The 144179-nt window shown below is 38.7% G+C and overlaps 3 protein-coding genes and 1 long non-coding RNA gene across 6 annotated transcripts in view; 1 reads left to right on the top strand and 3 right to left on the bottom strand.

The window, feature by feature from the left end:
• cul2 (cullin 2) overlaps positions 1 to 14091 on the bottom strand; it is a 35521-nt gene extending 21430 nt beyond the window's left edge. The window contains exons 1-11 of the mRNA XM_067434963.1: positions 13917 to 14091; positions 11412 to 11551; positions 10973 to 11075; positions 10433 to 10527; positions 7478 to 7583; positions 6262 to 6344; positions 5976 to 6072; positions 3763 to 3873; positions 3447 to 3609; positions 1615 to 1739; positions 1128 to 1235 (exon numbers count right to left, since the gene is read on the bottom strand). Of these exons, the coding sequence (XP_067291064.1) occupies positions 1128 to 1235; positions 1615 to 1739; positions 3447 to 3609; positions 3763 to 3873; positions 5976 to 6072; positions 6262 to 6344; positions 7478 to 7583; positions 10433 to 10527; positions 10973 to 11075; positions 11412 to 11530 (1110 nt within the window). The 5' untranslated portion in view covers positions 11531 to 11551; positions 13917 to 14091. The remainder of the gene's footprint in view (positions 1 to 1127; positions 1236 to 1614; positions 1740 to 3446; positions 3610 to 3762; positions 3874 to 5975; positions 6073 to 6261; positions 6345 to 7477; positions 7584 to 10432; positions 10528 to 10972; positions 11076 to 11411; positions 11552 to 13916) is intronic.
• Positions 14092 to 28820: 14729 nt separating this feature from the next.
• On the top strand, positions 28821 to 58388 carry znf271 (zinc finger protein 271). Of its 2 annotated transcripts, none has more exons than XM_067435091.1 (12): positions 28821 to 28886; positions 29400 to 29547; positions 34501 to 34782; positions 35161 to 35580; positions 38569 to 38895; positions 40876 to 41379; positions 41482 to 41667; positions 43504 to 43857; positions 43952 to 44269; positions 48389 to 48991; positions 50974 to 51084; positions 56972 to 58388. In XM_067435091.1, the coding sequence occupies exons 2-12, from the start codon at positions 29409 to 29411 to the stop codon at positions 57082 to 57084; spliced, it is 3357 nt and encodes a 1118-aa protein (XP_067291192.1). In that variant the 5' UTR covers positions 28821 to 28886; positions 29400 to 29408; the 3' UTR covers positions 57085 to 58388. The 2 variants fall into 2 exon arrangements, with proteins under 2 accessions (XP_067291192.1, XP_067291193.1); XM_067435092.1 differs by having other exon boundaries at positions 28847 to 28886; positions 29389 to 29547.
• Positions 29421 to 56952, bottom strand: LOC137063819 (uncharacterized). Its single transcript, XR_010901438.1, has 3 exons — positions 56698 to 56952; positions 50989 to 51042; positions 29421 to 29543 (listed from the first exon to the last, which is right to left on the bottom strand). It is a non-coding gene; the product is annotated as an uncharacterized lncRNA (long non-coding RNA).
• Positions 58389 to 64881: 6493 nt separating the features above from the next.
• On the bottom strand, positions 64882 to 138891 carry rreb1a (ras responsive element binding protein 1a). Of its 2 annotated transcripts, XM_067434389.1 has the most exons (13): positions 138651 to 138891; positions 109927 to 110017; positions 98441 to 98557; positions 98092 to 98321; positions 85700 to 85789; positions 84403 to 84566; positions 78904 to 79051; positions 78677 to 78819; positions 72879 to 73068; positions 70218 to 72765; positions 69926 to 70090; positions 68238 to 68993; positions 64882 to 67810 (listed from the first exon to the last, which is right to left on the bottom strand). In XM_067434389.1, the coding sequence occupies exons 3-13, from the start codon at positions 98553 to 98555 to the stop codon at positions 67314 to 67316; spliced, it is 5046 nt and encodes a 1681-aa protein (XP_067290490.1). In that variant the 5' UTR covers positions 98556 to 98557; positions 109927 to 110017; positions 138651 to 138891; the 3' UTR covers positions 64882 to 67313. The 2 variants fall into 2 exon arrangements, with proteins under 2 accessions (XP_067290490.1, XP_067290489.1); XM_067434388.1 differs by lacking the exon at positions 109927 to 110017.
• Positions 138892 to 144179: the final 5288 nt, after the last annotated feature.

The raw sequence follows: 144179 nt of genomic DNA, 5'->3' as shown, positions 1-144179 counted from the left end.
TATATATTCATTTTCATAATTGCAGTGAATAATTTTTTAATATGTATGTGATTACTATCACGATGTTATTACATCATCATTTATGACAATAAAAAATATATAGTTTTTAATTTCCATAATTGCATTTGAATTATCTATATAAGTATTGGTGTTTTTACTATCATTATGTTATTACATAACATATATTATATATTAATTTACATAATTGCATTTGTATTATTTCAAAGTATGCATATTTTTGCTATTATTATGTATTTAATATACTACATTACATAATATTATTATATATTTAACATTTTCATAATTGCATTTGTATTATTTCTAATTATTGATGTTTTTACTATTGTTATTACATTATAATTAATTATAGTATATATTAACTTCCATTATTGCATTTGTATCATTTCAAAGTATTGATGTTTTTGCTATTATTATGAAATTAATATACTACATTAAATAACATTATTATACATTTAACATTTCCATAATTGCATTTGTATTATTTCAAAGTATTGATGTTTTTGCTAGTATTATGTTGATGTTGCATCATATTTTATTATATATTCATTTCCATAGTTATATTTGTATTATTTTATTACATTTTACTAATTATTATTCATTTTAAAATATTGAGTTTTTATCATCATTATTTTGTCATTAGTACATTATAATGTATCATATATATTAATTTCCATAATTATATTTGTATTATCTCCAAGTATTAATGTTTATACTATCCTTATGTTTTTATTTCTTGTATTGGTTACACTTTATTTCAGTGTTTAAGTATCCTGTTATGCATATTTTACATATACTTATACTATAGTAATAACAGTAAATAATGCATAATTACAAGCAACTAACCCTAAACCAAACCTAATCATAATTATACATTAAGTACATGGTGTGAATTAATATTACAGTACTTATTTGTATAATTACGCTGTAACAAGGGCACATTAAATAGTGTAGCCATTATATTGCACTATATTATACTGTCTGTTAATATGTTGATGTTTTAACATCAATAATGATATTGATCTAAGTGTGATTTAGTGTCTAAATCTTTGCCTGATAGTGTATACACTTGTAAATCATGTTTTAACCACGTTTAAACAGAAGTGTACCTTATCAAGCGCACTCATGAAGTGTTGGTCCCCATTCAACACTGTGTTAATCAACTGGACAAATTTACTATGAACCTCTAACACTGACTCCACAAACTGGGTTGGCATCTGCAAGACAAAGATCAGAGGAAGCATCCCACAATTAATGCTATATACTAAAAGTTATTATGCATTTTGCCTCATAAATAGCTACCGACCACTTTCAGACGCTAAGGCCTGGTTTCACAGACAGGGCTTAGATTAAGCCAGGATTAGGCCTTAGTACAATTAGGGCGTTTCAGTGGATTTTATAAACATGCCTTAGTTAAAAAAACATTTCTGGTGTGCATCTCGAGACAAAACAATTTCCCAGACATTTTCTAGGATATGTCAGTGCAAGTTGCTTTCAGTTAAAACCGCTCAAACATGCATTTTAGTCTGGGAATAGCCAAGCCTTGTCTGTGAAACCAAGGGTAAAACTTCTCAACACACAACCCCAGTTCCTCACGTTTTCCTGAGAGAGGTTACTGGTGGCTCGGAGACCCTCGTCGTGGATGTGGACCTGGAGCTCTTGGATCATATGAGGTAAGCCGCTGGACACGGCCCGCAGTAGCGTGTACATATTCGCCATATCTGAAACCATCAAGACGTCCTACATTTACAACATGCCAATTCAGACACATATATACAAACATATATTCATGAGCTGAAAGCAGGGCTTGTGAGTCGCTTTTTTGCTCCCCAGCCACTAGGGTTGGGTGCCGTTCACATTTTAACCGATAGGGGTATCTGATATTCGGTACCAGTACCAATGGTACGTTTTTTCCTGTACTTTAGGGATGTTTACGTCAATAACTGTGAAGAAACTGTAAGTCATTTATAGACGCGTCATTGACATCATGCCTTGGTGAGGGAAGGCAAATAATTAACTTGACATTAAAAACAAAACTGAACTATTTTAATAGCTGCAACAATATAAGCCAATGTAAGCCAAAAAAAAAAAAAAAAAAAGCACACAAGCTCCAGTCGGACTCGGGCCGAGAGTTTTGATAAGCTGTCGGACAAAACCACACTATGAAAAGCAGAAACAGAAACTTTATCACCCTTTCTGTCGAAGTAGTCACACACAGTATGCTTCTTTCCTATTGCTTCATTTTGCAAAATATTTCTGTGTCGGCACGTGTGGTTTGTTGCATGTGTCGACGCACCCCGTGAGTAACAAAAATAAAAAAATAAAAACCCTTTAAACTATTTAACTGATAGTGTTAATCGGTCAAAATTTGTACTATCGGTTAACGGTTAAACGGTCAATATGAGCATCCCTAGTCTATATCACTAGATGCATTTGCAGGTACCGAAATATGGCAGTGTTTAATTTTATGTGAATCGGTGCACGGTAGTAATTCGGTCAGTGCCCTTAGAAGTACCGAGTTCGGTACCCAACTCTACCAGCTCAACCCACTGTGGCTAGAGGTTTTCCAAAATTACTAGCCACTAAGCATTTTCACAGGCCACAGTTTTGACATTGATACCACGGGGAAAACCTGCCATAGATATTTTTTACATTAGTAGCAGGATTATTAGGCTGCTGTCACTTTAAGACCTGACGCATAGATCCATTACACTGTTACACATGTTTTCTTTCTCAACTGTTTACATTCCCTTTAAACAGAACTGACTGTGTTTAAGTGAACACTCGCCAAGACTGGCATTTTGACATTATTGTGTGTGGATTTGACTGTTTAAGCACAATAAGCAACAAAAAAGAACTCAGTTTAGTGCTGAGAGGTGGCTTTATGTGGCACACTTCGGGTGTTAGAACAAAATCTGTGGGAATAAAATTATGGTGCAATACATGCAATCCCACAGTAAAATTCAAGCCCTGTAACAGCAAAAAAATTAATCCGGAGGCGGGTGTGTGTGTCACTCGCTGTCGGAGAGAGGAGAGAGAGAGAGAGAGAGAGAGAGAGAGAGAGAGAGAGAGAGAGAGAGAGAGAGAGAGAGAGAGAGAGAGAGAGAGAGAGAGAGAGAGAGAGAGAGAGAGAGAGAGAGAGAGAGAGAGAGAGAGAGAGAGAGAGAGAGAGAGAGAGAGAGAGAGAGACAGACATGCTGGTATTGTGTTTCTATTCTGCAATATTTTTGACATTGCACTTAGTTTATGTCAGATGCCTTTTTAAAGACTACATATGTATATAAAATTCAACCCCGCCAAAATGGCTAGTAAGAGTGACTGTGTTACACGCCACTGCTGAAACACTCGCATTTGGCAGGTTTTTTAATGTCAAGCCCTGCCTGAAAGTGAAAGTTCACACTGGTTGCAAGTATAAATAAAGTGCTGACCGTCTCTCTTTTCTTGTCTGATGATATTTTGACACTCCCCGTGCAAGAACTGCAGGTGATCGGCCACCATCCTCTGCTGACATTCATGGATGACTTTGGCGTAAGAGCTGGGGTGCAAATACTTCCGACATCTCACCTCTTCATCTTTCAACCGGCCTAAAACCTGCAGCGGAAATAAGTAAATAACTCCTGATTACCATCACACAAAAGCCTGAAATCGACCCGCAACAACGGATTTAACAAACAAAAGCATGCTGAAGTATCTAAATGTAAAAAATTGTATTGGTTAAATTATACTGTGGTTACATAATCTCACCTTCTCCATATATTGGGAGCAGTTGGACTCCTGCAGTAGATTGGAGGCTTCCTGTTTGTAATACTCGCCGGTTTTCGTCAGAAACGGCGCCTCAAAGATTTCCTGATAAAACTAGGATTACAAAACAGAGGGTGTGTGGCCTACAAATGAGATGCATGATTGCTGATACACACAAACATTTGGGGGCGGTAAGATTTTTTATATGTTTTTGAAAAGTCTCTTATTTTCAACAAGGCAATACAGTAAAAACAGTATTGTGAAATAGCATTACAATTTAAAAGAGCTGTTTTCTATTTGAATATATAGTAAATTTAGGGGAGTAACGATACACTCATGTCACGATTCGATATAAATCGCGATCCTGAACTCACGATACAATATGCATGTAGGATTTTGTTTTTTTTACTTTTTTATTATCATCAAAATATTATTAGAAATAGTACTGTATTATTATCAGGACCCACAAATATTCCCCCATTGCATTATTATACATTATTTTCAACATTATATATAGTAGTTTAATGTAATAATGTTACTGAAACTTTCATTTTTTTCCCCTCACGCATTACTCGCTCTTTCAATGCAGGCAGCATCTCTCCCGGTGCTCATATTGTCCCGCCTCTCCCGCTATTAATGCACTATACATAAAAGAATAAACCATCTAAAATGCTTTGAATAATCATACTACTAAAACCAAACGTGATCTGGTGATTTAAATGATGTTTGCGCTTTGACTTTGAGGAGTGTGTGTGCGCTTCAGATGATCAGATCAAGAAAGCTCGCCAAAAACGTTTCACTCACACTGTAAATGTTTAGCTCATCCACGAATTTGAATTCTGCATTTACTCACTCATGTTGTTTTCGCACATCACTCTATCATTTGAATAGATAGATGTTTACTACAGTATGTGCGATATTGTAAATCTGTTCATCATAAATGGTAAATGGACTGCATTTATATACCGCTTTTAACAGACCCTATGGCCATCCAAAGCGCTTTACATTTTGCCTCACATTCACCCATTCATACACCGACGGCGATGTCAGCCATGTAAGGCGCCATCCAGCTCGTCGGGAGCAGCTGGGGTTAGGTGTCTTGCTGAAGGACACCTCGACACTTGGTCAGGTGGAACCGGAGTTTGAACCACCAACTTCTGGTTTGTAGACAATCTACATGAACCACTGAGCCGATATAAAGCCACCGTGTCTCTCCAGAAGACTTGGATTTGGATTAGACCTCAATTAGTTATGTTTAAAATGCCTTTATGACATTTATTGGATCTTTTAAGTTTGAGAGGAATAATGGACTTTGAAATGGAGGAACAGAAATCTCTCAGGTTTCATAAAGAATATCTTCCTTTGTGTTTAGAAGTTTAACAAAACAACATGAGGTCCATGAGGTACATGATGACTGAGTTTACATTTTTGGGTGAATTATACCTTATAAAAACAGTGAACAGTTGAGCCTTGGATACAATAACTCTCTTGCGAATCATATCGTTTACAACAACAATACATATCGCCACATTTTTATCTCGTGATATATCGTTTAACGATATATCGTTACACCCCTATCACAGTGTGATTTATTCCTGTGATCAAAGCTGAATTTATCATCATTACTCCAGTCTGCAGTGTCACATGATCCTTCACAAACCATTATCATATTCTGTACATCTATCACACTCTTATTTTTCGGGATTATTTGATAAATACAAAGCTCAAAAGAATAAAAATGTTTTGTAACATTAAAAATGTCTTTACTGTCCCTTTTGATCCATTTAATGCATCCTTGCTGAATAAAAGTATAATTTTTTTAACAGTAGTGTATACTGCAGTAATATTACTCAAATTTCACTTTAGTGTTGTCAAAAATATAATTATTTCAATATTTATCGATACTGAAATATCTGAAAGAATACCAATACTCCTTTCTACAGTATCGATACAGCGATACCAGCTGCACTTTCCGACAGCTTTCAATAAAGCAAATCAGTCCGTTCAAAGACGGACAAAAATAAATAATATAAAAAATATCTATTTGAAAGTACTATTTTTCCTGTAGTATCGTAAATGGTATCGAATATCGATACTTTTCCAGGTATCATATTGAAGTTAGAAATTCCAGTATCGTTACAACAACATTTCACATTTGCATAAAAATAGCAAACACCTTGAATCAACGTCACATGCATCTAGACAGAGCTCCTCACCTTTAGAGGAAACTTTTTCTTGTATTGTTCAACATGAACAAAGGAGTTGATAACCCCGTGGATTACTTTCTGATTTGGGTCCTCCCCACATCGGTCGCTATAGAAACAACATCAAAAACGTAGCAATTAAACAGCAAATTTATCCTCTGAAATATGATCAATAAAACTAAACTTGGGTTCAGGTCATGCAACAGTGTCTATTGAAAGTATCTGTGGTACCAAAGACTTGCCATAGATGCTTTTTGTTGTAGTTTGAAGTCACAAACCGTAAATGTATTTAACTTACTTCTTGATCTCTTTCAGAAGCATCCCGATCAGCATCGGTTGAAGGGGCTCAATCATTAACTTCCGCCACATGTCAAGTGCAAGCTAAAAATACAACAACAACAAAAACACTGCCGTTTATGAAATAATAAAACCCCAATTTGACATTTGAACTAGGGATGTCCATGGTTAACCGATTAACCGTTAAAAATTGCGTAACCGAGTGAAACATTTTGCTCGGTTAAGTGGCGTCAATGACGTGCTTTGAATTTAGTTGTAATATATTTTTGCACCACTAGAGACCGCCAGAGCGCTCCCAGACATTTGTAATATCCACAAGAAGAAGTCATGACCAGCTTTCTAAGCGGGCAATGAAGCGAGCAAAGAAAAGTACAGCGTGGGAGCACTTTAAAATTGAGAGTGACGAGGCAAAATGCAAGTATTGCAATGCAGTGCTTACCGCATTTTTCAGGCTATAAGTCGCTCCGGAGAATAAGTCGCATCAGTCAAAAAATGCGTCATGAAGAGGAAAATAACATAAGTCGCACTGGACTATAAGTCGCATTAGGGCAGAAGCAGAGCGGGAGCCGCACGCGCTGTACATAACTGATCAGAAGAAAGAAAGTTTGAAGTGAGAAACTTGTGAATGACTAGAGAAAAGCAGACGTTACTTTAACTGTAATGAAGAAAACAAAAAAGCTAATCGCGGACTGAAAGCAAGATGGCCAGAGCTGAAGGGACGAGTCCACAGATGCTTGAACTCTCTGCCGGGAGAGGCTCAGCCGCGCGAGTCAAACGCTGTGGGAATCGTTCTCGGCTGCATATTTTACTACATGCCCTAATCATGCCGGCGCCCTCGCGGCCACTCGCATTGCTCGTGAACTGCAGCGCATCTCATCCTAAAACTCAGCGTACGCCTCACAGACATGAAATATATCTTAAGAAAGCTTGAAATGTCTTTTAACAATTTAAAACAAAAAAAAATAGGCTACTCTCTGATTAGGTAACCCATGATGTGCATTTCTCTCTATAGACGCGTTCACTACGGAGATGGCGGTCGTCAAATTAATAAACTAAAAATAATAACCCTGACGCACACTATGGTTAACCGAGTATTAACCGCTAAGGGCATCGGTTAACGGTTAATGAAAAACTTGAAAACGTGCAGCCCTAATTTGAACTGTGAATAGCTCATTAGATCCACTTGTGTTGCGTCTGGTTAGGAAAAGCCTGCATACCTCTCCGATCTCCATTAACGGCTCATTCATATCCACTCCTCCATATCCATACTGCAGGTCAGCTTCAGTCAGCTTGTTCTTCTTAATAAACTGTGTGTTAAGGTACCTGCGGGTAATACATGAAAACACTCATTAGAGAAAAGTGTGTGTGTGTGTGTGTGTGTGTGTGTGTGTGTGTGTGTGTGTGTGTGTGTGTGTGTGTGTGTGTGTGTGTGTGTGTGTGTGTGTGTGTGTGTGTTAATGCATAATAAAGCCACGGGTGACGTCAGTTCAATAGCTGCTTGTTTTCGCAGCTGACCAAGACCAGCGGGACAGTGATGGGGTTCGGGCCAGCATGATGAAATCAAGCAGAAACCAACCAAATCCCTTGGCGAGGCCGAGGCCTGCATGCCAGAGAAACAATACCTTGTGTACTCAATGCAGCGCAGGATAGTGAACACTCACAATCAGTGATATCAAATAAAAGACAAAAAAAGGTTTACTATCCCTTACCAGAAATCCTCTTAAACATTCAGTGTGGCATACTAATACTGCACACTTGCCAAACGTGTAACATGCATAATGTGTGTGCACAGTATGCAAATTTTTTGAGTGCATAAAATAACTGGAAATTCTACTTTATTTGCCAAATTGTGCATTATACAACAGGCACACTGCAGGGAATACTGCATGCTCCAAGTGAAGCCACATGCCAACAGCTCCTAATGAACCAAAAGCAACATCAACTGTTATTTTATTTAGATATTTTTGTATTTATCCCTTTGGCGACATGATTGATTGTTCCGACAAGTTTCCACAAAACTAGATAAAGAATTGCAAAACTGTCTATGTCTGATATGATAACTGGACTGAACTATTTATTTTAAAGAATTTAGTACTTTTATTGCATACAATTATTTAAAAGTGACAATAAAGAGTTTTATATTGTTAATAACAACTATTGAAATAAATGCTGTTCTTTTTAACTTTATATTTATCAAATCATCCTGAAACAAAATATCACAATGATTTCCGAAGGATCATGTGACACTCAAGACTGGAGTAATGATGCTGAAAATTCAGGAATAAATTACACTTTACTGTATAGTATATATAACTGTAATAATATTTCACAGTATCACTTCATTTAAATGCAGTAAATGCAGAGCATAGGAGACTTTTAAGCAGTGTGTACTAATACATACCGTAGGTTTTACATTACTAAATTGGAACTGGCTGATTTTCTTAGGCTAAAGTTTAAGATTTCTAGTCAAAACTAATATTGTCCTTAGTGTTATTCAAAGGCCCACTAAAATCAAAATTGAAGTTGTTTAGCTTTTAGTATGACTGTGTTAGCCTTAAAGTTATGAATAAGCTGGTGTGTTCCAAAACAATGACAGAATTTGCATTTAGGAGAATCTCAGATTTTGATGACATCATCGCAGACTTCACCTTCTCATCAAATCTTCTGTCCAATCAAAATGCTCTCTAGAATCTAAAGCCCCGCCCCCCTACGCTGCTGAAGCTGCGGCTGAAATCGGTCAGTTGTTAACACACATTTACTAATTTCTACATGGTGAAAGGCACATAGCACACTATATATGTGATAGGAAACCATTCAGAGTAAATTTACTTTAATTTGAGGCAAATGAAGTCTGTTTTCACGTTACTTTCACACACCGCAGCAGCGCACACACACCAACGGCTCTGGTCTAAAGTTAGATTACAGACACGAGAGCGCAGCGCGGATCATATGCGCGAGTCGGCACAGACAAACATATCAGACCGATCTGAATTCTGCACAGAATGCTGCATTTCAAAGCGATATGGAGGAGATAATGATGTGTTAGAGGAAACCTTTACCAAACAGAAAGGTCCACTCTAGTCAAACTCTATATTAACGAAACGCTATTGGCTGTTTCAGAAAAGGGGAGGAGCTGCTAACAACTGAAGCCGTTTCAGGGGAGATTACGTCAACACATTGAATAACGCGGCGCGTTTCAAGGCACTTCAGTGGACCTTTAAAGGCTTAGTTCACCCAAAAGTAAAAATTAGCCCATGATTTCTCACCCTTCTAGTTATCCTAGGTGTATATGACAATCAGGGTTGTATTAAAAATGTCCTGGCTCTTCCCAGCTTTATAATGGCTGTGAATGTTTCTCTGTTTTTGAAGTCCATAAAAGTGCATCTGTCCATCATATAACTGCTCCACATGGCTCCGGGGAGTTAATAAAGGCCTTCTGAGGCGAAGCGATGCGTTTGTGTAAGAAAAATATCCATATTTAACACGTTATAAAGTAAAATCCATCGCTACTGTCTTTACAGTGTGTACAATCGCAGAGCTTTAGGAAGCCTCCGGAGCTGAAGTTTAGCTGCTTACATGCGCTCTAAGCAGTAGACCAATCACAACAGACTGGGCCATCTGACCAAACAGAGCAGAGCAGGCTCATGGAAAGGATGTGCATCATATATTATGAAAAAAATGTGTTTTTTGACCATTGATGTGTGTAAATCTGTTGAAGGAGACTCCAAAACTAAACTATGTGCCTTTAAAATAGCATCATTGGGGCAATTTAAACTAAGGTTAAAATCAAAAGACCACTCATCTAATTATTTCGATCACGATATAAACACTTTTAGGCAGGCCGTTAATAAATAGGAGTTCCCCATCCAAGCATTACACCAGCATGAACACCAACTCCATTTACCAACCAGAAAATGTGTAGTGAAGTGAACTAGCCGTAAAAAAAATATTGACTGTTTCTAAACAATCCAACCGTCAACCATCTAATATAGCTGAGCAAACCTGGTAGTCCCGCCTCCTTTTCACCATTGGTAGAGGCACAAAAAAGGCAACCTATGAACTGCTTATGTATAGTAGTCTCCGCACATTTAAACTCGACTAGGAGAATTCAAGCACAGCACACAACACCTTTAACATCCTTCAGAAGCATTTCCTGTGCTAGCTTAACGTACCTGTATAAGCAATCCATGTACTCAGCTCCTTTGCTGTATTCCTCCCAGTATCTGTGATACATCACCAAAACCTTTTCTTCTGACTCCAGGACTCTCTGTAAGACACAAACACACACCACAATTATGCAAGACATCCACAATTAAAACATAATGGGCCCTATCTTAATGGTCAGCAAAAAAAAAAAGGTCAGCGTGCCCGCCGCATGGTCCAAAAGGGTCGTCCCTCGTCTCTTAATGAGTCATGGGTGTGTTTTGGGCGTACATGCAATAAACCAATCAGAGTCTCATGTCCCATTCCCTTTAAAAGCCAGTTGTGCTCGCACCATGGCAGATTGTCTATTGGCTTCAGAGCAGTTTAGACCAGGCGTCCATGGGTGAACAGATGTGCCAGTGCATTGTGCAATTAAACAATGTGGAGCTGGACGTGAAAAGGAGAATTGTGTCGGGATGAAACTAGCAAAAAACACTGGCGTTGCATTGAGGCGGGTGTGTGATAGGAGCCATAGACACTAGCCTAAGCCACAAGAGCCACGTTCTTACCTTAAACAACTGACGGACGTGGTTCTCCAGAAACACCTTCGTCTCAGTGTACAGTCTTTCCCCTAAAGGCTCCGGATATGCAACACACAGCGCATATATGTCACTGAAGCACACGTTAAGGAGATTTTAATGAGGGGTACAAGACATAGTTACTCATTAGTGATCTTTTTTTATTATTATCAGGATCCCTTGATGATTAGAAAGGTAAAAAGAAGAATTAAAATAGTAACGTCGATTAAAATCTTATTGATCCAACCAAAGTTTTGAATGGTAGTGTAAGAGCTACATATAAAATATGTAAAATGTAATAAATGGCCATTATGGCTTTGCACCCTCATAACATAAAAATCTGATCACAAGAAACACTGAAAAGGAATAAGAAAGAGGAAGCAATAGCTCTGAATTAGGACAGCTGTGTCTGTACTAGAGCTCAGGATACGAGAAGCGGTCGTTCCATGTCGCTCTCTCCACGTAATCGAGCATCACAACCGCTCTGATTGTCGTTAGGAGCTTGTTCCACGTCTCATCGAAATCCACCACCCGTGGTTTTAAGGACATGGTGTGTGGCTTCGGCTTTGACTGAGAAGAGACATGAAAAAGCAGGTGATATCGTTAGCATTCCCATTAGTGCTGTTACTAAGTAAAACAAAAAGCATTTTCAGAAATTGAAATAAAACTGAAATACGTTTGAGTTGAAGTACTAATACTAAAACTAACCTAAAATTAAAGATAAATAGAAATATTTAAGCACAACAAAAAACTAACAATGAGGAAAAGCACATCAAAAATAAAACTTAAATCAAATCAAAACATTATAAATAACAATTAAAAAAAAAAGATTTTCAAATGGATAAGGTGCATTTTGTAGAAATGGCACTCACAATGAGTTGAGCAGAAAAATCCGGCCTTGACGTTACATTTTTTGCTCATCAGCTCATTTGCACAGGCCATAATTTTGACATTGATTCCATGGGGAAAAACTGCCATATATATATATATATATATATATTTTTTTTTTTTAATTATCTCATAATTTGGCAGCAGGTTTATTAGGCTGCTGTCACTTTAAGACCTGTCGCACAGATCCATTACACTGTTACACAAGTTCTTTCTCAACTGTTTACATTCACTTAAAACTGAACTGACTGTGTTTACATGAATACTCATCAAGATTGGTATTTTGACATTATTTTGTGTGTATTTAACTGTTCAAGCGCAATAAGCAGCAAAAAAGAACTTTGATTTTGATTCTGACAATGCAGTTTAGTACTGAGAGGCAGCTTTATGTGCCGCACTTTATGTATCTGAGCACAATATCTGCAGGAATGAGTCAGATCATGTACAATATGTGCAAACCCACAGTGAAATTTAAGCAACTTTGCATCCAGAGCAAATGAACAAGTTGGGTTAATGTCACGCCATGATAACTAGCAAATTAAATTCTCTGTAGAAAATCCCATGATTGTTTCCCCAATGATTATTATTTTAAATTCCCTGAGGTTTTCTATGACTTCCTATTAATAGTAAAACAGTAGCTCGTTCCACTCAAGGCACATAAATTGTTCAAATACAATGAATAATACAATTAGGGTTTTATTCTTTAAAGAAAAGAAACAACTTCATAATTGCATTATTTTTTAACTGCAATGCATAAAAAAAATTTAAATGTGGTTTGGCATTAACATTTTTTCAATATATTCCAATATATCACCCAGGCCGAAAGCTATTTCTCCATTTTCATATTATGAATTAACTTGCATAATTCATATCTCTCAATTAAATACTTTGAGTGAATTTCAAGTAAATAAGGATTACATATTTTTTAATTTCTGCAATTGTGCATGTATTGTGTTTCAATATTTACTATATCTATATTTATATCGTTCTCCCTGCTCCCAATATTACTTTCACACCCTGAAAAAACAGTCAGTGTTTGGTGTAAATAAATACTGAGTTATTTTAATTTGTGTAATTAATAACTTTCCCTTGTAAAAGTAAATTAAGGGATTACTCTTAATTTTTCTGTAATTTATTTACAGTTATTTTGATGTAATTGCACCAAATACTGTATATACAGACTACAGAACAAGTCTATATAAAGCAATGGTGTATTTAACATTATAAAATGTGTTTTAACATAACCTTCTGCTTTTACAACCTTCGGTTAAAATCATTTATTTGAAAGAGCAGTTTTATTTCTATCCTTGTATTGTTCAACTCTCCGAGGATTAAAAAAGCAACACATAAGTAATCTGATACTTTTTAGAGAGATTAATTAGTACAGTCATCTAGATACACTGTTAAAGATAAAAAATGTAGTAGCTAGTGATGAATTACTTTTTTTACAGTAAGTAACCCAACACTGCTAACAGTTGACCCACCAACACACAGATGTAACAATAAAGTAATATTAGTTGACAGGTCTGTCTAGAAGAGAATAAACAGATTAATGTCTGCCTTCTACACAAAACAACCACGAAACACTTCGTGAACAACAACACACTCAAAGGGAAACTAATTATTAGAGAAACTGATTGTCAGATCAGTGAAGATCAACTCATTATCTCAGTGTCAACATCCAAAATAGCTGTCAAGGCACAACAAAAGTATAAATATCATTTGATCTACATAGACACTCCTCTATAAATAGCCAAAAACAAATGAGTTTACACCTCCATTAAATCCACTTGCTGTAAAACAGTCACCCCCAAACTGCAGAGGCCTAGTTCCACATATCCATATGACTGCATGAAAACAGAAGCTGGTGGGTTATTTTAAGCAGACGTGATTGGATAACAGCTGTGTACTGTGGTAAACAAACACGTACACATGTGTTTATAAGAGATCGGCGTGTGTTTGTGACATAAATGTTACACATTGTTATGGAGCAGAAGCAGGAGCTAACGTCTGTGCTAACATGAGCGCTGCTCATTCACACACACACCTGAGATTGAGAAAGCCCGGCTGAGCTGCGAGTCTCGGGCGGTCCGGAGGCTCGGCTGTGTCGGGTCTGGGTGTGCTGTCCACGGGTCAGTGTGTCACGGGTGAGGAGTTGAAGTGAAGCTGTCAGGACGCTTGATTTCTCTCTCTCTCTCTACACCTCTGCCATTGCCTTTCACGGACTGTACCACTGCATCAGCTGTAGGGGTGGACGAGCTCACTTAATAATGGAAGCAGTTATGACAGTCGGTTAACTACACGAGACGTTAAATAGGCGTTTATTTCTACGATAACATAAAGAGTGTCTATTAATGATATGTGTCGTCTATTAAATAAATTATGATATTGTATTGCAGCTTTCACCGGACTCCCCCTTTCATTGGTGGTATGACCGATAAGTACGGCAGCTGTTCGCGGACAAAGTCGTGACAGAAGAGGCATGAGTAAGAAATTTTACAAATCTCGTTCTTCTTAACGGTTCCAGGTCGTTGGCGGTTGCTTCGTCGATAATTTTAGTACTTTTTAGAGAGAGATGTTTGGTGGAAAAACATTATTTTTTTTATTTTGCTTTGATCGTTATGATATTTCAGTTTTAACAGAACAAATAGCCTATAACAAATCAGAAATAAAAAATTTTTTGTCATAAAAATGTGGTTACAAGCAATTTGTAATGTTTTTTTACAGTCACGGTTTAAATGGAATCATATAGGCCTATATGTTATTCATCACTTCTAGTAATAACTAATTACAACATAACTTAATGTGTATTTGAATCATATTGTACAAATTATTATTAGGTATACCTTAATAACAAGGTAATTTGTACTTGGATTGGGTGTAGCAACTGAAGATCCTCAGGGAAACACATGAAGCCCAAATGTAAGCGGTCAACCAGTCAACCTGCTTAAAGGACAACTCGGTGAAAAATGAACCTAGGGGTAATTAACAGATGGTTACCGAGGAGATCGTTCTCTGGGATGCGTTTTTTATGAAAATCGAATGAAAAGAGTTTTATCTCTAAAACAGATTAGCTTAGGCTATAATATATGGGGCACAGAATAAGAAAAGTTAAATCGATAGTTAATACCACTAACAATTAAGGCTCAAAATAGCCTTAGACTAACTTGGTAGCATAATGAGGGTCCCTACATGCAAACCGAAGCATTGAGAACTTTGTAAGTGTACAAACAGTTTAATAAAAAGCAGGGGTGGTAAGTAATCAAGTAAAAATACTTTGATACTTTACTTAAGTATTTTTTTCGGGGATCTGTACTTTACTTGAGTATATTTTATTTGCATCTACTTTTACTCTTACTCCACTACAATATTAAAGGCAAAGTTTACTTTTTACTCCAATACATTTCCCCATGCCCGCTCCAAGTATTAAGTATTTATTACACTTGATTTCCAAACCGGTCTGGTCATTCATGGATGATCCAGTCGGGTATAGACTTGGAAAAGCTGACAAGTCAGGTTTGCCACACTAACGTTAGCTCAGTGTTTCCCCAACTTTTTTATTTTGCGGCACACAATTTACTATGAAAACATCAGTAACATTTTACAATACAGGTGCACTATTATAATTCATGCCTAACTAATGCACAGATAATCATGAGTTAATGTATGACTAATGAAGAACTAAACCATTTATTAATGATTACTGCATCAGCAACTAATGAACATTCTCTATGATTAATAGATTAAGTAATATATGAATTGCTATTAATTAAATATGACATCATTAATTCCCTAATAACATATTACATGAACTAATAATGTAAATTCATGTATTCAAAGCCATGCATTCCGACTCTCAGTTGTCTGTTTAATTCATCATTAATCATAACAATTGGCAAAATTATAGTATGACTTTAGTTGTTGAGGCACATGACTATTAACTAATTGTTACGTAATATGTCATTGTGGTTATGGCTTTTGAATTAATTTTGAATTAGTTAATAGTATCTTGCTCCTCATCTGTTTGATGGAGCTAATGTTATGGAACATGTCTATTTTAAGTTTAACCCCTATACTGCGTTAAGGTGCTTCATTGTCTCCTATTAATAGCAAATCTAACAAATTCTTAATTGCAGTATCTAATCTTATCATTTGTTCAATTAAAGCATTGCATATCAGTCCCAAAAGATTTTATCTGCTTAATTATTGATATTTACAGTTAATTTGAATATTTACTTTTTACTTTCGGTACTTGAGTACGTTTTAAATCTGATACTTTTGTACTTTTACTCAAGTGATGTTTGAATGGAGGACTTTCTACTTTTACTGGAGTATTTTTTTATTTAGGTATATATACTTTCACTCGAGTATAACTTTTGAGTACTTTTACCACCTCTGATAAAAAGATACCACATTATGCGTACAGACAGCAGCCATCTTGGAAAACAGTCTCGACCAGTCGAGCCACAAACGCTGGTGTGAAGGTGAGGCACTTGACATCTGCCACATAAAAGAGCTCTGGGTCCTCTGTTTGTAGGAGAGCTGTGAGCTCAGAATGTGCCCTGAACCTTAAATACTGCCCCATATCTCTGGCTGGGATAGGAGCCAGCCAAAGTGAGGAGTTGGGGTGGCGGAGGGATGCAGAAAAAAAAACTGTTGAGGAACCTTTAAATGTGCTGCTCCCAAACTTTGTTAATAAAACATAATTTCCCCTGCGACCTGTTCCTTAGACACAGAACAGGAGGTTTTTAAATGAGTCAAGGACATCAAAACCCTTGAGAGCAGAGTACGGCTCGTCACCTAAACACACACACACTTCTTCGAATGCTACGCCGTGAGGAAAGCAGTAATTTGTGGCAGCCTCCGCAAAGTTTACGTCCATTAACCGTGAAAGAAAATGGATATCTAGAACCCAGTCTCTGCATGGGAGGGATGGACAGCACCAAGGGTTTTCTGTGATGTCCTCTCCCTAGTCCACCACAGCTGTTCCCTCAACTAAAAAATTGTTATAAGCTGTGATTGCCGACAACAATACTGCAAGTTCAAGTTCAGAAAACTCAACCGAAGAATGTGGTCTGATGAGTACAAGCACAAGTTCTCAAGTGATTCATCACAAATCACTTCAGCCCCTGGGTTTGAAGCAAACAATAAAAGATTATCTGTTGCATCCAAAGAAAATGGACCTACATTCACTTAACAGTGGTGGATTGTGAGCATGCGGGAGCTAAGCTTAGCATCGCTTGTGGATCTGGGAGTTAAACAGGAAATTTGGACCTGCATACTCCAAACATGCACTTAAATAAAAGTACAAATTCCAAAAAATGGACTCTTTCATTCAGGTGGACAGTAACAAAGTACATTTACTTGAGTACCGTAAGTACACTTTTTGAATATCTGTACTTGAGTATTATTTTTTCTGGAAACTTATGACTTTAACTTCACTACATTTCAAAGACAAGTATCATACTTTTTACTCCACTACATTTTTATCAAGGTCCTCAAAGTCGAAAGTCGGTGCGTCAGTGGATGATTTTTCTTCTTTAAAAGGTGTTTGAGTTTTTGCAGAAAGCCTTAAAGGAATAACTCTTGTAAAGTCACGTGAAGTTCAATGATTTCCCAGCAATTTTTGAACACTGATTAGTTAAGAGCGAAACAAAAGAAAATGTTACTTTTGGCGAATATTCACATGAACAAAGTTGATTATGTCTTAAGTGGAGGTAAACAGTTGGAGAATATCCTATGTGTATCAGTGTATTGGATCTGTGCATTCGGCCTTAAAGTGACAGCAGCTTTGTAACTTATATTGTAACTTATATAAAAATGTTTAAATGAGTTTAGGTTAGTCGTATGCTAGTTTGTCAGATGGAGTGTCACTGACTGGCTTAAACCATGATGCATTAATACAACAATAATAAAATAATGCGTTGACAAAAAGGAAATTTACTTTTAATACTTAAGTACTTTTGAAAACAAATACTTTGTACTTTTACTTGAGTAAAAATCTGTTTCTACAACTTTCACTGGTAACGGAGTAATATTTGACCAGCAGTACTCAAGTAATAAAGTTGTGTACTTTGTCCACCTGTGGTCACAGGTTAGCTCTGTGTATATTCAGCAGGTGCACACAAGGGTCTCAGGATATCTGCTAAAGACGATTATTATCTGATATGCACTCATTTGCAGGAGCACACAGGACGGGACACCGAGTTGCTCACATCTCATTCAGAATCAACTATGACAAAATCCAGCTGATTCCATTTTAGGAGATTATCTAGGTGTCTAGAGTATAGGTTAGGGGTATTCAACTAAAATTTTAAGAATATTTCTTGAAGCAAAGGTGTGGAAGATCATAATTTCTAGTCTTTTTATTATGATATATATTTAAGGATCTTTGTAGTTGTGTTGTGCCTGACTGTCAAATCAAATTAATTTAGTACAATTGTCATGTAACAGATCCGAGCATATATACAGTATGACTCTAGATATGGATAATGTTCTCTCATTAAGTAAATAAAAGTAAGGCTGCATTTGAAAATGGACTTGCACCTCCACCCCTGGGTGAATTTATACAGCAGAAAAGCAGTAGTGGCAGGGCAACAAGAGCAGTTACCAGGGGAGACTGTGTTGTACCGTATAGACGAAGTAAGTTTGGTCAAACAGTCTTCTCAGTACGGGCCACAAATTATTGGAACTGCCTCCCGATGGAACTCAGAAAGAGCACCAGCTATTTATTATTTAAATTTACACTTAAGGTATGGATTAAAAACACTCAAAACTGTAATCATTAATAGTTGGTTTATCTTATCTTAGGTACTGCCCTTCTTTGTATTGTATTTATTATTATGTATTCATTTTGTAATTTTTTTTAATTTTTTAAATTTTTTTATTTACATGTATTTATCTTTATTTATTTTTTTGTATTATGATGCTGTGTCTACCTGCCAAGGGACTACAGATGAAAATTAGCTCTCTAGCTAACTCTGGCACATTTACATTTTGAGTGTAAAACAAAAAATGTTAATTAATGTGCATTGTCCCTTTTAAATAAACAATTTAAAAAAAAAGAGAGAAAAAAATAATTGTGACAATTGTGCCAGTTAAAAGTACTTAACTTCTGAAAAATAAAATAAAGGGGGGAAAAGCTTGCATTTCTCCTTTTCTCTTTCACATCTTGAACAGATCATTTAGTTAATATCTTAAATAACTAAAATATCTAACTGAGATATTTTATCTTTCAACAGTCTAACCAATTTTACTGATAATAAATCTCAACAAAACTTAACAATTTGAGAGTTTTAGAGCATCACTTTCTTCCCCTCTTATATCCCAGTCCCCCACTGTTTTGCTCAGTGAGAGAATTGAGCTCTAGCTTGTCTGCATGGCCAGGATCAGTATTTGAATAGAATCAGGGCCATTCTCATACACGTGTAGGTGCTCATCGGTGAGGCTGGAATTATATTTAGTTTTGATTATGTTCATTGTGACGAAAGCTGCCTCGCAGTTGTAGGCTATGTGCAGCCAAACATACTCTTAGAAAAAAGGCTTCATTGGGGTTCTATATTGAACCACAGGGTTCTTTACTCAACTCCAAAGAACCTTTTATCCTATAAAGGTTCAATAATGACAGGAAAGAACCCTTTTGGCACTCAAAAAGGGGTTCGAACCTTTAGGGGTTCCATGAGCATGGTCATGATGTATAGGGCTACTTTCCTCAAACCTATAGGAAATCTGTCTCAGCGCCAATTTCGAGCCAGAAAGTGGAAGGGCAGTTCTTACAAACTGCTCTTTCAGGGCCACATCTGCTTGGAGATCAACCGATTGCATCTGGAGAGGCCCAGCATTTACCCATTTAAAGTGCTGTGTGACTTCCTTTGAGAAGCCCCTGACATCTGTGATGAGAAATGGCTTCTGAATGAACATGGTGAGCTGCCGTCCAAAGCGGAAGCTGCCAAAACAGTTGCTCAATAAATGTAAATGTAAGTCAACTAAAGAAGCTCTCTGTCCCTGAAGCTGTTCCTGCGCTGCTGGGAAGTGTCCTCATTGAACACCTCAAGTTTCCTCTGAAAGGAGCAGACAGCTGTCATCAGCACACAAATTGAATTGTCCTTGCCCTGTAGCCTCAAATTCAGTTCATTCAGATGTGAAGTGATATAAACCAAAAAGGCCAGATTATCCATCTGTTTCTCATTTTCTAAAAGTTACTTCCCTCCTGTTGGACCAAAAAGTGTGCTAACTCCCTGCCTTCTCACATCTCACAATGTTGTGCTGCAAAAGATTATCAGCATTGACATCAACTTCTCAGAGGAATTCCCTAAGCATGCAATAACAAAATGTATAATTTTCATTATTGCATTCATCACCTCAGCATGCACATCGGACTGGGAGGTGCAGAGGACAGATTGATAAATGATTCAGTGGTAAGCTATGAGCTCAGGATTGTCCTCTTTCAGTCTTTCTACAGCTCCTTTCTCTCTCCCTATCATAGCAGGGGCTCCATCTGTGGTTATTGAAACAATTTGTTTTGGCTCTATTTCTCTGTTTGTTAACATCTCCTAATGGCCAGGTAGATGTATTCTCCTCTTGTACTGGTCTGAAGGGAATTGAAACCTAATAGGTCTTCACAGAATGCTTTCTGGTCTGTGTTAAAAGAAACAGAAAAAGCTGAGCATTGTCACACATGTCAGTGGACCCATCCACAGCTAACCCTATACATGATGCCTTATGCATGGCTTCATCTAGCTGGGTTAGCACTTCCTGAGTTTATATTTCACTTTTCTTTGTGGCAGATGATGCTGGTATGGGTATTTGTTTTATTTTATCATAAAGCTCTTGGCTTTGTTTTCCTTCAAGTTGTGTTTCAGCTACTCCACTCATGCATTCTTTGACAAGCCCTCCATCAGTAAATCCCAAAATCCAAGCAACTCTGAGGGAACATGAGCATGATGGTTAGACAGTGAATTTCTTACTTATTTTCTGTGAACTCAATCATCTGTTTCTCTCATTTTCTCCGGCTCACTTGTCTTTTTCTCAACTTTCTCTGGCGTAGTCGTCTGTATCTCTTCATTTCTCCAGCTTGGATTAGGACCTTTTTAATATAACTCCGTCTGAAAGAAGAATGTCATATAAACCAATAGGATGACTTGAGGGTGAGTATATCATGGGCTAATTTTCATTTTGGTAAACTAACCCTTTAATAAACAATAAGAGGGAGGACATTTTCTACAATTAAAGTTTATCTGGCTACTGTTTCTGCTTGCCATGTAAGATGCGAATGAGCTTTGGTAGGGTGACATCCTCTTAGAGCCCATTTACACTTAATGGTTCAAGTGACCCAATTCTGATTTTTCCCTGTCATGTGGCACAGATCGGATATAACATGTAAACATGTAAGCAGGAAAAAAAACCTGCATGATCGGATTCAGGCCCCACTCATGTGGGAATAAATCTGATATGATTCGGATACGTGCATTTGCGTCTGCCATGTAAGCGGTCCAGTCGGATATTCCCCAGAAAATGCGAGTCGGACGTCATTGAAAAAGGGACGGAGGTGAATGACGTCCACTCAGGTGGACACGAACTGCGATCACATGACACTAATGGTGCGATGGAAGAAGAAGGCAAAGTTTTGCTGACCTTTAAAGATACTGCAGAAAGCAAAACATTGAATAATCATTTCGTCTGCATGTATTGTGTCCATTGCATATATTGCACCTTCTTTTCCCTGATGAGATCAGCTTGGGCTGTTTAGCCAGTGTACAAATGCAAATATCGGAGACAGGTCGGTTTTAAAAGATGGTGTAAGCGGATATAGTCACCAAATCTAAATTACCTGCAGTGTAAATGTGGCCTTATATGCCGTTTCATGAAGGGACTGAAGCGGTTAGGGCAGTGTTGAAGCGGCTGATCCATGGTTCTGAATGCTTCAACTCGGGCCCCGTTTGAACTTCTGGACAGTGTTCATATTAAAGGGATAGTTCACTTTTAAAAACTTGTTTCAAACCTGTATGAATTTCTTTCTTCAGCTGAACACAAGGGAAGATATTTTGAAGAATGTCAGTAACCAATCCGTTAACTGGAACCGTTGACTTCCATAGTATTTTTTTTTCCTACTATGGAAGTCAATGACTCCAGTTAACTGATTTTAAAAGTGAACTATCCCTTTAAGCTCCTATCTCTGAAACAGTCTTAGGATGTTTTCACTCATTGTTTGTTTTTTCCCGAAACAGGGACTTAATTTGTTTACTTCACTTTCACAAGGCAACCTTTCAAAGCATACCAAACTGTGTTCACACAAGTCACATGTGATGCGAGTAAAACTGTCCTCTTATTGAGTTTTCTCTCCGTCATTCATCAAGATGATTGAAAACTTCACTCTATGAGTTTATTGTGGCTTTATTTGTAACAGCAGAGACACATGCAAACACTATTTGAATGTAGCCATGATTCCTGTTGTTCAATTTTATACTACATTCATATTAATACTGCAGCAAATGTACACTCACTCTCTAGAGGTTAAATGTGTCTAGACTCACGCAAACACTATACGAACGTTATAATGTAGCTAGAGCAGGAATCAAGACTTCATGGGGACAGCATTCTCGCACGGAGAAGCACAATTACACAACATTTTAAAGGACAACTCCAGTGAGAAATGAACCTAGGGGTAATTAACAGATGGTTACCGAGGAGATCGTTCTCTGGGATGCATTTTAATGAAAATCGAACGTAAAGAGTTTTATCTTTAAAAACAGATTAGCTTATAACACTAGTCTATGGGGCACAGGGTAGACACAGGGTGGTAAAATTAAATCGCCAGTTAATACCACTAACAAGGCTCAAAATAGCCTCACACTTACACTGTAGCATAATGAGGGTCCCTACATGCAAACCGAAGCATTGAGAACTTTGTAAGTGTACAAACAGTTTAATAAGAATATAATTTATAAACATAGTGCCTTACGCGTTCGCGGACAGGCACCATCTTGGAAAACAGTCTCAACAAATCAATCCACGAGCGCTGTTCTTAGTGAGCTGGTCGATAGGAATTAAGTTTGTGAAATGTAATAACATGGACATTTTTAGTTTTATTTATTTATTTTCTCTGTTGTGTTCAGTGTTTTCTTCCGGAAACAACGGACCATATGAGATTCCAAATCACAGTTCATCACTTAGCAGAGCGCTCGGACTCGATGAGTCGAGACTGTTTTCCAAGATGGCGCCTGTCCGTGAACGCGTAATGTACTATGTTTATTAAGTGTCTTATTATTAAACTGTTTGTACTCTTACAAAGTTCTCAATGCTTCGGTTTGCATGTAGGGACCCTCATTATGCTACTGTGTTAGTGTGGGGCTATTTTGAGCCTTGTTAGTGGAATTAACTAGCGATTTAATTTCACTACCCTGTGCCCCATAGACTAGTGTTATAAGCTAATCTGTTTTTAAAGATAAAACTGTTTACATTCGATTTCCATGAAAACGCATCCCAGAGAACGATCTACTCGGTAACCATCTGTTAATTACCCCTAGGTTCATTTCTCACCGGAGTTGTCCTTTAAGATGAAGAGGTGCTCGTTTTCAACTGTGATAACTAATGTGCTTATTACGCTTATTAAAATGTGCTTACACTATTGCTTTTTATAATGTACATTTTCTGTTATGAATTATAATACCATTTGATTCGTTGGTCCGTTTGGTTGAATTGCTTTCGCACCTCAAGCGAACCGCCCAAGAGTGACTGTTTTGGTGCGGATATGACCATGATTGCCGTGTTCACATATGCCTAAACAAAGCGACCCAAAGGGAGAAAGTGCGCCAGATTACAGTGAGGGCTTGTTTCCACTGAGCAGTACGGTTCAGTATAGAGCAGTACGGTACGCAACTTTTGCTGCTTCCATTCTCAGATGTTGTGAATGGTACCCAGATTCCGACCTGTACCGAAGCACTTTTTCGGCACTCTTCCTTTGGGGTTCCTAGCACATTAGTCCGGTGCTAAAGGGTGGATCTAGACTCATTGCAGAACACTGATTGGTTGACAGAGAATTATCCCTTTTTCGGCTGTTTTTTGTCTTGCAGAATGCAGCCTTGGCTCAAAGTGTGTCTTTTTGTGACAACAGCCATATGCCGAGAAGCAAGAACAAGATCTGCTGTATGTCGTCCATTTTTGTTTATTGTGTCACTTTTTTATTTATATATTGCTATACCACGCCGATCATAAAGGTACTGTTGGCAGTGGAAACGCAAGCCGGATAAAGGTTTATGGTCCCAAATCGTATTGTATTGTACTGAACCGTACCACACCGCTTGGAGGAAACGAGCCATTAGGGGCTGAGAGTGCAACCCTGTGGAGCACCTGTGCTCAGCGTGGAAGAGAGGCAGTGACCAATTCTCACCACTTGGGGTCTGTCAGAAAGTCCAAAATACAGTTGCATAGTTGTGTGTTCAACCCAAGTCTTTAAGCTTTGCGATACGTTTGGCTGGGATGAATGTATTAAATGCGGAGCTGTAATCGATGAACAACATTCTCACTCATTGTTTTTCTTGTCCAGGTGTGTGAGAGCACTGTGCGTCGCAAGACTGATGCCATCATCTGTCGATCTGTTTTTCCCGAATGCAAATTGGAGAGGGCCCAAGGTGTCTGGCATATGCTTTTTGATTTCTTTTCTTATTTCCAGCACTGAAACGCCTTTTTATCACTTGCCATGGCGGCAACTCTCACACAGGTTGTAGCCTAAAGCTTTCAGTAGCGATGTGGGTTGATGAAATTGGCAGACGTGCGCTATTTCAAACAAGACAACCAATCAAAAGCATCAGAATAGTATAACTTTATAAAACAGCCTTTAAATGGCAGGACTCATCGTGCACATCAAAAACTGGCAAAGCAACAAAATTATAAAAAATAATAATATTATTCAACATATCCTAGCATTTTTACAGAAAATATTCAGATGTAACCCCCTGTTACGGGTACAGAGTCTACGGAGACAAGATGGTGAGTATGCAAGTTTATTGAACAACCAGTAAGAGTGAAACTAGACGGGGTGCAGTTTGGTCTTGGTCTTGCACTGGGTGCACTGGGGAATCGTCGGAGGGATCGCTGGAGAGGAACGCTGGAGAACACGGAACACACACATGCTGGACACGGGATTTCGCTGGAGACTGGGTAATAGACACTGGAGTCGGGTAGGTAACATCGAGGGAGTCCTTAAGGTAAGCAGAAGAGGTTAGTACATTTCTCTTAACGAGACCGGACAGTGACTGCGTGGGTGTGTGTGCCTTTTGTGCTCCTGGTGATTGTGGTGGTGATGAACTGCAGGTGTGTGTGGTTAATACTCAGGTGAGAGCGTGCGCTGTGATTCAGTGCCGTGGGAGCCTGGCGTGTCTTCACATTCTTTGAACCGGGTCGATAGGAGATGGAAAAGTTGAACCTGGTGAAGAAGAGGGCCCAACGAGCTTGGCGGGGATTGAGTCGCTTGGCATCTCTCAAATACTCAAGGTTCTTGTGATCAGTGAGTAACAGGAATGGATGTTGGGATCCCTTCAGCCAATGCCTCCACTCTTCCAGGGCAAGCTTGATGGCAAGTAGCTCCCTGTTCCCGATATCATAGTTGACCTCTGCCGGGCTAAACTTCTGGGAGAAGAAGGCACATGGATGGAGTTTGCTGGGCGTCCCCTGCTGTTGAGACAACACCGCTCCCGCTCCGGTGGTGGATGCGTCAACTTCCACGATGAAGGGTTTGGCGGGATCGGGATGGACTAGGAGGGGAGCGGTAGTGAAGGCTTCCTTTAGGTCTTCAAAGGCCTTCGAGATTACAGGACAGAGACTTGGGCTTACTGCGCAGGAGATGAGTGAGGGGACTGGAAAGGACACTGTAATTCTGGATGAATCTTTGGTAGAAATTTGCGAAACCTAGGAAGCGCTGGAGTTCTTTGATGGTGGAAGGGGTTGGCCAGGTCCTGATGGCGTCCACCTTCCCCTCGTCCATCCGGATGCCACTGCTGTCGATGTAATATCCAAGGATCTGCACTGAGGGCTGGTGGAAGGAGCATTTGTCTAACTTGAGATACAACTGGAACTCCCTCAGGCGTTGCAGGACCTCCGCAACGTGACGGCGATGGTCGGCCAGGCTCCGAGAGTAGATCAGGATGTCATCAATGTATACCAGGATTGACTTGTGGAGGAAATCCCGGAGGACCTCGTGGATGAAATCCTGGAATACGGAGGGGGCGTTCGATAGGCCATAGGGCATAACCAAATGTTCATAGTGGCCAGTAGGGGTCACAAAAGTGGTCTTCCACTCGTCCCCCTCACTTATCCGGATGAGGTTATATGTGCTGCGGAGGTCCACAGAGATGTTCGAGCGGAGTTGGGATGAGAGGAGGGGGATATCAGAATTTAACTGTGATTTTATTGAGGGCCCGGTAATCGATGCAGGGCCACAAGTCTCCGTCCTTCTTGGCCACGAAGAAGAAGCTGGATGCAGCAGGGGTGTGGATGGTCGAATATAGCCCTGATCGAGTGCCTCCTGGATGTATTCTTCCATGGCCTTCTCCTCCGGCAGGGAGAGGGGATAGATTTTTCCCCTGGGCACTGACTCACTCAGAAGCAGATCGATGGCACAGTCGCATGGCTGATGGGGAGGCAGCTTGGAAGCCTGGGGAGGACAGAACACGTCACTGAATTGGGAGTAGCAGGGTGGAATATTGTCAGATCGCTGCTCGAGGGGACTCTCAATAGACGTTGCACAGACGGGAATACTCCTGGAACGAGACGTGGAAGGAACAGGCAGTCCAGACAAACAACTAGAGAAACAATTCTCTGCCCAACCTCACCGGACTTCCAGGAAATGACAGGGTTGTGCTGCTCTAACCATGGGCTCCCTAGGATCACGTCAGCGGTGGAATCCTCCAGAACCAGTAGGTGTATGTTTTCCACATGAAGAATACCAGTTTGCATCTGAAGGGGACCAGCAAGGAGATTGACCTGCCGCCGTCTTAGCGGCTTGCCGGTTATGGATTCAACTTGGAAGACGGTCGTGAGGTGGAGCTGCCGGCAGAGGACACCCCCTTTGTAATCATCAGCATTTTAATAAGTAACTGTAATTTAATTACACATTTTTTCTCAGTAACTATAACTGATACAGTTACTTTTATTTTGCAATTAAATTAGGTAATCTAATTAAATGTAACTAGTTATTCCCTAACACTGGGCGCAACACATTTTTTGCTAGTTTCAGCAGGACGCAATTATAATGTATAATTTTTTTATTATAATTATCATTTTGGTTGTTTAAATGTCAAATGCACTGGCCCATATGTTTGCTCATGGGCGTCTGGTCTAAACCAGGTGTGTTCAGGAGCATTGTTGGAGCGTTGCTATTTTGAGGAACTGAAAACGACTGACCATTGACCAACACAAACTGCTCTAACGTCAAAAGTGCAGTATTTATTGTGTTATTTAAAGGGTTTGTCAGTAATATGAGAATATAGGTGGGTACACAATGCGCATACACTCATATTATCTCACACACACAGGGATGTGCAGCAGCACACACACATTTTAAATATTAAAAATAAAAGGATTCCTCTCCAGAGAAGCATTCAGTCTGTCCACTTGCGTGTAAATAGTGAATCCGCCATGGTGCGAGCGCAACTGGCTTTTAAAGGGAAAGGGAGATGAGACTCTGATTGGTTTATTGCACATATTTTCCAAAACAGACCCATGACTCATTAAGAGACCAGGGGCAACCCTTTTGGACCATGTGCCGGGAGCGCCAACAGATTTTTCCATTGTTAAACTAGCAAAAATGGATTGGGACACGCCCTAAGAGCACCTGCACCATAAGCTTCAGCCTGAGGCTTTGCATAGGTTGATCACCCTAAACGATCTGAACATGTCAGAGACATTTTTAAAGCATATTTTTTCTTGCTTGCTGAAAATTTCACTGCAGGGAAAGTATTGCTGTTCTTAAACCTAGCATAGAAAGTGTTCAGTTCATCAGGTAGAGAGGCAGACAGACCCATCGCAGGGTTTTCTGTCTTTTTTTGTCTTTGATTGAGTACATATTACAACATTATTACTCTATTGCATTTAGTGAAGGTGACAGATCAAAGCCCGGATATTAAGCTGAAGATGGATGTAATTTGTTACGTCAGGCCAGTGTATGAAAGGGAGCAACATCACAATGAGAAACGTATACAATGTATATCTCTCATATGGACTTATACCTTACTGATATTTGTTTACATCAAGGTCCTAATGTTAAGAACACAGTCAGCATGCCAAAACACAACCAATGTCTCATAATAAATTCTGATAGTAATAGCATTTAATTTTCTCAAAAAGAGAGTGTTGTTCCCTCAAAACATATTTAGGCACATACCCAGATCATAAATGTGCTTAAATATGTTTTGGGGTCACAACACTCTCTTTTATTTTTTACAAACACATGAATGTTATTCCTTTAGATTGCAACATATAAACATTTATATGCATTCATTTAGCAGATGATTTTATCCAAACCGTCAGTAAACAAATCATTCGATCCAGGCAACATTTTCTGAGACATTTTTCTAGGTTTACAGCCAGGTGTAGTTCATTAAAAAAACATATTTTTACACAAAGGTTTAACAACCATAAAGTGTCACAATATGTATATATTTTGTTAAAAAGTGTTAGAACATTTTCTTATCATCATTCTGAACTGATTTCTGTTTTATTTGAAAATGTATCTTTCATTCAAATAAAAGCTCGGCTACTTGTTTGAAATATGTATTATTACATGTAATAACATTTAAACATGGTTTATGTTCGTATCCAAAGTAAATTTTTAGACGTTGAATGTCTGTTGCAAGATTAAAATGGACATTACATTATTATTTACATTGCTCAAGCCTTTTTTTTTCTTTTTCTTTTTTTTTGCACTTGACTTTTATTTTGAAATGATAGCAACCTCCAGTCATTTCCGGGTTGTCAACCCGTGTGGACGTGCATGATAATTGTGTGATGAGACACAGGAAAGGTGAGGCTTCTTCTTCATGAACTTCACATTCGTGTCTCTGTGTTGTGACGCAGATCATATTTATGTTTCTCTTTCGTCTGCCTGATGAGTGACAGCTAATGCGCCTTTAACTGTGTGTTGACATCTAACTGAAGTCAAATGCAACTAAAGGAGGCTTGTTCAGTCTGCAGCTTTGATTTTGTTGTCATATATTCACATTAAGACATGCATAATACAATACAGCACAATACAATATTCATTTCAGAATAGATTATTCAGAGAATTACCATTTATTTGGACACATTTATATTGCATTCATTGCTAATATAGGATAATATTAGCAATACCATGGTACATAAAATGGTAACAATTCAATGCCACACAGTTTTACCTTTTTATGTCATCACATCACTCTACCAGAGTAACACCCCCCATACAATATATACCCCCATACCCCCCACTATATATATATATATATATATATATATAGAAGGAGAACAAATGAAAATAAAAGTAATGGTAGTTTTCCTCTAGGTCTGAGCCATGGATCTGAGCATGAAGTCCTCATCCGCTGACCCAGAGGACATGTTCCCATCAGCCGGCTGCAGCACTGAAGATCTGGATGCGGATTTAGGAGTGAGGACGCTTGATCTACAGCCATCAGGCTCGTCGTTTGATCTGGGTGAGAATGCAGAAGTTCACATTATACATTTATATTGCATTCATTCACTACTGTATGATAATCACATTTTGATTATCTGGGTACTGCTTATTTGTGAAAAAGTCTAAACGTCTAAACTGACCAGACTTTGATTTTCATCAAATAGTCAAGAGGAGGGTTTCAATCTGAGGTGATGAGTCAATGAACAGTGCCATTGTTACATATGTTACTGTAGTAATAACTATTATGCATAATTACATGAAATTAACCCTAAACCGGCTAACCCTAAATTACCTCGTCCTAACCGTTACCCTATGGTAAGTACATTTAGTAGTTAATTATTATCATTAGGTACTTGAAATGTATAATTACACCGTAATACTGACACCTTAAAAAATTATGTACCAAAAAGTTCAGAGAAAATTACTTTTTTTTTATATGCAAGTAAAATAATAAAACCAAATTAATACAATAGTTTATTTATTTATAAATAAGTAACATAATAGATATAATCAAATTATAGAATCTGACATTTCCGTTCTGCTTCCTAAAGAGATTAATTACTTTTTAAGATGTGTTATTATGTAAATATTTCCCAGGTGATATTTAACAGAAAATGTTATACTGTATAAACGGGTCTTTAAACATATCCTCTTGAGAAGCAGAAAATGTGTGTTTGAATTTAGTTTTTTTGTCATTACATTGCTTGGAGCATAAGACACAAATGGAGATTTTTTGTAGGGTTGGATTTTTTTATTTTATTTATATTTTATGGTATGTTACATGTACTTACCATTGTAATAACAGTAAATTATGCATAATTGTGTGCAACTAACCCTAAACCAGATCCTACTTCTACCCTAACCCCAGTACTTAAATATGTAATTACAGTGTAACAATGACACCTTAAAATAAAGTGTGACCCATTTTACTTTACAGTGTCCCTATTACATATGTTACATGTAGTTACTATAGTAATAACAGTAAATTATGCATAATTGCATGCAATTAACCCTAAACCTGAACTCGTCCTAACCCTTGCCCTATGGTAAGTACATGTAGTTCATTATTTCTACACAGTACGTAAAGGCATAATATGTAATTTTTCACCACTAGAGGTCGCTTATTCAAAAACAAAGGCGTAGCTTGATGACGACTTGATTTGGCAGAGCTTTTATTCTGCCGCTGACGAGCTCTTCCACTTTTTCCGCTTATGTGTTTGTGTGGTAACGCGGCACTGGTTTATCATATTACACACATCTGAGTGTGTTGAAAGTTGTTATAGTACTACTTTGTGCTTTTGCTCGGCGCTGCTAAGACACTTGTTCACACTGCAGTGAGCTACAGTGATATCAGGCATGGGGCTTATTCAACTTCTTTCCTACATTTAGATATGTGGGCAAATGCATTTTTGTCTCAGTGCATGCCTTGTTTTAGTTTGTCAGGGTCGCCGCTAGCTTAGCTTAGCATAATGAATGAAATCCTATGTTGCCAGCTAGCATGTCCCTAGTAAAAGTGATCAAAAAAAAAAAAAAAACCCACCTAATTACTTCTTGTGGCCTGCGTATTCACAACGAGTACAAATTGCGATGCAGATTAAGACTAGGCGATTTATAGGCAGATATTGACTTGGGACTATATTATGGGGAAGCATGCACAGGCGAAGCAGAGATATCACGGCTCTCATCCTCACGTCCTCCGGCTGTTGAGTGATCGCAATGTGTCGCATGATATCTCTGGGCCTAAGTAGAATTAAATAAGTTCCTTCCTTTTTTACTTTTAACCAAAAAAAAAAAAAATCTTTATTGTATTGTTTGTCAACTCTGTTACAGATAAATTAGGCAATTGTAACAGAGTTTGAGGGTAACAGATTTGACTATTTTAAACTTTATAGCCAAAAACTCCCCTTGCTAGCATAAACACTAAGAGCACGTTAAACTAATGAAATCATGATTAAAAGACTTTTAAACAACCCACTGTGTGATTAGTAGGCATGTGCCGGCATCAATTTTTCATGTTGAGATTAATTGATGAAGTTTTATCACGATATACGATATTATCACGATATTGAAATAAGTTGCAAAAAAAAGTGTTGCCATAGCATAACAGCGTTAAGAACTATTTTTGTAAGAACAAAAATAACTGAATGTTTAAATACAATAATGCAACAAAAATATATACAGCTCTGGAAAAAAAACCGGGGTAACCGGCTTCATTCTGCAGTTCATCAGCGCCCTCTGCTGTCACTGAGCGGCACTTCAGCAGCGCGTCTCCTTCAGTCATGTGCAAACGCACGTTGGGCTTGTTTATATCTGAGCGCGTGTCCCTTTGACGCAGAATACAGCGGTGTTGAGCATTTATACGGTTGATGGGCAAAGTATTCTTGAGTGCATTATAAAAAAATTATAAATTGTTAATAAATTATTAATTACGATATTTTAAAGTGCCCACGATAACAATATCGTGCATATTCATTATCGTGATAAATCGCATTATCGAAAATCGGCACATGTCTAGTGATCAGTGATCAATTCTGTTTCCCTTTCGATACTGTGGTAACAATTTTGGCATTTTACAAAATAACTCTCGGTTTAAAGGGGTACTTAAGCGTTGGGAAGATGAATCTGTATTTAAACTGGGTCATTAATGTAGTAGAAATGTGAAATTATTTTTTAATTTGGTGCTTTCTAGACTGAGAAAAGACAGAAAATGTATTTTTGTCTCATGGGGATGAAAGAATACAATTCCCAGAATGCTTCGCTGCCTTACGAGGCCACTCCCAAAGCCACCGCTACTCAATCACTTTCACTTTCTCACCAGGAATTAACTTAGATATTAGATAATAGATAAAACACTCACTTTGCTCCGCCGGCTGCAGCGTTTCCATGAATGCCTGAGCCGAGCTGAGCTGTGAGTGTGATCTCCATCCCCCATGCACGGGGTGAAAACATGCGGAAAGGGCTCCCTCTGCTGGCTGTAGTCTTTAGCGTCTGGCCAAACACTTTACCGATGACGTAAATCGACGATATTTGGGTCACCGCCGGAGTAATTTTCTAGAAATAAAATGCATAAATCTCTCGTCTCAGGGGGATATGAGGGGGGGAAGCACAATCATTTGAATATACTCCAGGGTTTCTACTGATACAAAGCCATATGCTAATCGCTGAAGTAACCCTTTAAAAACTTGATAGATTAAAATATTTCACACACATTCCTTCCAGTGCTTTAAATGCTATCAGTGAGGGAAAGTGACATCATTTCCTGTATCTTACATAGTTGTAGGAGAAAATGCCACCAATTTAAAGGCAAAGTATAGTACGGTAACAGAGTTGACAAGATTTTTGGACACATTTTTACAAGATAAAACTTATTTTTTAAACATTTTAATGTTGTATAATTGGTAAAATATGACTATTCAGGATTATTTATTGAAATATTACCAAAAATTAAAGAAAATATTTTGATTATGCAATGATGGGAAAAAATACGCTGACTAATTTGGACAAGAAACACTTTTTGGACAATTTTACATAAAATTAGGGGGGACCCCAAATAGTCAAAGATTCGATGCATCGATATACGCAGAGCCGCATTCGACCACCAATCTCGCAGTCGAATCTTCGCGGGTGTTATGAAACGAGGATCATACCATTTTGGCATTATGGGAGTGCTCAATATTTTAAAGACATGGCGCAGTGTTGAGCTTGTGTCCGGTGTGCGACCCCTTTAAGGGCTTGAGCTTCGCACCAGACGCGAAGCTCAGCTAAATGTGTAAATCTTTAGTTGGGGACACCTCTATATAAAATATTATATTGTTATGGCCTGTTACATCTTGTGGATATATATTTAGGGGTCAGAGGCATCAAAAACCCTGGCCTATAGAGTGCAACTGGATTCCAGTTTTATTTGACCGTACCATGCTGCAATCTTAGCTATAATATGTATTCAGAAACACTAATTGTTTAGCTGTCAAAGATACAGTACAGACCAAAAGTTTGGACACATTACTATTTGTAATGTTTTTGAAAGAAGTTTCTTTTGCTCATCAAGTCTGCATTTATTTGATCAAAAATACAGAATTTTTTTTAATATTGTGATATATTATTACAATTTAAAATCATTGGTTTTCAATTTATTATACTTTAAATGATCATTTATTTCTGTGATCAAAGCTGAATTTTCAGGATCATTCCTCCAGTCTTCAGTGATCATGATCCTTCAGAAATCATTCTCAGATGAGGATTCATTTTCAAAGTTGGAAACAGTTCTGCTGCTTAATATTTTTCATTACCTGTGATACTTTTTTTATAGTACTTTGATTAATAAAAAGTAAAAAAAAAAGAAAAGAAAAAAAAGAAGCAAATGTTTTAAAAATAGAAATCTTTTGTAACAACAATATACACTACTGGTCAGTAATTTGGGGTCGGCCATTTTTTCTCTTTCTTTTTTTTGAAATAAATCAATAATTTTATTCAGCAAGGATGTGTTAAATTGATAAAAAATGATAGTAAAGGAGATTTATATTATTTGAAAATAATAATTGTTTTTATTTTGAATAAATGCAGTTCTTTTGAACCTTTTCTTCATCAAATATATACGGCAGCAGAAGTGTTTCCAACACTCATAATGAATCCTCATATGAGAATGATTTCTGAAGGATCATGATCACTGAAGACTAGAGGAATGATCCTGAAAATTCAGCTTTGCATCACAGAAATAAATGATCATTTAAAGTGTAATAAATTGCAAACCAATTATTTTAAAATATAATAATATATCACAATATTAAAAAAAAAAAATTCTGTATTTTTGATCAAATAAATGCAGGCTTGATGAGCAGAAGAAACTTCTTTCAAAAACATTACAAATAGTAATGTGTCCAAACGTTTGGCCTGCTGTATATTGAATAGATGTCTGCATGTGTTGAGAGAGACAGCATAACAATATTTTTGTTCTTTTCTAACATCTCCACAGACGACCACCTAAGGAGTCTTTCTGCCAGAGCGAGGCCTTTTCGATGCTCTCAGTGCGGGAAGGGTTTTTCCCGTATACAGCATCTGTCCGAACACGTCCGGATCCACACAGGGGAAAGGCCTTTCGAGTGCTTGGAGTGTGGGAAGACTTTCACCCGGGAAAGAGATCTCAAGACTCACCAGATCGTCCATACGGATGCAAAGGCCTTCCACTGTACAATCTGTGTTAAAAACTTCGCACTGTTATCCTCCTTGAGAAGACATCTGCGTGCATTTCATCAAGGTACTGAATGTTTCACGCACTGAACGAGACATTCGATTCTATGCATCACAGTCATTTTCCCTTGGTTTCAGGGTGTTATTAGGCCCAAAATAAAGTAAACATAAAAAGAGGTGGGTGCAAAGTTAGCTACTGTACTGTTGCCGTTTGCAGTTTATTGTAAATAATAAAAAACTAACATGACAATAACTTATAGAAAAATTAAGTTTAATAAATGTAACACTTTAGAACATAATGTTTGAAATTTGTGAATCGATGCCAATCGGCAGAAGATCGAATCGTGATTCATTGTTTCAGTATTCAGTGTTGTATTATCATGCCTATAATACTGATAGGCAGAGAAGTTGACCAATCAGCATGAAATATCCTCTCTTTTTGCAGGTCAAGATGTCAGTACGGAGGGTAAGTGCTTAATTTGTGTTGAATGTGGGAAAAATTTTGCATGTCAGCTGGAGGAACATGAGCTGACACACACCGGAGAGATTTCGCATCGCTGCCCTGACTGTGTTAACAGCTTCGCACGCCTCGAATCGGACATCTCTGAACCCGACGACATGAACAATTCGGATTCTCGTGACAATGAGATGCCTTGCAGTTCTGCGGCCTCTGCAGATCTGCACAAACACTTACAGACTGACATACTTAAGGACAATATTGAGTCGCACTCTCTGGACCTTGTGGACAGTATTGAGAGCGATGCATCTGATGAACACAATGCCCAAAGTCAACAGGAAGTGGCTGAGAGAGCTCCATCTCCTTCATCTGAGCTCTGTCAGGATTCTGCACATTCTGCTGAAAAGGGTGAGTCTAATTGCAAAAACCTTACCATGGTTATCATATTCTGCATCCCGATTCGCCTAATTATACTATGGGCCAGATTTACCAACAGCTTGCATCAGCGCAAATCTTCTTTTGGCATTACAGTCAGGATTTACTAAAGAAACGCTGTTAAAAATTTGTGCGTGCGGACGGTTATTTTTGCGTCTGATCTTATTGCATATGTTGGAGTTTTCCTTTCAGACTAAAAATGTATGGGAGTATTTAAATGAATCATGCAAGGTGATTTACTATGGTTTGCACTCGTCAATTTAATAGTATTTGTGGCATTATTTCTAGTCTTAAACCAGATGGTAATTTGCGCTGCTCTTGGTAGATTGTGTTGGTCCGCTGCGTGTCGTCAGCAGATCACGTGCATAAATTTCTAATTTGTCCTGTTTAGTAAATCTGGCCCTAAGTGTCAATTTACTGACATTTAAATTAATTATTTGATCAAAATACACTTGTTGTGCACATACATGGTTTTTACATTGTACTTGTATTGCCTCCTTATGGACATTTTTGTCTTTCGGTTTTGATCATTTTCCCTGTATTAATGCCAACTGCATTGATTTTGGAATAAACAAACTGCAAAGTTTGTTTATTTACTGAAATGTTTCTATTTCACCCCAATTTCCTTTAATAAATCTATTTTACACTTGGTACACAACATAGTTACACTCAGGACCTTTCACTGTCCCCATTGAAACCTATAAAAGCCTTTTTTTTTTTTTTTTTTTAAACCCTAGGGCCATTTAACTACAAAATGAAGCAATATTTGTTGAAATATCTTTCATTCTTTTGGCAAGGATTTTTCACCAGATGGTGCCATTTTCTCAGGTTTGGCCTATAAAGCAAATATTGCTTTATTTTGCTTCTGCATATTATAAAGCCAATTGGATATATTATCCAGCAATAAATGTGTGGGTGTGGATGTCAAGGTGTGGTTTGTATATGTGTAATAAAGATATTGTCTGTGTGTGTAATATTTGAGAGAGAAAAACAAATCCAACAGATGTGTGTGCCAGCGAGCTTTGCTGCATCGAATAGGGAAAATTTGGTACTGCGCATAAAAACAAAATCTGACTGAAAGCTCATTCTTTGAGATATCAACCTCAAATTTGGAACAATTTATTAACTTCACCTTTTTAACTTCAACAATAATCTGCTACGGGTCCTCTTTAAAATGAGACCAAACTTAAGTCTGTGCTCCCAAGCTTCAATTTGATGACATTTTTGTCCTCTAAGGACCGCAGAGCAAGTTTTTTTTAATTGACACACAAGGGTTAAACATACCTGCATACAACTGTAATTACAACTGTAACTAATGTGTAATTACATCCATAATTACACTGACGACACTTTAACCCACTCCTAAAAACCACCAAACCTGCCCTAACGTTACCCGTATCCACCTCAATATCAGAAAAAGTGTTTTTCAATTCATCACAGTAAGTACATTATACACAACAATTATTATTATTATTTAACTTTTTATGTAAGTGCTTCGTAGTTAAAGGCTTGGATTCACAGACAGGGCTTAGATTAAGCCAGGATTAAGTTTTAGGACATTTAAGTGGTTTTTATAAACCTGGCTTAGAAAAAACTTGTGCATCTTGAGACAAAACAGTGCTATTTTAAGATCTGTCAGTGCAAGTTGCTTTCAGTTAAAACAGCTCAAACATGCATTTTATTCTGGGAATAGACTGAAGCCTTGTTTGTGAAACTGTGGGAAAACACATGTATAAGTGTGAACCTGTGCCCTAACGAATGTACTCATTGTGAAGAAAAGTAGATTCTTTTGAGTGTGTAGCAGAAGAGAAAGCAAGCTTTGGGACATACTAACACATCATAAAAGTGTATTTTGTCACTCACACGGTCACAGTTAACAGCCTCACATACACACTCCACATGTTATTTAATTAACTGTACACTACTCAAACAGTTTGTCCTATTTATTGGAGCAAATAGTAGCAAGTTGATCTGCCAGGGGTGGGTCATTCATATGGAGAACTCTGCTCATGTTTTTTTCACATAATGCACTTAATAATCAACGGCTAAACTATCTTTTTTTCTATTGTGCTGTTCATGTCTTTGTAAAAGTTCAGAATTTTGTTGCAGATTAAATATAACATAGATAACATCAAAAAAGACCAAATTATGCCCCAAATTCTTGATTCTTTATTTCTTGCCTCTACTAGAACAGGTTTTCCTGCTTGAATGTTGATTATTTTATCCATATTCTCCATTGTTGCGGCTCCTCTCTTCCCAGTCTGTCAGTAACGCTCTGTTTAGTTCCTGTCTCTATGAAGTCCCTCCTTCTGAAAAACACAGTGCTCTGATTGGTCGGCTGTAGCAGTATGTTGTGCTTGGTCAAGCTCTTTGAGTGTGTTTGGGAAATGTCCCGCCCCTTACCATACCTGCCAATTTCAACACACTACTAACTGAGTCAGGCCACGCCCCCTTTATACTGCGTATTTAAAATTAGGTATATTGTAACTTTTTTTCATGCTCAAACAGTAACATTACACAGGAATGAAAGTTGAAATTGTAAAAAAAAGCATAATAGGTCCTCTTGATATAAATGTTTTTCATCAGATTAGATATTTAAGAATATTCCTTTCATAGGGGGTCTCTACTTAAGCTTCGGACTCACATACATCTGCCATGTTTGTAGTTCTTTTTATTCATGTTTGTAGTTCATATCCTCATCCAAATGGAATGTGGGTAATGTTAGCCGTTAGAATGTGCACGGATCCATACTTCAAAAATCTACAAGAAATAGTAACCCATTCGTGCACTAGTCACTAGTTAAAAGACTACGCTTTAGGTTATTTTAATCTCACATACTACTTAGGTTGGATTGGAAGCACTTTGGGATGCAGGGCGGGTTTCTACCAAGCCAAAGCCTCATTGTTCCAAAATCTCCTCCCCACATACCTACTTTTAACATTGTGTTGTTTACTCTTCTAGGCATTGGAACGCTAAACCCTCTTCAAGAGGAAGAGTTTAACGTTACTGCTCACCAGCAAGTTCACGAAGAAGACAAGCCGCACCAGTGCAATCACTGTGGAAAGAGATTCCACAAGCAAGCGAAGCTTCGAATCCATCTGCGTGTTCACACCGGAGAGAGGCCGTACCAGTGCTCCCAGTGCGGGAAATATTTCAGTCAAGCGGTGAACCTTAAAAAACACCACCGTACTCATCATACCGAGGAGAGACCATACCAATGCACGCTCTGTGACAGGAGGTTTTCTCTCTCATTCTCCCTGATAAAGCATCAACGAGTCGCTCATCCAGGTGAGAATCATTTGGAAATAATTAAAACTGGACAAATAGCACAGCCCCTAAAATGGTTAATCAGGAGTTTTCAAACTTTCTAATGCCACAGTCCCCTAAATATGATGATTCAGGGACCCCCTTTCTGAATGGAATAGGCAGCATTTTGAAATATTGAAAATGAAATTTTGCTTTTGTTTTTATCTCTGTCTAGAATAGAATAATTTGTGATTATCAATCTTATTATTTTTAATAGTTAATACTTTAATACAAAGTTTTAACATTTTTGAGGACCCTCTAACACAGTGGTCAATATTTTGAAATATTTGAGCTTGGCATAACTAGAAAAATGTATCATTATAAAAATTCACACTTTTATTCACAAAAAAACATTATTTTAATAATTCACACTACATTTCTAGGTCTAAAAAGCACACTTTTAAAATTAGGCCACCTCATGTATATAGGTTTCCCAATTTAAAATCTTGATTTATAGTTAATTAATTATTAATTTAATGCTTGTTCCTCATCCTCTTCTCGGGTAATTCTGACCCAAAATGTTTTTTTAAAGCACAAAAAAAAAATGTTAATTGGAGTGGTTCAAGACTTGTCGCACTTGAACCACAAATACATACAAAACATTACTGGACTCAAGAAGTTATTTTGGGGTCATTTTGACCTCCTTAGGAATTAATGTAATGTGAGATTTTTATTTTATTTTTTCATTTGTGAAAAATTAAATAAGGAAAGAAATCTGGCACAATCCAGAACAAGCACACACAAATTAAGGCATAGAAAATCCCCAATGCAGAACACACACACACACACGTTGTGTTTTTGTGAATTGTGGGGTCTGGATTTTATACTGTATAAACTATACATTCAGTAGTAATCAGTAAACTAGTAATCAGTCACCAAATTGAAAAATAATTTCACATTCCTACTACATTAATGATCCAGTTAAAATACAAAGCTTAATGCTAAATCACTGAAGTAACCCTTTAAAGGTGGGGTAAGTGATATCTGGTAACCGATGTTGATATTTTAAATCACCAAAACAAACACGCCCATTCCCCCAAAAGGGTCTCAGCCATATTTTGATAGCTCCGCCCCACACATATGTAACCCAGGCAACGACTACGGCAGAATCTGTGTGTAACTAATCCAGGTCGAATATTCAATGAAAAAGTGTATCTGTCTGAATATCCATCACAAAACACAAACCGTTCTCATGAAGAACTCGATAGAACACATGCCAACAGTCCAGCTAACGACATATTACAATTATGACCAGATTAGAGTTATAGTGATCACAAAACACAAACAGTTATCATGAACAACTTGATAACGTTAGTATAAAAGCTTGATTGTCCAGCTAACGACATATTACAATTATGAGCGGATGGGTTATATAGATGAAAAGAGGAAACAAACATATATTAGGAGTATAGTATCTTACCTGTCAGACACATTTTGTGAGCTGACGCTTGAAACCTTGACACACTGAGGGGATTTAGATGCTCCATACGGTGTGGAAATGAACGGCTCTTTATCATCGCTGAAGTGAGCCACAATACGATCACGAATGGACAAACAAGCGAACATGACACGCGAGCATATTCAAGAAAAGCAGTATATATATATATATATTAGTTCTTTCTTGGCTAATGTCCGTCCTGTGTGACTCGTGTTTTTTGAATAATGAAGTGCACTGAGCCTCTCGTCTCACCATAGACACGCCCCTTACCTGCTGATTGGCTACAAATTTGTTATTCCACTCGACCCAAGTCCTTTTTCTAAAACGGTTTTGAAATAACACTTACCCCACCTTTAATACTGACTTCAAACCTGATGGGCAATGGAGGAAAGCCTTGTTTTACCCTCCCGTTGGGCGTTCCTATAAGCGCATGACGTCACGTGAAAACTATGAACACCATTGCACTGTATAATATGTTGTCTGTCATCATTAAAAAAATCCTGTTTATTGATTTCTTTCAAAAGAGCGTATGAGTGTCGCTGAAAGGAAGCGCTTTACCTGTCCGTACTGTGGGAAAATATTTGGACGACATCAGGATATGGAGCAGCATAAACGCATTCACACTGGGGAGAGGCCGTTCCGCTGCACCGTGTGCAGTAAAAGTTTTAGGCAGCGCTCAGTGTTGATCGTGCATAGGAAAATCCACACTGGAGAAAAGCCTTTCGAATGTTTCATATGCTTCCGACGGTTTTATGGTTCAGGAGATCTGAAGACTCATATGGGAACTCACACCGGCGTGAGACCCCACAGTTGTCCTTTGTGCTCAAAAAGCTTCCCTCGGCCCAGTAGCCTACAAGCACACATGCAGTCCCATCTGAACAAGATGGAGGACCGCGATGGGATCGCCGGAGCGGATGCGTTTATTCCAGAGGAGGATGATCTGGATGACATGAAGGCTGTCTGTGGTGTTTCTGTTTCATCACAGCTATCTGCAATGCTTTCTGGAAAACCTGGAGCTTCTTTAGACGGTATGATCTCTAGTTGTTTATTTATGGCCAGTTTATGTAGTAAGATAGCTGTGTCTAAATATAGCATAAATGCATTGTAATGTGTTTTAACATGTTTTACAGAAACAAGCACAGGGGATCATCTATTAGAGACAGGATTCAGTCCATCAGTGAATCAAGACCATGATGCTGATCAGAGGTCCAGTTCAGAGCTGACAGGCCATCAGAAGCCATTTCATTGTGCTATATGCAGCAAAACCTTCTCTGTCGCAATTTCCCTGAAAAAACATCAGCTTATATTTCATCCAGGTAGGTCGGAGGACATTCCTGCAGTCAGCATGCCAATTGAACGCCCTCTCAGAACTTGCAACATCTGTGACATTGTGCTGTGTGATAAAACTGCACATGTTAGTGGCCTTTTATTGTGGTTAGCCTAAGTCACACCTGTGCAATAATCTGCTGTCTAATCAGCATCTTTATACGCCACACTTGTGAGGTGGATGGATTATCTCGGCAAAGGAGAAGTGCTCACTAACACAGATTTGTGAACATTGAGCATGTTTACATGCACACCAGTCAGCTGATAATGCACAAACACCAGCTTATTAAAATAACCAGTTTTCCCCGTTTACATGCAAACCAGTAAACTGACAATGCAAGTAAACCGTTTTTACATGACTTTATTAATAAACCGGGCTATTTCCTTGCAGTGATGTCAAAAATCATTTCTGTATCTAATAATACGGCTCATATTATTCCCTCATGCTGTTCTAGATGCAGCGTTTTGACTGAACCTCTTCTACTTCTGCTGCATGAGATGAGAACACATTTTTATATTTTTCTGGGTGTTAAAAGAGTCAGCGTTTGTGATTATATGTCCTTTCTTTCATGCAAAACGCTCACTCTGTCTGGATGCGTTTAAATGTGCTCTGAGTATGCATTTTTTGTCACCCATCACATGCGCACTTTAATAAGCCGACAGAAATCAGTTTAATGGGTTTACATGCCGTGCAAAATCTGGGTTTTTTCGGGCAAAATCTAAAAACTAAAAATAGGCAAATATTATTGTTGGAGAGTTCACTTCCTTAAAGAATAAAGTTGTTCTGCAGAACTGTACTGTAACGGGGGGAGTGCTGATGATAACATTGTTGTCATCCATTTCATAGGCTTGGCACAATTTTGTTTTCTTTTTTAATAATTTAATTATGATATTTCTACAACTATGCATTTTTCAAAAATAATTTGTTTACTATAAAATTATCAGATACTTGTCCTTGGAGAGTTCACTACCTGAAAAGATTAAAGTTAACATCCATGTCATAGTCTTTCTTGGCACTAAAAATGTTTATTCAAAATATTTCTAAGACTATCCACTTTTCAAAAATCATTTGTTTACTATACCTAGTAAATATCCTGGTAACAGGGTTGACAATTTAATTATTTTACAACAAATAGGCACTGATACTTGTCCTTGGAGAGTTCACTTCCTGAAAAGATAAAGTCATTTTGCAGAACTGTTTTATAATACTAGAATATTGTAATATTTTGAGTGATGGTGGTAACAGGGTTGACATTCATTTCAGAGTCTCACCACTAAAAATGTATTCAAAATATTTCAAAGAATATCCACTTTTCAAAAATCATTGGCTTACTGAACAAAATCCTGGTAGCAGGACAATTATTTTAATAATTGATGAAGAATATTTATTTTTGTGGAGTTCACTTCCTTAAAAGATTAAATAGTTCTACAGAATTGTTTTTTTTAATACGACAGTTTTGTAACAGGGGTGAGTGCTGATGATAACAGGGTTGACAGCCATTTCTTAGTCTGGGAACAAAGTTTTTATTAAAAAAATAATAATTTAATGATGATATGTCTACAACTATGCATTTGTTTACTATAAAATATCACGGTAACAGGGTTGACGTTTTAATCATTTGACGATAATTAGGCACAGCAACTTGTTTTTAGAAAGTTCACTACCTGAAAAGATAAAGTTGTTTTGCAGAACTGTTTTTTATAATACTACAATATTGTAATAGGGGTGAGTGCTGATGATAACAGGGTTGACGCCAAATTTTGTTGTCAATTTACCTTTAATTTATAGTGGTTTTGATCATATGTATACTTTGTTATTTTAACAGATCAGCATGCAGACATAGAGGGGAAGTGCTTCTCCTGCTCTTATTGTGGGAGGAAGTTTGGTCGACGGCAAGGCTTGTTACAGCATGAGCGCATTCACACAGGTGAAAGGCCCTTTAACTGTCCCACATGTAACAAAAGCTTCCGTCAGCGATCGGCTTTGGTCGTGCATATTAAAACTCACACAGGAGAGAGGTCGTTCCTGTGCTTTGTGTGCAGTAAGAGCTTTTACACCCCTGGAGACCTGAAAAAGCATCTGGAAGTTCACACAGGAGTGAGGCCACACAACTGCCCTATATGCTTCAAGGGCTTTGGGCGTCCCAGTTTCCTCCGAGCTCACATGCGAGTTCATGAAAGTAAGTCAGTCCTCAAAAACTGACCATCCAAAATTGTATCTTTCTTTGACGATTAAAATTTTGTTTTATGGATGATTTTCCCTTTGTTTTCCAGAAGCTTCCACAAAGAAGCAAAATGGAACGGAGAAACCGACAGGCGGTCCAAAAGTCGACGTGCAGGAGAAGCCGTTTGAATGCTCTCACTGTGGGAAAAGATTCAGTCAGCATTGTATGTTTAAAATTCACCAGCGGATTCACACAGGAGAGAGACCTTACAAGTGCTCTCAGTGTGGCCTGAGTTTTCGCTGGAGGAGAAACCTGATATCACACCAGAGCGGCCACCCGGGCGAGAACCCTCTTCAGTGTTCAATGTGTGATGAAACATTCATCTCTGAAGCAAGTCTGAAAAAACATCAAGATGCTTTTCATTCAGGTAAGACATTGTAAGGGGTGGCTTGACATCAACACCCGCCAAATGCAGGCGTATTTTCGCAGTGGCTCCTACTAGACACTTCAGCAGTTTGAATTTTATATATAATACATTTTTCTCTCTCTCATCTCTCTGTTAGTGAGTTACACACAAACCCGCCTCCACTCACTCACTCGCTTCATTTCCTCCGGGCAAATGTTGCTGTTACAGCGCTTGAACTTCACCATGGGACTGCATGTATTGCTCATAATTTTACTCATTCCTGCAGATGCTGTTCTCACACCCAAAGTGAGCGCACATAAAGCCGCCTCTCAGATCGAATTTGAGTTCTTTTTGGTTTCTTATTGGACTTAAACAGTCAAATACACAAAATATTGTGAAAATGCCGGTCTTGGCGAGTGTTCACTTCAGTCAGTTTTGTTTTAAGTAAATGTAAACGGTTGAGTAAGAAAACACGTGTAACAGTGTAATGGATCCGTGCATCAGGTCTTAAAGTGACAGCAGCCTAATAATGATAAAATACCTATATGGCAGTTTTTCCCTTTGGTCCCCAAGTCAAAATTGTGGCTGGTGAGCAAAAAAACTTAATGTAAAGCCCTTGTGGCTAGGTGTCAGATTATACCATAAAGAAGCGTTGATTGCACATTTTTAATGCTTTGAAATACAGCATAAATGCTATAAATATTTCAGTTTTGCCAGGAAACTTTAGTGTGAAACTGTATTAATTTATTTATTTTTTTAACAAAGAGATTCTTTTTAAAATCATTTTCATTTTCAAATTGGACGCAAAATACATGTTTCGTTCTTCATGAATTTGTTTAGGGTACAACATCAGTAATATCATGTCACCTATCTGAACGCCTCCATTTCATTTTCTTTAGTAGATCATCAGTTTCTCTTTGGTTTGATTCACATAAAAATAAAATAAAACTATTTGCAATAACTGGCCAGATTTTCTATTTGGTAAAGTACATTTTTTATCTCAGATGTGGTGCTTTGCAACTGTAAATGTTGTATCTGTGGTACAAATGATGGGGTGAGTGATGAAGATGATAACAGGGTTGACATCCATTTCAAATTTTCTGCACTAAAAGGGTCGGTAACATTTTAGAATAATGGTCATTAGTTATTTGTATTAACTAACATGAACTAACCATTAGCAGTACATTACTGTATTTATTCATCTTTGTTAATGTACAGTCTTGTTCAAAATAATAGCAGTACAATGTGACTAACCAGAATAATCAAGGTTTTTAGTATATTTTTTATTGCTACGTGGCAAACAAGTTACCAGTAGGTTCAGTAGATTGTCAGAAAACAAACAAGACCCAGCATTCATGATATGCACGCTCTTAAGGCTGTGCAATTGGGCAATTAGTTGAAAGGGGTGTGTTCAAAAAAATAGCAGTGTCTACCTTTGACTGTACAAACTCAAAACTATTTTGTACAAACATTTTTTTTTTCCTGGGATTTAGCAATCCTGTGAATCACTAAACTAATATTTAGTTGTATGACCACAGTTTTTTAAAACTGCTTGACATCTGTGTGGCATGGAGTCAACCAACTTGTGGCACCTCTCAGCTGTTAATCCACTCCATGATTCTTTAACAACATTCCACAATTCATTCACATTTCTTGGTTTTGCTTCAGAAACAGCATTTTTGATATCACCCCACAAGTTCTCAATTGGATTAAGGTCTGGAGATTGGGCTGGCCACTCCATAACATTAATTTTGTTGGTTTGGAACCAAGACTTTGCCCGTTTACTAGTGTGTTTTGGGTCATTGTCTTGTTGAAACAACCGTTTCAAGGGCATGTCCTCTTCAGCATAGGGCAACATGACCTCTTCAAGTATTTTAACATATGCAAACTGATCCATGATCCCTGGTATGCGATAAATAGGCCCAACACCATAGTAGGAGAAACATGCCCATATCATGATGCTTGCACCTCCATGCTTCACTGTCTTCACTGTGTACTGTGGCTTGAATTCAGAGTTTGGGGGTCGTCTCACAAACTGCCTGTGGCCCTTGGACCCAAAAAGAACAATTTTACTCTCATCAGTCCACAAAATGTTCCTCCATTTCTCTTTAGGCCAGTTGATGTGTTCTTTGGCAAATTGTAACCTCTTCTGCACATGCCTTTTTTTTAACAGAGGGACTTTGCGGGGGATTCTTGAAAATAGATTAGCTTCACACAGACGTCTTCTAACTGTCACAGTACTTACAGGTAACTCCAGACTGTCTTTGATCATCCTGGAGGTGATCATTGGCTGAGCCTTTGCCATTCTGGTTATTCTTCTATCCATTTTGATGGTTGTCTTCCGTTTTCTTCCACGTCTCTCTGGTTTTGCTCTCCATTTTAAGGCATTGGAGATCATTTTAGCTGAACAGCCTATCATTTTTTGCACCTCTTTATAGGTTTTCCCCTCTCTAATCAACTTTTTAATCAAAGTACGCTGTTCTTCTGAACAATGTCTTGAACGACCCATTTTCCTCAGCTTTCAAATGCATGTTCAACAAGTGTTGGCTTCATCCTTAAATAGGGGCCACCTGATTCACACCTGTTTCTTCACAAAATTGATGACCTCAGTGATTGAATGCCACTGCTATTTTTTTTAACACACCCCTTTCAACTAATTCAACTAATTGCCCAATTGCACAGCCTTAAGAGCGTGCATATCATGAATGCTGGGTCTTGTTTGTTTTCTGAGAATCTACTGAACCTACTGGTAACTTGTTTGCCACGTAGCAATAAAAAAATATACGAAAAACCTTGATTATTCTGGTTAGTCACATTGTACTGCTATTATTTTGAACAAGACTGTACTTTAAAATTCAGGCCCTCGGCTGTTGAGCGATCACAATGTGTTGTGTGATATCCCTGTGCTAAAGTAGCAGTGCTTCGCCTGTCCTTCCCCATATCTGTCTATAAATCGCCTAGTCTTAAGCTCTATTTGCACGGAATTAGTATTATCTGGGACCTCTGGTGATTTGTAATAATTGCAGAGAATTTCTGTGATCTTAATCCGGTACAAATCGGCCATGTCTGTAATTTGTAAAGTAAAAATTCCCCCACAAATGACCTACCAGAGTTCGCCGCACACCGAGGTCCTGTGATGATAGTAGTCCCGTGCGAATCGACGTCTCTGTGATTTGGCCAGGACTAGGCGGATCGTATATAATTTTTGCACTTTTTTTTTTCCTGTGAGCATTTCTATCTTTATCTTTCATGAAGAATGGAGGCTGCATTCATAATGCGCACCGTTATGAATTCCCGTGCAGCCACGGATTATACTTTCACTTTAGAATGAGTATCAATTTGGGAGTAAACTGATTGAATGTTGTGTTTAATATTAACATCAATACTATTCTTAATGAAAAACAACAGAACAGTACAATGACAAGATCATTTAAATGAACGCTTTTACATTTAGCATTGAAACTGAATATTGTGCTGTATATTGTGAGCTTCTCACTCGTGAAAAATGAAATCTGACTCCTGCCACTGGTCTGAGCTCAGTTCATGGCGTCTGTTCGCTAACTGACTAAATTATGTTTATTTATTTTACTATAAAATAATCAAAACGATAATGATGCCTGTTTATGATTTCATACAGCTATATCTATAACAAAGTCTTGACATCATATCCAGGAGAAGTCAGTAAATTGGAGTAAAATGAAAGGCTTTCGTGCAAATGCGCCATGCAAAACTCAGATGTGGGAGTAATTTCTAAATAGGTCCCTAGATAATTATAATCCCGTGCAAATAGTGCCAAAATCTGCATCGCTATTTGTACTCGTTGTGAATACGCAGGCCACAAGATGTAATTAGGTGGGGTTTGGTTTTTTTGGATCACTTTTAATCTGGACATGCTAGCTGGCAACATATGATTCCATTCATTATGCTAAGCTAAGCTAGCGGCGACCCTGCCAAACTAAAACTGCACGCACTGAGACAAAAATGCATTTGCCCACATATCTAAATGTAGGAAAGAAGCTGAATAAGCCCTATTTCTAAAAACGCTTGAGTGTTCCTTTAAAGGATACATGCATTATTTTAGTATTTATTAATGTAAATGAACGAAAATGTATGACGAATGAATGTGTATTATAATTTCAGGGGTGTCTCATACATGCAGTTTGTGTCTGAAGACATTTACTCAAGCAGCCGGCCTCAGGAAACATGTGCGGTATGTTCACGAAGGAGAACGGCCTCACAAATGCTCCGAGTGCGGGAGAGGATTCGTCAAACTCTCGGACCTTGCTCGCCATCAGCGCCGGCACCATTACGACCGGGGCGATGAACTCTTCCAGTGCTCGCAGTGTGAGCGGAGCTTTAGCCATCCAAGCAGTTTGGTTCTCCACCGACGGACACACACCGAAGAAAAGCACGAGTGCCCTCAGTGCGATAAGATTTTCAGTCAGGCGGGACACCTGAAGGTCCACCTGCGGACTCACACCAAAGAAAATAAACCCAGATTCGAGTGTCCTGAATGTGGGAAGAGTTTTGGCCAAGCTAAAGATTTGGTGGTTCATCAGAGGGTTCACACCGGAGAGAAGCCGTACCAGTGTCCTCAGTGCAAGAAGAGCTACCGGCAGTTTGCACATCTGTCCGTACATCTGCGGAGTCACACGGGGGAGAAGCCTTACCAATGCCCCATATGTCTCAAATTCTTCGCTCATTCGTCATCCATGAAAAAACACCTGCGTGTAATGCATGCAGGTATGGGACAGTTTATCCTTACTAAGGGTGTAACGGTACACAAATCATACAGTTCGGTACGTAGCTCGGTTTTGAAGTAGCGGTTTGGTACGGGTTCGGTACAACAGTTTTACAATATTGCTTTTTATTTATTTTTATTAAACAGTGGTTTACTGAAAAAATTGTCTGTCCTTAAAGGTGGGGTAAGTGCTATCTGGTAACCGTTGTTGATATATTTTAAATCTCCAAAACAAACACGCCCCTTCCCCCCAAAAGGGTCTCGGCCCTATTTTGATAGCTCCGCCCCACACATACGTAACCCAGGCAGCGACTATGGCAGAATCTGTGTGTAACTAATCCAGGTCGAAAATTCAATGAAAAAGTCACCCCTTCAATCACAAACACAAACCGTTCTCATGAACAACTCGATAGTACACAAGCACGAGTCCAGCTAACGACATATTACAATTATGACCAGATTAGGGTTATCGTGATCACAAAAACACAAACTGTTCTCATGAATAACCTAATAGTACATGAGCATGACAGTCCAGCTAATAACATATTACAATTATGACAAGATTAGAGTTATAGCGATCACAAAAACACAAACTGTTCTCATGAATAACTTGATTGTAACGTTACATGAGTACGAGTCCAACTAACGACATATTACAATTATGATAAGATTAGCGATCACAAAAACACAAACCGTTCTCATGAACAACTCAATAGAACACGAGCCGACAGTCCAGCTAACGACATATTACAATTATGACCAGATAAGGCTTATATAGATCATGAAAATAGTAAACAAACATATATTAGGAGTATAATATCTTACCTGTCGGACACATTTTGTGAGCTGATCTTGAAGCACACGGTGAGGGGATTTAGATGCTCCATTCGGTGTGGAAATGAACGGGTCTTTATCATCGCTGAAGTGAGCCACAATACGATCACGAATGGACAAACAAGCGAACATGACACACAAGCATATTCAAGAAAAAGCAGCATATATTAGGCTAGTTCTCGGCTAATGTCCGTCATGTGTGACTCGTGTGTTTTGAATAATGACGTGCACAGAACGAAAGCTCTTCTCACCATCAATTTTAAACACCTGCTGATTGGCTACAAGTTTGTTATCCCACTCGGCCCGAGTCCTTTTTCTAAAACGGTTTTGAAATAACACCCCACCTTTAAATAAATTCAATTATAACTAAACGTTTCTTAAAGATAATGCTGTAAACTATATTATATAGCCCTTACTTACACATTGCTGTAATATTAAAGGTTAACTAGCCTGACAAGCCAGACCCACATCAAACGCCCTCTGCATGCTACTGGATAGCGCTACAACCAACCAGAAAAACGAAGGTGAAGCGGAGCTGATAGATTAAACTTTGCCGTGTCCGGTCGGTGGGTTTTCCAATTCAATTTTAAATTCATGAGGACTTTAACAACAAAGCCCGAGCAATTAGACTGAATTATTTGCTATTTATTTTTAGATATAATAACCAACACTCAAATAACACATTCATTCGTGATGCTACGGGACATTGTTCTCAAGCTGTTTTATTGTCTTTCTGCAGTTGAAACACTGATTGAGCAATATATCACAACATATGATACAATTCAGTTGTAATGTATCCTCAACTTACCTTAAGAATAAGATGTTGATTCATGTTTATTCTTTAGGAAGAGACGATCGCGTTTCGCGCGCTGCCATTTGAACACCGTGATCTGTCTCGTCACATTAAAGAGCGTTTGAATGTTGTGATAAAATGGACTGAACACTTGATATGTTTGTGTGGGAGCTCAGATTGAAGTGTGTTTTGTGCTTAAAACAAGCCGACTGTTACACACATGCACCGAACTGGAAGCCCTGTACCGAAATGTTCGATACCAGTGTGTCCCGTTACACCCCTAATCCTTAACTTTACTCACCTTCATGACATTCAGAACCGCTATTTTCTGTCTAATTTCAAATGAATGTTTTACAGAAGGGAAGGATTTACCTGTAACAAAGGAAGTTGTGAAGGTCACCGTAGGTGTAGGCCCATCTCACGCAACTGTAGAAGTTAAGCAAGAACCAGAGTCTGGTGATGAATATGGTAAGTATTGCTTAGCTTTTGTTAAACAGAAGTTTCAAAAATATATAATGTGTATTTTTCTTACACGTTCAATAGGTGAAGGAGAATGTAACCACCAGCCTCCCCATAAAAATCAATGAAAAGTGCGGTCATAAAGATGGCGCACGCTTATGTGTAATCCTTTCACCCTTATCATTTTCATCTAACTACTGATGTACTTTTTGACTACAAGAATACAAAATGCATATCCATAAACAGGAGTGACACCATATCAAACTATTTAAATAAACGCTGCTTCATGCACAACTGCTTTTGTAAGGAGTGGTGCAGGTTTGACGTCACTTTGTAGGTCAACCGGCAGTTTACATCACGTGTCCCTCAACAAAAACCCAATGGGATTTTCCCATAGGCTTTTGGATTATAGCAAAAAACAAGCTCTGTAACAACAATAGTTTATGATACTTGCACGTTGTGTCCATCAAGATGATCATCACAGATGAAATGCCTATAAGTGCATTGATTAGCTGGTTCAGGTGTGTTTGATTGGGGTTGGAGTTAAACTCTGCAGGACAGTAGCCCTCCAGGACCGAGATTGGGGAACCCTGCTATAAACGGACTACAGCACGGTCGCTCGACTTCACTGACTACGTTTACATGGACAGCAGTAATCTAATTATTGACCTTATTCTAAATAAGACAATTCTGATTAAGGTGTTTACATGAGTGACTTTTAGAGTACTCCGATCATGTTCCCGTTTCACATGTGATAGAACATAGATCGATTATTCGCACGTCATTATGTCCCTATGCCACGCTACATTCTCCAACATCCAATCATAGCGTGACTTTGGCAGGTCTGTTAAAATCATAGACAGTAAAAGAAATGGACAGAGCGATCCCATTGCCTTCAACGGCGTTAAGTGATGTCAGTATAGCGGCACTCACTTCCTGATGGCTGAGCGAACTGCGCAGGCTCAGACTGAGCTTGAGGACGTAGATGTGACGTGAGCCTCCTGTCTGACAGCTGTAGGTCTTCTAGTAGTTGTGGAAAGTAAAATCTGAATCACATTGTTTAAATGTTTTCTCCCGTTGCTTTTGGCTCACTATCGGCTTCTCCCCATTCTTCTCCCTTGACTTTATCAGACTTTATGTCTCCACGTCCCCCCGACTGTCTCATAGACAGTAAAAGATTCCCTGCGAGCGTCTCCTCAGGTCTATACGGTAATTTCTCAACTGTGCGACAGAGTCGCGTTGGTTATGACGCAATCGTTAGCCTATTTTTACAAAAACAGCTTCTGCGGGGCGATAGTGTAAGATACAAGGTAACGGAGCCTTTCATGCATTGTAGTGTTTCTTTAGAAATAAACAATGGACAAATTGGTTAGCAATGGCCGCCCCTAGGGGTGGAACTCTTTCCGAGCGCTAGATTACCCCCTTGGTTAAAATTAATGGGCTCAGGGAACCCGCTAACTTCACCTGCGGGCGTCGCTGTTGGACAGTGTTACTTTACATTAAGAAGTATAAAAAAACATGCGTTTTTATAATGTTTTATATACATTTACGTTGATTTATTTTTGTAATATTATGTATTGTCTCTTTCTGTTTTTTTTAATAGACACTGCCCCTCTTTCCTCCTTATTGACAGCCTACATTTATAATAATAGCTTTGATTAATGATGAAAAAGGTTTAAAAATCGTGACTCTTTGGATTGTTTTTCCTGCCGTCGAGCCACAGGCGTTCACTGAATGACCCATCTGGTTCGCGATTACAGATACAAACTTATTGTATTTTACTTTTACAATGAGCATAATAATCACAACAAAAATAAAATAAAAAAATATAGAGAGAGGACGCAGTGTTCAAAATGAACAGTCAAGTAAAACAAACACACACCGCACATAGCCACGCGTTAGGTTGGGCAATGACATTTCAGACTGACAGATCCGTAAAAGATAAACGGGACTTTTCCGCCATTTGTTACTGGTTTGTACACGTTGTTAAATTAATTATAATTCCAATTCTGTTTTATTGGCCACAATATTATCGATGATTGTTGAGAGGGGCACTTTTGGTTAATTTTCAAAAAGGGCAAAGGCTCGAACCCCCAAAGCCTCCCCTCTGCACTTCTCTGTTGTGCGTAACGTTATGTGTCCTGTCACAAAATACGGCGAAATCTCCGAGACGACATTAATAGTTAGATTAAGGTGTGTACATGTCTCCGATAATGCGAATAAATAGGCATACTCCACATGTCTTAATCCGATTTATGTGTAGTTAGATTATGACTTTAACCAGATTAAGGTAATTAGAAATCGCTGTCTACATGGTAGCCTCTTAATCAGAGTATTGTCTTAATCAGATTAATATCGGAGTATTGTTATCCATGTAAACGTAGTCACTGTCACCATCACTACGCTTTCTACTCTTTCAGTTTTTTTCCTAAAAAACATTTGAAGACACGTAACAACGGTGGCCCAGAAGTGCTAACTAAATTAAACCACAACACTGGCTCTTTTTGAGTGCAATAAAGTTAGTTTTCCTTGCCAGTGCTCTTACAAAGATATAAACACTACGATCAGTTTTAAGTGTGTAACCATTGTATATCTACAAGAAATATAAACTCAAAATCACCTACATGCATTATAGCTGCATATTTATACTCAAAAACGTTTTTACTCGCGATCACGGCGCTTAATGCCTAAGGGAACGTCTGCCAATTCCACCAAGTGGTTGAAACGTATTTTTTATTATTTTATTTGTATTGTTTTGTTTAAATGTTCAAATTCCAATATTATGCATTGAGTCAGTTTTTTTTAGAATACAAGGCCCTGGGATTTTAACTTGTCTGTTTTTAAATGTTAAAAGTTATTTTCATACAAACATTATGTTTCAACTGCATGGTGGAATTGGCAGACTCTCCCTTGCGCATCAAGCGCCATGGCAGCGTGTAAAAGCGTTTTTGAGTATAAATAAGCAGCTATAATGCATTTAGGTGATTTTGAATTGATATTTCATGTCGATATACAATGGTTACACACTTAAAACTAATCGTAGTTTTTAAAACTTTGTAAGGCTGGCCAGAGCAATGGCAAGAAACTAACTTTATGAGCAGGAGCAAGCAAAAATCCTGGCAGCGGCAGGTCGCAGCGCCACTTCCGGTGGCATCGGCAGCTGCCATGGACTTCTTCTGGCAGTTGCCAGAGTTTGTGGCGCAGATGCTGTGTATGTGTATCACTTTAGTTGTGGGTCTAATTCTCACTATTGACTTTGCCTCAAACTTTTATTTTCTGTTCAGGTATAGGTTAAGATGTAGAATATGGTCACTCATAATAAGGCATAATGTGCTATATGAGTTCGTGACAGCTGCCGATGCCACCGGAAGTGGCGCCACAATAAACGGCTAATATAGTGATATACAAGCAAATAGTTATTAACTGTGTTTGCGCCCGTGCGAATTACTATTGCCATTTAACAGCTGACAAACAGCGACAATCTCCGAGAAAGACCGTGGCAACCGTTATATATTCTGGCAATACAGGCATCTGCCAGAAGAAGTCCGTGACCGCTGCCGATGCCACCGGAAGTGGCGCTGCGACCTGCCGCTGCCAGAGGGAGCGCTAGGCCCTGCTGAACTTTATTGCACTCTCGTAGTCGGGAGCATTTCCGTTGTGTTGTGGTTTAATTTAGTACGGCTAACACTACTGGGATCACCGTACGTAACAGCTTTAAAAAAGTAGGGTAATATTGATGTTTTTTCTTCTACGAAATAAATAAAATGTAAACGTGTCTTGAGCTTGTGTCCATCCCAGACTTTACTTCAGCCGTTTAACCATAATCCCATAAAATAAAATAAAACATTCCCTGCGTCCCAATTCGCATACTATCCATCCTAAATAGTATTCGAAAATAGAATTAGTATGTCCCAAATCGTAGTATGTTGAAAAGAGTATTCCAAAGATTCCCGGATGGTTTACTATTTCCGGTCCGAATTCACAGTATGGGCACGTTGGGCACTCTAACGGCTGATATTGCCCACAGGAAACCCGCTAACTTCACCTGCGGGTGTCGCTGTTGGACAGTGTTACTTTACATTAAAAAGTATAAAAAACACGAGTTGCACGAGGATTCGATTAGAACTACAAACGCGAATAAAAAGCGTTAAAAAAACTACAAACATGACGGATGTGCAAGTTCGACGGTTAAGTAGAGAGGTTTAGATAAAGGGGTTTGAGTGACCAATTATCAGTATTTAACCTGACAAAAATATATTTATTCAGTGTTGTCCATATTATATTTCACCTGCAGCAGCATTGTGAACTTTTGTAATGACACGTTTGGCTATTAACTTTTAAATGCATCATTATATTTAAACTGCAAACACAGGAGGAGAGTCTCTGCATTAAAGACACACAAATAGCAGATCAACGAGCGGCTACATTTCTCTCCGATACGGTAGGAGATTCAACTGAATGTGGAGGATTTGAACTGTGACGAATCTGACGATGATTGACAGGGCAGATAAACGGTGACGCAAAGTAGTATGTCCCGAAGCTTGCATACTTTTCTGCTACACACTCAAAAGTATGTACTTTTTCTTCACAAAAAGAGTACATACTTTTAGGACGTAGTATAAGTAGGCAAATTGGGACGCAGCAATTGACTTTGGGACGAGGGAACCGGAAGTACTAAAACTCGCTTCCACGTTTTTTGGCATACAAAGTGATGAACCTGCACCACTTTATACAACTTGGATGGTGAGTTTTGCACTCACATTCCCAGTGTGAAAACTTAATAATAATAATAAAAAAATCAGTGTTCAGTGACAATAATCACACATACAGTAACAGAACAAATGAATACTAGCCTACTAAAGTTTTTTTTTTTTGTCGACTAGTCATTCATTTAAGCCATTAGTCAATTATTCGAAAGTTTATATTATTTTAATCACTGACTATATCGAACCACAATAAGCCTTTAATATAGGCTATATAGACGTAATGTATATCCTATTGAGCGCTCAAGCGCACACATTAGGCTTGCCTCAAAGTATGGCATAAGTGGATAGTGAATGTGTTGGATAAAACAGCAAGGAGTCATTTAATTATTTATTAATAAACTAGTGATTTCTGAGTCAGTGTCGGCTGCAAAGATGAATTTGACGATGCTGACTCATCTCCAGTGGCCGAAATTTCTGCACCTTTCATACAGATCAGATCATACAGATCATACGCAATCATAGAGTAGCCTGTTTGTAGTTTGAAGTAGTTTATTTAAAAGTAGATATTTTAACTGTTCTATAGATATATTTCTCATGTCTGAGAGGTAAGTATACACAGAGTTTCGGTTCATTTTTGTGACACGTTCAAGTTCACAGATATCGAGATCCTTGTTTTCTTTATTTTACAAAAGCACAAAGTTTTGCTATTGTGAGTTTATACAAATAACACATTATGTATGTACTCTTATCTGTATGACTAAAAACGGCGAGTATTTTAAGTTCTTTCCGTTATCAGGAAAAAGGCAAGTGAATACTTCAGCTTCCCCACTCCGCACAAACACTGGGATATATGCCTAATAATAGCGCACATTTATCTAGGTTAACGTAAGAGTTATGTAAATTTGCTACTACTTACATGTTTCAATTGATAAGCCATTTTTGAGGTTGATGGATGATAGGCGAAGGTTTGGATTTCCTGCCTGTAATTACCACAACAACCTTTCGTTAATGATCCGTCCCTCACGGACTGCATGACTTCCTGTGGAGTTTTTTTCTTCTTCTGACTAACCAACTAATACAATTTTGGTCGACTAATGTTTATTCGACTTTTAGGGGGCAGCCCTTCAAATTAAAATGACTGAAATTATTACTGCTTCCTGCAATGTAACTACACGGGTATGTTTTTTCAGAATGTGAAGTGAAATCTGAAGAAAACAGCTTTGCTATAATGGATGATGTGAAGGCTATTACCGTCTCTTCAGCTCCTTCCAGTCCAATTTCATCTGTGACACATAAAAAATAATGATATGGATGGGAACGAGGATGCCAAATGCACATTGAAGAATCTGGACTGCTAGTATCCGGATACCAAGAGAGCAGTTTTAAGAATTATAATTGCATTCTACACTCATTCCAGAAGCCAATCTCCATATGTGAAGACGCTAACCTCCTAAATTATACAGGTGGTATTGAGTGAGACTGAAAACTTTGGTCAAGAATCCACACCACGGCATTCAGTGATGGGTTTTATTTGAGCAGGAACCACACACACCTGTAGTTTCGGTGGAGCTGATTACATTCCCATGGGAAACATGGGAGACAGTTCCTGATGAGAACTGTCAAGTCAAACTTGATCCATCGGGAGGCCTCAAAAATGATCTACATTTTTTTGTATTTGTTGATATATACATAAACTTTTGCCAAAACAAAGATCTTTACCAAATTTCCACTGGAGAAAAGCCTTGAAATTTGGCACCTGCTGTGAGTAGAGCTCATCAAAAAGAGACATTTCCAGCACTCAGACTGGATAAATCTTGTTGGATGAACATACCGAAAGGACGTTGATATAGTAGAGGGTTCCTCGATTGTTCTCCTGGATGTCCACCGTCCTTTAGACTTCAGTTCCAACCCTGATCTGGCACACCTGTCTGTAATTTTCAAGTAATCCTAAAGACCTAGGCTAAATCCGAAATAGGCCCCTAAACCCTCAATCTCTATTCCCTACGTTAGTCCACTTATTTGGTTCACTTGAAGGAGTGAATGAAAATGAGTGATTGAATTCAGACAGCTGTTGTGTGTAAAATGACTGTTCACTCGATATTGCGCTGCATTGTGGGATTGAATGAATGCACTTGATAATGTCCACTATGATTTCGGACACCACTACAAATGTCTGTCCTCTTAAATAATGCCCTATTTGAGGGTATAAGGGGTGCTTTCAGATTCAAGGGTGTTTGCATCTAAGCTAAACTCTCTTGGACAATTGAACAAACCTGTCATACGAAAACTTTAATGTCACATTCTTGTTACAGAATCTGTGCTTGTCCTTCCACACATTTACTGTCCTTTACATATTCATCAGTTAAATTATTTTAAGCTACTGTTTTTAAATCCATTTCACTGATTTTTCCTCAGACATCAGTGTTGAAAATGTAAAGTCTGCTGATTCTGGATCTGCTTAGATGCCATGCAAATATACAAATCACCAACTCATTTAATGAATATTATAATGTATTACTTTGACCACGCAACATTTTTGTAATCACTTTTTTTATTTTATACCTGACATCTCATAATAGATGTAAATTAAATGAACAAGTTCACATGCTTAGTCTTGAAAAGAGTATTCTTAATGTCTGCCTGTTTCTATGGCCCTGTCCCAAATGGCCTCTTACTTAATGTTCTTCCTACGAATCCACACTTTTGTGACTTTGGGCCCCATCATACACTCGGCACAATGCGACGTCAGGCAATGCAAGTGTGTTCTGCTAGTTTCAGCCCGACTAATTTTTACATCCAGCTCCTCGTTGTTTAAGTATCAAATTATCAAAGGCACTGGTCTAAACCAGGTGTGTTCAGGAGCATTGTTGGAGCGTTGCTATTGTGAGGAGCTTACAATGACTGCGTTTTTTCTCTATTTGTAGTAATGGCAAATTATTTGACCAATCTTGGCAATGCACACATGTAAAACTGACTCATCAGGTTGAGGGTGTCTATATTCCTCCATGTACAGTATTGTTCAAAATAATAGCAGTACAATGTGACTAACCAGAATAATCAAGGTTTTTCGTATATTTTTTATTGCTACGTGGCAAACAAGTTACCAGTAGGTTCAGTAGATTCTCAGAAAACAAATGAGACCCAGCATTCATGATATGCACGCTCTTAAGGCTGTGCAATTGGGCAATTAGTTGAATTAGTTGAAAGGGGTGTGTTCAAAAAAATAGCAGTGTCTACCTTTGACTGTACAAACTCAAAACTATTCTGTACAAACTTTTTTTTTCCTGGGATTTAGCAATCCTGTGAATCACTAAACTAATATTTAGTTGTATGACCACAGTTTTTTAAAACTGCTTGACATCTGTGTGGCATGGAGTCAACCAACTTGTGGCACCTCTCAGCTGTTATTCCACTCCATGATTCTTTAACAACATTCCACAATTCATTCACATTTCTTGGTTTTGCTTCAGAAACAGCATTTTTGATATCACCCCACAAGTTCTCAATTGGATTAAGGTCTGGAGATTGGGCTGGCCACTCCATAACATTAATTTTGTTGGTTTGGAACCAAGACTTTGCCCGTTTACTAGTGTGTTTTGGGTCATTGTCTTGTTGAAACAACCATTTCAAGGGCATGTCCTCTTCAGCATAGGGCAACATGACCTCTTCAAGTATTTTAACATATGCAAACTGATCCATGATCCCTGGTATGCGATAAATAGGCCCAACACCATAGTAGGAGAAACATGCCCATATCATGATGCTTGCACCTCCATGCTTCACTGTCTTCACTGTGTACTGTGGCTTGAATTCAGAGTTTGGGGGTCGTCTCACAAACTGCCTGTGGCCCTTGGACCCAAAAAGAACAATTTTACTCTCACCAGTCCACAAAATGTTCCTCCATTTCTCTTTAGGCCAGTTGATGTGTTCTTTGGCAAATTGTAACCTCTTCTGCACATGCCTTTTTTTTAACAGAGGGACTTTGCGGGGGATTCTTGAAAATAGATTAGCTTCACACAGACGTCTTCTAACTGTCACAGTACTTACAGGTAACTCCAGACTGTCTTTGATCATCCTGGAGGTGATCATTGGCTGAGCCTTTGCCATTCTGGTTATTCTTCTATCCATTTTGATGGTTGTCTTCAGTTTTCTTCCACGTCTCTCTGGTTTTGCTCTCCATTTTAAGGCATTGAAGATCATTTTAGCTGAACAGCCTATCATTTTTTGCACCTCTTTATAGGTTTTCCCCTCTCTAATCAACTTTTTAATCAAAGTACGCTGTTCTTCTGAACAATGTCTTGAACGACCCATTTTCCTCAGCTTTCAAATGCATGTTCAACAAGTGTTGGCTTCATCCTTAAATAGGGGCCACCTGATTCACACCTGTTTCTTCACAAAATTGATGACCTCAGTGATTGAATGCCACACTGCTATTTTTTTGAACACACCCCTTTCAACTAATTCAATTAATTGCCCAATTGCACAGCCTTAAGAGCGTGCATATCATGAATGCTGGGTCTCATTTGTTTTCTGAGAATCTACTGAACCTACTGGTAACTTGTTTGCCACGTAGCAATAAAAAAATATACGAAAAACCTTGATTATTCTGGTTAGTCACATTGTACTGCTATTATTTTGAGCAATACTGTAAATATCTGCCATGCTTTCTTCAGTTTGGGCTTCGCAAAAGTGTGCATCAAGGACAAAGTGACCTAAAATGACAAATGGGACACCCTACGAGCTTGTGAACCACATGATCAGATGCAGGGCTGGACTGGGGCTAAAATTCGGCTCTGGCATACCCGGCACATCCGGCCCATGAGTTCGCCGTGAATGTTTTTGCTGGGGTTGGGGCCTTAAATTGGCGTATATAAATAAAACTAGGACAAGGACAAATAATGAGAGATATCATCGAATTTGCTGCAAATGCAGATAAACGTAATATTGCTTTTTTTGTCACACAGCAATGCCCTTGGCAGCAAAGCACTGATGATTTTGAGCTAGGATGCAGTAAAGTAAATGTACTTCTTTTAAATGCTGTCATCATTGACTCACTCTCGTGTCATTTCAAACCTGTATGACTTCTGTGAAAAACAAAAGATGTTTTGAAGAATGTTGGCAACCAAGCCATTTTGGTTAGGCTACCATTTGAATATTGTATGAACAAAAAAAACAGACTCAAATTATTTTATTTTATGCTACACAGAAATAAATTTATTTAGGTTTGGAATGACATTAGGGTGAGTAGATTCCATTTTTGGGTTGAACAATCATATTTTTCAAGAGTTAACACATCATTTAAGTAAGACACTGATATCTATCTTTCATGAGGATATTACATTTAATTAAATCTATTAAAAAAAGTTAATAAAACTTTTAAAGAGGAAAAAAAAGCTTTGTCCTTAATTCATGGGATCCAGACTTAAAGCTGTTTTATAGAGTATAGTTTAACTGTAGGCCAGTTTCATTTAAATGTTAGATCATGGTAGTCACAGGGTAAAAAACATATAATGAGGAGCAAGATTTTTACAGTCTATGGCTATATGGTTTCCCAAACTATATAAAACATATATAATAAACTATTATATTTGTAAGTAAAAAAAAATGTAAAAACACCTGTACAAAATACGAAAACAGCCTCTATAAAAGTGATTTAAATTCTGCAATATTAATTTATGTAATATAGCAACATTTTTAATAAATGTTTCTTCCAAAACACCATATTTCTTTGCTGTTAGTAGCTGCAGAGTAGCCTAAGTTTTGGTTGTGGTAAAGTGAAACGTTTGTGTATTTTCGTTTTCCACTTTACTTCGTTATGAAAAGGCTACATGCTCGCGGCTGTTTTCAGCTGATTCACCACAGAACTGAAATGTTTCCATATCATACGATTGTATAAAACAAAATAAGTCAAAGTGCCGTTCATAGAGCAGCATTTAAACGCAGCGTACGTTCGTCAGCGGCTGCGCTGTGCGGATATTCGCCTCTTGCACTTCAATGCGCTCAAATAATACATAAATAAATAGAAAAAAGCGCCTAATATGGAGGGGAGGTCTCTCTCAGTAGTATATTCCTGCACAACCGGAGGCTGCAGTTTCAGGACCCCAGTTTCAGGACCCCAATTCTAGGACCTTCGTTTTTTGTGACAGCGCCACCTACAGAACTGGATGATATAGCGGTGTGCTGCAGTTTCAGGACCTCAGTTCTACGACCCAGGTGGTTTAGTTAGTAGCCTACATAGTATCAAGATATTTAATCTCAGGAGTATATTTTATGTGATTTTTTAAATTCAAAATGCATCAGAGGTTAATTGCAAAGTGTGTAATACTTGCTTTGATGCACAATTTTAAATTTAAACAAATTAATTTACACAAAATATAAATAAAAAATGTATATCAATCTTTAAAAAAAGTTGAGTACCTTAAAAATCTTAATTTCTTGAATTATACTGTATATTGATTAACCTCCTTAAGTTTAACTAATTAGTTCATTATCAGGGAAAATAAAGATGGAATCAGTATATGCAGTCACTAAATTACAGTCAGATATTTTAAAGTTTGTAGAGAGGCAAGGCAAGACTCAAGAATGATTGAAGAATATATATTTAAGTCATTTTTGCAATAACAACAGCACCAAAAAGACCCCTTTTTCATCAGTTGCTGCACAGACAGAATGATATATATATATATGAGTTAAGTTAACACTTTTGCACTGCACTGTTGGAGTTGTAGAGAGAGAAAGCCAAACAGAATATCAATGTTACTCATGTCTAATTCCAAACTCCAAATGTGTAAGTGTATAAGCTATATCCACCAATTGAGACCATGGTGCTATACAGTTGAAGCTGCATACAATGTGAGGCAACTATTGTAAATATTTCCTATACATTTTACTAAGCTGGATGATGACTGACAGTCCTTATACTAATATGGTGAACATGGTAATTTTGATAAATGAGCCAAGGCACAAAATGAACTGTAGATAAAATTAATAAAAAACTGCACAAGTTATAAAAACCAGCAAGTGTTACAGAGATGAATATACAAATATATATTGTTATAACCATCCTATTTTGAAGCGCTCCATCAGAAGAAGACACCACCAGTTTCTAATGAAAGGCATGTCCATCTGAAAGATGTGTGACATTGACAGATACTATATTAGCATATGCCGCGAGACTTTATCCCGCAGTCATATCTACAGTGATGGCGTGGCAATCCCTAAAAGCAAAAAAAAAAAAAAAAAGGTAACACGTCAAAAGCCACGTCGGTTACATTATGAAATTTACATGATATGAAGAATGGAATATAATAATATTTATTTGGAGAGGCTAAATATGCATTTATTAATCACTGCAACGTTATGCCCAGTCTTTTCAGTCTAGCTCCAAGGATAACAAAAAAACATTTGTGCAAGATTCATACAGAAAAATTATTTTAAAAAAATTAAAGGATTAATTTTCAACTTTTTAATCCTTCACAGCAAAAATATATCAGTCCAGGCTATAAGAACGTAGCCAAAGTATAAATGGCTGAACTTGTCAAACATTATGCATCATTTAGACAGACTAATATTGTAGTGCAACCAGGCAGTCAGCGCAGTTATGTAAGAATATTTTATTCTTAACTATGGTAAAACAATGAGTATTCAGCAAGTCTGCCCTCTAATACAGTAAGCTACAGGTAATCGTACACACCCTTAACAACATGCTTTTGTCATCTTTTTAAGTTTAATTAATGTGCTGGCAGCTGGCTAGATGCATTATAGTCATTAAAAATCAAAAAGGATTTAATAAATCTCAGCCACACCACGATCAAGAACATCCTAGCCTAATTAATAAAACTAGCACACAAATTCTTAATTCGAGTGAATTAATTCTTAATTCATAGCAGCTCACTTACGTACATTTTGTTTCATGTAAAAGTTATAAAATAAAACTTGATTGAATATCAGTACTCACAGTCTGATCGGTGTCCATAGTCCATCTTAAATTAGTGTTTTGGTGATTCAATTCGGTAGGTGGTGCTGTCACAAAAAACTAGGGTCCTAGAACTGCGGTCTTAGAACTGGGGTCCTGAAACTGCAGCCTCCGGTTGTGCAGGAATACCCTTCTCGTCTCTCTTGCTGCGGCTTGTCAATTCAGAAGACAAACCAATGGGCCGCTGTCGCTGCATGCTGTCAGTGGTACCAAAAAACAGTTTTTTTTTAAAACAATACACCGGCCCCAAAGTGCGTCGGCCCACCGTATGCCAGATTACCAGTCCAGCCCTGATCAGATGCATGCTGTGGCCATTGTAGGTCCACTGGACCATAAGTGCATGTGAAGTGTCATTTGGGACAGGGCCGATGTTGCAATTACATCGCTATTCGGTGGACTATTTGCATAATGGTATCGTAACATTACATGTATAGTTACCTCACCAGCTGGAATTAACTACTGAAGCCAACAGGCCAATCCACAGGTACAATCCCGACCGGTACCTGTGTCCAAGTATGCCTACTCCCCTACTATACAGTAGGTGATAAAACATGAGAAGTATGTCCAAATCATAGACTGTATAAAACAATGGACCAGTCCGTGGTGTCTATGGGATCTTTTGTCTCTAGCAGCCATTCAATGAATTGCAGTTTAAATCACTTCCGTTTTGGACTAGAGAGACCAGGAGGTTGCCGCTTCGTCCAAATTAACAATATTCATAAACCATTTAAGCAAAAAGTACCCAATGACTCAAATTTCAGGGGTTCTGAAGTGTGCATCATTAGCCACTTTACTATCCCATGAGGTCATGAATGGCAGTGAAGTGTAGGTCACGTAAAGCCAACATGCCAAATATGGTCCGTCTGTATTTAGTACACACACTCAGACTATAAGTTCGTTCTGCATCAAATGTGGAACCAACTCAGCATGAAAGTATGCCATTTTGGACGCTCTTCTTTCTGGACACATGGGTTGAAAAAAATAAACTCTGCTTGTCACAAAGATTTACACTCAACAAGCCCAGTATAATTCTGGACTGAACAACATAAAATGAGGCATTAAAATGGCAACAAACACCGCTTGATTGTCTATGGGAAGGTTTTAAATAAATCCTGCCACTTTTTTCATTAATATATCTTTATTGCTTGAATAGATTTGATACAGAACAGCTTAAATTTCTGATTCTGAAGCACTCATTCGAAGAACAAGAGTAGTGTACCAAAAATGTTCTGGTGATTCTGGTTCCATTCAAGTCCAGTAGAATTATTTTTGGGGATGTAGCAGCGACACGAAACTCCCTTTTACAAATCGGTCAGCACGTCGAACAGTGACAGGTCTCCATTCTTCCAAAGAGGCAGGGAGGATTAAAAAAAAAAAAACATCAGGGAAAAAGGTGAACATATCTTGTAGAAAACCCATGAGTGGAATGTGGATTTGATAACTCCACCCCGTTTATTTGAATTCACAGTCAAGTGCTAAAAAGTAGTGATTGACGATTTAACGTATTCAGAAATCATAGGTGAAGGAAAATGAAATGATTTGAGAAAGCCTTTTGTACGAACCCTGAGAGTGAGACAGAGCGAGGCGGCAGATGGGGCGAAAAGAGAAGAAGAAAAAAAAACATTTATAACTGAACAACTTAAGGTTATCATGCAAAACTACCCTACAGATTCACCCATAGCAGAAGAACAGTAAATTTCACAGTTTTATACGTAAAAGAATATATAAATGAAAACAACTTGTATTCCTCTCTGTCAAACTGAAATAATCATCATCATAATATAATAAAGATAACAGAAACAGACCACACATTCAAAAAAAAAACAATGCATACAAAGATCTACATAAAGCTTTCGGATCAAAAGTGATTATTATCATCATCATAATCAAGAACCCAGATCAAAGCTGGGATGCTAAGTATTGAATTTGAATCATTTTTTATGCAGCATAATTGTGTTAATACATGGCTTCTCCACATTTACTTCTTCACCCGCACTGGGTCATAATAAATACATTAAAAACAGTCTGTGAGCATTCTTACCAGGAAACCAACCACTTCCACGCACAACCAACACAAAACACACTCACATGAACCCAGGAAAAGGCATCGGGAGAAGCAGAAGTCCCGGAATACACCGATTGAGAAAAGCGATTGCAATTGCATTCAAGTTCATCCAATACTACAAGTCTCCTTCCAGAGCGGAGATGTTAGATCTTCACCACTAGGGGGCGCACACCACCTGATATCCAATCAGGGGCAAATTCTCTCTCAGTCCCCACAATTGGTTCCTTTTCACTCATTTGCTTTCTTATATCATCCAGATCGGCAGTCATCCGTTTGGTAGACGGCTGCTCCAGGAAATCAGGAGACCTGTATTTGAAGACGCTTACCAGTCCATGCGATTTCAAACAGTCTTCATGCCCTTTGAGGTTTGCTTCGTTTGTGTCTTGAGGTTTCTTTACAACACGAGTTCATAAAACTGAGAGATCCAACACTACAAAAGAACGTGTGATTGACAAGGGGTCCTCCTAGTTGAGAAGCGCTGCAGGACGACCCATCCTGACAGGAGGCAGCAGGGCGACAGGGTTCAAGTACACCATGAATTCTAGTCCATGAGCCGGGCAGAAAATGAGACGCCTGCCTAAAGCTCAGGAGAAAGAGTAAGGCTTAAAAAGTGATGCTTTTGGAAGACGGTCACCCTGGAAACAGGTACACATTTCATCATATTTTCATCAAGTACATCAAGTTCGTAACTCATGGGCTTCTTTTTTTGCGTGTGTGTGTTCTTACGTAGCTGAGACAGGGCTTGAGGGACAGTAATTCATGAGCCCTTAAGTCAAAAACACACCTTCCCTCATTATTAACCACCCCTTTTGTGCCAAACACCAAAAGGACATCTGACACAATGAGCACAGCTGGACCTTCATCACCTATTTTTGGGCAAACATTGCCCATATACTGTACGTGATAGCTGGTAAACACCTTTCCAAGTATGACCCTCAGATGTTTCATTCCCAGAAATCTCCACACAGCACACAGAACAACAGAGCTCATTATTGTAATAAAATAATTACTCTGAAAGCCTTTGTCATTAAAGGATTTACACAAAAGGGAAACTACTGGCATATTAAGGAAGGACAAACGGCCGTGAAAAAGCCCTATGGTGAACATGTCGTCTTTGCGTATTCCAGTTATGCACTTGGGTGCGAGCCTCTCAGTAGAAATATGTCCTCGTTAGTCTCAGCCTCCGCTGAATAGGATATAAACCTGCTTTTCATAAAGACAGTTTGAACAGTACAACACCATATGCTAATTTGTTCATATATTGCTTATTGTAGTTCTCTCAGGATTCCACAAAAAAAAAAAAAAATCATTGTAAAATACTATAAAAATCAACTTTAGATCATGATAAATGCTGATAAAGATATAGCAAAAAAAGTAGAAAGGCACTTGGAAACAGTCATCGCTTTTTTTTTTCACTGCAATGTACTTTTGTTATATGGCACTGCTTCTTGTTGCAGCACAATGTTTCACAACATAAACTAAGAAAGAGTCTTCACTTCACCCCAAGCAGTGGCGGTTCGGAGGTGGGCAACATATGCTCAGTAGTGGGCTTGGTGTGTAGCTCCAGCAAGCCTTGGATGAATCCGTCCGAAGGCTCGGTGTCAGATGTGGTGGATGAATCCGATGCTTGTTCCTCTGCTGGAGGCTCTTTGGGTGTCTCTGGTCCTGTCTCGGAAGTTAGTTTAAACTCTTCCGTCTCCACAGAGGGTGCACAGTCCTCGTCTTTATCCTGTGAGGTTGGTTCCCCCTTCACAGTGTCTGTTATTTCACTTTCATTCTCAGAGGGTGGATTGGTGCTAGTGGGTGTGGACTCGCCTTCGCTAGCCGAACGCCCGCTGAAGCCTTCCTCGTCAGGTCCACCCGTGACCCCACAAGTCGAACCATCACTATCTGCTCCACGTAGTTTCTGGTGGATTCGCTGATGTCGGACCAAACTGTGCTTGAGGGTGAAGGTTCGCTCACACGTCTGACACTTGTAAGGCCTCTCACCTGGAAAAAACAAGGCATTATAGTGTTAGTTCACCCAATAATGAAATTGATGTCATTAATGAATAACCCTAAATTCCCTAGTTTTTGTTATTTTTGGACCCAAATGTATTTTCAACGCTTCAAGAGATTCTAATTAACCCACTGATGTCTCATATGGACAACTTTGATGTTTTTATTCCCTTTCTGGACATGGACAGTATAGTGTGCATACACTTGCATACGCTCTCAAACTAAATATAAAATATCTTAAACTGTGTCTGAAGATGAATAGAGGTCTTACGGGTGTGGAGTGACATTAGGGAGAGTCATTAATGATATAAATTTCATTTTTGGGTAAACTTACCCCATGCTTTTGATAAGAAACATTCAGTTATCAAACAACAGCTGTCAGATCTTATGAACGATCTAAGTGTGTGTTCGTCTTTACCTGTGTGAGAGCGCATGTGTCTGGTGAGATCCTGAAGGCTCCAGAAACGTTTGTTGCATATATTGCACACCTTTTTCCTCTTGTCTGGCTTGCTGCCAGGTTCTCCAACTTCTCCCTCGGCACTCTTTGGTTCAGTTGCAGCTCCCTCTTCATCACTCCTCTCCTCCTTATCCTCCTCCGACCCACTCTCCGATCCCTCGTTCTCAGCTGTGCCCTTCATTAAGCTCTCCACCTCTTCTTTAACCTCTTTCTGACTTTCACAAGGCACAACTGCATCACCTGATTTTGTGAGGCTTTGTGCAGGTCCATTAGCTGAGTCTGATGCTACATCTGACTGATGAACTTTCTCATGTCTGGTCAGGGTGGCAGCGTAGCGGAAACTCTTCTTACAACTTTTGCAGGTGAATTTGGACTCCTCCTGAGGTGTTTTGTCAGACATGTCACCATCTGCTGTAGGGGAGGCCTGTGATTGGTCTTTCTCAGTGATCTTGAAGTCCTTTGGCTTAGAGACAAACGTCAAGTCAAGGGACTTATTGCTATGGGAATCGCCATCCTCTTTTTCTGGGTCGCTGTGCTTCAATGATTCGAGGGCTGTTGAGTCGTCCTCCTCTTTGTGAGGAAGGGGCTCTACCACTGCCGTTTCTGTCGGCTTAGCTGGCGAGGGTTTTTCAGCATCTGTTGCTACAGGCTTCTCAGGGTCTGATCTTGTGAGATCCATAGCCTCACCCACAGGAAGCTCATTCTCAGATGTGCTCTCTAAAATATAAATTGGCACATTTAACATCAGGTAATAAAGTGCAGTTTTAACCTCAATGTTTAAAAAGTTAACAGTCAAAAAGATACCACTGCAGGGATCGACATTAAGCCTGTCCACGTGCTTATCCTTCAGACAAGTAAATCTGTCAATCTAGCCTGGATGCCAGCCGAACTCAGCCTTGCCCACAACATTTGAGCTTGGGCAGTTCGGTCTGGACTTGACCCATAGAGCAGTAATTATGCCTGAACAGAAACTGTTCAGACCAATGAGATCATCAGGGCGGGCTTTAGACGATGATGGATAGATGATAAACAGTAACGTACTCATCATGTCATCAAAGGGGCTTGGATTGAATTTGTTCAAATCCTAAACGGAGAGCTTGTTCGTATATGGATTCACCTTCACTATTTCTCTCTGAAATGATGATCATGTTGGGTAAGTACTCTGTGTATCCTTAAATTCTTTTTTTACAACACTGGCAAAGATTATTCCAGCGCACGTGCAGACAGGGTTGCCAAGTATTTATTTCAAAACTCGCCAACTACTAGCCCAAAACAATAACTTCTTAAGGGGGTTTCTCTGGAAAAAATGGCATTTGGGGGGTTAAATGTGTGTTATTTTGGCTGGTTGCCTGCTAAAATTCGCATTCCTGCGTCTCGGCCTGTCACATAATTGAGGTCTGTCAATCACTTCTCAGTAAAATCAGTAAAAAATGTGCTTGTCTGAAATTGTTTTTTTTTGTTTGTTATAAATGTTATTTATTATGAAGCAATGTTTTCAGCAGTGTTCAATCAGCTTTGACATATTTTAAATCTGCATATTTGTGATAGTTTTACCTACATTAAGGCAATATTCCCAAGCGTTAATGTCAAGCCCTGCACTGTCTATAAGCAATTAAAATGTTCTATTATATAAATATAATTTTTTATACCTGCACTCTCTTGTGAGCCATCCTCTGCTTCCTTAGACTTGGAGATTACACCATTGCGCCTAAGCACTCGGTTGGAAACGCCATGTTTGCGTAGAAGATGTCGCTCACAGTTGGACTTGGTGGAGAAGAAGGCATCACATTGGGGACAAGGATATGGCTTCTGACCTGTTTACGAAATTCAAAATAAAAGCAAGAAGAAAGTTAATTACACACATACTATAAGGGTAACACAGAAGGTGTACATTAACTCTGTACACCCTTGTAGTGCTGTACAAATTTACATGGGATTCACCTGTGTGTGTTAACATGTGGCGCTGAAGCGAACTAGCCCAAGGGAAAACTCTGGGACAAAAGGGACATGTCATCTTTTGCACAGAATTTGAGTATGCATTCTTCTTCCCTTTGGACTGATGGGGTTGAACAGTCTGGCGGGCTGGCAAGTGTTTCTCATCTTTCACCTCTTTCTCGTCACTAGCACCTGGCTGCGGCCCACCTTTTCTTGCCAAGTCAATTGTGTTGGTCTGAAGATAGGCGCTGAACTTGTTGGCATCAGTGTTTGCCAACATCCTCTCAACACTTGCAAACTCCCCACTAGACTCCAAATCAATACTCGGGTCAGTGGCATTCATCACAGGTTTTTCTTTCGCTGTGCTGCCGGAAGGCCTTTTCCTGGACCTCTTCTTGGAGCTCTCTAGAGCGAGCTCCTCTGTCACGGTATTTGGTGAGTCTTGCTTGCCATGTGTGTCAGAATCAGCCTGAAGGCTATTAGTGTTGTCCCGTTTTAGAAGGTCAGGGGCACCAGAAACTGAGGAAATGATTTGAGCAATGGATGCCAGTGGTGGAAGCTCCTTCACAGCAGCAGAGGAAGGTTTAGGAAGCAGGGGCTTTAGACGCAAGGGCCTTCCTGCAGCATTAGTGCTACTAGTAAGGGAGGTCAAGGCTACTGGAACCTGGTAGCATCCAAGTGGTTGGGGCTTCTCATCAATGGACTTATCAGCCTGAAGAGCCTGTGCAAGGATGCTAATGGATGAATGTTCTTTCTTAATCTCTCTTGGCAATGCAGCCTCAATGTCTTTTTTAAGCTTCTTCAGAGGATTCTTAGGAATAGAGAGGTCAATGGGTTCCATGGAAGAGTCATGGGAAACAGGCTCAATTTTGATCCCAGGTGATCCACTCACACTTCCAGCACTGCTGCCCCCACGACTTTTATTAGAGAAGTCCAGTGGTTGATCCATATCTATGCTGTAATAGTTAAGGTCTTCAACCTTGATAGGCTGCACCACAGTGCTAGGAGAAACCCCATTGAGAGGAGATGGGTTTGGGCTATTTTGGTTGGATGCAGCTTGAAGAGTGATTATGTGCTCTTCAATATCCTGCTCTTGGACCTCTGGATGTTGTTTGAGAAGGTGATGAATACAGTTACGCTTGGCAAGGAAGGCTGCTCCACAACGCTTGCACTCAAATGGCTTTCGCTGGCAGCCATTGTGTGTGCGCAAGTGAATCTGCAGGCCACGGAAAGTCTTTAGGTCTTCCCCACAGAAGCGGCAGGTCGTTTCACTAGTCCCAGCCTGCTCCAGTACATCTCCTGTAGACGTGGACGAGGTTACATACTTGATGTTTTTCTCAATCTCCTTGCGATTGTTTTTCATGTGCTTTTTGCGAAGGTGACGCTCACAGTTAGCCTTGACAGTAAATGGGTAATGACAGAGCCGGCAGACATAGGGTCGCTCACCACTGTGCGTTCTCAAATGACGGATCAATGTAGCCTTGTCTGGAGCAACATAGTCGCAGATATTGCATTGGTGGGGTAGGATGCCCAAATGATATCGCATGTGCGCCTGCAACACACCAGAGAACGCAAAGACCTGGTCGCAAAATCGGCAGGGGTATGAGCCTTTTTGATGCGCTCCTTTCTTTCCAGTCTCTTCTAACTTGCCATTCTCCTGCTTGATATGTCTTTCCTCCATGTCCATTGGGGTATGGGCATCTCCCATGCAGTCTGCCTCCATTTGGATCCTCTCTGCAGAAGCCTGGTTGTTGGCAGATGATGGTGAGGAAGATGAGGAAGGATCCATAGCCGTCTTAAGAGGATGGCTGGCAGGGGGTGGGAGGCTAGGACTGATGCAGCCCAATGAAGCTTGCTGGGTGTTCAATAAGGGTGGTGGAGTTGAAGCTATCATACTAGTTCTAGGAGCCACCAAGGGCTTTGGTTTGAGAGGTGGCATCTGCTTGTAGCCCGACTGCGTAGAATTACAAGGCGCCTTGGATAATGGTGGGAGAGAGATTTGGTTAGAAGCAGATGAAGCTACTTTGAGTATTTGCTGTATATCAGCGAGTTCCATGTTGGATTCACCAGAAACAGGCTTCACCACCATACCACCATCTGGCTGCACCAGAAAGCCTGTCTGGAAAGGCTGAAGGGACAGCAGTTTGAGAGCTTCTTGATGGGACAGACCGTGAAGAGTCGCTGGGTCTACTAGAGACAGGTTAACCCCTCCAACAAGGCCAGGCTCTTGAGGTACGGTGGACTGATTCGACTCTACATGGATAACCCGGATGCTATCTAGCCTGGCTTGCTGGGCATCCTCTTCTGAGGGGGCTGGCTTAATCTGAGAGATGTGCTGCAAGCCCAGGGAGTCCATGAAGCTGCTTTTCTCAGGAGTAGGAAGCTCATCTTTCACAATTAAGGGTGAAGTTGTCTCTTGGGTGCCACTGGAAGTCCCATGTGAGGCTTTGTGCAAGTCCAGAGCTGAGCTAAGAGGGAATGCCTTATCACATGCGTCACATACAAAACGATGGAATTTGCCAGTACATCGGCGAAGGTTTGTTTCACACCAAATCTGTGGGTTAAAATAAAACTTAAACTTAACAAAACTCATATTACAGTCAAGAAAAAATATATTTGATTAACTGTGCAAATAGATTAACCAAGAAAAGTTGACTATGGCTTTACCTGGGCAATACGAGGAAACTTCTGGCATGTAAAGTCAATGAAAGCCAGATCATTAAAGCCAAGTGGGATAGATGGGTTATTCTGGATAAAGGGTCGTCCATTGGGATCCGTGGGTAGCTGCTTATGGGTAGCTGCATTGTGGCGGAGCAAACTTCGGTGATTCCGGAATGAAACGCAGCATAAATCACATCTAGGAATAAGAATGCTAATGTAAGGTGTTGATTTCAAGATACACTGCAAACATTTATGGATTCATGCTCAATAACACACTAATGGGGTGTAACGATACACTCGTGTGACGATTCGATATGTATCTCGATAATGAACTCATGATACGATATGTATCCCGATATTTTAAGCCAAAATAAAGAGGTATTTTAATTTTTTATTATTTTATTATTTGTGTTTTATTATCAGGACCCACATATATTCCCACATTGCATCATTAGTTGTATGATTCTATGTAATAAGATTATTAATATAGGCTATTTTATGTAGGCGGTGATATAAATTATGTTTGCGCTTTCATAAGGGGTGTCGCTTTAAATGGTGTTAGCGCTTTGACTTTGAGGAGTGTCGCTTTAAATAAAATTTGCACTCTCACTGAGGAGCGCCGTTCCGGCAGCGCAAGCATTTCAGATGATCAATGCAATCCGTCACAGCTCTAATCGCAAGAAAGCTTGTCAGAATGACCGCTCTCAAACTGTAAACGTTTAGTTCATCCAAGCACTTTAAATCTGCATTTACTCCCCCTCATGTTGTTTTCGCGCGACACGCAATCATTTGAACGTCCGTGTTTACTACAGTATGTGTGTCGTGTTAAATATATTTGTGGCAAGCAGCGGGGCGAGGGACCGCGAGAGCGGGCCGGTGACGAGTGGTAATGAGTACCAGCTGCGCGGCATACCGGTCTCGTCTCGCGGCCAAGTGACGGGAGCATACAAGGAGGAGCGAAGGCAGCGGAAGACGAGAGAGGACCAGGCCTGGATTTAGGTTATGTTTTGTTTACGTTTTATTATGTGCGTGTGGGCAGTCGTCCGTGAGGGGCTGCCCGCGGTTTACTTTCGTTTTGTTTATTTAATAAAAGCTGTTAAACGTTCGCCGGTTCCCGCCTCCTTCCTTCCAATCTACGAACCTTATTACAATATTCATCACAAAGTCATTGTGTCTCTTCAGAAGACTTGAAGACTAAAGAAGATTTGGATTAGACACTCGATTAGTTATTTTTACATGCCTTTATGACATTCTTTGCATCTTTTAAGTTTGAGAGGAATGGACTTTAAAAATGGAGGGACGTAAATCCCTCAGGTTTCATAAAGAATATCTTCATTTGTGTTTGGAAGTTAAATAAAAAAAACAACATGATGGTGAGTACATGATGACAGAGTTTACATTTGTGGTAGCCTTCCTTTGTTAATTTGTGTTTGGGTGAATTATACCTTAAAAATAGGCCTACTACGCAAGTTGAGTCTTTAATAAAACAACTCTATATGGTGAATCATATCGTTTCCATCAATGATACGTCGTCATATTTTTAAATCACGATATATCGTGTAGCGATATATCGTTACACCCCTACACACTGATATTATAATTTATCATTGCAGAAAATATTCAAGAAATACAATGCCCAATCTACAGTGTATTGTGGAAATGCACCCTAGGAAGTGAATTGGGAGTCAATAATAATCACACCCTTGCCTACAATGGCGCTTGTTCTGTCTTTATTGGGTGCTGCAAGAGACAGCTGGCTAATGTCTGTGCTGGTCTTGACACATGCCCTGCCCCTGATCATGGTGACGACGTGTCCACAGGGACTATAAGCTGCTTTTATCTCAGCAGACATACACAATGCAACACAAGGCAGAGCATAGCAGCGCATCCACCTGAGAAGCATAACGAGCTAAAGTGCAAACAGGTTTAACTGCTTATGAAGTGTTTTAGAAATTTGGTAAGGTGAGAAATGGAGAATGGAGGAGCAAATTGTAGCTTTCCTATTGCAAATAGTTCAACCTATAATTACACTAAACCATTCCTTATTTAGGATGCTGTTGTTTCTATTGGCTATTTTGCAATGGCTTCAAACAGGCCTCATCCAATCAGATTTCAGAGTTGGAACTATTCACTTTATTATAGCATGCATGTATGGGAGTGTCTGTCTTACTTGGAAGGGCAGTTTGGGTGACACAGATAACACGTCTGTATCTGGAAAAGTGTTCTTGTGTCTGTTTGTACGCGTGAGTGTGGTTATTTTGCTGCTTTTAGAACTCCTCAGAGTGGAACCCATTTCACAGCAGTCTAGATCCTCTTAACTAGCACTCTTAGCTCTTGTGATTACACAGGATTAGAGCTAAATTTGCAGCACTTCTATACAACAATAACTCTGCTCTGAAACTCAGACAGGCCCTGCCAACTTCCCTTACCCAGAGCCATGGCGTACAGCTATCCATTAACTAGAGGAGCTAGCCGTCGGTTGGGTTCAATGATTTTAGAGGGATAGTCTACAGACTGACGTCTCCAAGGATACAGCTACCGCTTCACACACATGCATGCATGCATACACTACTACAGAGATGTCCTGCAGAATGCATCTTGCTGAAGTCTTCTCCTGTGTCTCATTAAATCGCCCCCAGCCACACAACCTCTGTGGTCCATCCCCCCTCCATTTTGCCTTCTTTCCTCTACGTGCCACTCCCTTTGCCCTAAGCCTGGGGGCCACATGCGGGGGGGAAGGGAAGAACCTCTTAGGCCTCTTTTACGAATGGGAGGGGGACACGTCGACAGGATAACTGTTATGTAGGTATGATCATTCTCCGCCAATAAAATTTCAATAAGCAAAACAAATATAGCTTAAAACACAAACTCTGACACTCAGAAGGCCAAACCTGTAAAACAAGATGAAAGATTTCTATCTGAGCCAAACAAATGTTTTTTAAAGAGATAGTTCACCCAAAAAGGAAAATGTGAAGTTTATCTGCATACCCCCACTGCATCCAAGCTGTCTTTGTTTCTTCAGTAGAACACAAATGAAGATTTTTAACTCCAATCATTGCTGTGTGCCAGTCATAATGCATTTGAATTGGTAACAACTCAATACAGGTTAAAAAAAACATGCTTGGACAACATGCATAAAAACCCTGCTGCTCGTGACGACACATTGATGTCTTAAGACATAAACCGATCGGTTTCTGTTTTTTTTTTTAACCTCATATCATCTAGTGTTCCCATCTGCTATTACTTCCGTCTGGTAAGGTCAAATCCGGCGCGATCATAGATATATATTATGTAGATCCCTCATTCGGCCAATCCGCTCAGGCACTAACAAGGATTATATACAGTCTTGTTCAAAATAATAGCAGTACAATGTGACTAACCAGAATAATCAAGGTTTTTAGTATATTTTTTATTGCTACGTGGCAAACAAGTTACCAGTAGGTTCAGTAGATTCTCAGAAAACAAACAAGACCCAGCATTCATGATATGCACGCTCTTAAGGCTGTGCAATTGGGCAATTAGTTGAATTAGTTGAAAGGGGTGTGTTCAAAAAAATAGCAGTGTGGCATTCAATCACTGAGGTCATCAATTTTGTGAAGAAACAGGTGTGAATCAGGTGGCCCCTATTTAAGGATGAAGCCAACACTTGTTGAACATGCATTTGAAAGCTGAGGAAAATGGGTCGTTCAAGACATTGTTCAGAAGAACAGCGTACTTTGATTAAAAAGTTGATTAGAGAGGGGAAAACCTATAAAGAGGTGCAAAAAATGATAGGCTGTTCAGCTAAAATGATCTCCAATGCCTTAAAATGGAGAGCAAAACCAGAGAGACGTGGAAGAAAACGGAAGACAACCATCAAAATGGATAGAAGAATAACCAGAATGGCAAAGGCTCAGCCAATGATCACCTCCAGGATGATCAAAGACAGTCTGGAGTTACCTGTAAGTACTGTGACAGTTAGAAGACGTCTGTGTGAAGCTAATCTATTTTCAAGAATCCCCCGCAAAGTCCCTCTGTTAAAAAAAAGGCATGTGCAGAAGAGGTTACAATTTGCCAAAGAACACATCAACTGGCCTAAAGAGAAATGGAGGAACATTTTGTGGACTGGTGAGAGTAAAATTGTTCTTTTTGGGTCCAAGGGCCACAGGCAGTTTGTGAGACGACCCCCAAACTCTGAATTCAAGCCACAGTACACAGTGAAGACAGTGAAGCATGGAGGTGCAAGCATCATGATATGGGCATGTTTCTCCTACTATGGTGTTGGGCCTATTTATCGCATACCAGGGATCATGGATCAGTTTGCATATGTTAAAATACTTGAAGAGGTCATGTTGCCCTATGCTGAAGAGGACATGCCCTTGAAACGGTTGTTTCAACAAGACAATGACCCAAACACACTAGTAAACGGGCAAAGTCTTGGTTCCAAACCAACAAAATTAATGTTATGGAGTGGCCAGCCCAATCTCCAGACCTTAATCCAATTGAGAACTTGTGGGGTGATATCAAAAATGCTGTTTCTGAAGCAAAACCAAGAAATGTGAATGAATTGTGGAATGTTGTTAAAGAATCATGGAGTGGAATAACAGCTGAGAGGTGCCACAAGTTGGTTGACTCCATGCCACACAGATGTCAAGCAGTTTTAAAAAACTGTGGTCATACAACTAAATATTAGTTTAGTGATTCACAGGATTGCTAAATCCCAGAAAAAAAAAAATGTTTGTACAAAATAGTTTTGAGTTTGTACAGTCAAAGGTAGACACTGCTATTTTTTTGAACACACCCCTTTCAACTAATTGCCCAATTGCACAGCCTTAAGAGCGTGCATATCATGAATGCTGGGTCTCATTTGTTTTCTGACAATCTACTGAACCTACTGGTAACTTGTTTGCCACATAGCAATAAAAAATATACTAAAAACCTTGATTATTCTGGTTAGTCACATTGTACTGCTATTATTTTGAACAAGACTGTATATATATATATATATTATTTTTTTGACCTTACCAGACGGAAGTAATAGCGGATGGGAACACTAGATGATATTTGTCTGATATGAGGTAAAAAAAACTAAACAAATACTGTTGTGTTTCTCACAGAAACCAATCGGTTCGTGTCTTAAGACATCAATGTGTCGTCATGAGCAGCAGGGTTTTTGTGCATATTGTCTAAGCATGTTTTTTTTTTTACTCTCATAGAGTTGTTACCCATTCACATGCATTATGACTGGCACACAGCAACGGTTGAAGTTAAAAATCTTCATTTGTGTTCTACTGAAGAAACAAACACACCTACATGTTGGATGCACAGTGGGTAAGCAGATAAACATCACATTTTCAATTTTGGTTGAACTACCCCTTTAACATGTAGTACAATATAAAAGGCTATTCCCACTGAAACAAAATCCCTTTGCAATGTTAGTAAGCAAGAGAAGTTGCCTCCTCTGTATTCGGATATGTTAAATTATGACTGTACCAGCACAAAGCATGCCACCATATCTCCCAGCAACTGCAGGGATCCAGCCTAAAGCCCCAGCTACTGGCGTCCCCCTGCAATACAACTCTCACCTCGAACAAAGGGACAACATTCCTGTCTGAGCTTAATGGACAGCTATAATATACTGAACAGAAAACCAAGTGTAGGAAGGGCCAGAACTGTTCCATTGTCAAACACTAAACTTTTCTTTGTTACCAAGCCTGTGAGTTATTAAATAAATTCATGCCTTTTAACAACGATACTCAAGACATGAATCATGATCGTGTTTTGGTCATGTTACATACATTTAATGCACTGATGCATGTGTGTACCTCAGTGTAGTGTCTGGATGGGTCTCCATGTGGGTGTCAAAGTCATTTCTGCATGTGAAGTTCTTGAAGCAGATAGGACATGTCAAGACTTCTTCCTGTCCTTTGTTCAAACTCTGCTCATCTGCTCCACTATCCTCCAGGACCTGCAGCACACAGGTAACCATCAGCTATTTGTAGCTCAATTTGGGGTGCATTTGGCACTGGGTAAGATGTGGATCCACACTCACCTTTTTGCTGGACGGCTCCTCCGTCTTCTCTCGGTCTTCATCGTGGCTTAGTTTGCGTTTGGCTGCAGATGGACGTCGCCGCTTCGGTGGAGAAAGAGTCGGACTGTTGGGGATGGAGCTGGAGTCCTTCTCATGGATCTTCATGTGTCTGAAAACATATAAAAGAGTCCTTTAAAACTAAATGTTGTCCAGCTGTCACAGCTTGTTTAGCGATCACCACAAATTACTCTGTTACATAACTCTAAAAAAAATTTGGGCACTGCTATGTTAATAGCTGTGGAACAATTGCTTGGGAAGTAGTTGCATCTTGAGGACATTTCCAGCTGCCTCCCACTGGTTGGATGGATGAGTAATTAATGAATAATATTTAAGAAACTTAGGGTAGAGGAACCCTTGTTCATCCCAATGGGAGCCAACAGAAATGACTGTAATGGGAAAATGCTAATGGGCTGGAAACTCCTGCAATTATCCCGCAGCCTCTATATGTGCATATGTGGAGCCCAAGATGGCGGGTAGAGATCAGCGGAAGAGAGCGCTAATGTTGCATGGAGAGGGCCAGAAGTTGATCCTCTATTTTCCAGAGAGATCCTGAGGAAACCAGTGAGGATACATAGGAAGTTAAGGCCCAAAGATGAATAGAAAGGATGCCTGACTTAAGAAACCGTTTCAAACCCACTATTACCACATCAACTCATAGAGATAAAAATAGATTTATTGTACAGTCAAAGACTAAATTTCAAATAAAAAATGTATGCTGGATGTATCCAAAGTATATATCTGTGTGCCAACTTGTAAAAGTACTTTGGAAGTGTACATTCATATGCAAGTGTAAAAAAGGTCAGACATCCCATGGTCTTGCAGGTCTCAGTTTTCACCCTGCAGTCAGTGGTTTATTAATAGCAGGCAGCATGTTGGACACTCGTGTGAGGACCTGAAAGGCTGTTATATCTCTCTGCTCTGGACTCTGACCTTGCCTTTGACCAATCACAGAAAACCAACACTGCCAAGTCAGCAAACTGTGATTGGTTGGAAACCTCCACCACTGTAACCTCATACACAGGATGACAACTTACCCACTGGAAAATACTAATTAGTTCAATGTTGCTAGTTCATAATAATGGTATGACTGAATCAGAGTCATGTCGAATTGTAATGAGTAATGTGGCACCAGACTGAAGTTTCCTGTCCTTGAATGAAGGATGTCAATATGGGCATTTCATGAGCAGGCTGGCTAATCTGTAAAGGATCATAAAACTTGTTGATGCATAAACAGGTTCATTCCATCCAATCCAAGCATTCCATCGTACTCCCGCAGAGCACAGACAGAGGGCACTGTGGTGTCAGAAAGTCCCTCTTTTCCAAGCAATGTCACAGCAAGGGCACCCCCTTTAAACCTGTGGCTGAAGACTGAACAAGTTCAAGCAAATAAAAAGCAGCCAATCAGAACGTATTTTGACTCTCTTCTGTGAAGTTGTGACTTTTCTCCATGGCAACAGTGACTCCCTCCTTCTCCTCCCACCCCCTTCTCTAACCATGTGATGCTTTGGCACAAGATGGCTGCCCCCTTGCCAACTACATGGACATCTTTCTTGGACATGCATTAGGCCTCAAAACTTATTTCAGCGCTGAAATAAACACACTTACACTTTTCAGACTTTTAGAAAAAACTATGAAAGAAGTGAATGTAGCCAAACATTTTACATGACGTAAATCATAATTAAACTTTGGCATGTACCTTGTCCAGCACTATTGGTGATGGTAATTTGTACAATGGGTAAAATACATTTCAATCAAAAAGTAACAAGTAGTGGTGGCAAGTTTTTACACACGCAAACATTTTCTTAAAACAGATTACGAAGACGACGGCTATGATAAAGATGAGGAAATGTTATCAGGACATTAAGAACAGGATGTAGTAAAAACCCGATTTCCTTCACATCTGCACATTCCATGCAAATCAAAGTTAGTTTAGTACTCCCAATTCCTCCCCACAATTCAACTTTACTTCTGCCTACTACCAGATAACTGCAACTTACAGAGCGTCTATTCAAACCATCCTTCCCTTCAGGCCTTTAACAACTACTAAGAGCTGTCCAGACAAACACACACACACACACACACACACACACACACACACACACACACACACACACACACACACACACACACACACACACACACACTCTTCACCATCAACCTTCACAACCTTGGGAGGAAGCTCATGTTTACCTCCTCCATCGGCAAGGCCTGCTGGGAGAAGATACCATGACCAAAACTGGGTGAAGCGACGGGTGGGGGAGGTGTTTTAAAATCACCCTTCACTTCCTGCAAAGCTCTCTCTCTCCTTAAACAAGAGCAAGGCTGACAAACCCCAGCAGTAGCACATGTATATGACCACCAGCATGCACAAACAAACCAACGCCTTTCATTTATCTTTGTGGCACACTCATCCTCTGGGCAACTCTTTAACGCAACCAGGCAGGGTGAGGCCTAAAGGACGTAATCAAGTCAAAGATGATTTCACTTCTCTTGAATAAAACAGGATGCATCTCTGAGAAAAAGTTGTCTGTGTTGTTTTCGATTTTTAACATGATGCATTGAGATTCACTTTTTTTTTCTTTTTTTTTTTATCTCCCACAAATCCAAAAAAAAGATAACATGCAATTTACTACAGGTTATGATAATTGTTACAGTTTATTTAAAATGATTTATGAATCTGAATTAATTCTTAAAAAAAAATGTTTTAAATGAATGATTCAATGACTCACTCTCATTAAAACATTTGTTTAATTACTGGATGAATCCACATTAGAACTGATGTAAGACAAAGTAAAGGCCCTTATATGTAACGTCAATACTATATCTTACAGCGAGTGTCATGGGCCGCTTTGATCTCCATCAGAATTGCAGATATCATTATGGGATTGTAAGAGGTTGATGGGTAGCAAATGGGAAATATACACAAACAGTAAAATTAACGAAAGCATTTATTTGAGTTTAAAACAGACACAAAAAAGTATGATTGCTCAACGGTACAAACCAAGTAAATGTTACGCCATGTAAACTGCTTAGCAATCATTGGCTGTGGCTTGAGATGTTTGTGGTAAACAAGGTCAAAGTTAGCCTGGTCCTACCAGACTCATTTACATTTCATTTGTACAGAGAATCGAGCCACTCTCCATCGACAAGCGTTAACTTCTTTGAAGGCGGGAACTCTGTTGAAGTTTAAAACTATTGGATCTGCCCAGAGCGACTCTGGACCTGCCATAACCAATCGCTAACGTTTGATCGTGACGCATGAGAGAAGATAACAACAACTATCGGCTTAGCATCGCTAGCGTTCGCCTTAGCCAACTCCTTCACTAACAGAGCAAGCTGGAAAATCAAACTTTTCCCGGACCCCATGGGGAGGAGGGCCACAACATCATGGCCACCAACAAAACTCAGCAAAGATTGTTCTTGCGCCGACTTTAAAGAGGTGGTAAACCACGATTTCACTTTTCTAACTTTAGCTAGTGTGTAATGTTGCTGTTTGAGCATAAACAACATCTGCAAAGTTACAACACTCAAATTTTAAAGCAAAGAGATATTTGCTTTTTTTTTAAATCAATTTCTAAGGACTACAGCAAACGGCCGGTAGGAAACTACAGACATTCCTCCAGGGTTGCTGACATCACTAACGACCCCATGATTTACTCTCCCCTCAAGCCATCCTAGGTGTGTATGATATTCTTCTATATGAAAACAATTTCCTGGCTAATCCAAGTTTTATAATGGCAGTGAATGGTAGTCAAAAAAGTACATCCATCCATCATATAACTGCTCCACATGGCTCCGGGGGTTAATAAAGACCTTCTGAAGTGAATCGATGTTTTTTTTAAAGAAAAATATCCATATTTAACACTAGATATTTTATAAAGTAAAATATCTAGCCTCCACCAGACCACCTTCCATATTTAATTTATGCAGAAAGTATAACGCCTCTGGGAGTACAAAACACACACACTACGCCTGAAGTCATATCGTCCCAACAGTTACACTTTTTTCGTAAGTTGAATAAAAGGCCGGAAGCTAGATAATTTACTTTAAACATAGATAATTTTCTTACACAAACACATCAATTCACTTCAGAAGGCCTTTATTAACCCCCCGGAGACGTGTGGAGCACTTTTATAATGGATGGATGAACTTTTTGGGCTGCCATTAACTTCCATTAAAAAGCTTGAATTTGCCAGGACATTTTTTATTGTTACTCCGATTGTATTTGCCTGAGAGAAGAATGTCATTTACACCTAGAATGACTTGAGGGTGAGTAAATCATGGGTTAATTTTCATTTTTGGGTCAACTAACCCTTTAAGGAACATAAAATGACTGCATATGACTTATTTTGCTTGCTCAAACAAACAAACAAACATATTAAATGCACTAAGACACAAAGGCAATGCTAATCTTGGGATTACAACTCATTGAGTATTTAAGCAGACAGTATGACGACACATTAGGGAGGATGGCTGTGCTACTCCTGCACGTCTCACTTCCTTTACATCGTGCACAGTGGCACATCTTACTCCATAACTGCATTTAACACAAGTTAAATTTGAGTAATAAACAGTTCACAAAAGTGCGTGCATGAAAACTCAATCCTAAAGCACAATAATCAATGGATAATTACACTATTCGCATGAAATGTGACCCTGGACCACAAAACATAAAGGTCAATTTTTAAATTGAGATTTCTGAAAGCCGACAAGCTTTCCATTGATGTATGGTTTGTTAGAATAGGACAATATTTGGAGAGATAAAACTATCTGACAATCTGGAATCTGAGGGTGCAAAAAAATCTAAATATTGAGAAAATCTCCTTTAAAGTTGTCCAAATGAAGTCCTTAGCAATGCAAATTACTACTAATAATACATTTTCATAGCCTATATTTATGGTAGGACATTAACTAAAGATCTTCATGGAACATGATCCTTATTTAATATCCTTGTTAATATGATCTTTGGCATTAAAGAAAAACTGATCATTTTGACATATATAATGTATTGTTGGCTATTGCCACAAAAATACCAGTGCAACTTATATCTGGTTTTGTGCTCCAGGGTCACAAATCAAAATTAACTTTCTAAATCAATGCAAAATTAACCAGTATCAAATAAATATGGAAAAAAACAACTCTCAAAAGAATTTGCTAACATAAATCAAGGCCTCATGGGCGAAGAAAAAAACAAACAATAGTATTATAGCCAAAAAATGATCACACCCTATTGATATTTAATTACTTCCCAATACCAAGTCTGTTATTTTCCACTGAACATTTTCCTCAGAAATTCATTCCATTATGAAGATTAAATGTGTGCAGTTTCATGTTGTCTTTGAGAAATGCAATCTCCTATTGAAACAATATCAGTCCTGGTGTGCCATTCACAATCTTCAAGACACATCTTGGCTCCAGATAGCGGAATGCAAATCATTTGGTTTAGAAACCAAGACTCACCTGTGCATGTTGCCATTGGTAGTGAAAGTCTGATGACACACAGAGCATTTGTAGGGTCTCTCTCCACTGTGCACTAGCATGTGACGATCCAGAGAGCTAGCCGAGCTCAGAGACTTCCCGCAGATACTGCAAGAGTGGTCCGAATTCCCACTATCGGTGTTGTGCTGGAAAAAGGAAATTTGGGTCAGCTAACTCAATAATAGGGCTATTTTATAGGCCAAGACCTTCAATATATTGTCACAGGGCTCCAGACCAAAAAATATAAATATTTAAGAATCCATTGGCTCCTATAAGGTTTATTAGCTCCTTTCATTCTTTCTCGAGAAGACAACAGTTTAAGTAAAATAAGGATTATGTGATATACAATGCCCATTTCTATAGTTATTTTTCTAGCTGAATAACGAGTTTATGAATTTACGATTTTTCTGATGTAAATATGACTGTCCTTAAGCCGTTTTGTACGAGCTCTTTCCAAGGTGGAAATGCTGAATGAGCATCTGTCAGGCCACATTAAAGAGCGCCAAAAAGTTGAAAGTTTGTTAATTGTTTACTGAAACAAGTTAAAGTGACAGTTAAGTCCAAATCTTACTGTGATTATGGATGGCTGCGCTACAAATAACGTGAAGTTCAGGCAGTAACAGAAAACAGGAAAGAAAGAAAAAATAGAGAGAATAATAATCCATATCAATTAAAAAACGAGAACTGTTACTGATTAGTTGGTGTCCACAGTTTTTTACAGCACTTGACACGTGTCTGTCGTTTTCTATATATCAGTGTTGCTGCTCAGTAGAGATGAGGGCTTTGAAAAAGCCTGACATCCGTATTTTGGCACACAGACTCAGAAGGGTTTTCCCCACTGTATCTTTGCTGTAAAACTTGTTTTTTGTAAATTTGTCGATTTTATTACATCAACACAACAAAAGATGTGATGGGCTACTCATCACAGAACATACCGGTAAAAAGGCACGCAATTTTTTAATCATAAGTACATTTAAAGCTCTGGAAAAAATTGAGAAATCAATGTTAATTGGTCTCTTAATTTTTTCCAGAGCTGTATATGGACGCCAGTGACGATCTCAGCAAAGATATCACTTGCAAATTATACAATTATTTTTGGACGCAAATGTGACTGTTCTAGTCGCAGTCCGGAGCCCTGTGTCTGACGAAGCACGTTCTGGAAATACTTGGACAAATGGTACTTGACTTTACACCATCTTTGCTGATTTGCATACAGACTTTGAGAAATCAACAGGTATGCAAAAGATCACTGGACAGATGAAATAGGTGTGCATGTTACCTGTCGGATGTGCATGGTGAGCTGGTGTTGGGTCTGAAAGCCCTTTTCGCACAGCGGGCAGACAAGTAACCCGCTGTTATCTTTGGCTTCCTGAAACAAATATATACAAGGCACCATGTCTGAGTTATTAATCTCCATAGCATACATACAGCATTGTGTTATATTATGTGACAAACGGTGTTTTTTAGGCAATTTCACAGCTGAGATTTGGCGCGGACGCAAATCTGATGTCTGGTTGGCACGAAAGCTGTTTTCAGGACTCGGATGCACACCAGAGTCTGTTTAAAAACAAATATTTCAAAAGTGTATATCTGCTAAAAGTGTGTCAACGTTTTCTGAGTACACTGTTAAATACAGTAACACTAAATGTTTTTTAAATGACTTATGCTCACCAAGGCTGCATTTATTTACTCAAAAACAGTGCGAAATATTACAATTTAAGCAATATAAAACATTTTTAAATGTTATTTATTCCTGTGATCAAAACTGAATTTATCATTACTCCAGTCTTCAGTGTCACATGATCCTTCAGAAATCACTCATATAAGGATTTGATGCTCAACAAACATTTATGATTATTATCAATGTTTAAAACGGTTGTGCTGCTTCATATTTTTGAGCAAACCCTGATGCTTTTTGCTGAATTCTTTGATGAATGGTTGAAGTAACTTTTTTTAATGCATTTACTGTCACTTTTGATTACTTTACCTCACATCCTTCCCTCGGGTCATTTTGACCCGAAACTCATAAAAATCTTTTATTGTGTTCATCGGTTCCAAGACCACTTATTGACTGGATTCAAAGAGTTTATGTGGTTGTAATAATAAAAAAAGGTAACAAAATCCTTCCCTCTCGGGTCAATTTGACCCCCTTAGGAATGTGAGGAATGCTTCAGGAATCATGGAAAACCTAACAAATGCTCAAAAAAAAATCATCTTTTCAAAATAAATTTATTTAATAATGTCTTCATGTGTCTCTGGATGTATTTTGAAGAGATAAACTGACTTTAGGACCCAGAGGAACAGCTTATTTGCTCCATATAAAGATATAAGGCCAGCTGGAGTCATGAAATATCGTTATCTTATTTATTTTTATCAACAAGAGGTCAGCAGAAAGACCCAAATTGACCCAATGTTAGATATTTTGAGCTGATTTGAGCTGGTTATGCATGTATTGGAGTTATTTTGAATTTAAGTTGAAAAAATAGTTAAATAAAATAGTAAAAGCTAAATCAAATTTAAAAAAAAAAAATACATTAAAAATATTTTTTAATGATCTAAGCATTCTAGATCCAAAAAAAAGTATAATTTTAGGGATTTGGGTTATTTTGACCGGCGAGGGAAGGATGGGGGTTGATGTGGCTTTACTAAATAAAAACATGGAACTTATTTGAAAAAGAAAATGTTTGAACATTACGCTCTTAAAAAGAAAGTTTCCAAAAGGGGGTTTAAGCAGTGATGCCATTAAGAACCATTTTTGATTCGCCAAAGAGTAATCAGTCCTTAAATACATCCCTTTTCTTAGTCTGAAGAACATTTTAATGATTGATTTCTTCACTATAAAGAACCTTTTGTGCAATGGAAAGATTGCATGGATGTTAACGGTTCTTCATGGATCCCTCAATGCCAATAAAGAGCCTTTATTTTGAAAGTTGTAAATTAACCGCAAAAAACAACAAACATACATTAGAACATTTCATAAATAAACAATAAAAGCCAGTCTTTCTGTTTGAACCCCAAATGTCATTGTTTAAAGAGCGTGGGTATAAACCCATATGCAGGAGGCAGGGAGTGAGGCCTTGTCTTCTGACCTTGAATGTCTTGTCAGAACATGTTGTGTTGTATGTGTGAGATACTGAGCTAAATCCACTCTGTTAAATAAACACTTGCTCAACCACAGGAGCTACATTAGTCACTGCTGCCAAGCACAAAAACTGCACAGATACAAATATTCACAGTTAAACCTTTATGTGCTGCTCCTCTGTGTTTTAATTTGGGGGTTTGTGTATTTTATGAAGAGCATCTTGAAGGAGTGAGAACTGCTTCCTCTTTCACCTTGAGTGGAAATCTGTGTAGACCAACACCTTCCTCTCGACAGTACGGCAGATCATTAACCGAACATAATGGCAGTGCCTCATTCAGTGACACCAGCTCCTGTTCTAACAGATCTGATATACTTATGCTATGATGTCGTAAAATAAGTGCATAGACATCTCATATAAAAACAGGGAAGGCGCATGAATCATCATTAATTCAGCTCTAAATAGACGCCCACATGACCTACAAACACACAAGCGTTTAAACTAGGCTGGAATCTTCAAAAACATCTCTAGGAAGAAACGAGCACTTCCTTTTCCTCTGATGGCACGTTGGCGGAGAGCTTGTTTTCCTTCTATGTGTCTCTTGGCTTCAGTTCAGGACCAGTGAGAGACAATCGCTGACCGCATTTACCATTCAGCATGTTATGAGGGGAAGTGTCATTCACAGGCAATGTCTGCTTTTTTACCTTAATTGGGAGCTTCATCATATAACCCTTTAATTTAATCACTACAATTCAGGCATACTGGCCTGCTTAAAAATCATAGATCATAAAATGTGTTATTGCACTATTTACCTTTTTTTTCCAGCAAAGACATTAAATTGATCACAAGGGACAGTAAAAATAATGTTACAAATAAATGCTGTTAATCTATCTAAAATACTGTTCTTTAAAAGATTCTACTCAAAGAATCCTGCAATCCATGCATTGTGGTTTCCACAAAAAAATTAAGCTGCACATCTGTTTTCTCAGTATTCTGAGACAAAGTCAGAATTGAGTAACAGAGCGGGAATTGTGTGACAAAGAAGTCAGAATTATGAGATATAAAGTCAGAATTGAGAGATATAAAGTCAGAATTGAGAGATATAAAGTCAGAATTGAGAGATATAAAGTCAGAATTGAGATATAAAGTCAGAATTGTGAGATATAAAGTCAGAATTGAGAGATATAAAGTCAGAATTGTGTGATATAAAGTCAGAATTGTGATATATAAAGTCAGAATTGAGAGATATAAAGTCAGAATTGAGAGATATAAAGTCAGAATTGTGAGATATAAAGTCAGAATTGAGAGATATAAAGTTAGAATTGTGAGATATAAAGTCAGAATTGAGAGATATAAAGTCAGAATTGAGAGATATAAAGTCAGAATTGAGATATAAAGTCAGAATTGAGTGATATAAAGTCAGAATTGTGATATATAAAGTCAGAATTGTGAGATATAAAGTCAGAATTGAGAGATATAAAGTCAGAATTGTGAGATATAAAGTCAGAATTGTGAGATATAAAGTCAGAATTGTGATATATAAAGTCAGAATTGAGAGATATAAAGTCAGAATTGTGTGATATAAAGTCAGAATTGAGTGATATAAAGTCAGAATTGTGAGATATAAAGTCAGAATTGTGATATATAAAGTCAGAATTGAGATATATAAAGTCAGAATTGAGAGATATATAAAGTCAGAATTGTGTGATATAAAGTCAGAATTGAGTGATATAAAGTCAGAATTGAGTGATATAAAGTCAGAATTGTGTGATATAAAGTCAGAATTGTGTGATATAAAGTCAGAATTGAGATATAAAGTCAGAATTAAGTGATATAAAGTCAGAATTGTGTGATATAAAGTCAGAATTGAGAGATATAAAGTCAGAATTGAGTGATATAAAGTCAGAATTGAGATATAAAGTCAGAATTGTGAGATATAAAGTCAGAATTGAGAGATATAAAGTCAGAATTGTGAGATATAAAGTCAGAATTGTGAGATATAAAGTCAGAATTGTGAGATATAAAGTCAGAATTGAGAGATATAAAGTCAGAATTGTGTGATATAAAGTCAGAATTGAGATATAAAGTCAGAATTGAGATATAAAGTCAGAATTGTGAGATATAAAGTCAGAATTGTGAGATATAAAGTCAGAATTGTGATATATAAAGTCAGAATTGAGAGATATAAAGTCAGAATTGAGAGATATAAAGTCAGAATTGAGAGATATAAAGTCAGAATTGAGTGATATAAAGTCAGAATTGAGTGATATAAAGTCAGAATTGAGTGATATAAAGTCAGAATTGAGTGATATAAAGTCAGAATTGAGAGATATAAAGTCAGAATTGAGAGATATAAAGTCAGAATTGAGTGATATAAAGTCAGAATTGAGTGATATAAAGTCAGAATTGAGTGATATAAAGTCAGAATTGAGTGATATAAAGTCAGAATTGAGTGATATAAAGTCAGAATTGAGAGATATAAAGTCAGAATTGAGAGATATAAAGTCAGAATTGTGTGATATAAAGTCAGAATTGAGTGATATAAAGTCAGAATTGTGTGATATAAAGTCAGGATTGAGAGATATAAAGTCAGAATTGAGAGATATAAAGTCAGAATTGAGAGATATAAAGTCAGAATTGTGTGATATAAAGTCAGAATTGAGATATAAAGTCAGAATTGTGTGATATAAAGTCAGAATTGTGTGATATAAAGTCAGAATTGAGAGATATAAAGTCAGAATTGAGTGATATAAAGTCAGAATTGAGAGATATAAAGTCAGAATTGAGAGATATAAAGTCAGAATTGTGTGATATAAAGTCAGAATTGAGAGATATAAAGTCAGAATTGTGATATAAAGTCAGAATTGAGTGATATAAAGTCAGAATTGAGTGATATAAAGTCAGAATTGAGTGATATAAAGTCAGAATTGAGTGATATAAAGTCAGAATTGAGAGATATAAAGTCAGAATTGAGAGATATAAAGTCAGAATTGTGTGATATAAAGTCAGAATTGAGTGATATAAAGTCAGAATTGTGTGATATAAAGTCAGGATTGAGAGATATAAAGTCAGAATTGAGAGATATAAAGTCAGAATTGAGAGATATAAAGTCAGAATTGTGTGATATAAAGTCAGAATTGAGATATAAAGTCAGAATTGTGTGATATAAAGTCAGAATTGTGTGATATAAAGTCAGAATTGAGAGATATAAAGTCAGAATTGAGTGATATAAAGTCAGAATTGAGAGATATAAAGTCAGAATTGAGAGATATAAAGTCAGAATTGTGTGATATAAAGTCAGAATTGAGAGATATAAAGTCAGAATTGTGTGATATAAAGTCAGAATTGAGAGATATAAAGTCAGAATTGAGAGATATAAAGTCAGAATTGTGAGATATAAAGTCAGAATTGTGATACAAAGTCAGAATTGTGAGATATAAAGTCAGAATTGAGATATAAAGTCAGAATTGAGAGATATAAAGTCAGAATTGAGATATAAAGTCAGAATTGAGAGATATAAAGTCAGAATTGAGAGATATAAAGTCAGAATTGTGTGATATAAAGTCAGAATTGAGAGATATAAAGTCAGAATTGTGTGATATAAAGTCAGAATTGAGAGATATAAAGTCAGAATTGAGAGATATAAAGTCAGAATTGTGTGATATAAAGTCAGAATTGTGTGATATAAAGTCAGAATTGAGATATAAAGTCAGAATTGAGTGATATAAAGTCAGAATTGAGTGATATAAAGTCAGAATTGAGTGATATAAAGTCAGAATTGTGTGATATAAAGTCAGAATTGAGAGATATAAAGTCAGAATTGAGAGATATAAAGTCAGAATTGAGAGATATAAAGTCAGAATTGAGTGATATAAAGTCAGAATTGAGATATAAAGTCAGAATTGAGATATAAAGTCAGAATTGAGTGATATAAAGTCAGAATTGAGAGATATAAAGTCAGAATTGTGTGATATAAAGTCAGAATTGAGTGATATAAAGTCAGAATTGTGTGATATAAAGTCAGAATTGAGAGATATAAAGTCAGAATTGAGTGATATAAAGTCAGAATTGAGATATAAAGTCAGAATTGTGATATAAAGTCAGAATTGTGATATAAAGTCAGAATTGAGAGATATAAAGTCAGAATTGAGAGATATAAAGTCAGAATTGTGTGATATAAAGTCAGAATTGAGAGATATAAAGTCAGAATTGAGAGATATAAAGTCAGAATTGTGTGATATAAAGTCAGAATTGTGAGATATAAAGTCAGAATTGTGAGATATAAAGTCAGAATTGAGAGATATAAAGTCAGAATTGTGAGATATAAAGTCAGAATTGTGATACAAAGTCAGAATTGTGAGATATAAAGTCAGAATTGAGATATAAAGTCAGAATTGAGAGATATAAAGTCAGAATTGAGAGATATAAAGTCAGAATTGAGATATAAAGTCAGAATTGTGAGATATAAAGTCAGAATTGAGAGATATAAAGTCAGAATTGTGAGATATAAAGTCAGAATTGTGTGATATAAAGTCAGAATTGTGATATAAAGTCAGAATTGTGATATAAAGTCAGAATTGAGTGATATAAAGTCAGAATTGAGTGATATAAAGTCAGAATTGAGATATAAAGTCAGAATTGAGAGATATAAAGTCGGAATTGAGTGATATAAAGTCAGAATTGTGTGATATAAAGTCAGAATTGAGTGATATAAAGTCAGAATTGTGTGATATAAAGTCAGAATTGAGATATAAAGTCAGAATTGAGAGATATAAAGTCAGAATTGAGAGATATAAAGTCAGAATTGTGAGATATAAAGTCAGAATTGAGAGATATAAAGTCAGAATTGAGAGATATAAAGTCAGAATTGTGAGATATAAAGTCAGAATTGAGAGATATAAAGTCAGAATTGAGAGATATAAAGTCAGAATTGAGATATAAAGTCAGAATTGTGATATATAAAGTCAGAATTGAGAGATATAAAGTCAGAATTGTGTGATATAAAGTCAGAATTGAGTGATATAAAGTCAGAATTGAGTGATATAAAGTCGGAATTGAGTGATATAAAGTCGGAATTGTGTGATATAAAGTCAGAATTGAGAGATATAAAGTCAGAATTGAGAGATATAAAGTCAGAATTGTGTGATATAAAGTCAGAATTGAGATATAAAGTCAGAATTGAGTGATATAAAGTCAGAATTGTGTGATATAAAGTCAGAATTGAGAGATATAAAGTCAGAATTGAGATATAAAGTCAGAATTGTGATATAAAGTCAGAATTGAGAGATATAAAGTCAGAATTGAGAGATATAAAGTCAGAATTGAGAGATATAAAGTCAGAATTGTGTGATATAAAGTCAGAATTGAGAGATATAAAGTCAGAATTGAGAGATATAAAGTCAGAATTGAGAGATATAAAGTCAGAATTGAGAGATATAAAGTCAGAATTGAGAGATATAAAGTCAGAATTGTGTGATATAAAGTCAGAATTGAGAGATATAAAGTCAGAATTGTGTGATATAAAGTCAGAATTGAGAGATATAAAGTCAGAATTGAGAGATATAAAGTCAGAATTGTGAGATATAAAGTCAGAATTGTGATACAAAGTCAGAATTGAGAGATATAAAGTCAGAATTGTGTGATATAAAGTCAGAATTGAGAGATATAAAGTCAGAATTGTGTGATATAAAGTCAGAATTGAGAGATATAAAGTCAGAATTGAGAGATATAAAGTCAGAATTGTGTGATATAAAGTCAGAATTGAGTGATATAAAGTCAGAATTGAGTGATATAAAGTCAGAATTGAGTGATATAAAGTCAGAATTGTGTGATATAAAGTCAGAATTGAGATATAAAGTCAGAATTGAGTGATATAAAGTCAGAATTGAGAGATATAAAGTCAGAATTGTGTGATATAAAGTCAGAATTGTGTGATATAAAGTCAGAATTGAAAGATATAAAGTCAGAATTGAGAGATATAAAGTCAGAATTGAGAGATATAAAGTCAGAATTGAGTGATATAAAGTCAGAATGGAGTGATATAAAGTCAGAATTGAGAGATATAAAGTCAGAATTGTGTGATATAAAGTCAGAATTGAGTGATATAAAGTCAGAATTGTGTGATATAAAGTCAGAATTGTGATATAAAGTCAGAATTGAGAGATATAAAGTCAGAATTGAGAGATATAAAGTCAGAATTGTGTGATATAAAGTCAGAATTGAGATATAAAGTCAGAATTGAGAGATATAAAGTCAGAATTGAGAGATATAAAGTCAGAATTGAGAGATATAAAGTCAGAATTGAGTGATATAAAGTCAGAATTGAGATATAAAGTCAGAATTGTGATATAAAGTCAGAATTGAGAGATATAAAGTCAGAATTGAGAGATATAAAGTCAGAATTGTGTGATATAAAGTCAGAATTGAGAGATATAAAGTCAGAATTGAGAGATATAAAGTCAGAATTGAGAGATATAAAGTCAGAATTGAGAGATATAAAGTCAGAATTGAGAGATATAAAGTCAGAATTGTGTGATATAAAGTCAGAATTGAGAGATATAAAGTCAGAATTGAGAGATATAAAGTCAGAATTGAGAGATATAAAGTCAGAATTGTGAGATATAAAGTCAGAATTGTGAGATATAAAGTCAGAATTATGAGATATAAAGTCAGAATTGTGAGATATAAAGTCAGAATTGAGAGATATAAAGTCAGAATTGAGAGATATAAAGTCAGAATTGAGAGATATAAAGTCAGAATTGTGAGATATAAAGTCAGAATTGTGAGATATAAAGTCAGAATTGAGATATAAAGTCAGAATTGAGAGATATAAAGTCAGAATTGAGAGATATAAAGTCAGAATTGAGAGATATAAAGTCAGAATTGAGAGATATAAAGTCAGAATTGTGTGATATAAAGTCAGAATTGAGAGATATAAAGTCAGAATTGAGAGATATAAAGTCAGAATTGTGTGATATAAAGTCAGAATTGTGAGATATAAAGTCAGAATTGTGAGATATAAAGTCAGAATTGTGAGATATAAAATCTAATTAATATAATTATCAATAGTTCGTAAGTTAACACTGATAATAATCAGAAATGTTTCCTGATCATCAGATCCTCATCTGAGAATGATTAGTGAAGGATCATGTGACACTGAAGACTGGAGTAATGATGATAAATTCAGCTTTGATCACAGGAATAAATTACACTTTACTATATATTGAAGATATTTTAAATTGTAATATTTCACAATATTTAATCAAATAAATGAAGTCTTGGTGAGCAGAAGAGATGGTAGATGTTAAAAGGGTTTAAAGGTAGTCTTTCTAAGGATGATCTCAGAAGAGGACGTAATTCATTTGCTGTTATGCAGTTTTCTTTGGACACAATTCATAAGGTGCACCTGAACACCTGTTAGCAACTTTTTCCTCTGGTTTTGTCTGAGCCTGTTTGTGCTGTACTTTGGCACATCTCTTTATGCTCAGTTAATCCAGTAAATTACACAACTCGCTGTAAGCTTCTTTACTTTTCCTCAAAAGGAGTGAAAGAGGCCTGAGAACTAGGCTACAGCTCCTCCAGGTGAAACTCTGCTAATATGCTAAAAGATCCCACCCTCAAATATCTATTCTTGTGTCTAGATATGACTCACAAACTTTTTTTGCAAGTCTATTAGATTTTATAACTATTTCCCTCCAGGCAAAAATTGCCGAATACAGAATACAGAGTTTAATATGCCAAGAGAACAACACTCTGGTGAGTTTTTCAAATGGGGAAGGAACGCTCTAAAGGGGGAAGGGTGGTTTGGATCCAAAACTTCTGAGACTAAACTCCCCCCCTAGAGTTACACAGGAGTGTTAAGGGGTTAAAAGTGACACCTGTTGCCCGCACAAAGGAGTGTTAAGGGATGAATTGCATGCTCTAATGGGAGCCATGTGATGCATTCGTGTGGACAAAAGGTGGATTGAGATGCCAGAAGACCATTTGTCACTCATCATTTAAAAACAGGATGCTGCATCCATAAAGTCTGTACCACTTTCTAACCACAAAAACACGTGTATACACCAACAATTCATTATTTAGTGCTGTATCCCACTAAAAATCATAAATGCTGTGCAAGATTAGGATTAGTGTGTCCCATTATATAGTTTACCAAATATAGAATATAAGTAGCATACCAAATGTGCCAGGATGGCAGATTGGTGTATAATGAATAATGAATTTCAAACTCAAACATTATGCATTTAATGACATGGCAGTAAGCCACAGTGGCATATTCTCTCATTACATTTCTCAAAACTATCAACTTTCTCATCAGCAGCAAAGTACAAACTTTTGTTTAGTAGAAGTATGCTAATTGGCATAAAGCCAAAGCTCATCTGATTGCTTCATTTGGGGACTGAGTCGGTATGAGTTTGTGTTTTGAGAATTATGAATCAGTGTTAGAAATTCAGTGTTGAGTTTGGATCATAAATATATTTTCTGTTTTTGAAACCCCAAACAGTTCTTGTTTCCGACAATAAAAGGACATCAACACTGCATGTTCCACAAAATACCAAGAAACATTTATAAAAAATATAGAAACTTAATTCATTGCTTTATTTCTATTTTACTGTTATTATACACTATATTGCTAAAAGTATTGGGACACCCCTCCAAATCATTGAGTTCAGGTGTTCAATATCTTCATGGCCACAGGTGTATAAATCAAGCTCTTGGCCTGCAGACGCTTCTACACACATTAGTGAAAGAATGGGTCGCTCTCAGGAGCTCAGTGAACTCAAGCGTGGGGCCGTGATAGTTTGCCACCTGTGCAATAATTCCATTCCTGACATTTCCTCACTACTAAATATTCCACGCTCAACTGTTAGGCCCATCCACACGGAGACGGGTTTAGGTGCATACGCATACATTTTTTACCATATCAGCGTTTCGTACACACGGATCCGGCGTTTTGGAAACATGTATCCGAAATTTTTTGAAACCAGGTTCCAAAGTGGATAAATCTGAAAACGACAATCTTCCGTTTTCGTGTGTACAGCGAATCCGTATATTTTCTGAAACGGTGATGTCATCACACTACGTCCAGCAGGGTGAAGAGTTAAAGGGATACAACTACGGGCACTGAGCATGCGCACATCCATATCGCGTCATTTAATTACCATATCTGCATTATTGTAAGAGTATGTTTTGGGTTGGGGTAGTTGTAGGTGTTAATAAAACACATCTGTTAAGTAGCAAATGTATTTATTGTTATTTTATTGTGAGATTTTTCCTCACCTCCGACCACTGCTATACCCCTTCTAGCCACAACTCTTCTTCTCCGTTTTTATTGTATTTCTGTAGGAGAATTACAGCGCCACACACTGGCCTGGCATGCAAACTACATCGTTTTTAGTTGGTTTCGGTAGTCATGTGTGGATGCAGATATTTCTTGAGACAAGGGGGAAAAAAAATCATACTGGAAAAGCTCTGGCTTCGTGTGGACAGGGCCTTAGTGGGATTATAACAAAATGGAAGCAATTTTGAACAACAGCAACTCAGCCACGAAGTGTTAGGCCACGTAAAATCACGGAGCGGGGTCAGAGCATTCTGAGGGTCACAATGCGCAGAAGTCATCAACTTTTTGCAGAGTCAAAAGCTATAGACCGCTAAACTTCTGTGGCCTTCAGATGAGCTCAAGAACAGTGCGTAGAGAGCTTCATGGAATGGCTTTCCATGACCGAGCATTTCATCCAAGCCTTACATAAAGTGTGTAATGCAAAAGCGTGGGATGCAGTGGTGTAAAGCAGCCGCCACTGTACAGAAAGATATAAAACAGTGAGACATGTTCTCTGGAGTGACCAATCATGCTTCCCTGTCTGACAATCACATGGATGAGTCTGGGTTTGGCATTTGCCAAGAGAACGGTACTTGCCTGACTGTATTGTGCCAAGTGTAAAGTTAGGTGGAAAGGGAATGATGGTATGGGGTTGCTGGGCTTGGCCCCTTAGTTTCAGTGAAATTAACTAAATGCTTCAGAATACCAAGACATTTTGGACAATTTCAGACTCTAGACTGTGGGAACAGTTTGGGGATGGCCCCTTCCTGTTCCAGCATGACTGCGCTCCAGTGCACAAAGCGTCGGCCCATAAAGACATGGATGAGTGAGTTTGGTGTGGAGGAACTTGACTGGCCTGCACAGAGTCCTGAGCTCAACCCGATAGAACAGCTTTGGGATGAATTAGAGCGGAGACTGAGAGCCAGGCCTTCTCGTCCAACATCAGTGCCTGACCTCACAAATGCGCTTCTAGAAGAATGGGCAAACATCACCATAAACACACTCCTAAACCTTGTGGATAGCTTGAAGCTGTTAGAGCTGCAAAGGGTGGGCCAACTCCATATTAAACCCTACTGATTAAGAACGGGATGTCATTAAAGTTCATGTACATGTAAAGGCAGGTGTCCCAAAACTTTTGGCAATATAGTGTATATATATAAATTGCAGCTATGCATGTAAATCCACATATACATGACACTTCCTATTGTCTGATTCTATTCGATTTAGCAAATATGTATGTGACCTTCGCCCTTACTCTTCATAACGTCTTACCTGGTTCTTTCTTCCACTGCGGTTGGAGCTGGGGCTTTTGACTGGCACCTTATTGGGCGTGGTGTGGGCGGAGTCTACTACGCCGTTAAGTTGAGCTGCTTTCATCACAGTGCTCATCATGGAGTTAATGGAAGACAAGTCCACTCCATCAGCTACATGCATCTCTTCTTCTGCTCTATTCTGTCCATTCTCCCATTCATTTCCTTCCTCCTCTACACTGGCAGAACCCTCTGTGGATGTTTTAATGTCTTTGTATTAATGGCAGACAGACAGAAGTTTCTAATGATAGATAGATCGACAGATAGATAGACAGACAGACAGATAGACAGACCAATGGATAGTTTTGTACCTGTGTGTGTTTCTGTGGGGGCGGGGCTCTGGACATCATCACTGTGCTCCACCTCCTCCGCAGTAAGGGAGGATTTTGCGGATTCGGTTCTCATCTCCTCCGTTGAATTTTCCATAACTATGGAGAAAAAAACAACGCAGAGGGTAGATAAGCCAAGGGTGCTCTGAGTGCACTGGAAGTCATGCTTATATTCAAATAGTCTCGTAATAAAGTCTCATAAAATCATAAATGATAAAAATCTTCCAACTTTATGAGCAGAAAACAGCTAGTTGGAGAACAGCTTTCTTTTCTAAAGCATCTGGTGGCTAAATCAGAACGGTTTGAGAATGGAAACAGTTCAGCGAGTACACTACATAGGGCACTTTCCCAGTCAGCAGAACATGATGTGTGTTGTCTAGATGAGACGCACAGTACACACATTCTCTCGGTGCTTTATGGCTCTGGCACCTGTCTGAAGAGCACAAGGGACCTCGAGATAAGTCTCATGACCACATGGGTATGGTGAACGCAAGTGCGCAAGTCATCATACACAAAGGTTTGAGTGAACTATGAGCTGTCATTCTGTATTTTACTTCCACACAGAACACGTATTTGCATTCCACTTTGGTACTTTCCCATTGTTTTCAATGTAACCATGCGCTAGTTGAACAACCGGTGCTCTTGCTTTCAGATCTTTAGTCTCGCACATGACACAGCTTTCTAAAAACACAATGCTTAGGTTAAATTAAGAAATAAGAGATGCTCAGACATCTCAAGATCTCATGTTTTTTTCTATTCCACTGCATCAAGAATGTGGCTTACATGTGTTTGTTTGTTTTTCTGTGGAATTGGCCCTTATTTAACAATGAATATCCTTCTTCGACTTCTTTGAAATATGCAACTTATGACTTTCCTAGCCAAGAGTTTTTTTTAAGAAAAACTGATCTGATTGGGTTAAACAACTTGCAATTGCAACATCATAGAAAACTGAATAAGGCGTGGCCTATGCCAATTCTTGGACAACTACACACAACCACATCTCTGCTTCGGTGGGTGTCGGCCTGGCAGATGGCTGTAGATGCTAATCTGGATGAGCAGGGAGGTCTAAGCGGTACTTTTAAGATGGGGAGGTCGTAAGGGGTTCATTCCTGAGGGGAATGATGAGGGATGCTAGAGCTACTTTGGCCTAAAACTTTCTGGTTATGATTCAACAAGCGTGATAATGACTAAAAGAGATTGCAAATGGGTTAAAATGAAGTCAAAAGGAAGAATGGGAATGGGGGAAAAAAGATGGAAACTGAGCGAGTGAAAGATTCTCTCTTAGCTAATTGCCGTTTCCTCATCCACAACCACACAGGAAGCTCCTCTGCAGTCTGGGCAGCTTCCTCTTTTGGAGAGGATAAGGGAATGCGAGTGTGCGAGTGTGCGAGTGTGTGTGTGTGTGGTAGGTTCGGCAGTTGGACAACAGGATCTGCTGTTGGCTGGACCATAACAAAATGGTAGATATGATCAGGGGTGGCCAACTCTGCACCAACAAGTGAAACTTCACATATGCCTAGTAGCCAAATGGAGGTAAACCAAATTCATCCAAAAACAGCCTGCTAGTCTAGCGCTAAATGCAGATAGAGCTCTGAGTTCTTACTCCTTAAAATAACCAAAGTGGGGGTTGACAAGTGCATTCAATGTAGTGACAACAAATAGGAAATTATGTCATAGAGAAGAACGTCTGCAGACTCTCATGAGCGTCCTTGCAGACTTTTTAACAGTCATGATTCATGAAGTTCGTTGCTCATCCAATGCAGTACCTACCAATGAGATTTCAGATATACCATGTGTGTCAAAGTCAGTAAGTTTCTTAGATATCAGCAATATATTAGTTTGGCCTTCTTATGACAGGGCAAGATAGTTCAGGTTGTAAGAATATCATGTGGCATGGCTCCCCAAAAATGTAATGATATTTATGGCTTAAAAAACTATGAAATTAATTTAAAAGCTTTTTCAATGATTGCGATGTGCAAGGATTACTTTTTACTCAAGAGTTCTTAAACTAGAATTTCAGCATTTTTTTAACTGAAAGGGTCAGTAAAACTTTTAACTAGAATGAAAAGCATCATCTGAAAACTTTAGAGTGCATCAAAGGGAAGTTGTATATGAGCCACCAATCACACTGAAGCGTGGTTGCATATCTGCTTCCCCTCATTAGACAAGATGAGCCGCTCCTCTGATAGGACGTTTGGATGCTGGGCGGGGCGGTTTTGCTGGAAAAGCGGTTGATGATTGGGGTGGGGGACATACTAGTGTTATGTACTGAAGAGAAAAACAGAAAGAAGCTCACAGTGGGAAAAGGGAAAGGAGGGGAAACCTGTATTCGTAGAGATGGGTGTGGAAAGTCAAGCCAGATACTGTTGGGTTCTGTTGATGATTAGAGGTAGAAAGACAAGGGATTACACAACAGCAGGGCAGGTTTCGAGTTGTGCAAGGATTTGGAGTGGGGGTTTGGGGCAAGTGTGTGTGTGTGTGTGTGTGTGTGTGTGTGTGTGTGTGTGTGTGTGTGTGTGTGTGTGTGTGTGTGTGTGTGTGTGTGTGTGTGAGAGAGTGAGACAGACTTGTACTTGTCATAAGATTCTCGCTCCTTTGCCGAGAGATAGTGGGGGTGGAGGGAGTTGGGGGGGCTGCTGTTACTACATCTGTTCCCACCCATCACTCTCACTATCCTACACACACACACACACACACACACACACAGGTTCTTGCACATCCTTGTTAAACAAGTCAAATTCTGGGAAAGCAGAGATGATTCTGTGAGACTATGAGTAGAGAATACGACGTGTCTGCGTGTATGTCAGCTTCTTGAGTGTTTTTGTGTTAGTCAGAAGCACACAAGGGTGGAAAAGTCCTCACACGGTGCCAAACCGAGCAAGCAAGAATGCCTCTGCTGTTCCCGCTCTCTGTCTCTCTCCATCTTGTTTTGTCTTCCATCTGTCCCTCACTGCTTTTCCTCTTTCATCCCTTTTAAAACATCTTCAGAAATCCTCTAAACTATTCTAAAATGTGTCAACATTGACTAGATTGACAGCATTTCTTTACAAACCAAATTTATTTCACAACAGGGAGTCAGTTGGAATGAGCCTCTAGCTATAACCAAAGTTTTCAGGAAAATCTTAAATGAGGTTAAAAAAAAGGTAGTTTAACCAACACACTAAGCATAACATTTTAAATTGTAATTCTGCAAGTGTGCATTTTATGCAGGTCTTGCATCCTATAATGATATATTGTCCACCATATTGATATCGAATTCGGCCAATATATATTAAAGCCAATAAGTGTTTTTTTCCTTCAGCTGAGACTTTTCAGATGTGCGCTGTTCGCCATCATGGTTTTGGATTGATTGACATATGATTGGAATCAATTAAAAAAAGGAAAAAATATAGTTAAGAGCAACATGTGCAGCACAAGACATACTGTTGACATATTGGCTACATAAAATTATAATAAGAATATTATAATTGTGCTTTTGGGACTTTTTGGATTTTAATGGTGAGACTTCTGTTTTTGTAATCAGGTTCAAAAATTATATAAAAGTTGGATTCAGATTTATCTGCCAAAACATTGATTATCGCCTTTCAGTAGGGATGGGTATCGTTAAGATTTTAACGGTATTACTACTCTTACCGATACTGCTTATCGGTCCGGTACTTTAACGGTATTCTTATCGGTACTTTTTGATATATATATATATACACACACACACACACACACACACAATTAACAAAGATACACATTATATAGGCCTAGTGCTTTCATTTCAGGAAGAATTCTAGTAAAATAACACTGCATAGTTTATCATAAATAGCCAAAATAATGCTTATTAAAGCTGGATATTCATTCAAGAGCTGTGAGTGATTTTCTCTTTGCATTTGCATTCGCAGTAATTCGTCGGCATGTTTATTTACACCGCTGCCTCTTTAAGATAGATGTGCAGCTCTATAGGCGACTGATAATAGGCAGATGCACTACATTTTCTCTCGACTATATCCATAATAACTACGTCCATTTTAGACACAAACTAAAACTGTTAAACTGTTGTGTTTAAGAGACTCTCCAAGTCGGTCATTTTGACATAGATGTGTGTGTACATCTGATCGTTTAGACGCGAGTGTGAAACCGAAAGTGTAATTTGCTCGTCTCGTTGCGGCTGTTTCAGAGCGCGCGCCGACTTGGGAACAACCTCTTGCGCATATTTTTGTGCTTTTAATCGCTCTTTTTATTATTAAACGCGTCCCACAATTTACCAACAGTGGTTAGACTGTATTTTACAACAATCACTGATCGTGCTGATTCTGTCATTACGTTTGAGTTTGGAGAAATGACAGCGTAGGCTACTGTTGCAAAGGGAATTAAGTTGCGCTAGACATAAATATTATTATTTTAATATTTGGAAGACAAAATCTAAAATAAAATCAGACTATCACAGATCTAAAGTGTAACCAGCTATGTTTGACTGTTTTGTTCTGTCCTCGGCTGTCGTTTGCTCTCTCTCTCTCTCTCTCTCTCTCTCTCTCTCTGTGTGTATTTTCAAAAGTACCGACAGCAGAACCGATAACGTCCGAGCTTATCGATACAACGTTCTTTCAAAATTCACCCCCGGGGCCCGTTTAATACCGGTTTTCGGTACCCATCCCTACCTTTCAGATATAAAGAATTATCGGTATCGGCCAAAGTTTTATATCAGTGCATCCCTAATTTTAAAATCTAAAATTAGTCAAAAGCTTTAAAACAAGCTAAAACAATTTTTTTTAAAAAAAAGGTGTTTCTTATGTAATTCAATTGAATTGTTCCAACCTGAGTTAAAAGTATTTATTTAAAGTGTTGGGGGTTGTTTCTGGTTTAACATTTATGACCAACACATTTGTGATGCTACACAACTGGCCAATTAGCTCAAGCTAAAATTTGGTTTCAGCTCGACAACTGAAATTTAGTCAACAGCTACCCAGTCCTTCCCTCTACTTCACCACGGGACACACATATGACACTGCCAAATAGTACAAATAGCACCTGACTATTTATTGGAGAAGCATTCCTAATCTAAATTTACCTTAAAACTTGGGCCTGACGCCAAAGTATCCCCCTCTAGCCACAAACTCAAGTCCCCAATGTATGATTTAGTAAAAAAAAAACAGCTTTTTCTTCCTAGCCTCCAGCCTACATTCATTAAGAGCTCTTATTAAAGTAATTGGCCTGGCTTCTGGGATGCAAATGACAGCCGAGGTGGGTTGAGCATTTCAAGGGTGGCTGTCAGACAATAGCTCCAAGCCAAACTGCCAAAAGTGACACAGGCACTTCAAAAGCAAACAGATATAGCATGGAGGGACCGTTCTGTTCACTCTTCTAAGCCACTTGCTGGGACTAGTTTTTGAATGGCTTTTATAAAGGAAGAGACTGAAGGTATACAAGTTTATCCTAACCGGAAGAATGCTAAAAAAAGAGGTTAGTTTGCTAAAATAAAAAGCACTTTGTGGATACATTGAGAAATAGTAGAGGTCTGCAATGAGGCAAGAGGGTTGAGAGAGACTGCAGTAAATCCAGTGACCATATGTTGGCTGCTTATTACAGTCTTCATTTACATCATAGCGCTCGAAAGGAAACGGGAGAAATGCAGAGTCTCTTGTGTGAAATAAGTATTAGCCAACACAGATAGATGAGGCAGTGGAGGAAGGAAGCTACACTCCTGGAAACGAAACATCCAAATCTCTTGGTGTAGAAGAGCTTCATCGTCATTCTCTCCCACCTCGCATCTATCCCCCCTACCAATCATATGTTTGAGTGACTCAAACTAGGGCCTATTGAGCCAGAGTCCTGCCCTGACTTGCCAGACTGAGCTACACAAATCCTCTCACACGAACCGACCAAGACGGCGCATTCGGTCACCAACATTTGAAGCGCACCATTCGTTTAAGTTTATGGAGTTGTGTGCAGCCTGCCAGCTTGAACTCTTCATGTTCAGTCTCTCTTTTTCTCTAAGGGCAAAGATCAGGGTATCAGTAGAGCACTATGTTTACAGAGACCAAGAGAAAGGGGGCTGGTTTGGGGCCAAACTAGGACAGAGTGGAAGGAATATTACTACTACTCTCTCTCTTACACACATAAATCACACTCTCTCATTCGAATGTCATTCGCTAGGGATGAGCGATATGGCCTAAAATCCATACTGTGATATATATTGCAGCTTCTTGCTGCATATATATGTATATATATTATAATAGAACCATTTCGGAACAGGTTACATAGACCCTAAGAAAAGCCGAACTGCTAAATGTAATTTTGGAGTATCTGGTACCGACTACTGTAATTTTGGTACATTCTTGACAGATGGTTTGGCTAGATAAGACCCTTATTTCTCATGTGCTTTTTGAAGCTGCATTGAAATCGCAATTTGGACCTTTAACCCGTTGGTTCCCATTCAAGTCTACTATATGGAGAATAATCCTGGAATGTTTTCCTCAAAAAAACGTAATTTTTTTTTTGACCGAAGAGGAGATGGGGGTGAGTAAATTATCAGTACATTTTTATTCTGAAGTAAACTAATCCTTTAATACGGTTACGTTCACATACAGTGCATTCTCAAAAGAACAACCACACTCACACCCTTACATTTTCAGGACTCTCAACCTCATTCTTGGAAAACCTGTGCTGTGTGAAGGGAACCGGACTGGACAACTAAGTGCTAAGAGAAAGTTTAGTTTTATGGACGCCACCATCTTTGATGTTACTTTGGTCGATATGGTTTTGACTCCCATTAAACATTCATACACTTTATTTGAAATGCTACTGTATGTTGCTGTATAACTGTATGAATCCAAATGTAGTTGCAAATCCCCAAAATCTAGCCTCCCTCTCTGAGATGGCTCAAAGAGGAATAAGCCTCTTACCTTAAAGTAAAGGCCTACTGAACTAGCTTTGTGCTTGAGGCAAAACACAACCCAGCCCAAAGTCAAAAGAAATGTCCTTAAGTAAACATTTCTCCTTGTCTGGCCATCCACTATGAAAATTACATCAGGCAAATCCTGTAACCTGATCCATACGAATGCGGAGTTTCCAAGACAATTAAAAGCTCTAATTGATGTGTCCTTCAGCATGAAATGGAAACTGCAACCGTCTTTGCTTCCCTATATTGTGATGTATATTCGAGTGAAACGGCTTCCCAAACAAGCCACATTTTTTTTTAGAGCTGTCCATCAGGAATTGATCGGATTGTAGAAAGTCTTGTCATTTGCGAAGTTCTGCTGTCATTTCATTGGGGTTGAAATACGGAGATCCAACATTGCAGACACAATAAAACAACAACTGCAATGTTTATAACAGATGCTGTTTTAAGGAAATTCATAAAGAGCACAACAAAATGCAACAATGGAGAATGGAGGGGTCTCTTGATATGTTTAGTACCCAAGTTTGTCGCCAGGTTTCCAATTTAGATTAATAAGATTACGAAATCAGTAAATGACAGAAATTGTACAGATAACGCGACCTCAGGTCTTGTGCATTTTATGGCGGTAGGCTGTGATAAGTCTCCCTCTTGAAAGTGAGCTGTTTGGAGGACATGTAAAAGAAAGATTCAGGGTGACTAACCAAAGAAAAACATATTTAAACCATCATGATTCCACAATTAATCACATGTGACCAAAACTAACTAAATACAGTAGTGTGAGAAAAACAGACCTCTTATTAAATACTTCCTCTCTAAAATCAGTTCAATGCCCTAAGAGCAGAACAGAAACAGATATGCTAAGCAAAAAATGGGTGGCTAGCGCAAACACACACACACACACACACACACACAGTAAAGACCAACCAACAAACAACAGAAGAGTTTATGCTTTCCTTTGCCGTTTTTTCCTATCTATCTGGTCTGGTTAGTGTTTTTTAATACTCTAAATGATTCTCAAACACTGTAAATCTCAGTTGTGTTAATGAAATTAATCACAAGCTAAACTGTGACTGTTTACGGTGAGATCTCAGTATCTCATTCATCTCTGAACCTGCAGCCACTCAAACAGGTTTTCTGTGGATGACAGACTGCCTCAGGCTCAACCATCATACGTGTGTCACCACCAGCTCAATATCTTACCAAAAAACCCAGAGTGAAACAACACGTTACACAATATGATGATAACGTTTTACAGAGGAGAAAATGCATCTTTTTTTCTTTTCGGTCGTTTTGAAAGCATCGGCTTTAATCTTGGCGACATCTAATGAATTATATCATCATGGTTTCATGCTCTGTCTGTATGTGATAAATGCTTGGTCCTGTTCAGTGACTTTTAACAGATGTGCCACAAGTCTAAACTTGGGCGACTGCAGGCGCTCGAAAGCATGGCTTGAGCAATAATAGGCCGTGACTCAAAGGAGGGCTGAGAATCACTGGAGTCAGAGGTTAGTTTGAGCACATCAGCTCTTGGGTGTACTCATACAATCTAACATCCCAAAGAATGTCATACCAAGTAAATGCAACAGAGAGAATAATATAATCGTGGGACCAGATGAACGGCAGTCAACGTCTGCTTGTTATATACAATTCTGTACTTTTGCTGCGTTTTGTGTAGAAGAATGCGTCTTCGGGAGCATCATACTTTCACCTAGATAACACAGCTGTTTTACAGAAGAGAATGTTGACCTTTGACCCTGCTACCTGAGAACACTTCAGGACGAGCAGTGGAAAATGTACCAAGCAACTCTCGTTTAGACTGAAGGTATATTTACAGCAATAAAAGAAAACATCCTTCCTCTTTAAAGCTCAATTTGTTAACATCAGTTAATACAATAGCTAAAAAAAATAAAACTGAGCAATGCTTTTTACAGAATTTATTCATCTTGGCTTTTGTGACTTGTGATGTGTTTAACATTTAATCAAATTATAAGTGGTATAAAATAAACTAAGGGCCAGATCTACCAACAGCTCTTTTGGCGTTAAACTGCTGTCAGGATTTAATTAAGACACACAGTGTAAAGGCGTGGTCAGGTTTATTTTTGTGGCTGACCTTATTGCTCATGCATTTGTAGGAGTTTCCCTTTTAGACCAAGCGGCAAACTCCCACAGCCAATACGGAAGTGACTTAAACTGCACTTGATCGAATGACCACTAGAGACAGGCTCAAGAAGGGAGTCAAATCTGTATCTCCTCCATGTTATAATGCCCAATTTTACAGTAAAAAAAAAAGTACACAAAGTAGTTTTGGTCTATACGGCTAATTTTGCCCTTCATTACAACTGTGAGGGGGTGAATCTTTTTTATAACTCTTTTTTTTTTAAACTTATATCAAGCTTTAAAGTTCTGCATAATTAAGGGACGTGGCCACTTGAGTAGCAGGTGGATTGCCGTTTGTCTGCTGTCTGTTAGTCATCACGTCACCTCAGCTCCGCCCATTTCCCGCCTCTTTGCCCATTTTCGGTTATCCCGGAGTGATGCACTGCCAAGTTTACAGCAGGCGGCTCCGCCCACTTTGACCGTCAAAAATGCTCAGAAACCTAAACCTCCATCGTTTTATGGGCATCTATGTTTTAGACACAAAATTTATGGGAGGAGAGTATTTAAATGAATCACGCAAGGTGATATAGTTGTGTCAATTAACTGGCATTTTCACTATTATTTACCACCTAAAAAAAGCATGTCCATGTTAAACCAGATGCTAATTTGCGCTGCTCTTGGTAGATTGCACTGGTCATTATGGAAACGATCCGGCTGCGTCTGTTCGCTTTAAAGGTGCACTATGCAACTTTCCGTCCACTGGAGGGCGCCTATTCTAAACAAAGGCGTAGTTTGATGACCCCAAGTGTGAGCGCAGTATCTTGGGACATGTGGCCTTCACCTCACAGCCGGTGGAAAATAGGACTCGGGCAGAAATCATGTTCATGGATGCGGTTATTAACGTTACTGTAGTGTAAAGCAGAGCAGGAGCGAGTGTTGTGGAGCTGAGCACGGCCGCTGGAGCGATTGTTACACAAACACATGGCTCGCGAACACCGGGACTTTTATTATGAAGGGACGGGACACAGTCGCCGGGGAGCGTGCAGTATTTCTGCTTTTCCGGTCATGATTATAAGGTAAAGCAGCTCTGTTTATCATATTAGATACATTTAAGTGTGTTTTAAATTATGTTCTGACGTTACTCTGTGCGTTCGCTCGGCGCTGCTGTGACATGTTCACACTGCTAAGAGTAAAGCGCTTCTGCAGAATAAAACCGAGGTTAGCGCAGATATGACGCGATTGACAGGCGACTCGCTCAAACGCTATGCTGACACGTCCCGGTCCTTAGTTAAAATAGCAATTTTCTCACAATTTACAAATAGTTTTTAATTTGTACAAATTTTTTACAAAACAGTTTTTAATCCAAACATTTGGGATATTGTAAATACTCAACTGAACAAAATATATAACACTGGCCTAGTGGTTTTTGGATATTTTACTGCAAAAATACTACATAGTGCACCTTTAATTTGCATGTCATCAGTAGATCACGCGCTTAACTTTCCACTCCCATCGGGATTGCTCTATCACGATAATTTTCCCTGGTTAGCAAATGAATTACTTAAAGTTTTAATAGTATATAATAAATGAACAGTCTACATTAATAAATGTAGGTACTTAGTTGTATTAATGTTGAAATTACCATTAAGTAAGATGAATAAATGCTGTACAATTGCCTTATTGTAAAGTGTTACAACAATGGTAGTTTCCATCCTTATCTTTGACGTTGCACAGCTTTATCAATGCCTGAACTGAAGACAACTGAAGTCTACTTCCATTTAGTGTGAAGATTGGCCTTTATCTGATATATTTTGTCTTTACATCTCAAATGTTTTCCTTCAAAGCAACAAATCACAAATACATATTTCAGATTCCTTCCTCCATCTTGATGCAAAGTTATTTCTGTTACCACCCTACCTGAATCAAAAACCAAAACAAGAGTTTTAAAACAAGACAACGCAGCACTGATAGATCCCAGCTTCATGCAGAGGACGTTAGCATGTACATGAAGTGTGTGTGATGTCTCATGAGCTGAAAGCAGATTACAAAGTTCAAGCTTGGGAGTTTCTGCGCTTTTATGAAGCAAACTAATAAACTGTAACTTGACAAACAGAAGATTCGCACATCTGTTTTGTTTATCCAACTCGATTTTAAATGGATCTAAAGCGCATTAAGCTGGCGAGCTCCGCTGTTTTGCAGTAAGGGACCGCATGCACATTGCAAAAGAGCAGACGGTTGAATTGGATGAATGATAGAGCAAAGGTATGCGAGCCAAGGATGTAAAAATGTGTGGCAAACTATGAGTGTAGCTGCAACTGTAAAACAGCGAGGATGAATAGACATGGATGAAAGGATGAAACAAAGGGAAAAGATATGAATCTGAAAGTTTCAGGCGAAACTTGTGGGCAGGGCCAGTTGTCCATGCGGCATGTGCAAACAGTGAGGATGCTCACGCGGACCGGACCGGATGGTGAGGTATATTTACCCGTCCTCAGACGAGGTTGTATTAATCTGCAGCCTTTCGGGGTTGAAGAGGGACCGCAGTGCACCTCGTGTGTCAGCAACCACTGCTCACACTGCAGGGAGACCACAAAGAGCGAGTTTAATATGCATCCTATGAACACACAAACACACACTTTCTTTCGGGATGAGGCCTAGACTTTTGACCTTGAAATCTGTTATAAAGTAATAAAATCATTGCAAAACTTGCAGTGTTGAATCATGAAACGCCCTGTTCATACAGACAATCTCGATCTCAGTGGCTGGAGTTTGACCTGCAGTCATGGTACAGTTTAACTCAATCTCTCCCCAAGGGCTGCTCCGAATCAAGAAATTGCAGTGTCCGCGAATGTCTGGCCTAGGGGTCACCAGTTAAAACAATACACAACTGAAATTTGTCAATCGCTTCAAGTGTGTGAGTAGCACTTCCATTCACTTCACAAACAACTGACTCTTATGGAGTAACTCTCTCAAATGACTCTGAAGTACTGGTTTGAATCATTCTGACAAATCCTTTAATGACTCACTGAATCATTCAGAGCAGCTACTGAATCAACATGACTCACTTATTATTCCTTGCAGTGATTTAGAAATAAAACATGTTTTGTGTTCTTAAGGTTTGTGAAATTTAGTTATAAGGGAACATTTTTCCATTAAAAAAAGCTGTATTTTTTATAGCAATGACGCATTATTTTGATCAAAATATTTCCTTTTCAGATAAATGCTGTTCAACTATTCACAACTGTTTTCGACATTTATAATAATCATAATGTTTGGATGATAAATGCAATCTTGCAATATATATATATATATATATATATATATATATATATATATATATATATATATATATATATATATATATATATATACACACACACACATATACACTCACTAATAATCATTTTAAATATATAGTAAAATATATTCTGTGTATATTAAATATATATATTTATATTTATTAAGTTAAATTAAGTTACATTTTATAACTTGCAGCAGCTGAACTAGAGAGAGAGCGAGCGAGAGAGTGAGAGAGCGAGAGAGAGAGAGAGAGAGAGAGAGAGAGAGAGAGAGAGAGAGAGACCTAGAAAAAGGTACCCCAAATTGCTACATTACTTATTTGTTGGAGGTAATATTTCATAACAGTATTTTATTAGTAGTATTTTATAATGTTTTTGATATCACCCAGTGTTTAAATGACTTCTCGCCTAAAATCAGCACACACAAAAAAGTGCAAATTCTATCTGGGTCTGCTACTAATAAACACCAAACGTAAGCAGTTGTTCAGCATCATTTGTTGCATCACTAATCAGTGATTGGCCCGTTTACCGTCCGTTATCTGTCCGCAGACAGGATGGAGGGATACGGAGATGCACAGATGAAGAGGAGGAGAGACTTACGCAGCTTTATCCTCTTTGTGCAGGAGCTTTTCAAAAGAGAGAGACGTGACGAAGGGGTGATGGAGTGTGTGTCTTTAAATTAGAGAGCGAGCGAGCGAGCGAGCGAGAGGGAGAGAGAGAGAGAGAGACATAGAGAGAGAGACATAGAGAGAGAGACAGAGACTTAACAGACTGAAGACAGATGACGATAAAAAGTTCACAGGAAACTTTGCTGTTGGTGGTGGGGGGATGGAGAGAAGATGGAGAGACAAGCGGAGGAGTCATTAGAGGAGAGATGTGAGAGAGATGGAGGATGGGATGAGAGAGACAGGACAGATTATCAGATTAGTGGCTGGTAAGACTGCCTAATTGAGAGGCAAAGAGGCAGGTATAATGGTGTGTGTGTGTGTGTGTGTGTGTGTGTGTGTGTTCTGCCCCTGTGAAACACACCTAGCCTCTGTGTCTTCCCCATGTTACATCACTCTGATGATGATGATGATGAAGATGATGACTGTATTTGATTGGCTTCGGTGTGAAATCACACAATAGTCAAAGAAAAGAAGAAAACAAAAGGAGAGGAAATGAGTTTGCCAGATCAGTTTACCCAGCCAGCACCCACTTTAATTTTTTTAATATAAAAAACTATGAAAACATTAATACAGAACAAAAACAATAAGCTTTGTAGCAAGTCCTTGCATATTATGGTTTATAAAATGAGATTTTAGGATAAATCACATAAAAAGCTGGATGGAAATGCTAAAAATACAAATAAAATAATAGAAAATGTCCATAAACTGCAATTTGTAAAAATAAAAAACTATGAAAACATTAATACAAAAACAATAAGCTTTGTAGCAAGCCCTTGCATATTGCCGTTCATAAGACGAGATTTTAGGATAAATTGTAGAAAATGCAGAAATATAAATAAATTATAGAAAATGTTCATAAACTAGCCTAAAATACATTAGAGTTCAAAAGTTTGGGGGTTGTAAGATAATAAAAAAATCAAGTGACAATAAAAGACATTTATTGAAAAATTATTATATTTGAAATAAATAAACTTTATATTTATCAAATAATCTTGAGGGGGGAAAAAATCATTTAAAGTATTAACTCGATGTTGACAAAAATCATAAATGTGTCCTGAGCAGCAAATCCTCATATGAGAATGATTTCTGAAGGATCATGTGACACTAAAGATGCTGAAAATTCAGCTTTGTTCACAGGAATACATTACATTTTACTACAAATTCACAATATTTACAATATTACAGCATTTTTTGATCAAATGTAGCCTTGTTAAGCACGAGAGACTTAAAATGTTCAGTTCTTACTAACCCCAAACTTCTGAGCAGTAGAGTAAATTCCTAGATCAAAATAGTCATGTGACTTTGCCTTAAGTAATGTGACTTAAATAGCTGTCACTCCCATTCAGAGCAGAAGTTTAATGCTATGGTTAGGGTTTGTTCCAGTCTCTAACCTTAAGTAGAAGCACCAGTAATCGAGAGGTTTTCTTTGCAAACTCAGCTAATTAGACAATAGATTCAAACTCAATTCGACTAATCTAAGCGAGGTACCCTGCGATGAACCACAATTAACCGCTACAGGTCACATGGCCTTCAGCATGCCAGGAAACGGTTTAATTTAGGATACATTTATGTTTAATGAGCGCATGTATAGCCTACATCCATTTTTGGGTTAAACCTGTTTGTGTATGCACACTATGTGATTACCTCCGCCTCCACGTGTGAGCATGAGTGTGTGTGTGTGTGTGTGTGTGTGTGTGTGTGTGTGTGTGTGTGTGTGTGTGTGTGTGTGTGTGTGTGTGTGTGTGTGTGTGTGTGTGTGTGTGTGAGAGAGAGAAAGAATGCTACTGCTCTGTTTCAGGGCTGGATGACAGGCACGGACAAGTGCAGGAACGGACGTGTTTGAGAGCAGTTGGCGCGCTGAGATAGTGCTGCTTTCTGCCTAGCACATCACCCCTCAATATCAGTTTCAATAGCGAGAGGCTCAGATAAAAAAAACAGTGAAAGAAAGAGAGGAGATTGGACCTGTGCAAAGACAGGAAGGTTTAAAGAAAGGGGGGAAACTAAAGAGAAAGAGAGAGGTGAGAATCTGGACAAACGGGATGGGCCAGTTTGCACGCTGCATGAAAGACGGCACCAAGTGAACGACACACTCCCTGGCTTGTTTGCTTTGTTTCTATTAAACACCAGAGACATTGACAGGGTTAGAAGGGGGGCAGAGGACGGACGGATGGATGGAGGGAGTTAACCAGAACCTGCACCACCCTGAGGTCTCATATCCTTATCAATGCAAACCGTACACCCTACAAGACACAAACACACTGATACTAATGACTTCAGTTAGACCATGCCACAAAAGACAATTGACCACTGTACTAGAAGTCTGTTATCAAGTTGAAGAAAGTGTAGTCTCCAAACAATCCCATCAGATGTGGGCCTGAAGCAGGAAATGCAGTCCCACTGATATGTAAAGTTATAGCCAACACAATGCATTAAAGCAGTCCCGTTATAAATACTTAAAATGCATTCTTACATTACTATAACACAACCCTGAGTACCCTGATGTGCCTTTAAAGGGATAGTTCACACAAAAGATGAAAATTCTGTCATAATTTACTCACCTTCAAACCTGCATGAGTTTCTTACATCTGCTTACAACACAAAAGAAGAGATTTTGAAGAATGTTTAATGTTTAAAGCACATATATCAACAATTGATTATAGTAGGGGGAAAAAATCTATGGTAGTCAATGGTTGCTCTCTCGGATTGGTTACAAACATTGTTCAAAATCTCTTATTTTGTGTTTTAAGCAGATGTAAGAAACTCATGCAGATTTGGAACAACTTGAGGGTGAGTGAATAATGACAGAATATTCATTTTTGAGTAAACTTTCCCTTTAAAGGGTTAGTATCCCCAAAAATGTTCTCACCGTTATGTCGTTCCAAACCTGTAAAACCTTCACTCAACCTTCAGAACACCAAGATATTTTGGATGAAATCTGCAACATCATTGCAACTTTCAAGGTCCAGAAAGGTATCCGCCTGTTTCTCCAGCAACCAATGGGTGCTGAACTACTTCCGCTTTCCGGTATTGTGCTTCCTGTTCAGTGGCTAACCTCTAGTAGCGCGGACCATGATATCGACAGAGAAGGCAACATTACATTGATAAGAATAAGTTGTGTTTAAATGTTGATAACATGAGCTCAGGTTCCACTTGTGCCTTTAATGGTTGTCATAACAATTCAAGATTTTGTCCGAAACGTCTTGATTAAAGGGGGTCGCACACCGGACGCACACATTATATGCCAGCTCAATTTTGAATCGACTTCAGGTTTTCTCTTTTTTATTCAAAATATTCACAAACTTGTTATCTATGTCATATAGAATGTGTGTCTGATATGAATAAAACACAGTCAAATTATAACTGTCTGAAAGGATTGTTATTGCCACTTCCACTGACATCAGCGTGTTTTTGCTGCTACTTATGTGCATTTAAATGTCTGAAACCTAAAATAAACATGATGTGGTGAAAACACTGAATAGTTGTGATATGTGACAAGCGCGTCCGTCTCAGTGCCAGCCAAAGCGTGAAAACATGTTTGATGGCACCAAAATGAGGAACCGAAATATTCGAACATACGGCAGCACTCGCATGCACTGAACAAAGTTTACAAAGAGAGACTGCTTTGCCCGTGTTTTTCTTATATTAGCATTATTTTCAAATTACAACAAATATTTGCGTCATCAGATGTGAGATGAACCCCATACGTCCACACCGCAGATATGTTGCTTTAGACAAGCACAGTCGCGGTTTCTGTTTGCGTCATCACAACATTTTGGCCGTATTGTTTTCAGTGGCCGACTACTCGGTGCATCCCTAGTGTGTATCCATCTCCGATTTTGTCCATTTGTGCTTCATCCATGGAGAAACACCGGCTTTTACAGCAAACAAGATCGCAAGCTACAAGCTATCAAACATACATACGCTTCGAACAGGAAAAGGACAACTGACTCCCGGTTCAAACCCGCTATGAATCATGGGTAAATGTGCTAACCGGGAAAAAGGTGGATAAAAGACATGGTTAAAGTAGTCCATGTGACTCCAGTGGTTCAACCTTAATATTATGAAGTGATGAGAATACTTTTTGTGCTAAAAACCCCACCAACAATAACGACTTTATTCAACAATTTCTTCTCTTCAACATATTTTCTGTATTTCACGTAGTAAAACCAGTGCAGCTGGTTCTCCGTCAGAACGGCGGCTAATTATTGGCCAGCTTCTGCGTCACACACACATGCATCGTGGTGCTCATGTGACCAGCGTCAGCCAATGGTAAGCTGGCGTTTTGACGCAGAACCTGGAAGTGCTGTACTGTATTTACTACATCAATAAAAGGGAAAACTATTTAATTAATTAGGTGATTTTGAGGTTGTTGGGGTTTTTTTTGGGGGGGGGGGGGGGCACAAAAAGTATCCTCGTCACTTTGTAACATTAAGGTTGAACCACTGTAGTCACATGGACTATTTTAACAATGTCTTTACTACCTTTTTGGGCCTTGCAAGTGGTCAGAAAGCTCTCGGGAGTGAATATTCAATCAATATTCTGTGTTAATATTCAGGAAGCTAGACATAAATGTTAACAGTTTAACTATCTTCAAGTAACAAAAATAAAAATGACAATGGAAGAAGACCGCTGCAACACGTATTTGCTTCAAATAATTCAAAGAATATGTTTCCATGTCCAAACAAAGTCATTTTTGGTACAGATGAATGGTCAAAAAGCATCCCTCAGGAAGTTTCTCAATTATTCAGCAGAAGTGCCAGCGCTGCAATCAAAAGCAAAGACTTAGCGAATTGAAATCATCTGACCAGCCATTGTGAGGCAACATGTGGAAACTCCAGTGAGGTTTGAGTTCCTTTTACAGATCATGGTTTGTATTAGAGCAGAACAGAGACGAGGACAAAAGCAGACACGTCACCAAACCTGGTTATTTTGCAGACAAATTTGCAAAGCTCCCGGCTTCAACCAGTGCCACCAAAACGGCACATCCAGTTTTGTCTACTGACAGACTTTTCATGGTAACATGACCAGCAGCAGGAAAGTAACTATGAATGTGAAATGTGAATACATCAAAGCGAAAGTTACTCAATTTGAAATAAAGTAGGAGGTCTGCAAAGGAAGTTTAAAATCCACTACTGTCAGTGTGGTCGACTGTTTCTCATAGACATCATTCAACACCTGAGTCGAGTATACATCATAACAGGCAACAAGCTGATCTGCGTTGCGCAGGAAGTGGCTTTCATTTCCAAATCAACCCTGGCTGCGTTGCCTTGGGGCGAGCTTGCTTCATGCAAACCAGCTCTGTATCTGTGCGCACATCTCAGATTCAGTAAAAAAACATTTTTTTTTTCAAATCAGTCACTTTAAAAACACATTGCTTTAAGATAGATCCATGAAGTACGGTAGAGCTGCACAGGAAGATCAGGTCCTTGGTACACATGCTCTTTGTGTTTTTTAAATGGGATGGGGGTCCTCTGGACTCAACCGTGGTGCAGGCTCGATAGCTCCTGGCTCTTCAGAGGTTAATAGACGATGTAAACAAGCATGCAAATTGAGGGGTCCTTGGCAACGGACGACTCGGCTGTCAAACCTCACAGGTGCCTGCGACAGGGACAAGTCTTTTTCCCTTCTTTTTGGCAGATGCTGGGGCTTTATTTGGGCCTAAAGACACATATGGCGCATTGGTTTGGCTAGACTTCACAGTGGGGTACTGCGAGAGCGGTTGACTGGTCACATGGGCGAGGTTTGAGGACAAAACGACCTCGTATTCAGGCTCATCTCCATATCCATGCAAATATGCATGGGCGGAAAGAGAAAGAACTGCATTCTCGCACAAAAGAGAGGCTGGTTTTACCAAGATAGAGTTCTTGTAAGCGAAGACAGACGCTGGCTCTTGCACAGTTTCTGTGGCGAGCCGTGGTGTGAGTTACAGAGGAGTGCAGATGCAGGGTCCATGCTGACAGATCAGTGTGCCATTGACAGCTGCTTGGAAAAAGCATACACTGTCCACCCTCATTACAGATGGGATGTGTGTGTGTGTGCACAAGCTCTCTCAAAGAATCGCTGTCCCCACCAGTCCGTCCAAAACAGGGCAGCCATTTTAAAACTCTTCCTTGAGGGAGAAACAAGAGCCATGAATGAGAAGAATCACAATGATGCGAGACTACATGGGGACGTTCATCCCAGGCTTACTTTGGGTGCGTGAGGTGTAGAGGAATGGGTGAAAGGAGGATCTGAGCATCTAATCTCCTTCCCTCCTGTTGTTCTTCTTGCTATGATCACTCCCTTTATTAAGGAGACATGTTTCTGCAGGAAGACCAAGAGATCTTTCCCTCGACCATTCTCTCCGGCTTGCTATGAGCGCAACCCATGGATATGACGACATCTGCTTTGTGCAACTGAAACTGCCACTTTTCACGGACACTGTTTTGAGGTCTGGTAAAGGTACAACGTTTTTTTCATTTTGTTTTGTATGCTTTTAAACTGGAACTTTTGATTCATACATGGAAAATAATCCTCATGGGGAAGCAGTCATATGGGAATTCCTCCTCTATCTCCCTCCCACTTTTCCCCAATCCCTCCCTCTCGGCAGAGCTGGCCGATGTGGCAGCTTTTATGGCAGAAAGGACGCAGTGGGCCCATGCAGTTCTCCTTTGACAGTTGTCTATCTGTGCAACAAATGGGACATTCATCGAGGGGCAGCAGTGACGGCTCGGCTCCATAAATCCAGAGGCACACATAGGGCCCTCTAAACCTCAGTCTGTATATTAGAGATGCACTGAAATTAAAATTCTGGATGCTTTTTAATAATTATTTTTGATCCTTTTTTTATATTAAAATACAAGCCAATAGAATTGGACAATTGGACAAGAAATATATATTAAAGGGTAATATATATCCCCCAAAATGATCCCATAATTAACTCACCCTCAAACCATCCTAGGTGTATATGACTTTCTTCTTTCAGCCACACACAGTTGGAGTTATTTTAATTAATATCATTGCTCTTCTTGGCTTTATAATGGGGGTGAATTATAACTTATATTTTGAGCCCAAAAAGTGCATCCATCCATAATAAAAGTAATCCATATGGCCCTAGGGGGTTAATAACGGCAAAGAGAGGCGTTTTTGTATGAAAAATATCTATATATGGATAAATATCTATAGAAACACCGGCCGTGCACGAGTCTAGTTTCGGTGGAAGAGTGACCTCTGACCCAATGCCGATGGGCGCTGAATTATGTTTGGCTTCTGCAAACACGCAAATCGCGTCTAACATCAGAAAACTTCTGCTTGAATATCACTGGTGATAATGAGGGATGGAGAAATGAATGCATCAACAGTTGAGGCAAAAATGCTGTTTACGTTTCAAAAACGTAATCTTCAATGAATTCACAGTATCGCAAAAAATAAAGAAAAGGACATTTATTGTAATATATTAAAACATGCCAAATCATGTGATGTAAATCAAAATGAAAAATTACACAAAATGAAAAATTACAGTATTTAGTGCACTGTACGCAAATCAGTTGGCATGAATACAAGTAACATAAAATAAATAACCTATAACGACTTTGACTTGCTTGGAAAAAGCCACAATAAAAGTATAGAGACACTTTTGATAACCATCTCTCTTTTATGCACCGTTGAAGTATGGGTGTGGCTGCTGGTTTCATGAAATAGACTCTAAATTCACTGTACACCTGAGAACACAAAGAGACAAGGAGTAGGAAGAGGAGGAGGAGGAGGTGTGGTGGGGGTACCTCCAGGCCTTTTCAGTCCTGTTTAACCGACAAGCTCCTACAAGCCATCCTGAAAAAGAGGCCCACGATGCTCTGCACGCATCCTTAAACTGATCTGAGTGAATGCTCCATTATGCAAAGGGATTCCCTCATACAAATCAATGGAGGAAGAGAACAAAACAACAAGAGACAACAAACAGAGATGCTAATTATAGTTATTAACCATTTAAACCAAAGTCAAAACCAAAGTTTACTGCGAATAAAATGCTAAAATACACCTCTAAAAGTCTAGCTGGTCAGGTTGAGGCTGGAGAACCACTGCCACAGTGGGCCCTCCATCATTTATTTGAAAGACTAAAGAAAAGGAAAACCACTGGAGGGGTGTTTGACAGAGAACTAGGCAGATATGCCTCTTACTGCACTCTATAATGGAGCTCTTTGTAAAGCGAAGAAGAATACAGCCTTCATCGAGCTGATGCTGAGAACGTCTCTCTGTGGCTCAAATCAGCACATAAACAGACATGCATGATATGTGGCTGTCAAGACCGCCTTTTCTCCTCCCCTGAAAAGGAACGCTTGTGTGGTGTGAGAAAATATTAAGCAAGATTTGTGAGAGCATTTTCTGGACACCTCGAACAGGCCCGGTTCTGACAGTGATGCTATCGGCAGTCAGTGAGCATTCCCTCACTCCCTCTTTTCACTCAATTGCACCTCCCCTCCCCTCCGCCCCACTTTTGGCTTCTGTTTCAATGTTACATGGCCTAAACTCCAAAAGCAAGGATGCAGGCCAAAGTACAAGGCCAAAACATCAGCCAACTGGTGCTGTGACGGCCGTCCGCCACCCACTTTTAAAGCCACGCCCCCAAAAGCAGACCCATGTGACTCCCTCCGGGCCAATCGGGCCCCAGACTGCCAGCTGTTTGCTATAGCCGTTTGCCTGAGTGACAACCAGGCCGGCGTTTGCAGCAGGGGTCATCCATCACACTCCAGTGTGTGCTGACGCTTCTCAACTGTGCTGAAGCGACTCCCTAGCATCACATCACGTACAGCCCCCCCTCCCCTGCCTGAAATAAGAGTCACATTGTTTTTTTTCTCTTTCGAACCGCTCCAAAGTTGCTGTGCAGGGCTCTCTCAACATAGGCGTCCGCCTGAGGACACGCTCCTACAAGGGAGCGATTCATGTAAAATGGGGGGGAGGCACTGGAACTTCAGAGGAGGATTTGCAGGCTGAGAGCGTTAAAGTCACAATTTTTTTTTTGTAAATGTGGCAGCTTGGTGGTTAGCATCAGGCTGACAATCCTGCAAAAGGCTGTAGAGACGGTCCACAAACGAAGAACGAGCCAAAAGTGAGAACTTAATGCAAGGGAATTCAATTCTCAAATTTGATGTATTTCCAAATGTCACACGAGAAAAAGAGGCAATTAAGCTTTTCCCCAAAGAACCAAAAACTCACTGGAAAGAACTGCCAGCAGATTATATTTGATTGAATTTAAATAGATGCATTATGCAAATTCAGCTATACATTTCATTGCAGCAAGTTCAGATTTAATTTAACTGGGGATATCATGTTTGAGGTCAAAGTATCTTTCAGAACTGTAGCATGGGGGTGGTAGCATCATGCTTTGGGGGTGTTTTTCCGCACATGGGACAGGGCGACTGCACTGTATTAAGGAGAGGATGACCGGGGCCATGTATTGCAAGATTTTGGGGAACTACCTCCTTCCCTCAGTTAGGGCATTGAAGATGGGTCGAGGCTGGGTCTTCCAACATGACAATGACCCGAAGCACACAGCCAGGATAACCAAGGAGTGTCTCTGTAAGAAGCATATCAAGGTTCTGGCGTGGCCTAGCCAGTCTTCAGACTTAAACCCAATAGAGAATCTTTGGAGGGAGATCAAACTCCGTTTCTCTCAGCGACAGGCCAGAAACCTGACGGATCTAGAGAAGATCTGTGTGGAGGAGTGGGCCAAAATCCCTCCAGCAGTGTGTGTAAACCTGGTGAAAAACTACAGGAAACGTTTGACCTCTGAAATTGCAAACAAAGGCTAATGTACCAAATATTATAAACATTGATTTTCTCAGGTGTTCAAATACTTATTTGCAGCTGTATCATACAAATAAATAGTTAAAAAATTCATACATTGTGATTTCTTTTTTAGATTATGTCTCTCACAGTGGACATTCACCTACGAAGACAATTTCAGACCCTTCCATGATTTCTAAGTGAGAGAACTTGCAAAATAGCAGGGTGTTCAAATACTTATTTTCCACACTGTATATCTTACCAGTTATTCTGAAGCCCTTAATACAAAAGTATGAATCATATGTCCCTCACTCTGTGTCCTCCGCTATTTTCCAAATGCACTCGTATTAAACTACCGTATATCGATATAAACTACTCATACTGCCTCGATCGTTTCTAAAAAATATATCAATATATCATACAAACTCGATATACCACCCATATCCTTATTAAAATTAACCATGATTTTATTATCAATGTTATCCACTGGACATCACAACATGTCATTCATGCTTGTATTTTTCTTTAAGCATCAATTAACTTGAAACCACCTTCAAATGACGAATCTGAATGACATCACCCGGCACACAGATGAAAGTACACAAGCCCTGAGTGTAGCAGTCAAAGGACGGCTGGTCATTACAGACCAATCTCTTTTGTAATTCCATGACAGTCTGTAGAGGCGTTAGGGCACTAGCATTTCGGCTGCAGGGCCGCAAAGGCCTCATTTCCATCTCTATAGGGCCCCTTAATGTTTGCCCACACACTGATAAAGAGGGTCTCATCAGATGTAAGGCGGCACCAGAGTGGGCACAGATTGGTGGGTGGGTAACAGCCCTCAACATTGTGAGGTCCTGAAAGGATAAAAGGGGTTAAAACACGCAGGAAGGAACAATTACAACTTTCAAACAAAAGCGAACAGGCTTAGCCGAAACCGTCACATGGTTCAACAATGGAAAAAGTTCTGGTTTCCTCCACTGATTTTTGGAGAGCTTTAAACACTTTTCCCCCCTTGGTGAGCGGTTCTTAGAGCACAACCTGATTAAGTATTTAATGTTTAGCACTAACAAAAGAGCCAGATTAGCAGAACAGAGCAGAACTTTTCCTGCCTGCACATCGAAACCACTAATTTTCACTAGTTCTGATGAGCAATTCCCTTAATGTTGCACAAGTTATCACAACAGTAACATCCAGTATCCACCATTTCCTGTTCAGCAGAGGTTTAACAGACTCACACAGCCTTGTGGGATAGGCCATTTCCTTAGCAAGCCATGAAACAGGCAGTTGAATCACAAACACAGACGCAGCTAGAAAGTGACCAATCCTGGCATCATCAGGTGGCGATTTAAACGAATTAAAGGGATAGTTCACCCAAAAATGAAAATGTGATGTTTATCTGCTAACCCCCCGGGGCATTCAAGGTGTCGGTGTGTTTGTTTCTTAAGTAGAACACAAATGAAGATTTTTAACTCACACCATTGCACTCTAAGTCGTATTATGCAATGGTCACAGATGAGAGTAAAAAAAAAAATACACATACGAATCGATATTAAACCCTGAGGCTCGTGGCTACACACTGATGTCTTAAGACACAAAACGATCAGTTTATGCGAGAAACCGAACAGTATTTATATAATTGTTTACCCTTTAAATACAACACAATGTACATCAGCGTTCACTGTGCAATGACTTCTGGTGAGTGAGGTCAAAATACACGGTATGGCGAAGAGATACGCACGAAAGATAATTTCCGTCGCTTGTACATTGTGTGCATTTGACCTCACTCACTGAAAGTGATGGCGCACTCAAGGCTGTTGTACATAGATTACATTCGAGGTAAAAAAAATTCCAGACTGTTTCTCACACAAACCGATTTGTTTCGTGTCTTAAGACATCAATGTGTCATCACATTCATATGTGTATTTTTTACTTTCATACTCTCAACTGTGACCATTGACATGCACTATACGACTGACAATGATGTGTGTTAAATATCTTCATTTGTTGTTCTACTGAAGAAACAAACACACCTACATCTTGGATGCCCTGCAGGGGTAAGCAGATAAACATAAAAATTTCGTTTTTGGGTGAACTATCCCTTTACTTCCAGGGAACAAATCTATGGTGGTCTAAAAGCCAAAAAGCAATGTAGAAGTGCAACAAATCCTTTGTCATTAGTCAAGTTTCCTACAGGCCCTGAATTTTCTTTATAACTTATCAGCAGCCAACTGGCACTCTTCAAAAGATAATGGCAGAATGAGTGTAATCTAAGAGAAGACATTACAGGGACACTACCCACTTTATGACAAGTTATGCAAAGTTGATGGAGACAAAACAGACACTTTGCACATCAAACACCAGGATGATGACCCTTCACATGAATCGACAGTTGTATAAATTTCATAAACTTATCAACTTGCTCGACCACAAAATATAGGTTTGTAGTGCCGTAAGCCACAAGGATGATCTAAGCAGCCATTTTAACAGAGCTCTGACATGCAACATGCATTTAGTAAAGGCTGTACTTTCAGATGGACCCTTGATCTGGTCTTCTCATGAGGCAATCAACAGCCTGGTTATCTTCTCTGCTCTTTGATTAAGTTTATTATTGCCTCTGCTCTCCTTTTCCCAAGCACTTGGTAACAAAGTTCACGAGTTCTAACTCTGGTTAATGATAACACTCCTTGGACAGACATGTTTTGTGGGATGCTGTGGATGGATGGAAACTAGATGAAGGAAGTAAAGGTATCCAAAGCATTTTCTGATGACTAACTCTGATGAAGATGTTTTGAAATGCGGCAGTTACCACTCATCCCTTCATATAATCTCATTGACAGGCACAGACAGGTTGGATGATACTGCGTTTGAACGAGCCGTTGTTTTGAACCGCATAGCTCTTGTACAGGAACTAAATTAAATAATATATTGTTTAATGCAAAGTGAGGCATGGGAGGCAGGTCTGGTTCAGATTTAGTGTCAGTTTTTGTTCACTTAGAGTGTGAATCTCACCAAACAACAAAACAACTGTCAAGAAACAGACTGATCTCATGAAATGGCATATGTATGATACGCCAATTCGTACGCTATTTTGGCATGCTATCAAGACACATTATCGCTTTTTTTAGCGTGTTTATCAACGCCGTTTCATTCTATCCCCCTTCACTGCCCCTACCCCTAAACCTACCCATCTCACACACACATGCACACACACAGCCCCTAAACCTACCCATCACAAGAAACATTCAGCATTTTTACATTTTCAAAAAAACAATTTAGTATGTTTATAAATCCATTTACCTTGTGGACAAACACACACAATGGTTCGTTTCAGCGTAGACATACACGCAGAAAGCTCAAAATGCGTACAGATAAAACGCCATTTGGCTTTAGAAAGTGCCGTGTATGTTTACGCAAAGTCATGATATGTTGCAAATGTAAATTAAAAGTCTGAGCTATATTTCATACTGTAATATAACTGAAATGAGATTCATCCAAGTAGATTCAGACTTTTACATTATTTATTGGATGGTTTTCCACATCACCTGGGTGGGTCCCTCAGAAATATCAGAGCGTGTTGGTGTAGGTGTTGAAGGAGGGCAGCGTTTCTGTCTGCTCATTGTGTACATAGCCCCTGATGGGAAAGGCCAGGTTTCAGGAGAAGAAAGAACCCAGCTCGCTGTCTTTTGTGCCGTCTCCTTAGGGGCACGTCAGCAGAGCCTGCCCCATTGACTCCTTCTTTCCCATGGGAGCTAGACGGTGTACCATTAACCCCCAGACCGGTGAGGCAGACACACCTCTACCTTTTCACCTGGCCATTTGAATCTCAAAATTGGGCTTGAGCGCCCACTTTAGAGCCCCAGACCTCTCTAACCCAACCCCCTCTCACATCACATCAGCCGGCTCCATCACAAAGACGCATTTATTTTGGAAACAGTAGCCAGTATATCAGCATTTGCTATCTTTTCTAATGCTGATGTCCCTAAACAGAAGCAGCGTGGCCTGGTGTTGTTTCGAAATGGCTGACCTGTCATCGAGGAGTGCTATCCTCCCGGTGTGATGACTGGATTTGAGGTGGATTCTGGGAGGTTGCATTTTTATGAGTTGACCGGGTGTGGCTTTCAGGAGAAGTTCTTTGGCATTGATGCTTACACGGCCTATATCTGTCATGCATCTTAGGCTATGTCTATACTAATTCGGATTCTTTTGAAAATGCATGTTTTTATGTACATTTTGGTATTCAGTCCTTTGACACGTGCTACTTTCAGAGTTACTAAAGGTAAATGTTACTTTGTACAATCTTCATATTAAATACTTCAAAGATACGGTGACTGTCCTGCAAAAAAAAACGAGGACGATTGCTTTTTAGACTATAAATAGAACAGCGATTGAATGTGACCTGAACACACCAGTTATTGGTGGGATATTTTGCTAACAATTATTATATCATCCCAATGAGCTTTTATTGTTTTACGCATGCACAGTAAGATAACTTAAGCATTTTCCAACTTTCAGTTTGGACAAGAAAGCACAGATCTGGATAAAGCCTTAAGGCAAGCTCATGCTACACGACTTTTGGTCACACATATGCTGTCACATATTTCCATCGTCTGCAACAAAACCCTATAACGTGGCCAAATTGGAGCTTGTTTCGGTCGCCAATGCTCGTTAAGATACCAGTTAAGTCTCAAGCAGTCAGACTCTTGTCTGCCTATCAAAAGACTAAGCTCAATGTAAGATTGAACATTGGGGTCTGGGGAGTCTGCTCTGTATTTTCTACTACACAACAGGCGAGATCAACGTGCATTATTCAAATGACTCTGTACGCAATTGGATATTCCTTCAACCAATCAGACCATAAGAGGAGTGATCAACGGGCGACCCATCGCTTCTCTATCCATCATCGTGCCAGGTGAATAAGCCAGTCTGTGATTGGTTATCACAAAAAGTGTAACAGAAGCAGTAGAAATTAATGTACAGGTTTCCAGACTGAGTTGCCGGGTAAAATCAAATCACCGACAGATCAGGCTGGCTTTACCTAGTCTAGTCAGACTCTGCAATATTTTAACTGCTATTATCGCCATGTAATCTTGTAGTGTGTGCAATTCCAATGTCAAAGTAGAACTAATCCAGCCAATCACAGATGGTATAGATCTGAAAATTCATGTAATCACTTCTTGCGCAAATTTCTGCAGTTTTACACCACTGTTGATCAGGACCGACTCTTGACCAAACGTCTTGTACTTTGTGCATCTCGCCAGTGTTGTGTTGTGTAGTATCCTGAGCTTGCCCTTAGTCAAACCATCCTGGAAATGCATAGATTCTGGACATGCGTGAAATCGTTTTCAAATTTGAGACGTCACAAAGACGCGAAAAATCAAACAGGACCAACTGTTTTGTCTAAACTTGTCTAAACCAGATCATTTTTTACAAAAGAAAGTGGGAGATAGGAATGCTGGTGGAGTTTTAAAGCCTTGAGTTCCTTCCTCCCCTCCGAGTCTTCACTCACTCCCAATGTCTCCGCCTCCGTCCCAAGGCCAGTCCAGTAATCTCATCCTCCCATCCCCCCTAAACTCTTAGCAGCTGTGCAAAGGGATGCTCTCAGGTGGAGGCCCGTGTGTGTTTGCACAGGAGGTTGCAAGAAGGTGTGCGGTCGACTTCTTTACGAGCCTGAGGTGCAGTAAGACTAGGGGCATGAGCTCCAGTCTCTGTGGATACGAGGTGTGTCCTGTGTTTGCAGAACAAACAACAGTACCTTTTCAGCTCATGAGAGGAGATGGCAGGACATTGTGTGTGTGTGTGGGTGTGGATGTAGATGGTATGTGTATCAGGGATGGAAATTAACTTTTTTGTCCACCGACCACTGTGGCTGGTGGATTTCAAAATCTTGTTTTTAACCGACAATGTGTAACTGCATGTGAAAATGAATACTACAAGCTCTACAATACTTAAGCAGTTTAGTCCCAATGAAATACTGACATTTTCTCTTTCTCTCTTATACACACACAAACCATAAACTGATATACATTTCATTAAACGAGAAGAGCTCTGTGCGATCTTTTTTACCTGGATGTGGCATTTGGATGATTTGTGGTCTTTTATGGCTTCCAGTTTTAGGTTTTTAGTCCCAACAATAAAACTATTCGTTTTGGCATCTTCTGAAGCATGTTGACGACATACCGAGCAGAACATTGTCAGAAGGGATAAACCGAAATCAAAATTCTTGGCCGAAAACGAAAAAGAGGAAACCAAGGCCGAAAACCGAAACACCGAAAGAAATTATGCCAATTAGTACCATTGCATTTTTGGCTAATGCTATGACTTAGCCTAGAAATCTAGACGCACCCTAGCGGCAGCAAATCTAATCTGCAGTGAGTATCGTCTAGCAAACTCACAACACACGTCTGAGCTGTAAAAACCAAACTCTGGTCAGGCCAATCACATCATGTATAGAGTCGGTGGGCGGGGCTTAACATAGTGACGGCAGCTTGTGTGCTACTAGTAAACACATAGTATTTCGAATCAGCTTTGACCGCGACTCTGGAAGACTTGGAGTTAAGCTTTTCTCTGAGAAAAGAACGGCACTGAAGTCATTCTTAAGAAGGGAAGATGTGTTCGGAGTTTAGCCGACCGGATACGGCGAATGTTAAATCTTTCAACTCCGCTTCACGTTGCTCTGGTTGGTTGTAGCGCTATCCTATCGCGTTCAGAGGGAGTTTGAAAGACAACCGTTTATCCGCCCCTCGGATTGAGCCTCGGATTTCCAGACCAAAAATCTTGATGTGGGTCTGGCTTGTCAGGCTAGCTATGACTGTGTAAATAAAAATCAAGGCATTGCAATTGCATAAATTAATATTAAAGTTTCAAATAATAAATCAATTACAAATTGTGCAAATATTTATTTAGCACATTGCAACAACGCACAGTATAAAATAAAAATAAAATGTTTAACTTGACCTGACTCGTGTGTATATTAAATAATAATGCACTGGCCTGTAGAAAGGTACAGAAATTAAATAAAGTATTTAAATGTAAAATAACTGCATATTTAACTGTTTAAATTAAATATTAGTCCTTATTAAACATACAAAAGCAATTCAATCAAGAGCAGAGTAATCATGTCCTTATCTTTTGTTTGACATTAAACAGACAGCAGTAAAGGTTACTGCCCCTTTAAGACCTAATCCACGGACATGCGCTGTCTTTCTCGACTGTATACAGTTCTCTTAAGGCATATATAGACTGTCTGCTAGGATACTCATCAAGATGGACATGTTGACATACTTCTTGTGTGAGTTTGTCCGTTTAAGCGCACGACTTGAAAGAGAACTCAAAATTTGCGCGATGTGAGACGAGTGCGCGTTCTCGGATGATGCACAAACAGATCTTCTCGGCGCGCGAGTTCTCATTCGCGTCTTCTGGCTCTACACTCGGGTGATGACGGCGAAAACAACTGGTCATATTCGGACATACAGCAGCACTCGCATGCATTGAACAAAGTTTACAAAGAGGTGAAACAGTATGCTATTTTTATTTACCCGCCACTTGGCTGGTAGGTGAAGCGAGTATACCCGCCACAACTCAAAATCAGCGCATTTGGCTGGTGGCGGGTGCTAATTTCCATCCCTGATGTGTATGGTTCGGTTTAGAAAAAAGTGGAAAGGTTGTTATGCACGTGAATCTATCAATGCATAAACAGCTACAGGAAAGCTTGATTATTGAATTCAACATGGAGCGACTTCAAATAAGAACCAGTACAAAGCACAACTTTCAACACTCAACATTTCCATTGCACTGCACTTTAGTCAATATGCTAAAACAAACTAAAGGAAAAAATGAGTGGGGCACATGCAAAGTGTCTTACCATATTTAAACCAATATCAAATTTTACTTTAGTACAATGACAATATGCCAATTGTTTAATTTAGTACAAAACCCATTTCACAGTATGAGATAAATGACCACTAAGACCATAAACATCACCAACAGAGCTGTGGTCAACGTCATGTTTGCCGAGCTGCAGGTCAGGATTACATCTTTTCCCAGCATGCACTGTGGCTGCCAGGTAAGATGTCATTAGGGCAGCTCATCCTAGCCCATATTTGTTGTCTGTCGAGTGGCAAGGTGGCAGACCAGACGGGAGCAAACAGCCACCTCTTGGCTTTCAACTAGCGCCAGACCAGATTTGTGTTGTTTACACAAAGGCCTGTCTGCATGTCCTCAAACGTGTCAGATGCAACATATTCATTGCGCCACTTATTGGTAAGCTGCGACAAAATACCCTTTTTGGGTCACAAGGCGTCCCAACTGAAGACGACACATTTGTGCAGTGTATCATTTGCGCTCCATCTCCCTCAGACATAATCGTTCAGAAACTGGTTGTGCGATGCTGCTGGCCTTTTTTTCCCCCTTTCTGCAACCACCCTTGTCTTGTCTGTTCCACCCTTTCTTTCTTCCCTCCCTCCTTTTCTTTCTCTCTCGGCCAGCTCCACTAAGCAACAAGTGCTGCCTGTGAGTACCAACCCTCCCCCTCGTCCCAGCCTCCAGAAGCTATCGCAAATCCTGCGAGCAACTGCCAGCTGACAAAACTGTTTAGTCAGCAAGACAGAGGCAGGCCGGGAGGGAGAGAGAGTTTCAGGCTTGAGAGAGCAAGAGTGGAGACAGAAAAAGAGCCGTACATCAGTCGGCCCACTCTACAATAGCGCTTAAAAGAACTGTATGTAAGAAATATATTTCAATTAATCATAAAATGGCCCTGATATGTCACTAGACATTAAGAAATCATGTTAATTTGAAATACGTATATCACTGACAACAGTAGTCCAGCCAGGTCATTTAAAAGTTGTTGTTGCAGCTCAACTGATGTTGATTTTGACATGTTTGTGTTTTGGCCTGAAGCTCCGCCCTCCACCTATCAACCAATCACGAAGTCAGTAGTGTTTTGGCATCCGGGTTGCCAGATCTGCTCTAGTTACCGCAGCTGCAGATCTACAAACGTTCCTGCTGGATCCTACAACCAATCTGGCAACCTCGAGTCAGGGGGAGGGGAGGGGGATACACCGCTCTACAGTCATTTAAAAGGGATTGCAGTACCAGTTTTGGCCACAATCTTACATACATTTCCTTTAAATTCAGCATAAAAACAGAAGTTGCACATGCTTTTTCTTTCCCTGCTGTGACGCAAGGCGAGTATTGACACAAATTTCAAGATTCGATTTCTATTCACAAGCATTTGATTTGATTCTGATTTCAATTCAATATTGTTTTGGATATATATATGAGATACAATACAAGGCAAAATCTCAACTAATGCAGTAAACTATGCATGGGTGTCAGTTGATACTACATTACTATATAATATTAAAGGTTCAAATTAGGCAGCGTTTTTTTGCACTAAGTAAAAACAGCAACTAGATTATATTTACACTCAGTGAAAATAACATTTTCTTAGCGATAGATGATATGTACATTAAGTGCAAATAGCTGTAGATGCTATTTACTGAGTGAAAATAGTGATATATTACCATATAAAAGTAGCAGTTCTTTGCAATATTTAAACAATTACATGTAATTTATACTTTATTTTGACAGATAATTTGCACCTTAGTATTGTTGTACATTGACAGGATGCAATATAACAGTGTAAATTATTATATTTATTTTAATTATTAAATGGATGCCGCATTAATGGGAAAATAGAAGCCCTCCCTACACTGACCCCTACCCAATAAATGCTTTTATTGTTATTAAACATTTCGGTAGGAACTTTATTTCCACATTTAGAACATTTTCTTAATTTTAATTAAAAGTAAATGCCTTTCCGATGTAATTTCTGATAAAAAAAATTAAAAAAGCGAGCTCTGCAAAAGGCGGACTCAAACCTGTGCTGATCTCGTCAAAACAATAATTCATTAGCCATAGGCTTTAGTGATTGCGCCACTGAAGACGTTGAAATTCGAGCTTTTTTTTTTTTTTTTTTATGTTTTAACCCAACAAGACACACTATTTGCACTTGGTGTGAATAGACACCCCATTAAAATTTACTTATTTGTATACAAACACTAATTACACTAACAAATGTTTTTAATCATAATTTTACTCCACTTTAAGGATGCTCATATTGACTGATAACTTAAACTTGATTAAAAATCTAAGAACATTATGTAATGTGGTAATGTTCATTTTTCTATGTAACTATCGAGTTTATGGACACTAAATACTTTTTCTGAGGTAAATGTGATGTTACATGACATTGTTTAAGCTGTTTTACTGACGTCTTCTGCAGTTAAAACAATAATTGAGCGATTACATGTGACTTGATACGGATTACCTTTTAACATACCTTCAGATGTTCATTCATGTTTGTTTTGCACTGTAATTGATATTAAAGCCGAGATGACGCTGCTTCTGTTGAACTGAGGTGCTACCGCGATCTGTCACACCACATCAAACGGAACCAAAACGCTATTTATGTTTTTAAATTCCGTAATAAAATGGACGTAATTTGAATTCTGAGACTCTGTTTCATATCAAAAGTAGCAAAGCACGAAGATTATTGTGATTTATTGGATGGGAGTGGCTCTATAATGTTACGTTCATTCATCAACTGAAAATAGGATAGACCAATCTTAGGATTTAAGAATCGATATCGGTTCATAAAAATGAGATTAAAATGGAGAAATCAATATTATTTACCCAGCCCTACTGTGACGTATAACCAAGTGAAAAATCTTCAGGGGAAAAATTGTAGGGTAGGACTTTATTTATTTTTTCATGGGTAGTTGATTGGATGGTTGTGGCTTGCTATTGGTGGAGCTCATGCGAGTGACAGGTTGCCCCGCCCCCATGCCAGTAAACACATCAGAGATTTGTAGAGATGTTGCTGCAAAAGGTTAGGGAAGTTATTTTGATGAAAGAAATGAAAAATGATGACGTGTGCACAGCTCAATAAACACTGCAATATTCCATTAAAAATAAGAATTGTCCTTTATGATATCAGCTTAAACAGTTATCTTGAGTAAACAAGACAGGAGAGTTTGGAATAAAGTTGAAACGCCTGCAAAAACAAGGACTGTGGTGTCAAGATCACTATGTCTGTCTGAAACTCAGAGAGGGAAAACAAAAGTCGTGCAGCTAACTCGCTATTGTTCGAACACTTCCTTCATCTATTCCCCCTCCACCTCACAGAAGAGGCAAGTTTCACTTCCTGTCGTTCCTCTCATCTCCTCTTCTCGGCTTTGCAGGAGCTCCATTTTCCCTGCCTCCCTTTCTCCCTCCTGTCCTCCATTGTGGCATTCTTTCACATCGGTGATAGCCGTTGGGTTAGACTTTGAACTCTTAGCAAATACCAACTTTATTTGCTGGTTGGAGCAGCTCGGGGGAGAAGCGGGGAAAGGTGATAAGACGAGGCTGCAATAACAGGGCTTCAGAGGTGTTTGTGAGCCATCGTCAAAAACCAAAAAGATGCATTCAGCCTGATTGCCCATTAGCCTGATGGCTGCTAAACACGTTTGGGTCAGTGCTGTGATAAACGATTCTCCAAAACCAATAGCTACAGACTATAAAGGACGGCAATTAATCACTTTTTAATAAAACCAACACAATGGTAGGATGTTGTGGTTGGTTGCCATGTGGTTACTAAAGTGTTTTTTTATTACAGTGCGATTGAGTTTCGACTGGTTGCTTACTGGCCCAAATTTCTAGATGTGACTTAGGTCTATTCTTCAATTCCATCCAGTGGGATTTTTCCGTCGTTTGAATACGATACAAAAGTACAAGATACTTGTTTTAAAGTCATAATGAAAGCAAATGTATGGAATATTGCAACGATTTATCCATGCACATCAATATTTTTAATTCATATCCCTCATAATCTTGAATCAGAATATCTTTCCCTCCATCTTGCAGCATCTCTTCCCTTGATGACGAGGGCGGGGCAACCTGTCACTCACATGAGATCCACCAATAGCAAACCACGACCATCCAATCAATTCACCATGGAAAAAATCAAGTTCCCTATACATCATAATAGGAAAGAAAAAGAAAATTGCAACTTGCTAATAGTAATGATTGTCTTAGTCCCGGTCAGTGTTGGGTAAGTTACTCTAAAAAAGTAATTAAGTACTAGTTACATCTTAAGTAGTGTAATTCAATGTACTGTAGTGTAGTGTAATTCAAAATACGGTACAAATTACTCTCTCTTAAAAGTATTTATTTACTTATTACTTTCTAAATCTTATAATCAACCTTGACCAGTTAAATGATTCAAGGATAGACATAAAACAGCTCTTTTAATAAATTCAAATAAGTAATATAAAACTACATATATTATTCTTATTAACTGACCAAAGTATTACAAATTTGAGAAGGACACATAAAACATGCATTTTAAAGTTACGTTAAATTTTGATGTTAATTACATTATTGTATTATACATATAAAATTGTTCTACAGTCTATAAACAGTGTTTAGTTTAGTTACATCAGAAGTAACTGTAATTAAAATTCAAGGGAAGAGTAATTCAATTACAGTAACTAATTACTTAGTAACTAGTTACACCCAACACTGGGCCCAGTTTACACCCGTTAATTTAGTAAAGACAGGTGTAAAAGTTGTGATTGTCCAATGTTGACCACTTCCAGAGGTAGTCAAAAACGCATTAGACCGGATTGCACACGAACAGCCACTAAAAGACCCTCCTCTACTCTCCCCCTACTGACCGGAAACAGTAGGAAGACACGGAAACAATATGGGAAAAACGCTACCCAGACTTAAACTGTGTCGGTTGGAGACCCAAGTTTGGTTTGAAGACAAAAAACGTACCAAGCACAATGTTCTCGCACCTTTCCTGATTTCTAACACACAATCACAGTTTGACGGTTTTGTTGCTATCAGAGCAGAAACTAAAGCTGATGCTCATGTTTTTTCCATCATCTCCGGGCATGTTCATATGCAAATTGGTCGAGATGATTTAATCCGTTAGATCTGGAAAAAGCCCATACATTTACCTGCACATAGACCCTCCCCTCGAATACAATTAGGACTGAAGTGGTTGAAAGAGAATAAGAGAGACAGATGTACATAAAAAATAGGAGTGAAAATGGCCTTAGCAAAAGTAGATAAGTCATTTTCAATTGTTTTTCATTATTTGAATTGAATTCTTGCTCAATTGTTGTTTTGAACTATATATTTTGCAACTGCAAGTTTTTCAGCAGCTTAATTGTTACTGAACCGAACATGTTCTTCCACTGCCAAAGATAAGTGCTGCCTGTGTGGGCCATGACAGCAATCTCCTGCAATCACAGAGAGGATTGGTTGAATTTTTGAGGTTAAGCCTTCCATCCCATATATGACACATCTAACGATAATGAGCCACGGTGAGAAGGAGGCAGAGCAGCATTCATGAAATGTCTGCATTTTTCTAACTGCGTTAACAGGCAGTGATGGACATGGCCTGCGATGCTTTTGAGAAACAGCCCTGGACAACCACAAATATAGCTGGGGCTAAAGTGTCAGCACCCAACACTATTCTTGTAGGGGCGCCCAGACAGAAGAAGCATGTCCATGTCACTCTAAAATAAGCCACTCGTTTTAATACAACACAAGTTGATCTGTGAGCTAACACCATCAACAAACACAGATCCACAACTCTGCAACTCCAACTAATTGCCAAATGAGTTTGTCTAGCTCTTTTGTGTGACGTTAGGTGTCTCTACTTATACAACAGCATCCTAATATTTATGGATAAACACCCAATTTATGGGGAGGGGACACTACAAATACACCTTAGGGCTCATTTACCTCCATCTATCAGTCCATCCAAGTTGTTCTCCTGCTGTGTCCGTTCCTGCCTCCGCCACACAGAGGGATGGAATATAATCTTATCTAAAAAAGGCAGGATAAATATAGCCTGGGAGCCAAAGGGCCAACCAATTCTGCCCCAAGGCCAAAAGCAGGTCCCTCTCCATTAGGATAACAGGACCACCACTACACTCTTAAAAATAAAGGTTCTTAAATGGTTCTTTGGCAGGGCGTATGGTTCCATGAAGAACCTTTATTATATCCAAAGAACCTTTCTATTGCACAAAAGGTCCTTTGCAGTGCAAAAATTTCTTTAGACTATAAAATGGTTAGAAAAAAGTGGTTTGTTAAAGAACCTTTCACAAAACTGTTCGTTGGGGAACCAGCCGTGGTTCTTCTATGGCATCACTGTGAAAACCCATTTTTGGTTCTTCCTGGCACCTATATTTTTAAGGTTGTCCTCAAGTCCCTTAATGCACGTGTGTAAGGTCTCATTTAGAGTTAGTAATCGATAAAACCATTAAGATCCACAGCAAAACATCTTGAATGGATGGATGGATGGATGGATGTATAAGAATGAACCAGGACAGCTGCCTACATTCTAGCTATAAAAGGTACAAGATGTGATGTTTAAACACAAATTTAATCCAAGGTCAATTATATACAAAGCATTCCAGATACAATAGTCAATGACTAATCGAAGATAGAAAATCAAATAAAGTTAAATGTAAATCTGAGGAGGTCATTGATGCAAAGCAGTGCTGTAAAGTGTTTATCGTTTGGCAAACACAACCGAGACCTGCTGTGTAGGTATCTCGGGAATTACTATAATGAATTTAGATAATGTCAATACCCAGGACACTCGCTGAGATCCACGGGAGGATGATCACTTTTAATTATCCCAAGAGGGAACGGACACCAGATTTTCAAGTGTTTCAGAACGCATAAACAATTAAATAAAGAAGGAAACGAAATGCACACTTGGGACGTTATGCATGGGATTATTTTCACTGGGAACTAAAATGCAATCCAAAAAAACTTCCCTGATAGTCTAGCATCAATCTCCGTTTCCTCCGGGATCTCATTCGCCAGATCTTGCATGTGAAAACACTTCACAAAATCCTTTAGCAGAGGCTCAGAGAACAAAAAAGAGTGCAAGTGCATACTTAAAGAAACTCTAGAATGGATCTCCAAATATAAAAAAGAACAAATATGAGTCCAAACTTTCCTATTAGCCTTAGCCAAAGAGGAAACAAACAAAACTAGATGGAAACATCCTCCTCCTTTAGCCACAACATCATCAAGCTGATCCTTTAATACTGGCTGCAAGGCCTCCGTATGGTCCTATTCATAACATAGCCTTTTATCTGCCAAACTTTGACATCATTCATTTGAAGGAAAAGCACAGAAACTGTGCTTTCTGTCATCTTTACGGTCCAGCTGAATACATCAGGTGGGGGTTTTACTTTAAGGGGTCACGTAAGATCTTATATATAGCGATGGAGAGAAGGCATGATGCCTGTGTAGTGATAGTGCATTGCTGCAGCTCTTGACTCTGCTCGTCTACAGTGTTGAATTTCGTAATGGAATGTGAACCTCTCATCCGGATCTGTCCTCTCCTCCCTTCCTTTAAAAGAAGGCCAAGGGGAAACATCTTTATTTGCCACGACCCCCAAAACTAGTTTTGGTCGTCTGTTGTGATTGGTTGAGCAGCAATGGGACTTTTTTATTATTTGTGCCAATCCACTCCAGGGTGTGTGAGTGGCGTGAAGTGGAAGCGGAGCATGGAACGGGTGTTTGGAAAGTCGGAGCAGCTTCACTGGTGTGCAGGGAGAGCAAACCAGAAAACCTGGAGTGGAGCCGGAGTAAAGATATTTTAGAAATCTCTATTGCTCCGGGTCACTCGTACGCCGTTCCAGACCAGTCTTTGTGCTTGTGTGCCAATCAAAATGAATAACAAATTACATGATAAAAGTTATGACATGTTTTTACATTGCTTTAACTCATCAAAATAAGTTAAGCAAGTTTCTACTTTTTTTAAGTTATACAAGACAACTCATTTAAATCAGTTTAATGTAATGTAAGTTGAAATTACTTAAGTTGATTGCACTTAATTTAAGGCACTTATGGTTTATTGTTAACAATTTAACTAGGCCTACATCTAAATTCAATTTAGTTATTTAATTAAATGTGAGGCAAACTGTGAAAGTTGAGTGATAGACATTTTTGCTACAGACTTGCTTTCCGCTCACTGATCTCTATATAATTACAGATCATACACATCAGCATTTCAGCGCCTTTTAACCTCACAACTCAGCATCCGAGTTACCCATTTGTTATACCACTCAGATGTACAACAAATATGCACTAATTTGCCAATTTAACCCATCACTTCGTATTGATCAAGCAAATTATCACTCACAAATCTTGCTATTGTAGTGTGCTTTATTGTAACTATGGTTACCAGAGGCCTAACATTCCTTAAAGGGATAGTACCATAGGTATGTATATCTATGGATAGTACACCTAAAAATAAAAATAAATTATGTAATGTATTTTCCATATGGAAATATTTTTCAAAATATGTTGCTTTGTGTTCACAAAACAAGGTTTGGAACAACTTGAGGGTGAGCAAGAGGATGGATAAAAGTAGCATTTTTGCGTTACTGTCCCTTTAAATACTAATAACTATGTTTATTTTTGGCTGCAAAAAAAGCATTTAAAACCATAAAGGTCAACGTAAAGGATGGACAAGATGTGGCGAGTGAATTTGCCACGTTTACCTCAGACTCTCCTGAAGTTTCTGCCTCACCGAGGAGGGGCGGAAAAGAGACGGAACACAAATGCCTAGCAACCATTATCTAACCAGCGCGAGCTCTGCTGCCGTCTCCCGAGAGACCGAGCGGACTCATCCATTCCTTCAGTTCAACACGACAAACTTTAAATAAAACTTACAGGAACACTTTAAAACAACATATAACAGCCCCAAACGTGTTTACTTTGATGATGCGCATCTTAACTAATCCCAAAATAACGATTAATAATGTGACAGACGACACGCTTTCGACGATAAAAAAAACCCCAACCGACTTTTCTTCAGTCAAACTGCCACTACCTGAACAGTTTCGTGATCAAATATAGGCCATCCTTGAACAGATAAACAAACTTTGTGACGCAACAGGTTGTCCTGGAAGTAGAATAAACAAGCAAACAAACAAACAAAGACATTCAAGGCAGATGATATGCACTAAAAACGACATTTTCGATGGTCGATGGCAGAACCAGCTCGAGGCGAAGCGATCAAAGTGCACGCGAGATGTGATGCTCCGCGCGACAGCAGCGCGTTAGCTTAACGCTAGCTAACAGCAACAGACTTTGAACCCCATCACCGCATGTAACAGCTTCCATACGGCGTTAAAAAGTTGTTAAAGGCGAACACAAAGTTATTTGAATCGAAACACGCCGATGTCTTTGAGAAACGGAGTTGTTTGGGGCAGGTTTGGGCTGTTGCGCGTGAGCATCAGGTCTCTCCTCGCGCAACGAGGAAGCTGAAGTTGGGAAAAAAGTATCCTCTTACTCCACATTAACTTTAACTCTGACTTAAACACGAACTTAAGCTAAAACACGTCAAATAAACACACAGCAGGCCCACGAGAGAGTTTTAGGAGATCCGAGTAACTTACGTTTGACTTTGTTGGGGTTGGGTTGCTTTCGCCGAGACATGATGATGATGATGGTGATGATGAGCTGAGGAGAGAGAAGAAAAAAAAGAAGCTGCAAAAAGTTGTTCCGGAGAGGAATCAAAATGGCGTTTGTAAAAGATGTGCAAAGTTCGTCAACTTTGCGTTTGAGTTCCCCACTCTCCCAAATCCCCCCCACGCCGAGATGCTTTAGGGAGGAGAGAGGAAAACGCTTATTACTGCGTCTCTCTCTCTCTCTCTCTCTCTCTCTCTCTCTCTCTCTCTCTCTCTCTCTCTCTCTCTCTCCTCTAAAGCTGATCAGTAAGGCGGAGTATCACGTGTTGCTCCTGCTCTAGTCTCCAAGGGGACGCGCGTTACTGAAGCTGCAGACACACACAAGCATCCCACACACAAGAGTCACCCTGTTCCTTCACAAATACTTTCAGGACAGTCATAAAAACACACATTTTTATGTGTGACTCTTATCTAAATGTGGATACTAGAGGACACAGGAGAGTTTCTTTACAAACAATGAATTGACAAAGAAAGGTGCAAAATGAAGTTAGACATAAAGATAAAATAAAATATTAATAGTAGCCTAGTAATAAAAAGACTCACAAAAAAGTTGGTGTATATCATGATCCCATGTAGTTAGGAAGACTCACAAAATAATTAATTGAAAAACAACATTGATAGTAAAAAGATTGCAAATAATTTCAATATAAGCATTACAAATTAAAAGTGCATCTTATCTGTCAACATGTATATCATGTCATAACATTGAACATGTTGTGGTCAATATTTATAATATTTTGGTCTTTTTACTTACTTTTTTTTGTAATTATTTTTCAAATTTACTGGCGGTTACTGTTGTTTCAAGTAAACCCCACACTTAATTTTTGTCTGTGTAAATATAGCTAAGATATAGTTTATAGTGTAAAAATAAAGACAAAATATACAGGCTAACATGCAAAAAAACAAGGATTAGGCCTATCAAATTAGATTTTTTTTATATAGGCTATTAGTATATATATTTTTGCAAATAATCTGTATTATCATTCCATGTAAGGGATTAACAAAGAATAAAATGAAACAACATCAATAATGTGTGTGTGTGTGTGTGTGTGTGTGTGTGTGTGTGTGTGTGTGTGTGTGTGTGTGTGTGTATAGCCTATATATGTTATTATTGTTCTTGTTGTAAATCTAACAAATTATCAATATTAACATTATACCATCTGCTTAGAAAGACTCAACATCAATAATAATTAAAAAAAAAACTTGTAAATTGATAAAATATGAAGAATACATATTATTATTTTTAGTTGCACTTGTGTATATTGATATTGTATGGTGTTTTAATGGCATGACAGATACATTCATATTGAAAAGCATCTTAGCGGTACACAAATAAAATAGTGGAAAACAAGAAATACATTGCAAATAGAAAATGCAAATCGTTTAGTCTGGCGTGCAACAGGCTGTGATGAGAAAGAAAAAGCGAGGCGAGGACACTGCTGATGCTTTTATCCATTAGAAGGTTTGGTCTGAGAGCAGGACATTATTAGACCCTCCTCCACCTCTCCAGACTGGCCAAACCTGCCCCGACTACACCCACAACCAGGCATCTCCTTCCACTCTGATACTGGATATTATAATGAGCGACTGCTGAGGACTTTATCATCCTGTAATTGATTAGCACGCAGGGACATTTCATGTCAGCTGTGTTCAACTACACATACAAGACACGTTTCACATTTGAACCCTCCAGCTGAACCGTTCTGAATGTGTCCAGAGTTTTGCTGCTCTGCTCAGTCCCTATATGGGTCAATGAATAACTTGTTTGAGCAGTTTATCATTTCCCACCAAAGTCTGCATGGCTGTTGAGTGTTCAAGCGATGCATCTCTGCAGAACGCCACCGAAAAGAACAATACTTCAGTTTCACTGCTCAAATATGTTAATAGGCAGTTAAAGCTATGGTCCATTTCTTTCATTATCATGTAAACTGCACCTACGCTGGATGACAGGTTATACTGAAAGGCCTACAAATCTACACAGCACACAAAGTAAGACAAGATGCAGTGAGACCTCCATCTCTAAACTAGCCGAAACTTGAGAGTGATGTTATTTATTGACCGTTACCTAGGCTTCCAAATGCAACCCTGTTGCTAAGGAACAACCTTTCACAGCAACAAAAGGTTTCCTTTATCCTCTGTGAACGAGCCTGAAAGAATACCTCAGCAGTGCAGACTGAGGACAGCCATCCCATCCCGCACTGCACAATTTAAAGATGAAAACCTCTAAATCAGATCATAACAAAAGGCCTGTGTTGGACAAGTGACGGCTACTGCTTTATGATGGACGAAACAGCAGCAAACAACATATCCAACTTATCATGCTTTTTGACCCGTTTGCACTTGGAGCATAAACGACTCAACGTGGAAAGTCAGCGTATCTGTAAAACAGTCACATTTAAAGCAGCTCGTCAATAAGCACATGCTAGTGCATTGCATTAGCAGCTTCTTCAGAGATATGGGTGGTTGGAGAAGAAGTGAAAAAACAGGTTTCCTGTGGTGATGGATGATTCTCGGCTAACAGTCGTTTGTTGTGCTGCTCCCTTCATGTTGCTGTATTTGGTTACTGCGGGCGCAAACAATTAATCCACTTATCTGTTGATTAATAAACACCATTATTGATTTTTCAGTGAATAATGAACCTTTTTTAGGGTCCATGGAGCCACGGATGCCAATAAACTTCATCTGAGTGACTAAATATATAGTGTATTTATCACTTGTGACACATCTGTGATTCTTCCTCATTGTAAATGCATGAAAAGCCCACGTCTAACTGTTTGAAGCTTTACAAAGTTAAACTGTTGTTGATTTTTCAACCTGTTAATCAAGGAAACGATTGCTAAAGAATGAAACCATTACACAAAATTAAGGTCATTTTATTAAGTATACTTAAGTAAAGTTCAAGTTTACTTTAAAGTAAACTTTACGAATATCAGTGTACTAAAAATATATTTTATAACATTTTAATTTTTTAAGGTAAACCAACAATATTTTTTATAGTGTACACTTACCCTACGTGTACTACGCCTACTGTAAAAAATATTGTTGGTTTAACTTAAAAATTAAGTAACCTGGTTGCCTTATAATTTTGAGTTTATTGAAATTTAAAAAAAATGAGTTGATACAATGGAGGAAATTGGTTTAATAAATAGAAACTCAAAATATTATTGTATCTGAACCACATAAAAATGTGATAAATCATGAAAATAGCACAATTTGGCATGTTTCACTGCGTCATCACAAATAAAACACATACAATTATCCAATATGCTTATAAAATCTTAAAATAATTTTGAATAAAAGTTGTCGATTTTCAAAAATGTTCATTGTATTAACTATTTTTTATTTCAATGTTCTCAAAATGTTAAGGCAACTTATTATTTAATTTTTTTTTTTTTATAGTGTACTGTTTCAATACTACTTTGGCTGACTTTTTAGTGTATAAAGTATACTTTTAGTGTAACAGTTAACATTGAGTACAGAAAGTGTTTTATTTGTATTGTTTTTTGATTAGGAGATTCTGTAGAACATTGGTTCTTAAATGGGGGTACGTGAAATGTTAAAATATACATCTATTTAAAAAGTAGCATCCATGCAAAAATCCTTTAAAAATAATAATTATTTGATAAATATTTCAGGAAAATATAAGTTCATAAAATGAAATTAATATTTGATAGGATATTCAATTTCATTATCCTAAACCCCAGAGCATCGCTGGCATCGCCTGTCAATCACTTGAATCAACAATGGAGTCCTGGTTAAAGCATCATTAAAATGTTCAATAGTTTTTTTCCTCAAATGTTTTTCTGTATGTTTTTGTATTTTTTTTGTATTTTAAATTTTGTATGTTTATCTGTTCCAAAGTTTAATACATCAGACACTGATGGCACAGTGCTCTGTTTTAAGTCTTTTTTACCAGCCAAAAATGTTTTGCGCTAGTGAGGGGATACTTGACTGAAAAGAGAAGAATTCACAGGGGGTACATCACTGAAAAAAGGTTGAGAACCACTGCAGTGTAGATGCGTAATAGCGCCCCCTATCAGAGAAAACATGGAGAAACTCAGTCAATGGCAGGGAAAGAGTTAAACTAACTCTATATAAAGTAAACTAACTAACATAAAGTAAATGTGTAACAGTATTAACTTTGAGCACATAGTTTTTCATTCGTACTGCAACTATACTACAAGTGAACTTATAGGAAGTGTTGTGGAAAGTTACTTTGAAAAGCAATGCATTACAATATTGTGTTACTCCCTTAAAAACTAATTGTGTACTTAGTAACTTCTGCGTTACGTTTCTTTTGCATTACTTTTTCCCAGCGGAAGCATACTGTATATATATATGAGTAAGTGCTTCATGTTCACAAATAACAAGTGCAGATGTGTATAAAGTTGTAATTGTAGGTCTGGACTAAATATTAGCATTTATTCATCTCACTTGCACAACAAAGTTTCAGTATTCCTCGAATAAATGAATAAATAAAACAGTCAAATGCAAAATCAGAATACTATGCAAACCTCCAAAAATTAAATGTTAAATGAAACAAATATGTATGCATTAAATCTCACTTTATTGAACAATGTCTTGCTGCTAGCCTTCGATGATTCCAAGAGCAAAAACAACTAACTTTTTTTCCTGCGTCCCATTCTTCCATTATCCAGAACGGCAGCACAGCTGAAAGGTTTGTGTGAGCAGCGCCCTATGCGTGAATTCGCATTTTTATCTAAGCCTAAGGCTTATTATTTCAATTTTGGTATGAAGAGGTCTTTACCTTTGCACATAAAGCAACATAAAAAATACATGGTGAGAAAAAAGTAACACAAGACATCACTCAGTTACTTTTTATGGGAGTAACGAAATATTGTACACTAGTAAAAATGATGTGTTGCATTTACTTAATATATATATAAAGTTACGTACAGCAGCTTTAAGAATCTTTTTGGCTACTTTGTAGATGTACTGAGTATATATATATATACATACATACACTGTAAAAAAATTGTGTTGGTTTTTGTTGGTTTGACTTAAAAAAGTAAGTAATCTGGTTGCCTTAAAATTTTGAGTTAATTGAAATTAAAAATGTGAGTTGATACAATGAAGGAAATTTGTTTAATAAATAAAAACTCAAAATATTATTGTTTCTGAACCACATAAAAAATTAATAAATCATGAAAATAGGACTATTTGGCATGTTTCACTGTGTCATCAGAAATAACACACACACAATTACCCAATATGCTTACAAAATCTTTTAATAATATTTTAATAAAGGCTGTTGAATCTCAAAAAATGTTCATTGTATTAACTCAACATTTTAATTTCAATGAACTCAAAATTTTAAGGCAACGAGGTAACTTTTTTTCTAAATAATTTTTTACAGTGTATATATAAAGTTACGGACAGCAGCTTTAAGAATCTTTTTGGCTACTTTGTAGATGTACTGAGTATATATATATATAT

This window comes from Pseudorasbora parva, chromosome 24 (genome assembly GCF_024679245.1).
Source record: "Pseudorasbora parva isolate DD20220531a chromosome 24, ASM2467924v1, whole genome shotgun sequence".
NCBI classification, from domain to species: Eukaryota; Metazoa; Chordata; class Actinopteri; order Cypriniformes; family Gobionidae; genus Pseudorasbora; species Pseudorasbora parva.
Note: the sequence above shows the minus strand (reverse complement) of the source record. Positions and strands in the feature narration are given on the sequence as shown.

What these genes read in the sequence shown, in the direction of transcription:
- rreb1a (XM_067434388.1), bottom strand. Translation starts at nt 138,690, where the DNA reads ATGTCTCGGCGAAAGCAACCCAACCCCAACAAAGTCAAAC. An exon ending in CAACCCCAACAAAGTCAAAC is followed by an intron (nt 98,558 to 138,650) that starts GTAAGTTACTCG and finishes TTTTCTCCATAG; the next exon opens with TTATGGAAAATTCAACGGAG. An exon ending in ACACATGCGCTCTCACACAG is followed by an intron (nt 67,811 to 68,237) that starts GTAAAGACGAAC and finishes TGTTTTTTCCAG; the next exon opens with GTGAGAGGCCTTACAAGTGT.
- znf271 (XM_067435091.1), top strand. Translation starts at nt 29,409, where the DNA reads ATGGATCTGAGCATGAAGTCCTCATCCGCTGACCCAGAGGACATGTTC. An exon ending in TGCACATTCTGCTGAAAAGG is followed by an intron (nt 35,581 to 38,568) that starts GTGAGTCTAATT and finishes TTACTCTTCTAG; the next exon opens with GCATTGGAACGCTAAACCCT. An exon ending in TCACATGCGAGTTCATGAAA is followed by an intron (nt 43,858 to 43,951) that starts GTAAGTCAGTCC and finishes TTTGTTTTCCAG; the next exon opens with AAGCTTCCACAAAGAAGCAA.